This window comes from Ostrinia nubilalis, chromosome 2 (assembly GCF_963855985.1).
Source record: "Ostrinia nubilalis chromosome 2, ilOstNubi1.1, whole genome shotgun sequence".
Lineage (NCBI taxonomy): Eukaryota > Metazoa > Arthropoda > Insecta > Lepidoptera > Crambidae > Ostrinia > Ostrinia nubilalis.
In genome coordinates this window covers 8872711-9016889 of record NC_087089.1, presented here as the reverse complement: position 1 = coordinate 9016889, position 144179 = coordinate 8872711, and the positions used below count along the sequence as shown (strand labels likewise).

The 144179-nt window shown below is 35.7% G+C and overlaps 6 protein-coding genes across 7 annotated transcripts; 4 read left to right on the top strand and 2 right to left on the bottom strand.

The window, feature by feature from the left end:
• Positions 1-1982: 1982 nt before the first annotated feature.
• Positions 1983-11323, top strand: LOC135082246 (very-long-chain (3R)-3-hydroxyacyl-CoA dehydratase hpo-8). Of its 2 annotated transcripts, none has more exons than XM_063977025.1 (5): positions 1983-2045; positions 2196-2311; positions 3701-3818; positions 5798-6027; positions 9691-11323. In XM_063977025.1, exons 2-5 carry the CDS (start codon positions 2214-2216, stop codon positions 9944-9946), a joined length of 702 nt encoding a protein of 233 aa, XP_063833095.1. In that variant the 5' UTR covers positions 1983-2045; positions 2196-2213; the 3' UTR covers positions 9947-11323. The 2 variants fall into 2 exon arrangements, with proteins under 2 accessions (XP_063833095.1, XP_063833087.1); XM_063977017.1 differs by having other exon boundaries at positions 2003-2108.
• An 870-nt stretch (positions 11324-12193) lies between these two features.
• LOC135082235 (uncharacterized) lies at positions 12194-16293 on the top strand. Its single transcript, XM_063977008.1, has 5 exons — positions 12194-12341; positions 13357-13495; positions 13577-13729; positions 14128-14279; positions 15972-16293. Exons 1-5 carry the CDS (start codon positions 12238-12240, stop codon positions 16171-16173), a joined length of 750 nt encoding a protein of 249 aa, XP_063833078.1. The 5' UTR covers positions 12194-12237; the 3' UTR covers positions 16174-16293.
• A 381-nt stretch (positions 16294-16674) lies between these two features.
• On the bottom strand, positions 16675-55657 carry LOC135082217 (ATP-binding cassette subfamily C member 4). Its single transcript, XM_063976985.1, has 25 exons — positions 55236-55657; positions 36794-36928; positions 36115-36319; positions 35407-35632; positions 34948-35045; positions 32923-33120; positions 31410-31536; positions 30083-30232; positions 29073-29266; positions 27690-27854; positions 27377-27514; positions 26427-26594; positions 25668-25814; positions 25280-25500; positions 24743-24873; positions 24105-24314; positions 23375-23605; positions 23194-23300; positions 22793-22916; positions 22364-22534; positions 21901-22028; positions 21438-21560; positions 20153-20275; positions 18807-18967; positions 16675-17816 (listed from the first exon to the last, which is right to left on the bottom strand). Exons 1-25 carry the CDS (start codon positions 55454-55456, stop codon positions 17543-17545), a joined length of 4176 nt encoding a protein of 1391 aa, XP_063833055.1. The 5' UTR covers positions 55457-55657; the 3' UTR covers positions 16675-17542.
• Positions 55658-60974: 5317 nt separating this feature from the next.
• LOC135082205 (uncharacterized) lies at positions 60975-107203 on the top strand. Its single transcript, XM_063976974.1, has 38 exons — positions 60975-61133; positions 65619-65741; positions 69204-69346; positions 70544-70826; positions 71570-71788; positions 72913-73147; positions 74662-74837; positions 76034-76276; positions 76626-76880; positions 77182-77401; positions 77975-78117; positions 78367-78435; positions 79961-82195; positions 84108-84310; positions 85050-85181; positions 85466-85670; positions 86022-86247; positions 92667-92764; positions 96224-96421; positions 96737-96863; positions 97299-97451; positions 97691-97851; positions 98654-98818; positions 99171-99308; positions 99704-99871; positions 100083-100190; positions 100291-100532; positions 100632-100684; positions 100826-101035; positions 101134-101364; positions 101475-101581; positions 101659-101782; positions 102458-102631; positions 102986-103113; positions 103199-103321; positions 103428-103550; positions 104600-104760; positions 106182-107203. The coding sequence occupies exons 1-38, from the start codon at positions 61125-61127 to the stop codon at positions 106450-106452; spliced, it is 8382 nt and encodes a 2793-aa protein (XP_063833044.1). The 5' UTR covers positions 60975-61124; the 3' UTR covers positions 106453-107203.
• LOC135082195 (uncharacterized) lies at positions 86767-89240 on the top strand. The gene has a single exon (XM_063976966.1). It carries the CDS (start codon positions 87236-87238, stop codon positions 89057-89059), a length of 1824 nt encoding a protein of 607 aa, XP_063833036.1. The 5' UTR covers positions 86767-87235; the 3' UTR covers positions 89060-89240.
• Positions 107204-119859: 12656 nt separating the features above from the next.
• Positions 119860-139928, bottom strand: LOC135082226 (ATP-binding cassette subfamily C member 4-like). Its single transcript, XM_063976997.1, has 25 exons — positions 139568-139928; positions 136533-136664; positions 135551-135755; positions 134723-134948; positions 134348-134445; positions 133957-134154; positions 131987-132113; positions 130903-131052; positions 130332-130516; positions 129650-129814; positions 129019-129156; positions 127884-128051; positions 127379-127501; positions 125381-125634; positions 125043-125092; positions 124723-124932; positions 124294-124524; positions 124103-124209; positions 123838-123961; positions 122527-122700; positions 121788-121915; positions 121455-121577; positions 121240-121362; positions 121003-121163; positions 119860-120585 (listed from the first exon to the last, which is right to left on the bottom strand). Exons 1-25 carry the CDS (start codon positions 139792-139794, stop codon positions 120306-120308), a joined length of 4107 nt encoding a protein of 1368 aa, XP_063833067.1. The 5' UTR covers positions 139795-139928; the 3' UTR covers positions 119860-120305.
• Between the last annotated feature and the right edge of the window lie 4251 nt (positions 139929-144179).

Below are 144179 nucleotides of genomic sequence, written 5' to 3'. Positions count from 1 at the left end.
TTTGTTCACGATGAATTCGATAAAATCCAAAAATCTTTTAATATTTATTTTGGGAAACCAATTGAACAATCGATATATAATCGTTACACTAAAGATTACGTGCAACACTAACCACTGTCAGCCTGACAGTGACAGTAGGGGTGTCCACTTTGAAAAAACATCGATGTTTTTTTCGATTCGATATTTTGAAACTGTACATCGATTTCTTTCGATGTATTGGAAGAAAACATCGATGTTTTGTATAAATCGAGTACTTTTTTAAGATTTTTTATAATCCACTAATTTAAGCATTGTATTATTAAAAAACAGTAAAAGCCATACATGAGAAAAATCTTCATTATACAGTGTGAGTCACGTTAAAGTGCACATATGAAAATAGGTGAAACTAGACCTATTTTTATCGACAAAAAAGAGGTAAAATTTTTTTGAGATTTTTTTTTATTTTTTATAGAATTTTTTTTCTTCCAATTACTTCTCGTAAAGAAAACGTAATAACTTTTAAACTAAGAGGTATATCCTGATAAAATAAAAACAGTAATAATGCTTAATAATAAGCGATACTAAAAAAATACATAAAATACCTAGAAAATGCCAACAAATAATAAAAAAATATACTTTTTGAAAAAAATCTGCTTTAAAATTCGTGTTTTTTTGGTTATTTGATAAATTTCTCCAAATAATGCCCCCATAACAGGTGGTTTTTATTACTTTGTATTATTTTTTATCGTATTACCTTTGTAAAACCAAAAATCGCATGTCTCTATCCCTATCACAACGTTTGCAATGATCGTTTGAACTAAGCCTCTCCGGGCGGGCCATTCAACGCTTCGTTAACAACGAAACTGAAACTAGCTCTACATTTGTAATTTTGATAAAGACGAGTTACATTTCAAATAAAAACAAAAGATTTCGAAGTAAAATAAGCATTTTAGTTAAAATTAATATTGTCTCCACCTGTAGTGGAGAAAAATGTATTGTGGTGGCAGGCCTTTGTTTAAACGATCATAGCAAATGTTGTGATAGGGATAGAGACATGCAATTTTTGGTTTTACAAAAGTAATACGATAGAGAATAATACAAAGTAATAAAAACTACCTGTTATAGGGGCATTTTTTGGAGAAATTTATCAAATAACCAAAAAAACACGAATTTAAAAGCAGATTTTTTTCAAAAAGTATAATTTTTTATTATTTGTTGGCATTTTCTGGGTATTTATGTATTTTTTTAGTATCGCCTGTTATTTAGCATTATTATTGTTTTTATTTTATCAGGATATATACCTCTTACTTTAAAAGTTATTATGTTTTCTTTACGAGAAGTAATTGGAAGAAAAAAAATTCTTTAAAAAATTTAAAAAAAATATCAAAAAAAAAATTATCTTTTTTTTGTCGAAAAAATAGGTCTAGTTTCACATATTTTCATATGTACACTTTGACGTGACTCACACTGTATATTAAAGTAAGAACAAAAAAAAAACATCCGCATTAATTTTTATAAGTTTGTTATATCCTAAGTATTTCCAGTGTTCTTTTGGAAGACTTTGCAAAAACAACAGTTTATTTAAACGTTTGCCGTTCAGCCTATTTCTTTGTTGATTGACACAAACAAACTCGCCAACTGACACGCGTGAGTCCGCGTGACGCGACATTGACATAACAGTTTTTTTTATTGTCTCTAGAGATACTACTCACTGCACTCGTACGCAGTGTTGCCAACATTTTTAAAATACAAGTTGGGTTGTCCGTATAAGTAAAATTTTAGTGGTCAGACTTGAGTTTTATGAAATTTTAATTGGTTATCATCGATTCGATGTTTTAACACTGAAAACTTAAAAACATCGATACATCGAGTATTTCAATAGCTTTTCAAAACATCGGATCCATTCGATGTATCGCATTGTAAACATCGATGTTTTCAATACATCGATGTATATCGAATATCCCTAAGTGACAGACAAATTCCGGTTGGCACTTGGCCGAAGCAAGCAGCGCCAAGCGCTGTTTAGGTGTTTATTGGTGTTTATCGCACAGGCTGACGTACGCAAGGTCGAGTTGTAACTTTGATAACTTATTTTTATAATTTATGTTGTTTTCAAATACGTTGTAAAAGTAAGTGTTCTCATATCAAGTTTATTTTATATTTTATCAAGTTATATCTTTTTTTTTTTAATTTTATAAAATTTGCTCCATTTTTAGAAATCACCAAGTGCCACTATGTCGGAAAAAACTGCAAAGAAAACAGTTAGGCGTTCAGGACCTTCGGCAATTGGAAAATCATATCTACTGGCGTACAATTTTTTACAAACTTTAGGGTAAGTTTGAATAAAAAAAACAGAAAAATAATATTTTTTTGAATAGGGTGAAAGTACCACTAGTTGACCACACACCAACACCTGACCAACATTTTAAAATAATAACCTACCACAAAATAATGAAGTTTTTCTATGCATTTAACCCGCTTAAATGGTCAACTAGTGGAACTTTCACCCTAATTCTTGTATTTTTTATTGGAATGGCCTGGGTTTTTGTGCTATGTGTAGTGTAGGTAAAAAATAATTTAATAGGTAGCTTGTTTACTAAACAACTCTAAATACAGTGTGTCTTGATAAAGTGAACATAATGAAAATAGGTGAAACTAGACCTATTTTTATCGACGGAAAAAATGCAAAATATGTGCAGACTGTCCAATAGTGTGACTTAAGCATGACTGTAATACAGATAACTGACTTTACCTATTCCACAACAATTTTGTCCAATAAAATTTTACATTAACATGAAAATGTTGTATGTATTGTACACTTTTGGTTAGTTATAAAAATTTGAGTATTATACAGGGTGTCTGGTAGAACGTTAGTCAAACTTCTATAGGTAAGGTCAATTTAAAAACACAAATTCTCCCATTTGACCCTAAGTAAGCTACTTTTTACCCGACTGCGCCAGATGGAGGGTTATTCGAGTGTATATTTTTTTTTTATTTAATTTATTTTTCTAAAATTTGACCTAAAAACTTCTTCAATTTTTATCCTCGCGTGTTTTGAATAGATTTTTTATTTGGTATTAATATCGAATTGTCTTTAAGCAGTCAAATAAAATAAATTTTCGGATCCAGCCGAGCAAAGTTTAACAAAAGTACAAACCACGATAAAAAAAATCAACTTAGAATTCGATTTAAAAAAAAAAAGAATGGTGATAATGGACTGCCAATGATCTTAAAAATTTCTCTAGCTTCTCTTCTTTCCAATGATATATCGCATGTGAGTACCTAGTAATTATAATTGAAATTCGTCAAAAAATCAAAGTTTATGGAAGTAATTAGAATAATAATACAAAAATTATCCTTACATATACACCCACGAAGTTTGTCTAACGTTCTACCAAACACCTTGTATATTTCAGTATCCTCAGTGGCGTAGTATGCCTATGATGGACCCTGTATTAAAGTTTCTTGGGGGCCCTAAATAAGGTTTTATTTGATAATTTTTGGTATACCTACGAAAATGTTATTTTGAAATGGACGGTAGACTCTCGATATGTTGTCAAAAGTCATAGAGAGTACAAGTCGTCGTCATGATTCTTTTGAAATAATGTCGCCTATACCAAGCCGCCGGGCTGTCGGCGGGGTTGGTAGGTATGTAGAGTCCTTCTAAAGCATAAGGCGAGAGACTAAAATAATCTTTGAAATGATGTCTTTCGTTTTTCAGATGGTCCTATTTATTATGGCAGTCCCTCGTATACTTCCTGAACCGTGGGACCTTAGACGCTTATTGGGACGAGATCAAATGGACGTTATATATATTCCAGGGAGGTGCCATTTTGGAGGTAAGTTGCAGCTTACCCTAGCTAAATTAATAATACAGTACAATTTAAATAGAGATGAATCATTTGAATTGATTAATTAATTAATTAGTTAAGAACTTACCCATTACTATAGGATTTATGAGTCAGATTAAAATCATTTCAAAGTTCGAGTATACGTTAAGTCCTACTATACAAATAGATTTTAAAAATATTTTTTGTTGTAAACAGATATTATTGTTTTTGCAGACGCTTGATCACAAACTTGTTACTAAAACCGGAATCCAAAATTCCAAATTGAGCCAATTTGATTCTCTTTTTTATCGGATTGGTATTAGCGGAATGTTGTGAGTTATGTCACAATCAAGTTTGATTGAAAATCGCCATCCTCGCAAACGTTCCAATCAGTAATATTATTAATAGTAGGATTAAACTATCGACACAAAAAAGTGAGATAAAAAGCAACATTACATTACAATCATGATAACAGTTGTTTTCTTACCCTTTTATTTTTACCTATTAGCTCACGTTCGATGATTTTTTAGGGTTCGATTATAATAATAAATAATATTAAAATAATTAAACAATCATAAAGAGCATCCATAAATTATGACAATCGAGTTTTAAATTTCGTGATGTCACATAAGGTGCAAAATCTGAGTTCATTTGTGCGATGTTTTACTTTATACATTTAGCAAGGTAAATTTTTTGAAGTTTTGAGACAAACAAAATAAATAAAATTAATTATTTATATTAGACCACGAGAGGCACACGTGAGCGCTCGCTTGTTTACGTGACGTGATTTGTACCTAAATTAGTTTCTAAAATCCATATAAATACACAAAAGTAATATTTCGTTAATATTTTGAGTAAATAATAGTAGAAATTTTAAAATATTACATAGTGATCACAAGACATGATAATGAATTCTACAAGAAGCTCATGAAATTTAAATGATAATGTTAATATATGATAATAATGACAACAACAACTTTAACCAGAAAACTGTTAAGTAGGTAGGTATATCACCTTAATGAATGGGTATAGCCATCTTGCAATGTTAAAAAATTGTAAGTAAAAAATGACAAGTAAATAATTGAAAAGTAAAGGCCTTACAAAAAAGTTAAACAAACGTTGAATGAACATTGGTTAAAATGTCATTTCCATACTAAATGACAAATAAACAAGTACATACTACAAGGGATGTTTAACTTTATGTAACAAGCCTCTATGACTAACAGTCGGATACTACTAAGACTCGTTTGTGTAGTTATTTAGTATGTAGGTACCTACCTACTTCGTTATGTGATTCTGTGAAGTTATTTCGTAATAAACTCCATGAATGTTACGTTGTCTAAGTCCTTAGTTGTTTTTGTTTGTTAACTCGCTCATATCATTTTACTAATCGTGTAAGTAAATAGGTTAGGTAACAAGTAAAAAGATAAAAGAGCTAAGTTTTATAAAATAATAAGTAGGTCTCTGGCACGCAATAGAAAGAAAGAAAAATAATTTATTGGTCCAAAATACGCAACCTTCAGAATCCTTAGATTTAAAAAAAAATGTGGTTCCCAAATCGGCTTATAGTTTCCATTAATAATTAGCAGTAACGAAAACTTGAACAGTTACCTAGTTACTAAATAGTTATGATCAAATGGCATACTTTTTATTTGTTGTCAAAAATATGTATAGCTCCCATGGATTTTGTAAGGCAAAAAAGAAATTATGACGACATTACTAGTTCTGTTAGACTAAAAATATTAATTTGCAACAAATTAAAAACTCCGTTTTCAGAACTGTTTAAAAAAAATATGATAATTATGGTATCAACTCAATTTAATGGTGCGCGTAGCGTGCGCAACTCAAGACGGGCTCTGTATCAAAATTTGTTTGGGGGTCTTCCTCTCATCTAAAAAAGGGTTAATAAGGATAAAGGGGCCCCCTTTTTTAGCCTGAGAGCCCCGTATCTACGTCCCTGGATAAACATTTATCTTTGTTTTTTCCAGATACTTCACTCGCTACTCGGCCTAGTTTCGTCTGGCATCCTGGTGGTGACGATGCAGGTGCACTCGAGGGTGTTCCTGGTGTTCGCTATCCTGATGGCGTTACACAGTGCCACTGTCAGTCCCGGCCTGCCGCTCTGTATTCTGGCCTGGTCCATCACTGAAATAGTGCGTTATGCGTTCTACGGACTGAATCTCATCAACGCCGTCCCACAAACGCTCTCGTATTTAAGGTGAGATTTTTTTTTCTATCTATTTGTACAAAATACTGGCCAATTTCCCGCATAGTGTACTTGCGCCAATAGACGAACTGACTTTGTCAGCGAAAGGTCGTGGGTTCGGGTCTCATTAAAACAAAATTTAACGTTAAAATAGCAAATCACAAACCGGCTCGAAGGACCATTAATAAACCACGGAAACCTCGGTGCACTTATGGGACTCCTATTTAGTTTTAAATAAGACACCGCGGTACAGCTTTTCGCTTCTCAGAGCAGTGCCATCTATTGGCAAATAACACAAACAAGTTACATTGAAGGTTTATACAATAATAGTAAAAATTTATTAAAAAAAAGCCAAGTGCGTGTGGTGCCACGCGCAGTGTAGGGTTCCGTAGTTGTCCGCCGTTAACACAATATATTTCAGAACCAAGCAATTACTTCATCTAAAGTCACTTTTAAGATTTTCTTCTAAGAAATTTTCACTAGTTAAGAAATTTTATAATACATGAGTTAAATGACTATTACTCTTAACTGACGTATCTTAACCACTATAGTTTTCCTTGAAAGTTCATGAAAAGCAGTATCATTACGAATTTTTCAGATTTTTAATGTCAACAGTTTAGATTTTAGAGGGGGGGGGGGGGGCGCTCTATTCGAACAAAAATTGGCACTTTAAACTTTAATAATTTGCAAACAGATCCCTAAATGGAAAAAAAAAAATAGTCTTAGAAACCCCTATGCCATTTTAAAAGACCTATCCAACGATACCCCACACGATGGGGTAGAAGATGAAAAAAAATTTCATCCCCACTTTACATGTAGGAGAGCTATCCTAAAAAAAATTTTTTTTCAAAATTTTATTTTACCGTTTTGTCGGCGAGATTAATATACATACCACCACAAAATTACGGCTCTCTAGTACCAATAGTTTCCAAGCAAAACCTCGGACAGACCGACATATCGAAACTATAAGGGTTCCTTGTCAGGACTACGTAAGCAAAATGAAAGTTAACATATTAAGAATAAATAAATAATGTTTGTTTTAAATGAGTGTTACACCAAAGTTAAATTATAAAGTCCGGTCGCCGAACACATAGAATTTCGTCCAACGACCCCAAGCTACCCATCCAAATCGCTCGTGCGTAATTATATTGCTGTCGCGACTGTGTGACGGGCGGCTGCAGTAAGTGTGTGTGGCGACAGGACTTTAGCTCAAAAAAATTACCATTATCAGATGCCGTCTGCCTAGTTTCCTCTATTTTGACTGTGCTTGTAGTATAGGTATAGTACCTATGTAGGTACTATCGTGCCATTACAAGGCATTAATATTCACAAAGCAAACAATGTTTATTTTATTAACAAGAAAAATGATAATGTGGGCAACAAAGTCTACCTGTAGCTAGATAGTACTGAGGGCTTAGTGTGAGATACATCAAACTTCCTCACTAGTGAGCGCGTTAAAAAATATACAGGGTGACTGGAACTGAACCCGCCATAGCTAATACGCGTATAGAGGAGGTCATTTGCTAATATTGAACCTTACTTTCTATGACTAAAGTTTCATAGTTTAGGAGATATGTAAACTTTTATACTTTTTCCTAAATTTGACCTAAAAATGGCTTAAATTTTTTTTCTCGCATGATTTTAACCGATTTTTTTATTTGATACTAATATCGAATAAACCTTTAGTCAAATAAAATAAATTTCAGATCCACATAATGATTGAATAACTAGTTACGAGCCGCCAAAGTTTAACAAAAGTACAAACCACGATAAAAAATTCAAGTTCGAATTCGATTTAAAAAAAAACTAATGGTGATAATGGATTGCCAATGATCTTAAAAATATCTTTACCTTCTCTTCTTTCCAATGATATATCACACGTAGTAATTAGATATTGAAATTTATTAAAAATTCAAAGTTTATGGAAGAAAATGGAGTAATAATACGAAAATTATCCATACAAAGTTTCTTCAAACATCTCATATTTTGTGCTATACTGAGTTTCATAACTATTTTTGTGTGTTTTTTGAAAAATTAATTTAAAATAATAATCACATTATGAAGAAAACAGTTTACAAAAATTCAAAATCAACTTTGTATGGATAATTTTTGTATTATTACTCCATTTTCTTCCATAAACTTTGAATTTTTGACAAATTTTAATATCTAATTACAATGTGTGATATATCATTGGAAAGAAGAGAAGCTAGAGATATTTTTAAGATTATTGGCAATCCATTATCACCATTAGTTTTTTTTAAATCGAATTCGAAGTAGAATTTTTTATCGTGGTTTGTACTTTTGTTAGACTTCGCCGGCTCGTAACTAGTTATTCAATCATTATCTGGATCAGAAATTTATTTTATTTAAATAAAAAAATATTCGATATTAATATCTAATAAAAAAAACTGTTGAAATCACGCGAGAAAAAAAAATTAAGCACTTTTTAGGTAAAATTTCGGAAAAATCTGAAAAAGTTTAAAAATTGATATATCTCCTAAACTATAAAACTTTAGACATAGAAAGTAAGGTTCAATAATTAGCAAATGACCTCCTCTATACGCGTATTAGCTATGGCGGGTTCAGTTCCAGTCACCCTGTATGAAAATTTGGTTCTTGAAAGTTTCCGTTAGGGGCGCTGTACAATCCGTCATAGATTTAATGTCATTTTTTACACGCTCACTAGTGACGATGTTTGATGTTAACTCACACTTAAGGTTCGGCCAAACCAACGCGATCACACGCGATCAACCGGCGTGCAGCGATGGCGATTAATGCATTTAAACTTGACATACTTCAAAGAGTTTCTTGTATTACAACATGCGCGGGCCTTCATTCAAACAGCGCTGCTACTGCCCCGCGTTTGGTCTGCCGAAGCCTTTAATTAAACTTATCTACATTGCTAATGGAGGCTTTACAGTTATTATTATAATGTTCCATGGTAATTTTTTGGTCACTGACTGTGGTGTCCCACAGAAGTTTTAATGGCTAACTAAAGCTTTGCTTATTTAGCGTTTAATTAAAACTACTTAGTTTGCGTTCTACTAAGCATTTAGATTGCTAGATTAGCAAGTCCTAATACTCTTTGCATAGCAACTTAAGCATTTACGGATAAGTAATTTAACCAATATGTTTATTTAGATTGTAAAGTATAATCGAGCAATGACCATGACTTTTGTGTAGGTAAACATGAATACTTAATGAAATCTACTGTGGTTCTGTGGTGATGACGCAGTTTGCTTGACATACCGCGCGTCGTTTTTACATGATAATAAATAACTGAATTTACAATTTACAAGCGACTAGTAACTACACCAAACCAAACCAAAAAACCGCGTCAATTTGAGAGTAGCATAATCATTTATTCATTAAACTCCGCTAAAGTATCGCAAAATCAAGGTAATGTTGAATTTTGTTTGGTAGTTAAGAATTAAATCAGTACAGTATTTTTTTTAGATTTGATGAGATATTATGAATGTATAGGGGCAATTTATTAATTTGAAACTTTATTGCTCATAGACACAAAAAATAATCAATTAACACATTTTTTCCTTGTACAACTTTTTGGGTCAGAAATTAGAGTGGGCGTTGCCGAAAATTAATTAAATATTAACTAACGTTAATTAGCAAATTTTAATCCTACATTTTGTATACCTTCTTTTGTTTTTGTTTCAGATACTCAACGTTTTTGATACTGTATCCACTCGGCGTGACCGGAGAAATTCTCTGTATGTATCATTCGCTGGATGAAATCGTTGAAAAGAAATTGTACACTGTTTCATTCCCCAACGACTGGAATGTTGCATTCAATTTCTACTATTTCATGTACTTCTACATGTTTATGTATTTCCCACTGTTCCCGTACCTCTTCGGGCATATGTTGAAACAGAGGAGAAAAGTGTTGGGTGATGACACAAAGAAAACAAAGTAGTTGAGAGATTTGTTATCTTTTTTCTTTAAATGGGACATATTTTGCACATCTCACTACTCAATAGGGATGTTTCCTGGGTCAAAAAGCAACAGTTTTAATTAGTCCGTCAGTTAACTTATCAAAAAATACTCTACACGTATTTTTCACTTTTTCAAACTAATGAAAATTTAAAGAGATAAAGCGCGCCAAAGTTCATAAGAAGCGGGCCTCTTCTTGACGTCAATGCTTGCATAAAAGTGCCGCACGTTGTGACGTCGTGCGGTACTTCAACGCACCATAACTATGTAATTATTTGTTAGATTGACAAATAAAAATATATGTGTCCAATATTTTTTGATATTAAACATGACGGACTAAAAAAATTTTTTTAGGAAACTAGCCTATTACCTTAACTTGACAATAGGATCATGTAAACATGCTCATTTAGTACTTTTAAGAACCTATTACTTCTTGAAATCTATAATTTCTTCTTTATTTCTAAATCTTTAATCCTGAAAAAGTCAGTTTTCCTTCGGTCCAAAAATAAAATCAAAATGAATGACACTTCTTCACCGAAATATTCCGGACAATCTTAAGATATTAACCACTTTTGGATGTCTCGAGTCTCCGTAAATTAATTACGAATAAAACAGTCGACCCTTGCCAGACTTTGTACATTTAATGTGAATCTTACGGCTTTTAATTAAAGTACAATGAAATAGTTCAATGTATCTCTTAACCCTCTGGTATAAGGATTTTTTGTTTTGAACCTTATGTTACTAAGGTTCAAAATAAGGTGGCATCAATTCTGCCACTACCAGGTAGTGTTTGTAAGGTGTAAAAAGTTATGTACCTAATACCTAACGGTGAATATACATTGTTTTAATTTTAAATGACAATGCAAGACCAAATGTGATGTCATCAGTTTTATATAGACTAGAATGTTTTTTCCGTTCGAATAAATTATCATACTTAATTAAGTGTATTAAATTAACTTGTAAAAACGGGGTACTTAGGTCGATTTTAACAGATAAGTTCGAATCTATTTAAGTTTATGTTCACTTTTTACTATGCTTTTTAGAACATTAACTTACCTACATCTTTTTTTCTCATGGGTCTTTTATTTAACAATGTACAAATAATTTTATTTAAAGAGGTATGATTTATTTATTTTTCGAACTGGTAACATAGCATTTAATACTCATACTGGAATTGAATAAAAGTGCACTTTGTCGTAATTATTTATTTGGTGCTCAAAGCACAACTAAGTAATGTAAGTCGGTAGCTAATGTTTACAACTGAATCGTTTAGTGTAATGAACTGTAATGTATGCTTATTTATTTGGAGGTCGGTTGGGTTATGGGCAATGGCAATTCTGAATAAATTGTATGGAAATAACACGCTTTTTTAATTCTTAATTTCCTATAAATCTCCCAAATTGTCTTCGCAATGGAACGACAGAGCATGTACATCAAAACTTTGTGGGTTTGTGGAATCTTATATTTTTGTAATAGGGTTTATTTTGCTCTAATATACCTAATCTTAATTTATAAATATAACTGTCCTTGTAGAATATTAAAGGTGCAATCTCATCGTAGACAGAGCAAATAAAATATTGCTTGAAGCACAGTTACTCGACATTGTCCATTGTTAATTACGTATAGGTACCTAAATACCTACATAATGTGTTTCCGTTGTGATTCCGATTTCCGTTACACATACATAAATAAATACAAAACAGACGTTCAAAAATATATTTTACCTTGAATTGTATGGAAATGTAGCTGACCTGTGAAGATACGTATTTCATTTTAAAACAATGTACCTACCTATCGTAACGTGTGTATTCAGGTTGCAATCATAGATTATAATCTAAGGTTGCAATATCGAATTCAGCAGGTGCAGAATTGATAAGGGCGCTATGACAACAATGCTAAAACTGAAAAGGTGTAGGTGTAAATAGAAGCTTACAGAATGAATAAATCTTAATAAAATAAAAAAAACATTTTTCTTTCCTTACACCCACACATACAGGGTTTTACAGATACAATGAAGTACTATATCTAAAAATTAAAGTCACGTATGACTTTGAATGTTATTAATTTCATAAAAACAGGAGTAAATAACACATTGTGAAATTATGGTAGACAATAATAATATGTTAATTAAGATTCTAATCAAGATATAATCTGTTGATTGTGGGCAGCTGGTGTGATAATGTTATTAGTTTTAACATTATCAATTTAATAGTGTATCGTATATATTATTAATTTGATGGTCTGCTAGAGGAGAAGTGCTCGCTACGTGGAAAGATGAACAATAAATATACCGCGGTGATTCTGGTCGCGCTGGCCGCATTGGCCAACGCTAACTCTAGCTCCTTTTCGAAGGTGCTGCCTTCGTTTCTCGCTGATAGGTAAGTATTTAAAAAAATACGCAGGAAATTGTTAGATTTATGTAATACACGCTTACTTTACCTGTAAGCAAGCTTGTTAAGTAATGGTCCCACATTGCCGTTAGAAAATGTTTGTAAACATTTTCTAACATAAAAACATTTACCAACAATTTTGTTAGGAACTGTTACATGTTATAAGTGCTCCTACACTAATAGAAAATGTTTACTAACATTTTATAACATTTAAATCTGGCGTTGGCTCGCAGTTTGGTTAGCGTTCTGAGGGCGTCTACACGAAAATGGAAGAGGATTTGCTCATTGGAATAGCTTTCATTTTTTGTTAAAAAAAGAAGAAAAAGCGCTCTTATTGGATGCGCCAAACGCTTAAAGCTAGAGGAAAATATACCTTTATAAAAGGTTTACAAACAAAAGGTAACACATGTTTAATTTTGTTATAATTTGTTAACTACCTATACTAAACATTTTCTAACAAAAAAACATTTTTTAACATTTGTGATTAGGTAAATGTTTGCTAACAAATGTTTACTAATGTTACTAAACATTTTCTAACGGCAATGTGGGAGCATTAGTGAGGAAAACTAAAAGCATTGTTTTCCTTTGTAACTTTAAGAAAGAGAGGAGCATCCTAACACAAGTATTATACTTAAAAGGAAACCCCAGCCACTTGAAACAAAATGTGAACTTAAAGATACCTACTTACTGAATAAATATTTTTTCATTTAAGTAGGTATTTAGGTAGGTACTCAATACCTAAGAGATTTTACTTTCATTAATTTAATGCATGAAACGGAAATCACCTTTAATAATTCTCGTTTGTAGAGATCATTTATCTTATACATTATAAAAACGGTTTATACCTACTTATATTAAGAATAACTTTTAAGCACGGAATAACCTTGTGTGCCCTATTAAGGAGTTAATTAACACACATTGATGTGTGAAGGTTGGTGACATAAAACAGTTGAATAACTTTTTTACCACTTGGTTGGTAGTTTAAATTATAAATGCGTTTCAGCAAAAACTGGGATGGGCTCGGCTTGCAGGCCGAGGTTAACGAATATGTTGACAATACTATCTCGATGATCGTGCCATTCATGAAAACCCATGGACTGGAGCCCATGGAGCTACCTGACGTCATTGAGGGATTCGAAGTTGTATGTATCTCTTCACACGAAGACTCTACATATGAAAATGGAAAGACTTAAGTTGTTAAATACTTGCATTTGTATTTTCAGAGGCCAGTCCTGATCACATACAGTGCTTGGCTCAAAATCCACGACGGTTACATGACTGGCCTTGTGAACGTAGCCCGATCTGGAGACCAGAGGGTCAACTACTTTGCCAACATGCTGCGCGTACGAGTCCAGCTCCGGTTTACTGACTTGGAGGTTAGTACCTACTATATCGAATTAAAATACATAATTTAACTATGTAGGTATACAAAGCGCCAAACTATTAAAAGTGTCTCACTTGTGAATCATACCCACTATCTAGGGTCGAAAAAGTCACGATTCTCTCGGTCTAAAGCTAGGCGCAGACCACCGACTTTTAGTTGGCCGATAGTTGGGCCCGATTCTAATATGTGTGGAGAATCGGCCGATACCAAATCGGTGTAATATGCGCAGTGCCATACATGCCTATACTGATTACCTAGGTAACTGCACGATTAAACTATCGGCCGACGATAAATCGGTGGTCTGCGCCTAGACTAAGACCACGGTTTTAAACTACTAGAGATACCTGTCTTGTTTTTTTTAGGATAAACAATTTTTCTTTTGTTTTTCAGTTCATATACAGGTATTTGGTGAAGGTGATGAACCTTGGCCCCACTGGAGGGATTGTGGGCTCGCTCAACCGCTTCAACATTGTATTCGATCTGTTGATCGATTTCAACAACGATGAGCTTCATCTTCAGGAGTTCTCTATTTCTGATATTGGGTGAGTTGTATTAGAACTTTCTAAGTTATCGTTTTCATCATCAATCCCTTATTTTATAAAATTATAACAGGAATTTTGTTTTCATAGGGGTCACTTAAAAATTAGGGATTGATGGTAAAAACGGTAAGAAAGACTAGTTACTCCAGGACAATGACGCTGGTTAGTAGTTTTTCCTGTTTGTTATTTGATGTCTAGGAGTATGTTGTGAATTAATGAAGTAAATAAACTTTACCGTACGTGATTCGTAAACACTTTAAAGGTACAGTCAACGTCAAATAGTTCGTGACACCCAAAAGTGCCCAAAAAGTTGACAACACATCCTTTTTCCAAATGTAACAGACGTCGCAAACTTTTTGGATTTTTTGGGTGACTGACGACTATGCCTACTGTTTATTGCCGCTAGCCCGCATACAGAACTATCACGACAGGTCGCGGGTTAGATCCCTGCACAAAATAACTATGTGATACTTATCTGTTTATATGGGCTGGGTGTTTCTATGTAATATACTCGTACATAGATTTGTGTTGTAGGTCTTTACAAAAAGTATATGTAATCTAGTGTGTCCACAGTACAAGCATTGTTTATTTTGGGACTGGATGGCGTAGTGTTTAATGTCCAAGGATAGGTATTTATTTATTTTATCTATAACACCTTTAGATCAGCAATTCAAAGGCATATTTAATTCTACCTAACCGATTACATTATCTAAGTTTTAAACAATCAAAAATATTCAAACGAATGTTGTGATTTCGTTGATAATAACTTTACGTAGAGCACCCAGATAAATTATTTTGTCACCTGCCTAGATTAAGTTTGTACGGAACCCTCAATGCGCGAGTCCAACTGAAACTTGACCGGTTATTTTAAAGGCAATGACACACAATTTTATTTTACATCTGTTTACATAGTATTTTCATACAACTTATGATTCAGAAGTGTTATTCATATAAAATGCGCAGTATAAAAAATTTCATCGACCTTCTGAATATTTACAGTTGCCTCTTTATTATTCGATTTTGTTCAGTCATAAAAATCACATAATTAATATGACCTGAAAGTATTACATTAATATTCGTTTGTTCTTTTGTCGGTCACTAGAGAGACAAAAGGAATATTTTTACTTACTTTTACTTTAACATAAAAGAATGAAGAGAGTAAGTACAGAGAAAAAAAAGACATCTACAATCTACATAAATAGGCTGTGCATACTCGTATGCACATGTTGGCGGGATGGTGTGTTGTGTCATGTTGGGCTTTGTTTATAATTTACTTTCAATTGCATTTATTTGTTTTATGGTTGTAAGTAAAAAATACTTTACGCGAAAAAAATGCTGAAAAAAGGAAAGGCAATGTTAGACTTCGAGTCCTTTAACGTAAAAGTTAGGAGTAGGTATCTATAGGACTAGTATTATATTATCAGTAGTATAAATAAACTAATAATGATATTAAGTTGATAATTTCAGCCATAGAATGTCACAGCAGAACATAGGCCTCCCCCAATGATTTCCACAATGGCCGGTTGGTGGCGGCCTGCATCCAGCGCCTTCCTGCTACCTTTATGAGGTCGTCGGTTAGTGGTTCAGTTCATTGGTCTATGTTCAGCAGTGGACTTCCTATGGCTGAAATGATGATGACGATATGATGAATTTATCAACAAATAAACTTATCTGTGATCGTCTGTGGTGTTGCAGACGCCTGCGGGTGCGTCTTACCGGCAACATCCTGACCGACTGGCTGGTGAACCCTGTCATCCGGGTTTTCACGAGCATCTTCGACAACACCATCATCCGGGTGGTCCAGAACAACATCAGGTCGGCCATCCAGGACGGCCTCGACTTCATCAACACCAACGTCAAAATTGTCATTGACCAGATAGAGAACTACGGCAACTAAAGCGATAGAACTTAATATTTTAATTTTCTTTTACAAAACTGGTGCGTGATGTGACCCCGGAGGAGAAGTGCGGAACTAAGTAAGGTTTATTTATCAATAAAGCAATTGTTACGATACAAATTGTTGTTTTTAAGTTAGCATTTTGTTTTCTGCAAATAAATAAATAAAATCACGCCTGTAGCCATAAGTATGCGCATGGTATGTCCTAATTGAAGAAAAGTTTTATAGTAGAGTACCGGAATAGGGTGCCTGCCTAGTGCGCCTCATATGATCGACTGGCTGGCGCAGCTTTGCTGTGGCAGCCAATCCGGTATATGAACACTCCATGCAGCCCGTGCACTAGGCAGCCAAGAGTGTTCATATACCGGATTGGCGTGCACGGTAGGTCGAGTTCAAATGCAATAAGGCACCCTTTTGTGACATCATCAACGACTGTACTGGACTCTATGAAACACACGTTTGCTATGACAAAAATCATAACAAAATTCGAATAAAACAACATTTTAAAATGATTTTTATATATTTTGTTCGAGGATAACCTCTATGGCATTTACAATGGTATATCATTTGAAATGAATTGTTTGTCGTATAACACATTATATTATAATAAATAACACAGTTTTGCCTGTTGTTTGATTAAAACTAAAATTCTTACATTGATACTAAAATTATTATTCCATATTATGTTGCTACAAAATAACAGTTCAACATTTTAAGGAAACACCAGCATTATGAGTTTAAAATGCGGTTATGCAATAATGACCTCGATTTTATATTATTGCTAATGAATGTGGTTTATTTATGTGGCACTTACTTGGCACAAAATATCAGGTCAAATATCTAGCTTGTTTATCGACTTTTCTACTGCTTTGATTATGACTACTAATCAATTGATAACTACCTATGCGATACAGTGTGGGTACATTCAAAATATAAGCACACAAATACAGCGCTTAACGAAGCGAATCATTTATATTTAAGGAATAACATAATAATAAAAGTGTATTTTAAAACCGTCCGAGTGTAACACTAGAGAGCAAAGTTCCACCCTCTGACAAGTGCCAACTCGTCGCTACTAATACCTACATTACCTACGTAAAAGCGAAAGTAATACATACTGAAAACAATTATTTTGGCATAGGCATGTGTAGACATTCTTTTATTAAGAACCAAATAATACTCACGTAGGGATGATAAAAAATTAATAACGCAGAACTAATTTCAGACAATATAGGTACTTACTTAAATTACTCATACACTTGCAACAGGGTGTCCCTAACATACGCCATTCATTGACTCTTATACATAGGCATTCTTACGCAACACATTTAACTATACAATCGGGGCTTACAAACTATTGGCTAAAGGCTTACTCTATGACGCCGCCGTTTTTGATGAAGGTGTCTTTCGCGATTTGGTGGAGTTGCGCAGACATTTTGTCACTGGTTTCTTGCACCATTTTGGTGAAGTGTGAGTTGGGGTTATTGAGCAGGTTGTGGGGGTGGTCGAATTCGACGAGGCGTCCGGCATCCATCACCATGACGCGGTCGGAGTCCATGATGGTGTTGAGCCGGTGCGCCACCGTCAGCACCGTGCAGTCCGCGAAACGAGTTCGTATCGTTCTCTGGATGAACTCGTCCGTTCTGCAAAAGTGTCAGGATTAATCTATCGAAAGTAGACATTTGTGTCTTTCATAGATGAACCTTCTCTTATGTAGCCCCTCAAATCTACTACTACAGTCAGCGTCAAATAGTTCGTGACACCTAAAGTAGCCAAAAAGATCCCAACACGTTTTTGTTCCGTTTGTGTTGTCAATTTTTTGGCCACTTTGGGGTCACTAACAGTTATTTGACGCTGACTGTACTACTACTACTACTAGCACAGAATAATAATAAGTACTACGTACAGAAGTTTTACTTCGCGAAGGTATTTAAAAAAATGTATGCTCAATGTCATTAACAATATGGTGTAATTTAGCCTGTCTCAAGAGTCAAGCACCATTTTGTTGACAAACGTCAGTGATCGGCACTGCGCCGAAGCTATAGGGCTGACTTCGGTAAATTGATGTGACGTGAGGTGCCAAACTGCGGAAAATGGCGGAGGAAATACATGATTTAGCATGAATTATCATGAATAATATTAACTACTTATTTACCTCTCAGTGTCTTGAGGCAACTTAAAAAAGTACATTCTGTGTTTTTATTATTATTTAGGCAGTTAAACACTGCACAGTATTTAGTACACCATTTTCTTTATTTTCTTCCATCATACACAAGAATACGCGTGTTTGAGTCAATGTTCGCTCGTATGTGAGGCCTTGTCGAATAGTATCCTGTAGGTGGGCCATCGTGCGTGTTTTGTTTTCGATGTAAACTCGCGGAGATAAACAGGCCTGCTACTAGTAAATACCTAATATGTGCACGGGAGCTTAATTAGATTTGATGCGCTACATTTTGGGCGCTACTGAGTACCTATAGCAGATTGTAGCTGGTATTTAGGTAGTATCACCGAAGTAAATCGGTTAATCAGTGACGTAAATCGAAGCAAAATGTAGAGTCGATCTATTGTTTCGATAGTAATAGTCTTCTAATCACTCAGATTGCTTATCCTTTGTTAGGTAGCTAGGTACTCACTTAGGGTCGACGTTCGCGGTGGCCTCATCAAGCACGAGGATTCGGTTCCCGCGCAGGATGGCTCGCGCCAGGCACACCAGCTGTCTCTGCCCGAGCGAGAAGTTCGATCCACCTTCAGACACCTTGAAGTCTAGCGCTGGCACTGCCGTTTTGAGGTCCACCTGGGGTTTAAGTAGGTAAAACAATGTAATTTTTGCAGTTATTACTCATGAAAACGTTTTGAATTGCTAATCAGGCATTGTTATCTGAGAGACGCGTGATAGAGAGTAAAAGTATTCATGAATAAATATTAGTTGACACATGCGAGCGACTATTTTTGAGGATATTGAGCTATGTAATACCTAAGTAGGTTAGAACTTTTCCACAACTTTACTTCACCCTGTGAGAAATAGGAACCCTTGTTTCAGCAGGTGCACACGCTACAATTAATCGCAGCGAGTGTGTATAGTCGTATTAAATTAATTTATTAGTCGGCACGTGTGTTGTCCCCGTTCATAAACTTCATTTCGCAAGTTTGCGCCGGAGAAGCGGCGTCGTCTGCAAACTTTGAAGGTTTATGAATGCAGTCGTGCCGCGCTTTACGTAATCAAGATTCTCCCCAATGCAGATTAATTAGGAATTCTAATTACCTTATTATATTTATACCTATCTACAATTACGTCAATATCTATTTACCTTATACGAGTACATACTTAGTAAGGCTATCTACCTACCTCTAATAACTCCTCTATAATTGTAGCATAGCATTTCAGTATTAGCGATTAGAAGTAGTGTATCATTGTGATATGTTATCTTATTTTGGTCTAATCGCATTAATGTTATTCGGTTGTTTTCAATCCATATCTTCTTTGTTAATAACTCAAGGCCCGTTGCCCGCTTTGTAGGTAGCGTGACGCAAATTGAGTACTTACTCGATATAATCGATAGCAGATAGGTAGCCTACCTAAGAGTTTGATTACATGAGGCAGCAATAACTACTCGTATCTATAATCTGACTGCTAAAGGTGTAATGTACAGTCGACAGCACATCAAGCTATACATTTTCGTTGCAAACTCGCCCCTATCGCAACTACGTAAGATTCCGCAGTGTTTACGTTGACGTGCTGTCGACCGTACCTATATAGCACTACTACAGTAAATAATGTTTTCATAATCGATGGAGTGTCTATCTATGGTCATTGGTCACAGAATAAGTTGGTGTGGAGATATAATTTTATGCACTGCATGGAATGGCACCAGCGCGGCAGCGGGTGTGTGAAGATCTGATAAACATTTGATTGTTTTGTTTTCAATACATTATTTGAACCTGTAGGTACATTATGTAACAGCTGGTATTAGGTACTTACGGCTTCAAGTGCCTTCCAGAGCTGGTCGTCATCGTAGTTGTTGAAGGGGTCCAGGTTGTAGCGAACTGTCGCCGAGAACAGCACTGGCTCTTGGGGTATGATGGAGATGTTCGAACGCAGCTCCTGCGTGGCGAACAGTTGGGTAAGTCATTTGTATATTTCATAGTTATTAACATTTTCTGGCATTAAGAATCGCCTCTCGATCTAATTTTTATAAAACAACTCAAATATATCGAACTGTCTAAAGTGGGAATCGAACCCACGACCTTTCGCTTGCTTGTAGTACTACATGTGGTACCTACTTACTACCCAGCATTGATGGAACAAACGCTGGCCGTAATAGCGTATTACACTTTTTGAAAATTTTGTCGGTTCATTCAGTGTCTAAATAACTCAGATGGAAGAGCAGTCGCCCGGCAAGAAAAAGGTTCGATTTCCACGTTGGGCAGTTCGATTTTTTTAGGTATTTAAAAAAAAATATTTCATTTAGTGGTATGTAATATAGGCAGTTTAGGCAGGTATACTTAGGCCCGGTTTTTTGATTCGTAGTTAAAATAACCAATGGTCAAATTTGACAGATGTCAAATGACAAGTGGTTAAATATCAGAAAAAAATGTTTTTCGAACAATGGTTAGCTTGACTTTTAGTACATTTTTTAACTATTTGTTTACATTTTGTTAATATTTAACCATTAGTAGCAAAATTTAACAATTAGTTATTTTAACTATGAATCAAAAAACTGGGCCTTAGCACGTAGGATCATTATAACTTTTTGCTACCATTAGATTTTTAATGGGATATTTAACTCTATAATGTGTTTGTTTATGTGTACGCTCGTTTTTTCAACTAGTTAAGTATAATTAGAATTTTTGTTGAAAAACAGCACCTATTGCAACAAGATGCATTTTAGCTTGATGTAGGTACTTCCGTCTGTCCTACTATGTATTTTGTTTTGATGTAGCTTCAAAATAGGTACTAGGTACGTGTGTACTTTACAGGTGACTGAATAGTGCAAATGATGCACTTCTGAGCTTCTGACCTACAAATCACCTATATTTTTGGTAAACAACAGCAGCTCCTGTAATGACCTACACAGTACGTATAAATATTTTGATATAGTGTCGTACCATAGAATAATACCTGTCGTACCTACCTAGACCCAGTTATGACGTAACCAGAAACGTTATGACGTAACCATAGGCGTCTTACTGAAGCTCTCAAGACCCTGCGACGATAGACAAGTGTAAACTGTGAATTAAGCAAGCAAGTAGATAAGTGATCTTACTTGTAAGGCAAGGTATTTGGTGTCGATGTCGTCAATTAGCACCTCGCCTTCGACGATGGCCAGTCGGAACAGCGACGAGATCAGTGAGGATTTGCCGGCACCCGTGCGGCCTACTATGCCCACCTGGTAAATAAAACGAAAATATAAATAAATAGTTTATACGCTAACTCTTCTTTTTCGTCGCTACACTAACGCAGAGTGGTCGTGGTCTTCACACCCAGTCCGGTATATACCTACGCTAACAGTTACACCTAAATAAATTAATATTAAGTACATATAAAAGTTGTTCCGGTGTCTATAAGTGCGATAACAGGAGCACAATCGGAAAAGACGACGAAGGTCTGGCTAGCGTGGGGAGTGTATGCCAAATCCTTTATTTCGTTTGGCAGATTAGAGAGGTCCTCCTGCAGTGGAGACCAAAGGATCTGATGATGTTGACGATTAGTTAGTGTGTTTTATGTACCTTCCATCCGCTTTCTAGCACCAGGTTGAGGTTTTTGAGCACGGGCAAGTCTTCAGGGGTGTACTTCATGTAACAGTTGCGGAATTCGATGCGTCCGCGCCACGGCCAGCCTTTGGGCGTTTCACGTTCTAAAATAGGAAGCATGATATACATTTTCGGTACCTAGCTTTTTAATTCATTGTTTTGGGCATACACACATGAGAAAAATGTACACGTTAGATGTCAATCTTAAAATCAAATTTCAAGAACTTAATCAAATTAATATAAATCCTACGAAAAACCATTATCATTTAAAATGTAACCAAGACGATAATGTAATGGCTCGCATTGTGAAAAGGTTTAAATCAGATCTCACTTGGAGACGAGCTTCTATCTCGGAAGGCCTTTTATATCCCGAGGAAAATGTTCTGAAAATCATATTACTTACTTATCTAAGCAAAACTGATCGTTGCAAAATACTAACCGCCTTTGTCCCACTGCTTCTCGCGTTCAATGTGGGTGTACTGCAGAATCCGCTCCACACTGGTCATCTGCGAGATGACTTCGGCTGTCTGTCGCACCCCAAACTGCAGCATGCCCGTCAGGATGAGAGTCTGGGATATCGCCAGGCCCACATTGCCGGAGAATATTGTCTCTGTGAACATTTACATTGGAACTTTGTAAAAATCTGAAACTGAGAATGCAAGTAAAGGATATCTTAAGTTATCAGTAAGTTGTATGACGTGAACAAAAGAAACTCAACCCGTTGTTAAAATGCTATACTATGAATTTAGCTCACCACGACGGGTTAGTTAATATTAACGGACTATTAGTTAATTTGTATTTTTTACTTTTATAAAATTGAAATATTGTTCCGTTATATGAATGTAGGTAGGCGTAAGTTTATACTTACTGCTATCTATGACTAGGAAGGCGACTATGACTATGGCAAGGTAGAGCACACAGATGAAGTCGAGCCAGAAGCCGAGCGTCACGCCGCTCGCCAAGTAACTGCTCCACGTGGATGTGTGAATGTCCTAAAGAAAAAAATCTTGCTTAATGTTTTTAATTTGCGTAATGACGAGTGCTAAAAGAGTGTTAACCTCTGACACTGTTGCATATTGGCGAGGCCTGTGGTGACGTATGCGTGGTGATTTCACAATGCTTTTTGGTGAATTTCATGTAGCGCTTACGTCAGTTTACTGACTCAGGCTGTGTCAGAAACTTGGTCTATGCAGTAGATTAAGCGTTAAATTAAAATTCAGAATCAAAATTCAAGCCTTTTGTTTGCTTCTGTGTCTTTGGAATACGAACCTGAAACCTATCGAACTCCTTTATCAGTCTTTGTTGGGCGCCGGCGGAGCGTATGGTGCTGATGCCGTTCAGCGTTGCAGACATGTGCGAGAATACTGGACTGCGGGCTAAAAATGACAGTACTTTTAGCAAAAATCTAGTAAAAAATCAATTACAAAATTACTGCAAACATTATACTTACTTGTGCCTTCCAGCCGTTTGATAGACTGCGCTGATTTGAGGTAGATTTGTAGTATAGTGTAAAATAGCAGCAGGATAATCGTGGTCGGCAGTAAGGTCCATACAAGAGCAGCAGCGTTCAGAGCCAATATGCTGAACATCACCAAGTAAATCTGAATGCACTCCAACAAGAATCGAGGAAGAAGTTCATCCAATGCTCCGATATCCTTAGAGAATCTGTTCAAAATACGCCCTGAAAAAATATGAATTACTTAGTACAAGTTTTTATGTCTCTACTTTGGAAGTTAGGTACTTATTCTGTGGTCGTAATACTGTTACGTGCTACGTAAGGCTTAATTAAGTGTTGAATATTTGATTCAGGAGAATGTACTGGCGCGTGGTGCGAAGTTTTGATAAGTATAATTATTGAAGAAGTTGTTAAAAATTAAAGTTTTTTGTGGGGCCTCGGAGTTACCTACTCAATTATTGTTATGTGTAAATAACTAAGTAGGTACTCAAAGAAGCCATTTTTTTCTAAGTAGTTAAGAATTTGGAATAACGTGTTTACATCTTCAGTAGGTTTATGTACGTTTGTACCTGCGCATTTTTAAAATCCTGTAATTTTTTAATGTGATTTATGTACTAATCTAAATAAATCATATGGGCACTGATTATTCACTTTTAGAATTCATAGCTACCTATCTAAAACAATTTAAACTGAAGATCAAAAACAGACTGAAAAGCATCCTCACCTGAAGAGTTAGAGTCGAAGAACCTCATGACGCCTCTCAACATGGAATGGAACATATCATTGTGGAGGTTCCTGGAGGCGGTCATGCACACCTTGAAGAACATGAACGCGCGCGCCGTGATGAAGAAGATGCAGCAAACGATGAGCGCCGAATACACGTAGAGGTACTGAGACGTGTCTAGGGGTCCTATGTAGGCGTGGATGTCCATATCTGGATAGCAAAAACAATTTACGTTTTAAATCAGTGTTAGGTCATGCTCTTATGCTTCAATCACACCAAGGCGTGCAGATCGCCATCGCCGGCGCGATCACGGCGCGATCATAGGCCAAATGACAGGCAGCGCGAACTGTCATGGGTACCGCGAGACCTGTCCTATGATCGCGCGATGGCGATCTGCACGCGTTAGTGTGGTTGAAGCTTTACAGAATAGAGTTCTATTACAATTTGTAATGACCACTTAATTGTTTTTAAAAGTCCTCGTACCATTGATAGAAATCTGGGATGAGCAGTGGGGCTTGGTGCAGTGGTTGTTATTGGGTCCAAAGGAATATAATTTTCACATATACTTTTGGATCCTACTGCTTTTGTACAACAAAAATTATTATAGGTAAATGTATTTCTGTTATGTTTATAATTACCTGGTTTCATTTTTATTCCGGAGAAGTAACTGGATAAGTTGAAGGTGCTATTTCTTGGCACAATGACTGTATCATAGTCAATTTTCGTGCCATTGCTTTCTCTTTCTTTCATTCTCGTTACCTCATTTGTCCTAAAAAATATATAAAATGTATTTTATTGGGGTCATGTAACTATTTTCGTATTTCATGGCAGTACATTCAGTGGGGTATCTTGATCGGTATTTTAGTATTCAAGGCAAATTCACCTTCTATAGAAAGTACAGCTGCATTCGCAAATTGCAATAGCTACATTTACAAACGCTTCACGTAAAGGAATGGAAGGTAATTATGAGTATTACGTATACGAAAGGTAGTCACGTAAAATTAAAGCATAACATGTTGTAGCGTAGCATACATAGGAATCAAAAATTAACAATTGATAAGCCTAATTTTAGAGCAGTTATGTCCTCATATGAGTGTCAAAAAGGTTTTCCCAAAATCAGGCAGTGTATCAAAAACCTACATCTTGTGATTTTTCTATTTAAGAAAATCATTTACCAGAAAGTGACCCAATAGTCACAAAGAGTTGCGGATAGTTGTCCCACGAATAGCAATAGCACCATGAACACGAGGCGGCCGGTCTTCCCTCCCGCTCTCAGGTAGGCACCATAGACGTGCCATCCCATAGAGCCTGATTCCCTCTCTTCTTCTTCCATCTCTTGCGCGACCTCACAACCTCCGGTTGATTCTGTGAGGGACGGCCGACGGGTGGTAGATAGCTAAAATAGAACAGTTCAAAAATTTTAACTCACTTTAAATTTTTAGGTACTTAATTCAGTCTTAAAAGTTAATTTTCCCACAAGGTTCAAAAGGCCACGACAATACTCATAAAGCATTCGGTACAACTGTAGTATTAAGTAAAATGGTTGGTATTATAATGACTTACCCTTGAAGATGTTCTTCTTGGCATTGGAGGTGGTTTTTCAGCGTCTTTCTTGTCATCATCGTCATCCTGAGTAGACGATAATAATTTTGCGAAGTCTTTGCCAGAATCGACTAGTTCATCGTACGTCCCTTTAGCATCTACAGCTCCCTGTTAGAAAAACGTAAAATCACCTGTTCATTATCATTTAAAACGACCTTTATTCAATTGTTCGATTTACTACGAGAATGTAAACAATCACTCTCTTACTAAGGCGTTGCATACAGAATAAATAAAATGGTAGAGCCACGGAATACATTTTTAACTATTCCGTATATAGAGAAGTTACATAATTTGTGTCCCTAACCCTAATCGCTAGAACCTACGCTGAAAGTGAAAGTGCATTTCACGTAACCAACCAGACCTTATTGGTGTTAACAGGTGTAGAGTTTTGTAAATACATCTAGTATCGACGATGGTACATCAATATAAACATGATGATACCTTATTTTTTTCTTATTAGCCTACCAGCAATTGTTTGGTACATTGACAACAACCAGAGTTAAATATCTAAGCTAAATAAATAAAGGTATAAAAGTTACGTACAGAACAAAATGCAGTAAAAATACTAAGGTTCAAAGAAGAGATGAGCAAAATGGAGTAGAGAGGTTCAATAAAGACAAAAGGGAGGGACTCTTTTCTTCTTTATCGATTTGTACGTTTCGAGTATTACCGGAGATTTTTCAACAAAAATGTGTACAGTCTGCTGTCAAGTATACTCACGTTGTTCAATATAACGATGTAGTCGGCAGCCTTGAGGTAGTGCAGCTGGTGCGTGACCAGCACTCTAGTGGTGTGACGAAGGTACCCTCCGATGCACTCGTCGAACAGCTGTCTACCCACGTGCGCGTCCACTGCTGATAGTGGGTCGTCCAAAAGGTAAACCTCCGCCTGGTAAAAAAATAAGACCATTATTTATTTATTTAACATTTTGCACATAAAAGTAATGTACAGTGGCGGGCATTCTCTACCAGTCAACCACGAGTCAAGCAGAAAAACTAAGGCGGCGCAAAAATTAACAGATTGTACCTATCTACTTACATAAGATTAGACTCATGTCTGGGATAAGGACAAAAAAAATTGTATAGAAAAAGTCTTATTCCTCAAAATTGATAAAATTTAAATTCCTTAATTATTAAAGTTACTTAGCATAATTACCTACTTAAGGTTATAAGGTCACGTCTAATGACAAAGGGCAGGTGTTAAGAGATACTTTTGTGCTATGTTTATAGCGGTGTAAAGTTTTGGTAGCATTTTTATGAATTTGACCTCTAAGTTGCCTAAAAGAGATCGCTTTATAGCGATAAGACCGCCTAAACTGTGTCGTATATTTTGTTTCTCTGTCTTTTTCTTTTCTTGTCTTGTCTTTTGTGGTGTATAATAAAGTGTGTTCTATCTATCTATCTAATTTAAATGATATGATCGGGTCGATGATGTCCTTCTAATTTTTTGTATTTATAAATAATGGTCGGCCATGAACTGATCGTGTCACGTCTTCCCGTCGCTAGCCTAGGTCTAATTAAGCAGTGTAATTTCGACTCTACCATTGTTACTGTTGTAACATTATGAAAGTGTTCATTTTGGAATTTGACGACAAGACGTTACATTACGAGTACATTAAGATTGTAAGAATAATTAAAAAATGTTAAATTACTCATGCGAGTAATTGTTACCTGTCTGTACACAGCACGGGCGAGATTGATTCGCGCCCTTTGACCTCCAGACAAAGATGCGCCTCTTTCGCCCACCAACGTTTGGTCCCCATGAGGGAATTGCTGGAAGTCTTTTTGTAGGGCGCAAACTCTGACCACCTGTTTGACAAAAATGTGCTTAATAAGTGATTATAATAAAAAAATAATTAATAATTAAAAATACTAAAAGGTAACACCAACACGCGGTTGGTAGAGGAATGTTAATTGAATTTTGCGGTTTTAATACTGTTGGAAAAAAGTAGCTTTGTGGTTTGAAATGGTAAAAACTAAATACCTCTTTGTATTTCTTGGAGTTGTAAGGAAGGCCAAAAAGGATATTTTGGCGGACGGTAGCGACGAAAAGCCAGGGCTCCTGGCTAGCGTAGGAGAGCGGCCCTGACAGGTATATCTTGCCGCAGGTCGACCGTAGCTCATTCAATAGCAGGTGCAGAATGGAACTCTGAAAATATGAAAGTTGATTAATGTGACGTGATTCAAAACATTTAGGTCGCATCTTGACGACTTTTAACCCTAACTTGAGCTATTGAAACAGTGAGTGATACAGTGACAGTGCTACAGTGACAGTGAGGGATCCCGATCACATCCCTAAGCAGGCTCTGGTTTGGAATCACCAAGGAAAACGCAAACGTGGTTGCCCCAAGCAAATTTCGTGGTGCATTGTAGCAGACGAGGCGAAGAAAATCGGCAAGATTGGAGCGAGATCAAACGCGAAGCTCAAGACCGAAAGCGATGGAGAACTGGTTGTGGACGCCCTGTGCCCCATCTAGGGGACATAGGACCTTAAGTGAAGATACAAAGTTAAAAATCATGCACTATTTGTAAGATGTAAGAGTATGGATAAGATATCATGTGTGTGGGCAGAAGCTGGGATTGACTGCTAATTGATCAATAAAAGTAGTAGTTATGTTACATAGGTTATAAAAGCTCTGTTAAATGTCAGTAATAATACCTAATATAGAGTTCTTTATTTATTTATGGTAATGTGCCTCTTAAGTCATCTATCTCCCATCCTACTCGCACGTGGAAGATTTATTAAACTAAACATCATTTACCTAGTATGTAGGTATGTATAACTCTCAGGTATAACTATAGCACATTTACGTGTCTAGTAATGCGCTTTGCATGCTTAACGCTACTATACACAAAAGTGCAACCCTATACCTAATTAATTCTTTTGTCTATGTACGATGAATTTAATTTTTACATGAAACTAATCTGCGTTTGACCTGAATCAAAGAATACCTGACCGCAACAAAGACTGTTGCGTATTACGAACCGACTCGCAGACTCGATTCAATCTCAAGCATAGTATGAGACATTTTGTTTGTAAAATTTAGAACAATCACAGAAAATCTATTGAGATTGAATCGTGACAATTATTTTTTAATACTCGCCTAAAAGACATCTAACTAAAAACTTAGCTCAGTCAGTGCCTGAGGTATGGGAGCGGCAGAAAGGGATGACATTGACATAATTTATAACGTGACACCAGTGACACAGCATACAAATCTGAAGGAGATTTGAAGTCACGCTGACGTTTGACGTTACAAAAACACCTGTGCCGTTCCAATCCCGTGCCGTTCCAATACCTATACCCCAAGCATGGACTGAGTCAAGCACTAGACCTATAGGTTAAAAGTAGGAAGATAGTTCTCACCTTTCCAGACCCAACTGAGCCAATGATTGCGCAAAGTTTTCCCTTCGGCACAGTAATGTTGACGTTGCGCAGCGTCACCGGCCCGTCTTCAGTCCAGCTCGCGTTCACGTCTTGAAGGAGAATACCCACGTCTGCTCCCACCGTCATGGAGCTTAGAGTCTTCTTCAGTAGACCCTTCTCGTTGCAGTCGAAACCTGAAAGTAGGTATAAAACAAACAATTAATCTTTACTGGTCCGATTTGGAAAAAATATTGTGTTGGGTCGTCCATTTTTCGAGGTAATACTCTACGAACAATAAGAGTGGAACTTCAATGAAAATTTTTGGGAAAACGGGAAAATTACAAAAGATATTTTCATGGGTACGAAGTTTATAAAATGTAAACCAAATGACGATCGTTGATAAATTGAAGTTCTAAGATCGTATTTATTCTGAATTGGTAAAGAAATGCCTGAATATAACAAAATACACCAAAGAAAATATTAGAGAAATGTAGCTCTTTCCGATGTGTTATCGTTTTCATCCAAACAAAGTCAGAATGTTTCAAAGTTAAATGTCTCAATTTCTTAAACAAAAAGAAAATTTTCATTGTCTCGTTCATTGTTGTATGGCTTAAAGTAAATATTGTTATGGTTCATTAATGAAGCTGTTTACTTTGTGCGTGTGTCGTAACACCTGCATAAACGATTATTTGTAAAACAATACTTTTCCACATATAATTTTTAAATGAAAATGTACCATGCCTACTCATTTGAATAAATCAGAATGTATACATAGTGATTTTTAAGAAATAAGATGTAGTTATAGAAAATGAATTCATCAGTCGAAGTAAAATCACCTCTTAGTTCAGTATGTGTGTGGTGAAAGTGAAAGTGTGTTCAAACTGAGAAGATTTATGGGAATACCTTCATAGTACATGCGTGTACATGAAGGTTAACACTGGGACCTTATGTAGTTGTATTAACGTGCTTTTTTGCAACAAAACATGTTTAGTCTGATATATTTAACGTACCTGGGTTGAATATGCCATCTTCGTCGATTTTCTTGAAAGTGTTCTGGCAGAGGTCTTCTTCGCTGAGGTTCTTTTGTTTCTTCCTCTCCACGCTCTGGACCAGTTTGGCTATGTCCACGTCGGCCACACTCCTGAGGTCCTCGCGCTCGTCTGTTTATGCATTATTAATAAGCACTTTATAATAACTAGTGAGCGCAATGTGCGCGTTGCACATGTTAATCCACACCGCAACTCTACATCTGGTATAAATTAATTAGGATTCCGATATCTATGAAGTTATTACTTGATGAGTGGACTGACACAATGCGTGCTTATGTTTATTTATAAGGTTCTTAGTTACGGTCAATACCAAGTATTAATTTTTAAATACAGATGCAGTAGGTATTGCCACGATGTCTCACAGATATTTATTCATATTCATTTAACTTTTTCTGAAGAACTCATTTGCTTTTTAAATTATTTACTATTATCTAGATCTATTAATAAAAAAAGAATAATGATAGAAAAAGACTAAACATTGTTTCAAAATTTTAAGTTGGTAGTAAAATTGCGTTAAGGCATGTCCGAGCCACCTTCCCTCGAAGTTCCTTTAAAGTTATGGGTTAGTGTAAAATCAATCAGCACATGCAAGTTAATAACAAGCTTTAAGAAAGTTATTTCCCCTGAAAGTTTTCCTAGCATTATAACGCCTAGAAACGCCATTCAAAATCACACCGATTTACTTGGGATTTGTCGTACCATGTAGTAAGAGAGTCTCAATTCGCCGAATGCTCGTTACACATTCCATTGCTGCACTAAAAGAATGAATGGTACAGATGGATAGTGTCGCTTGCAGAGTGTTGAATAATTGTGCCGTTGGATAAGCCTGTGGAAACCACACTAACTATTACAAAATATCCAGCAGATGGAGATATTAATTGATTAGCCCACATGCCGCCTAATAACCTGCATCAATATTGAAGAATGGTCCTCTTAATTACTACACTCAGTTCATGCGTGATATATCTTTAACACACCTAATTAAGTAAAATCATGCATCACTCAAGTTCTTAGAAAAATGGTGATATAAGGTTAATAGTCGCATAAAGGTGAATTATTGAATAATTGCCGTCTAGTCACTGCATCCGTTACGATTAATATATTCGCAACGATCAAGTTGTACATTGACACATAAAAAGAGTTCCTACAGAAGTGAGTTAGGCATACCCTAAGCCAGTAAACATCAATTGGTGTTAAACGATGTCCTGTAATAATTTGGACTCGTGGAAGATTTGAGAAGGATAAAAATAGACGCATGCATTCGAGGTTTGACCAGTCGGTCACATACCGAGCAGCATGAACGCCTCTAGGCGCTGCACTGAAATCAGCGCCTCGGCCAAAAACGAGACGGCGTTCGACATGATAATCGAAAGGGTTCCTTGCAGGGTGTTGTAGAACTGTGCCAGTGGAAAAACCTGAAAATTTTTGCTGTGTAATTCTGGATCTGGATCACAATGAGACAAGTTTATTTGAGCAATTTAATATTTTCGTAAATGCCGCTTATGCTTGTATCATAAGCAGGCTGCCTTTCAGTTTCTTATAATCTTCAAAGAAATAAAATAGGTTCATAATAACGACGTGGAATGTAGGAAAGATTTTTTTTTATTTACAACGAAGAAGCTCTTGGCCTGATGGTAAATGATGATCAGGCTGAAGGTGGAAACGAGCTTCATTCGGAATTATTGCTTTTCATTTTAGGTAAAAAGGGGTGTTTAGTTTGCCACCTTAGTACATAAAGTGTGCTAGAAAACAATGCACTTGCATTTTTGAGCTCAATAAGCTTTTTATGGCCTTTGCATTGATAGGGCCGTTTACAACTTTTGAACCCCATCTCGATGGCTCCTACGTATACTGGCGTAAGTGAAAAAAGTAAATTTTACAGGAGAGCCATTTTAGTGGCCAGAACCATATTTTTGGGTCATATCTTTTGACCTACTAAAGCGAATTTAATGAAATTTCACATTTAGCCTTAACATGTAATGCTTTTGCTGCTGCTGTTATCAATTTTTATATTTTTCTTATATATTTTGAGATTTTACGCATTGCCCTTTTACGTCGGCATATTTCTATAGTTTCATGTATATTGTTCAACGTAAAGAGACTTAAATGACAACGTAAATATAATATTTTAAGCGATTACTCTCTTTATTTATGCATGTAATTATTTTAATTGTTATCATGTGCTATATCAATAATAAATCAGTTAGAAAAAGTCGTTTAATGTACCGTTTTACGTTTTAACGCAAATACGCCCATATACTGTGCTCGAGATTTAGTTAGGTCTTTTAACTTAATGTGTCATATTTTTAAAAAATATAAATAATTTGAAAAAATCGAATTGCCTAAGGCGGGAATTGAACCCACGATGCCTTAGGCAGTTCGATTTTTTCAAGTTATTTATAATTTTCAAATTAGTTTGAGATGCGACTCTTAACGCTAAAAATTAAATAACTATATAATGTGTCATAATTTATAAATAAAACAATTTGCTAAATATTTTCATGGCTTTATTTAAGATTTGGATTATAAAAAATATATGTTTATGTAAGCAACTACTCGTATAGATTGACGAATCGTATGATTGGGCTTTATACGTGGCGTAGTTTTGCACATACGCCTATTTGCCTAAAATTTTATTTTGTATCTAATGGAAAAAAAAAATTTTTTTCTTACTGATGTTATAGATTAGAGCAAAGTGAAATCATTGCTTAAATAATTGGAAAAAGGCGTAAGCGGCAGTTTCGCCCTTATACGTAGGAGCCATCGATCTTATTTGGCCTATGTTATAAAGACAAACTTACGATGTCAGCGGTGACTTGGTAGCCGAAGAGCGAGTAGGTGAGCAGGGTGATATACAGGGACAGTCGTTCGGTGAACACCATGAAGCTAAGGTACACCCCTCGGAGGTAGGACGCGGAGGTGATGCACTTGATCTCATTCTTCCGTGCCAGAGCTACCACTTGCTCGAACGGCTTTTCCCAGGCGTACATTTTTATCACCTGAAATAAATAATGTGTTAGATTTTTATGCGGTTTAGAGTTCATTTGTCTATAGAACTCGGCTGTCACATTCTTCAACGAACAACACGCTTGCATCCTCTTCCGGCCTAACGAGAACATGTATGCAATTTTTTATTTCTTTTAGGATACTATATTTTTATTTACATATCAAGTTTCATGTGATATTATGTAATATAGCTTGCTTGTAAAAAACATTACTGAGCTAAGCTAAGCTCTTGTTTTTTCATCATTCGTAATTTAGTGACTCAAGGGTCTCAAACACTAGGATTTGATTACTAAAAGACCGCAAAAGTTTGACCATTCACTTGATGATGAATAGAAGTAGGAATGAGATTGAATTGGATATCTATAATGGTTTAGAGTAGTTTAAACTGACAAATACGAGACAGATTTTAGTGCAAAGTGGTAAAAACCGAATCGGCTATGGGAAGTGAATTATTTGTTTCACAATAGGCATGCGAAATGGGCAAATACGGTATTGTGAATTGTATACCTGTGACGATTTCAACACAAGTCAGGTTTATACGATTTATACGATCATATTACAGTAGGTAAGGCGTTTTTAGTAAGTATGCTACTATGCATCACAAATTCACAATATTTTAATAGAGGTTTATATGTCAAAGAATCAAATTGAAAATCAGTTAGGTGTGGTCAGATTCGTACACAACGAGGTCAAATATCATTCACTGGATGTACACAATACGCCGTACTCGTACTTGACATACAAAAACATTTGCTTATAGGTACATACTCGTAAAAACAACTCGCGGAAAGTGACATTCATTACCGCTATGTATTGTACCTACATGTGTATTCACTGTAATTAAAAGATGGATAAGTTATTGAATATTTAACCATTTACGGAATACGCAAACTTTTTAAGTGAATATGAAATCCTCATTTTTATACCCTTTTATCATTGCTCTAGGTCATCGTCATAGGTGAGTATGTTTACGCGAGTAAACAAATATCTTTTAAAATGTCTAAGGCTGGGTTGCACTATCTTACTCGTTTAACAAACGTTAAAAGTCTATCAAACTCCGTACAAAAAAACACCGGTTATGGTTATAGTCACGGTTAAAATAAGGTGGTACAACTCAGCCTTCATTAATTAAAAAACATAATTTTTGAAAATAAATAATGATTGGAGTAGATAGCAGCTATCTGTTTTTAATGTAGTATGTAGGTAGGTATTTACGCATATGGCTATGAGTACTTACCTGTGCCCTATTAATATGCGATAAGTAAGGTAAATCATGAAGGTTTGTCACTGTGTTTTATGTAGATATGTATTAATGTGGTCGGTAAAACCACAGTTTATGGTAGGTAATGAAACGCAACCAAACCGTAACCATAAATGTACCTAAGCCAAGTACTTATGCGCTATTTTTATTTAATCAGCAACCTGATGCTATTCTAAGGGAGCAGCTTAGTGACTCTACAAGACTATAAGAACAAAAGATTAAGAGCAAAAGTAAATATACGAGTTTTTGTACGGTTGCTTGGATTTAAACATATTATGAGAAAGAAACTGTTATTTAATTATAGTATTTTGATGTAGTAAAATGTGTAAACAATTAATTCAAATCTTGATTACGCCCAAATGTGAACCAAATTACAATTTAGTGTGATCTGATTCACCTAATAGCATCTCTATCTAGTATTTTTATCGAGAAACGATTAAGTAATAGTTTTGTGTAACAATCGAACAAAAGATTAACACTCCGGCGTCTGTGCCTACAACAGGACACGTGAATCTCCATTAGTAGAATTTGAGATTCAATTAAATTCCAGTTAACATACCTGCATGCCACTAATGATTTCGTCCATAATGCGCACGCGCTCGTCGGTTTTACAAGCGGTCCTCATCCGTAGCCGTGCGGCCAATTTGCTCATGTAAGCTGTAACAATCGTCACACACAATCAACTTAATGGTGCCGGTCTTTGTTATCATATTTTTTGATAATTACATCCTAATTTTAAGGTGAGTATAGACTAGCTAGAGCAACTAGAACGGTTTGGTTAAGGTACAGGTAAAATGTATGACGTTTGGTTCGTGACAGGGTGATACTCGTACACTATACATTTCATAGAGCAGCTTGTTGTTCTGTTACAAGTAAATGCTCTAGTCTATACTCACCTTTAGTAAAACGACGTGATAAAAATATCATTATCGATTTCTTTGATAGCGACCGGCATTGTCGACAAATCACGTGACTTTTCGACAGTATGAGATATAATTTGAAGTAAAAACCGACTAACATTGCACTGGGATAGTTTGTAGGACGATGCCGACGACTCCAACAATCGCAGCATAGCCGATCTTCAGGTATATGAGGTAGCACACGATGACGACTTGCAGAGGGAGCAGCCAGATGAAGTGAGTGTAGATGAATGCATAATCGAACCGGTTCACGTCGTTAGACAACAGGTTGACGACTTGCCCCGCCGTCGTCTGCGCGAGGGCGCCAGAACTCATGCGCATGACCTGGTAATTTAAACAGTATTGAATTAAACAAAAGACCAATAATGTTATACATGCATGCCTTGTGAAGTGCACGTTAATTGCTATAAGCAAACGAGATCGTGCTGACAGCTTAAGGTAATACTACTCATTAATGCGTTGTATTGTTACGTCAGTATGCGCGATATCCCGATGTGGGACGATGCGTATGGGTGCAAATCAGTTTAATAATGCCTTTGTGCTTCTCAGTAAAATTATAACGGGTTTGAAATTCCGATACCATCAACATCGTTATTTGCAAAGGGTTTCTGACGTCTTTGGTGAACCAAAAACAATTAAGTTTATGTACGTACAATCACAAAGAAAATACTGACTGAATTAATATTACGTTTTTCCTGACGACATTTTATTAACGTTTCAATGGCATCTATCACCAGGACATTTTACTGTAAATTAACTGAAGGTTCAAGGTTTTGAATGATGCTTGGTTTTATTGTTTTACCAACCTTTCTATAAATAAGCGAGCAGGCCGCGATCCTGACTTTCATGCCAAACTGCTGGGTGGAGTAGGAACCGTGGTGGTTGAGGAAGCCGATGAGCAGGGACATGAAGATGACAGCCGAGGCGCAGTACACGGCCTGTTCGTATGTCATGTCCGATCCTGGCTCCCAGTAGGCCAGCATCATACTTAGCGCCACTGGTTGAAATGGTCTGCAAGTTACGAAAAATAATTGGAGTAGGTACATAGTTAATCGCTGAAAAATATATTACGACGTTCAAAAGTTAGCTAGCTTCATAAAATGTCTCATATGAGGATCAATATTTATTCGCCCTTCTCAGTAGGTCCCTTCTACTTTACAATAGGTACATGTGTTACAAAGATGCACATAACATTTCAGAACTACGATCAAGAATCAAGTGAATACTTACAAGCTTACGGTAAAAAAAATTAAATAAATTGCCCAACTAACGCTGCATCGGTCATTGTATCATGAGAAAAATAAAATAAATTGAAGCTCTAATTAACTTGAATCATGTACCTGTGTCATGACTTTTTATGACACATAAGGCATGTACTGCTAGTACTTGCGTCTTTTGTATTACGTAACATGCTAAAAACGTGGCATAATCGTAAACAAGCTTAATGTATTCTTGTCATGGCGATGCCAAAAGGATGGTACTCACTTGAGGAACAGGGCTTGGATGAGGAACATAATGCCAGAGGGCGCGTAGCTTCTCCAGAAGGTTTTGGCCATGGCGCGCAGAAGTGAAGGCTTGCGGCCTTTTTTGCTTGCCAATGCTATTTCTTCCAACCATTTTCTGTGGACAAAACATATTTTTTTAGAACAGCTCAATTTGGATGTACGTATTTGTATAATATTGTTTTCCCTATTTATTTTAAAAGTCAATATCGAACACATTAACACATTCCGCGTATGGAGTTTATGCTCTCAGTTTATTGTTTTGTATGATACCTTTATTCATTGTAAATATCAGGTTAAGAACTGTAAATAAATACCAACCTAAATATTAACCTGTTTTCCTAAATGCAGCTTCACCCATAAGACTGTTGTGTTTACGCGTATAAAGTGAGGTTCTGGAATTTTTATGCGGCTGCTGTAAGTATATTGAGTTCTTGACCTTACTGGTAGTACTATCTTATGTAAATAGCTATGTTGATTCAATGATATCACCGATTTTGACTTTTAGATTGTTGATTGAAACTTATAGCTTCCTACTTTAACTGAATACCAATTAGTATGATGCAGAGACAAAAGAGAAAAAAGATTGCATTTAGAAATTGGATGAACAAAATTAAATTGTTTAATGTTTTTCCGGTTTCGAAAATACAGAGGCACCTTGCCAAGACTGTCTAGTGTAGACACCGCTACGCTACGGCGTTACAGATTAGAGATTTCGTAGCACTTGATGTGAACTTAGAACGAGATTGTTAGCGGAAATGAAAATACAAGGAAGCTCTGCCAAAAAGTTGTGATTCTTGAAAAGCGCTGTGCCAGTTTCGTTGTTGTTTTAGTATGAAAAGTTTTAAGGATAAAGTAATTATAGCCTGACCAGGAACATAAAAACCCTGGCATAGAGGCGCGTCAATTGCATTTGATAGTGCAACACTGAGTACAGTCGTACCTGTGTTAAATTAATAGGCTAACTTTATGTATCAGGATTCAGGATTACGGGCTAATTTGATATTTTCATAAATTAACGAAAAAATATTATTATAGGTAACCTGGTTTAAATAAATTAAATGAAATCATGAATCGAGCTAGTAGGATTTATTTTATTATTCATCAATAATCAAATTCAGTACATGAATAATCAAATGCAATGTCTGCTCATGAACGCTTCAAACTCGGTACTTCTTTCCCAATTCCATAAAATTCAACACTTAGAAAGTGACAAAAAACTTTAAAATAGGTAGTTGAACACAGCTAATTTTCATAGTGGACTGTACTATACGATAAACATGTCAGTCAATTTGACAACCTTTGGTGGAAACATTAATCAATGAAAATATTGGCGGAACCCTTAGTATTTCTCTTCGACAAATACTTTAACACATTGTGAACCACTTTTCTTTCACGACAATAAAAAGATTTTAGCAATTTAATTCACAAAATAAATTGCGCACATTTAAAATAAAGTTTGTTTACACTTTGACAGCAATAGACTGACGTGCAAGGTGACATGTCATTGAAGTTTTCAGTTACTGTTGCCATTAAAAGAAATTAGTACCTACCATTAGTTTTCCGCAACATGGCGAGGGTTTTTATGTTCCCGGTCGGGCTATACTTAGCACAAAATGCGACGTGAAATTGTATGGAACTCTGCACCCGAGCATAATTCGATTTTGGCATGTTTTTCAAAAGAACTTGGGTGTTAAATGCAAGACAACAGCAACCAGTTTGGCCACGGCTTTACGGATGGATGGCTATCGTGACGTTGTTTATAAAACAGGCTGGCGTGGTTGTGAGAAGTAGCTGCAACCTAACGTGTATTTAGCTGCTAGCTGCTAACCGGCTCTGGTTACAGACGCTCACCGCATTGCATTGTCGCGGCGCCCAAATAAAACGTCAAGATTGTCGAGGCCGCGAGAGCGTCTGTCTCTTCTTGGGAATAAAATACGTAGATTTTTATGTTCGCATTGTGCTTATGTTATGCTATAAATAAATAGTCATTTGCTAGGTACAAACGATTTTCAGTAACAATACTAATATTTGTATTTGTAAGCACTGAAAATATAATCAATAGTGTTTCATTAAATAGTGATACAATCTTCTTTCTATAGACCAACTGATTAAATAAAGCATTTTTTGTGAATAACTTGAAAAGAACTTTTAGAAGTGTTCTAAACTCTTACTACGAGTATTTTCAATATTGTAGCGTGAATAATAATTAGAATTATGTTAAAATGAAGAAAATTATATTTGAAATAATAAATTATAAAAGAAAATCTTAATTAGATAATACTTTTTTTTTAATAATCTGACGCGTCAAAAATTTCTGTCCAACAATTTTCTAGAATTTTAGGTCGTCACCATTCATCAAACTGTAAATCACGCAATCAATTAAGCTATAATTGCTATTAAATCGATATTTAGTACCTACACCAGGTAAAATATTGTGCCCTATGAGAATAAGTTTCATCATCTGATCACGTTATCAATATTATTAATGAAATTATTATTTAATACTACGTTGGAACTACATTTACAAATATTTACTATAGAACTCTAAGTAACGTTGATAAATTATTTATTAAAGTGATTCTTTATAATACCTTTGATTGGTTGGTAAATAATTGAAGTGAGAATTCCACGAAATGATGAATGATTTGGCAAGGATTACAAAATCAAAGTTATAGATTTTTGTGATATCTCTTTCAATTTCAATTTTGTTTCCACTAATTTTTCATTGTGGGCTCTACTACTTTTTTTTACCTTTATTTCGTACGCAGTCTTTATTCTTTCTTGTAGTTGGAACATTATAACAGTTTTATAACAATAACGCACTAAAAGATACTGCATCAACCTTGATAATAAACCTGCTCCTTCATTACAGGTTAGTGAATCACCAACCAGATCAACATTGTAAATTAATTTAATCTTTAATAAATTAAATATCATTGACTGTAGCTGTAGGTACCATGGAGTGTCACGTACTACGGTAGAGCATCCGTCTTCCGGTTTTGGAAGATACATCAATTCGTTATCAAATTATAACCTGTTTGTCTTTGGATTAAAGCCCTTTTCTGACGCGAGTTTCGTAGAGAAAATAAATTAAATTAAATAATTTACATACAAAACTTTCAAATTTTGATTGAAATTATTGATTTTAATTAATCGTTTGGGGATTAAAGAGTTCGTTGATTTTAAAAGTAGAGTCTTTGCAAGCTCTCTTCTGGGTCTAATTTTAAAGTGTGTATGTAAATACACATTTCAAAATAATACATATTAGATTAAATTAGACCCAGAAGAGTTCTTTTTAGTTTACACTAAAAAGAACAGCATTAAAAGGTAATAAGTATAACAACTTTGTTAACTATGCTACGAGTATAGCACCAAAAGGTAAAAGCTCCCGAATTCGATGTGAAATTATTCATAAGCACGAAATAATTAAGGACATCGTATGTTAATATTGAATGAGTGAAAGTGTAGTGTTATGTTCGTTAATGATCATAATAAATACATATTTCTCGTAGATACCGCGCAGCCGCAGCCGATTCTGTGTCTTCACCGTCTCCAATCGATAATGCAAATTAACAACCAATTTTTCTTGTCTATTTGTATAATAACCATAATTTCTGAATCCATTATTAACTTATGTGCGACTGTGCGTGTCAGCCAACGCAATTATGCGGTTGATCAAGTCCTAAAAATTAATATAGGGGTGAATGGCTCAAATAAATGGGAAAAAAGAATGTGTTTTTATTAAGTTACTTATTGGATTTTATGGCAAAAATGTTTTATATTCTACTCTTTTAAATCTTAATAAAAATAAACTGCTTTTCACCATTTCCAAAGTAATCAATTTGCTATGTTTAACTGCCTATTTAAAATCTAAAATTAGAGCACAATTAATATGGATGTGTTAAATCGATGATCAAACATTTCAATACCTGACCAATTTCTATGTGGGATCATATTCATAACTGTATCGGTACTATACATATTAATAACACGATGAATAGAGTTTTAGTTTGTAAAAGCCATACACATGTTTTTTTTTATTTTACTGTACATTTTAGGACTTAGCTACAGTGCGAGTATTTGAGTATAATTCCACCAACATTGACCACGTACGAAATGTCAAAAACATATAAGGCGTTCCTTAAGTAGGGCTATAACATACTTATCACGACAATGCATGCAATAAAGTGAGTGCCAAGTTTAAACAACTCGGCTGATTGCTACGAGCGATTGCATCCGATGGTTTCATCGCCTTGTCCTTATTTTGGTGTGACGAATAAGCTGTTTTACACAATTTCAAATTATACTGCAATTGAAGCTGAAGTGTATCCTTTATATGCCTATTTATTGGCTGTAGGCGGTTAAAGCATCTATCTACTAGAATAGACCAGCTTATTAGCTAGTTAATTTTTTTCGAGTAAAGAACTTAAATATTTTCCAAATTTTTTACATAATTTTGCACAAAGGGTCGTTCGTGTAACCTAAAAGTTAAATCTACTCAAATAATTTGTACAGTTAAATGATTACTTCCATAATATAAAAAAAAACTACGAGTTTTTACATAGTATAGAGGTACACGTATTTTAAGGTAGAGCCCTGCCTCAATGATATGACTCCAAATTAAAAAGCAACATCATTATAATACAAGGTTGTACCTAATTTCCTTTTTCTTTCCAAATAGGCACATAAACATTCAACTTATCTTTATACGCACGTAAAGCGCTTGAAAGGCGTCCTTTTTGTGAAATGAAGTGACTATATTAGTAAGGAGGATGTAAGTATAAAAGAACTTGTTTTGTTTGAAGGCCAAAGTGCGACACTGGCTCGGCCAGTCCGACTGCATATCCGTGGTTATGGTGAATCCCTTTATCAGTGACCTTAGCTCATATACCGCGACTTAAAATATATTAACTGGTCTTGAGAACGGTATTTCTCTGATCTCTCCAAATTAACGGTGTTATCTGGTTTGAATCGCGGTATGGATGGGTTGAAATGCAATTGGCATGTAAACAGAATGCAACGGGAATCTTAAATCGATCGTAAAAGTGGTAAAAGTATGAAATTGTGAGTTTTTGATGAACACGAGGGAGGGACAGTGAAAGTTTTTGACTCCTCTAAAAACAGGGGTCAGATTCTGTAACAGTAGGGACATCACAGTATTTAGTGGGATCTACTTGGCGAAATAAACTAATTATAGCTTTATGTATCTCTCCTGTAAACACAGAGATGCTGCTTCGTATTTAAAGGACTGATAGAGTGTTACTGTTTTTACCTAAAAACTCATAATAAGTAAAAATCCTAAAATCTGGTGCTCATACGAATCAACATCGAAATGTAACACAGAAACTGTAACAGCTATTCGGTTTATTGTTAGGATCAAGTGATCCTGCCTCTTAGACGACAATTATTAGACATGTAATGCGTTAATGTTTGTAATGTTTCCTTTGGTATAAACAATAAAATTAACTTCCTCCACAACACTCGGAAGTTGAGATAACCAGAAGAGCAATTTACATTATTTAATTAGATAATGGATTAATTTATTTCTGAACGTTGTCAACATTAAAAGGGTCGGTACTACTTACCGTAAAGAAACCTATAACTATTTTAGAGTAAAAAGTAGGATTGCCATTACGGGATTATCAACAATTTTTTTTAAGAAATAATACGAGTATAATTATTAGTTACACTTCAGAATAATAAGTACTACGTTACACTAATTTTTAATCTTGTTCTACAAAGAGTTAGTAATTGGTAAAACCTTAAATGGGAATTAACTAATAGAATAAGAGCTTATAAATAAATATTGTAAATTAATAAACAATCAATGTTATTTAAAATAAACAACTGAAATAAATGTTAAATCATAGGGCTCCGAGTCGCGGCTGCCGTAGGGTCAACGACTACCGTGCGACAGCATGCAATATAAATAATTGCATGAAGATGATGCACCGACGCTGTGCAACGCACACACAACCTTGCATTGAGCTGCAGTCGTGACACCTCATTATTGTTCGCCTTGCGTAAACCCTTGCATGATCAGAAACAATTTAGGCCAATTAAATATTATGTTTTACTAAACTACAATACTACATAATACTCGTATATATTTCGAACAAAACATTTATATCTTTTTTTCCTCGTGACCTAGTTTTTGTATAATGACTTTCACAGCACATCAACAACATGTCAAAAAATTGCACCGCATCTCGTCATAGCATTATCAAATTGGCTTTAATAGAAAAATTGGCATCATGAGTGTCACTGCTATGCGTAAATGGTGAGTAAGATTTAAGAAAATACGGTCGAATGTATATGCACACAATGAGTAACATTAACAAGGCTTGCGATCGCCTTTATTAGTACTTCCCATTCGCACTGATTCTAGAAGTGTGGAGACCTTTGTGACAGTACCCGCAGCAACAGGCGATGCGTGCGGCTAATATTTTCTTCGCGTGCATTTAGTCAAATTAATCAAGATTTTTTTTTATAAAAGCACTAAGTATCAAAAATTAACTTAACAAGGATATTGTGAGTGTTGAATTTCAAGCATATTTAGTTGTTTTATTATGAGCCTTTTAGTAGTGATATAATATTACTAATCCCGTAAATGTTCTTTGTATGCGAGTGTCACGTAGAACTGGTTGTACCGTTTAAAACGTCTATAATTAATAGATTAAAGTCGATTAATGTCCTATCAAAAATTAGATACGCCTCAATATACTGATTTCAAAGTGTAAAGTCTCCATTTAAAAATAGCCAAAAACGTAAACAAACTATAAATCGTTTTCACGCCATTGATGCCGTAATCATTCACATTTTAATATCATTAGCATATTTTGTGACTCTTTTAACACTATATTAGAACACATTTGAAATACTCATAGGACATATTGACATAAATATTAGTCATTAATAAACTTGATTTTACCGTAAGAAAACAGAAATGTAAGCAATGTTGGAGATTTAGGCACGAGTAAGTTCATTGTAATTGTATGTCATTGTCTATAACTTTTTTGTAAGCCAAGGTGTAGTGACTCTTATTAAGTAATTTAAGTATCGCTGGTATTTTCCTTTGTATTTTCAGTGCTAATTTAGCAAAAAGTTTTAACTTAATGATTCCATAAATGAAACAACATAAAGCGCATGCGCAAGTGTTTTTTGTTTGCTGTAAGCGATATTTTCGTGAACTGGCGATGAATAAAAAAAGCGAAAAACCCCAACGACAAAAGTCATAGGGCCCTTTCTCATATTGTTTTCTTTTTCAAGAACCCAAAACCAGTCACTAATAGTGAATATTGTTTATATTGCGTAACTATATTGACGACGGCAAGTACTTCGGATAAGGTCTCGCTTTGACGAAATGTTTGTCATGGAAAAGCCGCAGCGGAACGTTTCCACATTAGTGATGTGCCTTGTCATACGAGTCCAAAGTCTCAAGTTGGATGTTAAATTGGCTAATGAAAGGTTCCTGTGTTGCTGGACTATCGAAGTGCCGTCACCGAGCACATTACCCAATGAGCGTGTACGTACCCAATCACAATTACGCGGAACGAACGTCTGAATTAAACAGGATACTACTTTAACTTGTACAGTTTTTATGCAGTCAGATGTTTCCTTGGAACTAAAGGGAGTTTGAGGCTCGCATTTTCAGTACTTGTTGACTTGTATAGTCTACATTAAATGAAAGCAAAAGCTAACGTTTGATATATTTTCTTATTAATTGCCTCTAAAGGTAACTAAAGGTTACATGACATAATTCCAGTCATCATCAAACAAAGAATGAATGCTAAGTGGCAGGTATTAAAGTTCTGTCAATTTTATCAAATTCATAAGCACTCGCGAATTTTGTAGGAAGTAGGATATAATTGCATTTTGGGAAATCGATTTGTTTGTTTTAACAATGTTGTCATAAAATATTCTTATTTGGTGGTGTTTGTCTCCAGTTCTAAGTATCGCGACGAGCGGAATAAACAGTGGTATGGTATCATCTGTTTTACCAGTTTATTATCACCAATTTATCGGCAAGCAATGAAGTGCGAAGTAGCGCCGTTTGTCAAGCTGTTCGCAGCAAACTCGTAGGTATTCTTAGGGCGTTCTTGGATTTGAAGGCACGTTATTTAAGCATGACCAGTATTAAAGTAAATAAATAAATTTGAGCGCTCTTTACCTTTATGGAATGCTGTTAATAGGAATGTGTGGGTAAATTGTTATTAATAACGTTTTGAACCTTTTTTTTCGAAAATAAATGGAATGTTCTGTTGAAAAATATTTGATAGCTAGATAAGGAGGATAAGCTATTGTAGGAGATGAGTATTTGAAGCAGTTGGATTTATTATTCACGTATTGTTTTGGATTATGCATCGTAACACGATTTGTGTGATTTCGCATGTGGATTAGAATTCTAATGAAATACACGCTTCTAAAGCATGCAAATGATCCTAATTTGCTTGACTTCAAAAACTTGTAAGCGGCGGATAAATACACAATGAATAGTTAAATATATTTCTTAAAAGCCATTATTTGTTTTACACACAGTTACCTTTGTAGGTACATTCTAAGTATAGAATTATTGCAGACATATTTTAAGAGTATTTTAATGTGATGTAAAATATGAAATGCCGTAATGGATGATGATGCGAAACCGGCCTATGCCTACATACGAACGCAGACGTGCGTTCGAGGATAAGCAAGGATAGCAATGTTCAGCCTTATTTTCAACGTTATATAAAATAACATCTTTTACGGTTAGAAAAATCAATTCTCACCTAAAACTTAATAAATAAAGCCAAATTGTCACAAGCTGAACATCACTTGAGAACTCTACCAATTTATCTGAGTATTTTTGTGATTTTGTAATTATTGTCAGGAGGTTTCTATTCTGAGAAAATTTGGGATCAATCCGTGGGATAAGTGGGGAATGTTATTTTATACAAAATCTACAGATATAAAATCTAAAAAGTCTAGAAGCTAATTTGAATTATATTATTTGTCGCAGTATTCTGAAAAAACTGTTTAGGAGTCCATGTAAGTACCTAAGTAATTTGTTCAAAGTCAACTTAATATTATGATGTTGTGAGTGAGTCATCATGCTGTGCATAGGAAATTAATTTGAATAAAAATAATACATACTCTTAACAACGTTCCATGCAGGCATTTGTATTTTAGAGCAAACAATACTCGTAGTAAAATATTTATTACGAATATTATGCTTATATTACTTCCTAATTGCTATAAAGCTGAACAAAAGGTGCAATAAGCAAACTAATTAGCATCTGTCTGTACCTGCACTTTGTTAAAATAGATTCAGGCAGTTTCAAAGAAAAATAACAGAAGCTCTACTAACTGTAAGTAAACATTTCGAAATGCTGTACAATGACGTCACTACAGCGTTTCCTATTGTTGTTGATCGCAAGTGGCATAAATGCAATTGCCATTCATGCCATTTACTAAGGTTATGATGAATCGGCCATTCTCAGATGAGCTAGTTTTTGCGTGTCCGGGCTGTTAAATCGTTAAAAATGACAAATTAGAGACATGCAAGTATTTTTATATGTTACTTAACAACCCCATCCAGTTGTGCATTAAATCATAGGCCTCTATTTTAAGTATTTGTGACTTAATTAATTTCATGAACCTCTGTTCTCTAATTACCGTTACGCGTCCGCACACCGACTTAATGTTAAAACTTGGCTGTAATTTTTATGTCGTATAGATTTGGTTCACTCCATTCAACATTTTAAAGAGTACAAAAGATTGTCTTACGCATAGCAAAATATCTATTCAATAGAACCATTCTGTAAATAATTAGAATTAAAAAACTGCTTGTCCGAGCGAAAGTCCTAATTCCCGTGACGTTTTCTGTTTTTGGGCACACAAGCCTAAATAATAATATTTGACACATCATTTACGCGCGCGGCGCGAGCCCTTAGTTAGTTCTAAAACCTGTTAGCAAGTAGACGTCTATTGCGTTGGCGTACCGTCGATGAATTGCGTAAGAGTATAATTACCATATCTTTGGTTTTTAATTTTTCTATTTACCATGTCCTTATTTTTATACTCGATTTTTGAAGGTAGATCCACGTTGTTAATTTAAATAGATTCAGTACTTTAGCCTTCATACGTTGTAGTAAGACAGTATTTGCATACGCTGAAGATTTTGGAAATTTTGAAGATAAACTATCGTTTTATAATTTCCATGTACTAATTACCGTATATTTATAATCACCGTTGTATGAAATTATTACCTACAAATTGCACTCACGATTGAATAAGTATGATGATAAAATATGAAATATACCTACACTTTCGCATAACAACTGTACGGACTTTTCTTCCAATCTGACAATCAAAATTTTAAAAAACTTTCGTTAGAGTAACCTCGAAATAGATTCGATTTCATGACGAATGTTCAGCTTCAGTTGCTGCATGGTTGTTGGATTTAAGAGTATATTTTAACCCCTAAGGTGACCCCATAAAAATAAGTTACCTGGAGTGAAATCGGGGCTTTCTGATGGCCAGGAGATGTCACCCCTGCATGAAACATGTCTCGTACCAGATATTTATTTTTACTATTAGTATAATTGATATTAACATCTTAAATCATTAATTAATTCTAATATAATACCATTAACATCTATCCATAATACCTTTGCCCTAAGAAGATGAGATTTTCCAACAGTAACACTTACCTGGCGTGATCACATTAAGAACAAAAGAGAACAAATCAACAGACAATGGGACTTTTCAAGGCAAGAGTGTATAGGCACTTTGTACCATCCTAAACTGCATCCTACCTGCTTTGTTATGCATAGAAAAAACTTCGTGATATGCAATGGGTACTGGACAGAAGAAGCTTGGAGAACAAACTATATACAAATGGATCCCAAATGTAGAAATACTTTAACGTTTTCAAAATAAAGTTTTAAAAATCTTGAGCTGTGCACCTTGGTTTATAAAGTCCAGTGAAGTGATACCAAACGTCAAAGAGGGTGTGGAAAATCCTGTAAAGCTTACAACCAAAGACTAGAGCTTCATGCAATCTATTTGCTGCATCCCTTCTAAATTCTAAGAATTCTGCATTTAGGCTCAGGAGAAAGGGAATAGCATCAATCTAAAAATTATTGTAAAAGAATCGAGGTGACAAATCATGGGATATGCTGAGCTGGAACTGTCATTATTACAAATTCAATTTAATCTGATAATGGGTGATGGCTGATCGCAGATAGATTAAAAAGAGGAAAAATCACTTAAATCATTAATTAATTTTTCGGTATTATGCATATCCGAAAAATCAAATTTGTGAGATCTCTGTACTGTAACTCGTTTGTACCACATTGAAATCAAATAAATGATGTTTAAGATTCTGATGAAATGTGACACGTAGCCCCTTCTGGCCGAAACTAAGTGTTCCTGTTATAGCCTCAATTATTGCAGTATACTGAAAATATCTTGATACAATAAATAATAGAAATGAGTGTTTTCCTTTTTTCAAAGGGTTATTAAGTGTACCTACAGCGTTTTTTATGACGCTATATACAAATTTATCAATGCAAGATATTGTTTTCTTGCTATTTTACATATTTTTTCTAATTACCGTTAGATTAAGTATTAGCCTTATCTAATTACCGTGACCATAAAATTTTTGGGTCTCATTTACGCGAAAACCGCTTGGAATAATTTGACGCCTTAACGATTGTTAAATTCGTACTTTTCATGTGTTTCATATTTAAATGCGTTTAAGTCAATTAAGCCAAATTTCAAAAATGATATGGTAATTAGGCTGAGAACGCCTAATCGTGAGAATGACCGGAATCATTCACGAGAGATGAATTCAGATTTGATAGGGTAGAGTAAGGGTTCGTTCCCACGGCGATCCAGTTTTGCGGGGTCTATTCGAATTTCAAACATACTTAAGTTTTTTTAAAATTATTAGTCCCGTTAGCCCCTCGCAATAAGCTAAATATGCTTGTCACGAGTGAGCTCACCACAATAGTCTAGTAGCTCTAGTAGATTGAGCTTTGCCTATATTAGAATTAACTGTCTCAAGTACCTTAAGATATAATTACATAGGTTCTTGTATGATTTCCTTTCTTATTTGCAAGGAAAAAGATTTCCAAAAAATTAACTTTAAAGATTGGAAACTGTCCACAGTTATTTCCAAACGCGCATTAAGCAACACGCTTCAAATCTTTTGTCATTAACATAATTGATTTTTAAAATATAATCATCAATTCGTATAAAATAACGTTTGTATAATCATCAAATAAATAACCCAAGACATCAATGAATCATTACAGGCCATTTGATAGAGATGACGATTTTCATCTGTCACAATTTGTTTTCATCGTAATTATTGCGTAATGCGTGATATCGCTTCTAAATGGGCTAATATTTAAATATTTTTCTTTCCTCCATCTAATGACATATTTTTTGTTAACAGTGACTCCTATAGTTATAGATATCGCATTAAGATAATAAATTACTTTTTGGAATAAAAAGAAAAGGAAATGCATCATAGAAACAGCGAAATGAATCGTGCAAACAGATAATGTTACGTCCGTATTCACAAAAGATGCTTGCTTAAGTGAAGCAGCAAATCGAACACACAGCGTTAAATAGAGCTCTGTGATTGGTTCGTGTGTCACGCTGTGTGTCCACGTGCACTGTGAGACCTTATAGTAATGTTTGTGAATACGGGCGTTAGATTACATAAATCATTGAAAAAAGAAGCTATTTACAACTTAAGCACGTACCTAGTGTCCTGTCAACTACAGCTAGAGCTTATCTAACTAATTGAGTAGCTGCAAAAAAGGCACATGGCTCTTTATTGCATTGGTTGATTCAACTTTAAACGAATATTAATAAATTATAGATTAAAACAAGGTTTCCATTAGGATTAGTCATTTAAATTAGCTTAAAACACGACCTGTATTCAATATCAGATCTGATTAGAACTCAACATCACACTACGAGTGGATATCTCTTAGGTCTGTTGCTAGCGTTTTTGATAAAGAAACTCTACATACTTGTATAGGTACTCGTAGATGCAACGTTTTTGAACAATTTTTCCAATTATCTTAGAAATTACTTTTGTTAACCACCTTCACATTGAATTTTGCCAACCAAAATTATTTTTTTAATTAATAATTATTTACATCGGAAAAAATGGTTTACTCTAAGAAATTTCACTGAAAAACAGGGAGAGCTTTTGTATTGTGTTTTATACATAATATTATGTCTCTTGCTTAAAAATATTATCTTTCCGTGAGACTTGGAACTATGTATATATTTGCAAGATTATTTCAAAATTATGATTATGTACCTACTAATTTAATACATGATTTTATTGATCTAACCAAACACATTAAATGGCGTTTAACATTGTATTTATAACTGTGCACTTGAACACATTCACACATTCTAATGCACTTTGTCCAGTATACTTGGAAAACTAGTATTTTGTGATTAAAAAACTAATTAAAACCGCAAATGGGTATATTTTATATGATAATGAACGTTGCAAATATAATTTGAATAATGTAAGACGCAAGTAAGAACCGGCATGCAAAAAAGCACACAAGGAAGTTTGAGTATAACTGATACTTAAAGTTTTTGTTAGTTGAAGGTAAAAAAAACATTAGACACCAGAAATGACAGGACTATTTTTCTTTCAAGACAATAGAACAACATTTTAAACCTAGAATATTTCTAGAAAGTAGCTAAGTAGTGCATTGTTTTGATTGCGAACCGGAAAATGGGTCACAAACTGCTGATATGCAAAAAAAGTGATGGATCACCACTTTGTAGTTCCTTATTAATAGTTCGTGAGTGCCACCAGCATTTGTTTATGACGCGAATATTTTTGAGGTCGTTCTGACATCAGCTTTTACGTTCACAAGTTAAAGAATTTTCAATTGGATGCGTTCTGAGGTCACCGGTCAGGTCAAAGTGAACGCAGACCGCATCAAGTATGACGTATGAACAACATTGTCGGTCAGGGCAACGGTTAGTGGTCCGGGCAAAATAATCTGTCCGCGGTCGTGTCGTGATATTACAATCTGTCAGCGGTGCGGTTTGCGTTCTTTGCTCGCATCAATACAAAAGAGACCGACAATGTTGTTCATACATGGTGCGGGCTGCGTTCACCTCACCGCAGAACACATCCAGTGTGGCAAATCCTAAACCAATTTGTAAACATCCTGGCGATTCAGACTAGCCGCATACTCCGGCGTCATTATCGTTACTCGCTCATTACCGGTGGAGCCTCGCAAATAACTTGCCTGTGACGGCACAAGATAAATCTAGGGAGGCTGCACAGCCGACGGATTACCTGACTCCGAAAATAGATTTCAGCATTCCGAGCTAATGACTGTGCTATTCCTAGCGCTTCGCGATAACCGCGTTAAAAATCGAAGCTGTGTTGCCTTATATCGATTATAGTTTTGTGTGATCTGTTCGGCTAAGCACGTGTGAAAATTCTAACTGAGAACTACCAGAGAAGAAAGTCAGATACAGTGAAGTGTACATTAACAGGGACCCGTTGAAACCCTTGGCCATGGAACTCTAGATAAATAAACATTAATTTTATTTTGTAGAAATCGGTTTACATACAAGCTTTAGTGGAACCCTAGCATGGCGCCAGCTTTCTACGCCTAGCTGTAGGGTGAATGTATCTAGTAGCTAGTAGTAATAAGTACACATGTAATTATCTTAACTTTCATAACTAAATATGGACTCTAACGACCAGAAGGATTAACTTATTGCAATTTGTAATGTAAGTACTGAGTTAGGGCATATCATTAAGCAACTTGCACTTACATTTTAGTTAGATTACTGGTTATTAAGTACTTACTCATATTTGGGAGAATACATTTAGTACATTGCTGTTTCAGAGTCTGTAATAGTCTCTTCAGACCCTATTTTTGCGTCCAATTTTGTAAAAGATATTAGACTCTACCTGTTTACAAATAGTTACCTATAACGAACATATGATTAAAGTTGAAACAAATCTAGATACGATTATCAATTGAGCATTGGATAATAATACATAAGGATATACAACCATGCAATCATAAGATTTTTATGATTATTTACCAGGACAATCATGAGTGTTCAATGAGAACTGGTGGTTGGTAGTTACGACCTTAAAATACCTTTGTCTATAAAGTTGGTCTATGATTAGGCGGGTAATAATCAATCAGTCAAACACGCGGGTACTAATCAGAATCAAATTATATTAAAGTCTTGTTTTCTATAATAGTATCTGAGTACAGACAGCGTCAAATAGTTCGTGACATCCAAAGTAGCCAATAAGTTCAAAACACGTCTTTGTTACAATTGGAATAAGGTTGAGTTATCAACTTTTTGACCACTTTGGGTGTTACGAAATATTTAACGCTAACTGTACATAGGCACAGTAATATCAAACATAATTATAGGCTAGACGAGAGCTAATAATCTCTTTCAAGAATATTTCGTAAAGTTATCACTCAATTTTGTTAATTAACCACAGATCGGATGTGACTTAGAATGACTCATAATAAATGTTTATGTAGTATTTATAAGATTAATTCCTACTTCTAATAGATAGAAGAAGTTATTTAATGGAAAAATGATCATTTTTAAATAAGAATAATAGGCTTCTAAAAATTATCCTCATTTTAACCCGTCGTTGTTCTCGTGATGTTAAAAGATAATTGAAATTAAAGCCCGATTAACACTAGCGAACAATAACATGCGTTAAATTACTACAAAAAGTTTAATACGAGTAGGCTCTCAGGCTCTTTTTACTCGTACGTATTAAAGTTTAACATTTCAAGCATAGATTCTGTCTTGTAATTACATAAAAGGCATTAAACATATTTTCTTGAGTTTTAATCGTTTTGATTGTATCATAATACAGGCTTCACTGTGATTTTATAATAAATGTTCGCATATGATTTAAATTGATTAAGTTTCCCTATAGCGTACTTACAATTATATGGTTAACTAGCGGCCGCCCGCGACTTCGTACGCGTGGATCTCGTTTTACCCCCCCTTCATCTATTTACGCGGTTCAGATTTTTTCATACAATTTTTTTTCCCGCTAACTCCCGTTCCCGTGGGAATTTTGCAATATCCTGTTGTAACTAAGCTTTAAGTTTACTAAGGTACCTGCATGCCAAATTTCAAGCCTCTATCTTACGCGGTTTAGATTTTTTCATACAAATGTTTTTTCCCGCTAACTCCCGTTCCCGTGGGAATTTTGCAATATCCTGTTGTAACTAAGCTTTAAGTTTACTAAGGTACTTGCATGCCAAATTTCAAGAGTCTATCTTACGCGGTTTAGATTTTTTCATACAAATGTTTTTCCCGCTAACTCCCGTTCCCGTAGGAATTTTGCAATATCCTGTTGTAACTAAGCTTTAAGTTTACTAAGATACCTGCACGCCAAATTTCAAGAGTCTATCTTATGCGGTTTAGATTTTTTCATACAAATGTTTTTTCCCACTAACTCCCGTTCCCGTGGGAATTTTGCAATATCCTGTTGTAACTAAGCTTTAAATTTACTAAGGTACCTGCATGCCAAATTTCAAGCGTCTAACTTAAGCGGTTTAGATTTTTCATACAAAAGGATTTTCCCGCTAATTCCCGTTCCCGTGGGAATTCTTAAGTATCCTATAACCTGCCCAGGAGTATGAAGAATAATTGTATTAAGTTTCGTTAAAATCCGTCGAGTAGTTTTTGTTTCTATAAGGAACATACAGACAGACAGACAGACAAAAATTTTACTGATTGCATTTTTGGCATCAGTATCGATCATTAATCACCCCCTGATAGTTATTTTGAAAATATATTTAATGTACAGAATTGACCTCTCTACAGATTTATTATAAGTATAGATGTCTTATTTCCTCGTAGTGCTTAGGAACGTTTTCTTGAGAAGCTAAATTAATTATTTATACCTGCTTACTCAGAAGTTTACTGGCCAGCCTCAATACCGGTGGAATGGCACCCATAAGAATACGATTGTGACATATTTATTGGCGAATAAAGCATAATATAGTTATAGTAACCAATAGGTTTATAAAAGCTTTGTCGTTTAATATGACTTCGTGGGTCATAAAAGCACTAAGCGTTTTATGGATTTTATGTTTAATAAAATGTTAAACAATGATTATTTATCTACAAGATATTTAACACAAATTACCTAGTTTTAAACGGTACTTTTTGTATTTTATTCATGATAATTATTTTATAGTATAAAATTTCCATTGTTTGAAAAAGAACTTGTTAATTACACAAAGGCTTGAACTTTATTGTAATTCTCACGATCACGCCTGAACAAAATAATAAGTCAGCTTATTAATTGGGGTCATATTTCTATCATCGATGTTTACTTGTCAAAATTAAGACGGGTAAAATCTGGTTTTGAATTCTGGTCACATGACGCACTCTACTGGCTCTCCAATGTTAAAAAGTGGGACATACCCAAGTATGCAAGTGGGTACATTACAAGTACACTCGATATGATGATAGGAGCTGTGCTTGTGACTCTATGTATATCGTGATTTATAAGTTTATTTGCAAAATATATTACAAGCATCATGCGTTTGCTATGCCCATAATAAAAGCTCGAGTGTATTTAGTAGAGTCTAAAAATATAGTTTTTAGAATGTTTGTCTTTACGTTTACGCGTTTTCAAGAGAGTACGGAATCCTAACAATATAAAAAAGATTACTGTTGCTTGTTTGGAAACGATTTCTACGCATACGAAGTCGAAAGCATTATTACTAGTACTATAATTAATTACATACTCACAAGTACTTAGCAGGTTATGCAGGAGTTAGTATTTTTCAATCACTTACACTTACATAGCTACGTAAATGAGAGTTTGATAAATTACAGATATCTTTGAAAATATATTGAACCAGTTTTGGTATATATTGGCGGATATTATACCTAATTGTATGCTGGAAATTAACTGCTGGTTGCATTTAACCGGTTCTGCAAGTTTTAAAATTATACGACTGATTACCTACCCTCGAAAATATTTATCTTTATTATAGAAGGATTCTTTCAGTGAAGGGATATGCGAAATTGTTTGGAAAATTCTAAGATAGTTGTGTGAGAATATTATGCCTTCAGGCAGTGTCTCAGGTATTCTACATCCATAATAAGCAAACTTACTGTTCAAGTTGTCATTTTATTTGCGCGCACTGCCTTGAAAAGTTAAAGGTCAGTCAAAATGATGTAGTATCTTCCCAATTAAATTCTTGTATTTAGTAAAATTAATTTTAAAATATGCGAAAACGTATTACAGTAATTTTAAAATTATTTAATTTTACATTAAAATTATTACTTCAATTTCAGAGCAGATTCTTTCAAAAATGTCTCTATCATGAACATTTATTGCGTTATTTATAAAAAGCTTCACTTACTTTTCCAGGCGATCTCCCAGTTTGTCAGAGAGGTGGTTGTCTTTAGGCTTGGTGAGGTCAGCATCGTACAGGTCTCGCTTGAACCCTCGCCAGAACGTCGGCATCATCCAAACGAACCATGACCGCGACAGAAAATTCGCCCGCATGTAGTTGTTAGTTTTCTTTTCCCGCTCCTTCGGCGGAATCTTTTTCAGGTCGCTGGGATCCTTTCCACTAACCATTTTGTCAGTTTTTTTAAATTACAAAAAATAAACTAATAACAAAACTGTAACTGTCTATTTTAAACACTCAAATTAATTTAACAGATCAACATTTTTATTGTAATACTGTAACCACTGTCGAGGCGCAGTCGCCGTGCGGTGTTCGCGCGTGCGCTCACGAGCTATGTGCGAAGCAAGCGCAAACTGTCGTCCTACTGAGTGCCGCGTGCTGCTGTTAGTTTATATGAAGCGACTAACAACACTGTGATGGTACTGTGGTCTTCTTCTCCGCTGCGTCTCATACCCCTTACAGCCTTGTTAATTAGACCCTCTCTGCTAGTTCGGGTATTCACTAGTAGTAAATACCTATTACTAATCAAACCTTCATATGCTATTGGCGTTAGTCATTTTGATAATGTTTTCGGCAGAGTACCTACTAATTGACAAGTGACATGGAAGATTATCTAATTAAAAATCGATTACCACAATCGATTTTAGGTAGGTGGATTTAGATGGAGCGAAAGTTGAGTAAGTAGTTAAAGAAAAAATCAGAGAAAGAAATGGGTTAGTAATAAAAGGTAAACAATGAAATATTGATTCCTATAAGATCCAATGAAATGCATTTAATCCTCATTAATAACTTTATCTCATTAAATAAATTAAAATGTATTTCTATTGTGTATCTACACTGGTGAACAATTGAAGGAAGCTCTCAGCTGTTACAATACCTTTACCTTTTTTGCTGAACAGGTTTGTTTGTTTTATTTTGGTTGATTTGTATCTAGGTATTTCTGTGTTATCTGACAAATAGAAAAACCTCTTCGCCATAATCGCATGTTTTTTTTACTGTAGGTAAGTAGGTATATTAAATTGTTGTTAATTTCATGATTTCATGCAACATTGGCCGCAACTTTAATTTTTTACATGAACGGATCTACATTATGGAGGGTTAACCATCGCTTATTAACATCTAAAACACCAGAAGAATCGCCCATCCGTTTCTTTCCTTTCTTAGAAAGTTTAGAAAGAAATCACTTTGTGATTAACAGTTGTGTATCAACCGAATTGTCCAAAAATAATTATGATTTTCGTCTTTAGAAAGCACGTTGGTCCATTTATACTAAGTCGTCAGATGCCAATGGCGCCGAAGTTGACATCAGGACTTATCAGGCGCCTAAAGAAGCAGTCAGAACATCAGAACTTATAAGTTACAACAACCCATACGATTGATGAAAAGGCAGATCCTAAAGCTCAGTCCGAGATAAGAAAGATACTGTCAAAGACCACTAATTTTTAGTCGTTATACAATTTAATTGGGCAGTACAAAGTTTAATATTATGTTCAACGCCGTATTTTTGAAGAATTTGGTTGTACAGTTGTTTTCCTTGAACTCTTTTGCAGTGAACGCGATCACGTGACCGCAAATATAACGAATAAAGTAAATAAAATCTTGAAGTGTCAATGTAGCTCAGCTAAAAACTTGTGTCAAGACTGGCCAGGACTGACAAAAACTTAAAATGGTCATTTACTTGAGAATACTCAACTATAAACTTACTTTTTTATGAAACATCATAAGAATATTTTAAAATTATTGCAGGGACAACAATTGACCATTATTTGTAGTTAACATTTAGTTACCTACTTTACAACGAGTGTAATAAGTAGGATGAAGTCCTGAAAATGTATTTTCAAGACGTTTCCAGATCCATATGAAGATGTAGCCCGCTACATTGTATGTCGGAGGATGATTGACGATGTAATAGGACGGTAGTACTTGCATTTTCCGGTGGCGTGTGATCTTGTGTGGTCATTGTAGTGTGCGGCGGGCGGAGGGGCCATCAGTCTGGTGCCACAATGCCGCACAATACCAACCAATACCAATTCTATATGTCTATTGACAGCCGCATGATGTCCGATCGTTTTGTAACGCGTCCCTCACTTCCTTCGACAGCTACCAACTTGTACTACAGTCTACAGCGTATCGGGGCACATATTTTTGCTGCAAAATGGATTCTATAACAACCGTATGAGATGTCACAGTGCTTAGCTAGAAGTACGTCGTCAGTATTTACTAAAATGTTTAATTTTTGCCTTTACACAATTTGGTTGGTGATTCAGATATTCACGATTGTAAATTGTTCTAAATTATGGCGATATCTCGTAACGGCTAAGATTGATAGAGTCATAATGATACAAATGGATTTAAAGGATAACTGATAAATAATTATTGATGCAATTAGTTAACTCCTTCATAAGCATCCAGACTAATTTAAAAGGTAAAATAAGTACGAGTAAAATATTATACGACCACAGCAGGGCAGGCACCTCACCCTCAATGAGTAATGACGCTTCTAAAAATAAATAAACCGGTTAAAAAGAAAAAAGTTGCAACAAAAGAGCCGATAACTGCAAAACATGTTAACCACCTAAACGATGTAATAAAAATGTTAATGATTCATAAATCATGTTAGTTCAGCCAAATGTGTGGTTGGTCATAACTCGCACTTAGAGGTAAACAAGATCGTCCGCGGGCCTTCGCGAATTGTTTGTTTGAGCAAGTGGGCGCTTTCTGTGCCCCCACGAGTGCTCTCGCGCGCTCCTCGGCCGCATTGACACAATCAATCCAACTGGAAAAAACCAGAGGCATCGTATACCTACTATCCTCAAATAACGGATCTTTGATTAACATCGCCCTCGATATACTATCTGAATTATATTTGCAATTCAGTTGTTTTTGTTTTGTTTGTTACAGATTGATTGACACAAACTTCGCCCTCTGCGGGACATCAGCGCGAAACAAGTCTGGAAAGTTCGAGAAGGTCTGTGTTTATGATTTTCATCAATATCCACGAACTCGGTCTTTGATAGGTAGGTATTTGTAGAATTAAATTGAGCAATGTACTACTTATTACGTTTTATAAATAACTTCGTTGACGTCAGCGTTAGCTTAAGTGGATTCCTAGAAATAAGAATCGTAAAGCTTTAGTTAGGGCTCAATAATAACTATTTAAAGTTTCCATTTTATATTCATAATGTATTGCCATCTATGGAAATATTTGATACAATATCCTAACAATATCACCATATTATCTGTCGAATTTTTATCAAAATCTTCCTTTTTTGCTCTTCTAATCTGTTCTTAATGTGTTTGTGTCATTTCAATAATAACGTAAAAATGAGAGGTTGGCGCCATTATAATTATCATTGCTATGGTAAGTAGCTATGGAGTAATTGGTTCAAGTGTTACTGCATCCTTCATGAGCTTTAATGTGATGTTTGCCAAGGTTGGCGTCGCAGATAAGGCACATTTTAATTTTAGCACGTTGGCATGGTGATTAGGAGAACTCAAATACTCGTACTACCTAAAGGGGCATAGGTTATAATTATGATTAATATTTCTTTATTTTTCTCAAAATAACCAATCCTCCAGTAGAAATAGAAATTGGTCAAAATAATAATTATGGTTTTCCATCACAAAAAGGTATCACATACCCCAAGCACATACCTTATAAAAATTGGAATAAGTAACTTCTTTCTTCGAGTTCAAATCGTTCTCTACCTATCATAAGAAACGCAGTAAGTTTATTTTCTAGGAAAATATTTTTCATATTTTGGACTATCAGAGTTAAAGGTCACCTTTTCCTGAGAAAATTGGTAACAGATTTAAATATATATTTCATGATTAACGACTAATTATTGCACACAGCTAGTGTACAGAACAGTTTAAAACGATATATCAAAGGCTTATTTCTGTTAAAGGTTCAAGCCACGATCTACAATAGCAGCAAAAAAGAAACGGACGCATGAATAAGTAGCTAGCTATTCCTCATTTCTATAAAAATAACCACAAGTAAGTAGTAGAGTCTACTCGTATGCCCATATAGTGCTAATCTGCGGGGAGAGCTGTTCAAAATAGACCGTAGAGGTAAAATTATACTTATAAGCTCCAGGAAAGCTTGATATTAAAAGCTCTCGGTATCCTTAGGTATTTTAATAAGTACCTATTAACTGAATTCAAAACACGAGAAGATGAGGCTACTTTTTAGGACATGATTATTTTTAAATTATCTGACCTTTGTAAAGACTTCCACCTTTTTTCGAAGTTGGTGATAAAGCCACAAATGAAATGCAGAAGATCAGTGGTCGAAAAACTATAAAATATTTAGGAAGAGATAGTAATTACTTTTATTTATAATATATACTATGTATCATAATATAGTGTGATAGATAAAATTTAAAATCCTTCAACTCTTAACGGGGATCGTTTTGCGCGCGGTTCCCCTAGCTAGTGTAGAGTAGATATTAATAGGTTGCTTTTTATCCCATGCCAGCGCGTTTTATGCGTGGATGCCATAAAAGTTCTTAGACTGGCTCCTCGGAGCCTGATTTAATAATAGCATCGTCTCCTACAATGGCTAAACTTGTAAGGTCCGGACCGTTAGCGGCGGCGGGCACCGGCGCCGGCGCAGCGCCCGCGGCTGTTATCTCTTTCACTTTTTATCTTCAGTTCATTGCATCTAGGTGCGTTTGCATTGCGACGGACCTCACTCGATGTACGCAGGTACTCGTGTGTACGCAGTTGATGTGTGCGTGAAGCGCGTGACCGGTGACATACATGTTTTTAGACCAATCAATTTGTTTGTGTGGGATTTGTTTTTGTACTAGCTGCTAAAACCTACTATCGCATTCGTTAAAAAATAGTTTAATATTAAGGTTAAATAATAATCTACAAACCTTTTTAAGAGCATGTTTTAAACAAAGAGTGGAGGTTCAAAGTGGAACTTGCACCACACCGTTTTTAACCGATCTGAGGAATGAGAAAACTTCGTTTGTGTGATGAAAATACAAGCGGAGCCGCGGCTCAAAATTAACTTTTCTCCAGATATTTTTGGATCTAGGTAGAGAATGTTAGCTGTATATAGCGTATCAAGTTTCCAATCTGGTGTGATGATGATTATTGAACACAGGTTTTACATGCGGATTGCAAAAATAAATGTCTAGCCAAACGATGTTGAAATTTGGCACGATTGCTGCGATTAAAATTGCAATCATTACTCAGCAAGTTACTCGTATCTCAGGAAACACTGGGCATGTACACTATTATATAAATTACCCAAACATAAAGATATACCCGTAGAAGTGGTGGTATAACTTTATAAATAGCTTTACCTCTAGCTAACCGGTGGAACGAGCTTGGCTCATGATGTGATATTCTTAGGTCTAGTTGTGCAACTTTCTTTAAATTCTGGAATGAACCCTAATTACAGCTCTACCGCGTTTTTCGAAATACTCGAGTCTAGAACTTATCCTTATTATTTTACATTTAATCCCTACTTTGTCATTTCCAATTTTGTAGCTCTATATAAATTAAAAATTAGGAGACTGAAGTTTGGTATGTCGAAGAATTTAATACCTACTCCTTTTCACCTACAGTCTCCACTCTTCGTATTGTTTATGAAATAATGAATGGCAGTTCTACAAATTCTTGCAAGCCTGCAAGATCATTTTAAAAAGTCTTTTACGTCATTGTCAAAAAAATTGGAAAAAAATGCTTGTAAAATTTCAATGATTTGTATGTTCAATATTTTACACGATATTAAATTATTGTAATTTACAAGATTATGTTCTACTTTACTCTTTCGGGGAAAATTATATAAAAAGTGTTTCCGTGGGCACTTGAGCACTTATTATGGATCAGGTAAGATGTTATGTATTATTAAAATAAAGTTGATCTAACCCATAATCTCTTTATCCTACTGCACAATGACTAAGGGTTCGGTTATGTAACGGTTTTATCGTTCTAGGGTCGATGCCTAGATAGATGTATAGTAAAATAATATTCTGCATAAATAATGGGTTGTGTAGTAATAAACATTTAAGGCTTGAATTGTTTGAAAACAATACGATTCTTTGCTTCAGAAGGCTGAAGTCCTATAGAGTTTCGGCTTTAGGCCGTAACCGTTAATAAAGTAGCTCAGCTCAATTTGTCTTTTATCTATTGGTATTGGGTGCCTGGTAGTAACTCACACGAGGAAGAAGGCAACAATGCTTATACGAATAGACCACTGAGAAAGCAGAGGAAAATAAACCTTCAGGGCTTAGCCTGCTTTCAGCTGAGGTGGATAGGCTAAACTTTACCATATTGTATAATATTCATTCTGGATTAATGGAATGGTGGCAGTTAACTAAACGCCAAGTTGACCGTATTTGAACCCTACCGTAAATGCCGCTTTAAACTGTAAGGTACTTGATACAAATAAGGCCTACCTAACTTTAAATGCTTATATTTCAATAAATATTAACGCAAGTCAACAAAAACAAGGTTAATTAACTTCTTCCATCATTTAATTTTAGCAATATTACAAAAAATAACAAAATTTTTAACTAACGGCCGAATACTGAAACGCCATTTAAATATTTGACGGCTTCTCAAATAGTTAAGCAGCTCCTAAACTTACATTTCGCATACTCAAAACAATATCTGAGCAGTTCTCAATTTTTAAGCACCTCTCAAATTAAGTTGCACTCAAACGCCACTTAAATGAATTTTCGCATACTGAAACGCCATTCAACGCTAAGCATTACTCAAACAACTGTCAAATCGTCTTAAGCAGCTGTTAAATTTGAGAGTGCTTGCGCGGTATCTTAAATCCTATTGTTATACCTAAAACGACCTAAATAGTGGTAAATAATGTGTGTCATCGTTATCATTTCTTTCGAGCCTCGAGGAAATACCTAGATCTAATCGCAGGAACGCAATAAGGCTGAACGCTATTGAAAAATCCCAACTAATATTATAAATGCGAAAGTAACTCTGTCTGTCTGTCTGTCTGTCTGTTACGCTTTCCCGCTTAAACCTCGCAACCGATTTTGATGAAATTTGGCATAGAGATAGTTTGAGTCCCGGGAAAGAACATAGGATAGTTTTTATCCCGGTTTTTGAAACAGGGACGCGCGCGATAAAGTTTTTCTGTGACAGACAAAATTCCACGCGGGCGAAGCCACGGGCGGAAAGCTAGTATTATTATAATGACATGCAATTCCGAGCGAGGTTCCGCGTCTCTAAAGAAACGGTGTTGTTTCTGGATTCATAATTTGGAAGCTCTTTGAAACCCCTCACCAAATGCCATACAACCAGTGGACCAAATACTTATTATAACCCTACTGTTCTACGCAACGGGAAGTTATGAACGTGTACTAGGTGATATCTTCCACATCTAACAGCCAACTGTGCATCGTATAGTGCACGAAGTAACAACCAAAATAGCTGCTATGAAATCGCTTTACATAAACATGCCTATTTCTGAGGATTAAGGGGTCATCGCATAGCAGCATTTCCAAGAGTTGTTGATTTGTCAATTTGATGCTCTGTCAGTCAACAATGATAAATGTCAATTGTGGTTACGTTTCGGTCCACGATCGCCACTTAATAGATTTCAACAATAAAAAGTATCATATTTAAAATTATTTTTTTTATTAAATAAAAATGCAAGCATTATTATTTTTATATGATAAAACGAGATTTATATATAATAGAAACTAAAAATAAACTGTTCTATGTTAAGTTGATTGAGTATATTTCCATAAAAGACAATATAGCCTGACCAGGAACATAAAAACCCTGGCATAGAGGCGCGTCAATTGCATTTGATAGTGCAACACTGAGTACAGTCGTACCTGTGTTAAATTAATAGGCTAACTTTATGTATTAGGATTCAGGATTACGGGCTAATTTGATATTTTCATAAATTAACGAAAAAATATTATTATAGGTAACCTGGTTTAAATAAATTAAATGAAACCATCAATCGAGCTAGTAGGATTTATTTTGTTATTCATCAATAATCAAATTCAGAACTTGAATATTCAACTGCAATGTCTGCTCATGAACGCTTCAAACTCGGTACTTCTTTCCCAATTCCATAAAATTTAACACTTAGAAAGTGAAAAATTTTTTTAAAATTGGTAGTTGAAACAAACCACAGCAAATTTTCATAGTGGACTGTACTAAACGATAAACATGTCAGTCAATTTGACAACCTTTGTTGGAAACATTATTCAATGAAAATATTGTCCGAACCCTTAGTATTTTTCTTCGACAAATACTTTAACACATTGTGAACCACTTTTCTTTCACGACTATAAAAAGATTTTAGCAATTTAATTCACAAAAGCAATTGCGCACATTTAAAATAAAGTTTGTTTACACTCTGACAGCAATAGACTGACATGCAAGGTGACATGTCAATGAAGTTTTCAGTTACTGTTGCCATTAAAAGAAATTAGTACCATTAGTTTTCCGCAACATGGCGAGGGTTTTTATGTTCCTGGTCAGGCTATACATAACCAAACGATGCTGCGTGTAATGGATAAAAGACGTAAAGTTATCATTTGTGTAAATGAAAACATACTTTTTTTGGTAAATGTTGCCATTATGTAAACATTTGAGAGCTGCTTAGCTGATCACGGCTTCAAATCCGTTGAGTAGCGTTTGAGAATACCATTTAAAATTGAAGGATACTTAAATTTAGGAGCCCGTCAGCTGAGTGACAGATTTGAGTAGTGTTTCAGTATTCGGCCGTAAATCTATCCAAAATAAGCAAATTACGAAACCACTGATTTTGGCTTTATTAAATCACCTACACGGAATAAGGCCTATATGATTCAAATGCCTGTAGACCTTAAAATTGAGGTTGTGTTAAACAAAATGCGGTCTTATAACATTAAACACGTCGATTTGTTTGCGTTATAAAAATTTTACATACCAAGTAAACAGAAATATACTGTATATCTCTAGATAAACTTAAATTCCACTTATTAAAAATAATACATAAATTATAGATAAAATTTAATATTCATAGTAACGAAGTAATGATTCCTTACTTAAATTATCAAAAAAAATATCAAAAACAAACAATATTATTTTTTTGTATAGGGCTTATTAAAACACCGTGTTCGAATAAGGCCTACACATAAAACCTTTTAAATAAATCAGTTTAGGGACTTAATTTAGTTTTGAATTTTTGTAAACAAAATGAGATCTCAATTTTTGTTAGAACCAGGGCATAAAAAGGCTTCTGAATTATCTCTACGAACTACCTACACAATCTTTGTGATACCACCAAAAGCAGTCCTTTATGTTCGCATATCTGCTACATTGTCTTCGAGAGAGGCATGATAATACCAGCTTTTATTCTCCTTTCCTTTAGAATTATACATACGACTTTTTTTTCTTATTTTTTATTGGTTTTGTATTTTGTTTCTTTTTTTTTTACAGGTTTTGTAATGTTTTTCGACTCTGTTTTATTTTTTTTTCTGTGTTGTTAGTAACATTCTTATTAAATAAATATTTAGTTACTCTTTGACTCATTTACTTTAATGAATTTGTCCGTAATCAGGTGTTGACATAAATATCTAATATGGCCTACCATGCTGAAATAAGGCCTAGGCCTTATTAGATATCTCGCTCTTGTTGTCTTAAAAAATTTACAAATAATGCATCTATAGCCAGTAGTACAAATTAAGGTAATTATTAGCTAGTAAGAAATATTTAGAAACGATTACTAAGAAAAGCTTAATCCAAAACAGCGTCATTTTACCGAAAATTTAAGATGAAATCGCCAGATTTTTATAAGAGAGCACGAAATCACCCACCACCTTAGAAGAACGCGTGCCAATTGGTGCTGGGATCGTGGATCGGGACGCTCTTGCGCTCTACCGGGTTGTAGGGCATATGAGTACGTGTCCTTGAAGTATTATCCCGGTTGGATGTATTTATCTGTGTTTTCTGATGTATAGGCCTTATTAGAACGTAGGCCTTATTTGTATCAAGTACCTTACATAAACTTCCCGTTGACCTAGAAGCTTAAAATTTGGCAAGAAAGACAAAGGATTTTTTTGGGTGTGGTAGAGATAGAGAGTGAGGACAGAACCATCAGTTAGCGAATCCGACTAGCTTACTTTTTTTTGATTGAAATATTTAATGTATGCCCGTATTATTATTCTCGTGTTTAATACTCTTTTTTTTGCTTTAAATATTGTCAACTTATTGATAGTGTAGTAAAACACTATCAATAGTGGCTAGATTTGCTTAACTTCACCGCTTGCATAACAGGTCTATAATCCCGCCTGGAGGCTAGATTTTATTGTATGACTGTGATTAATTTATGCCATTGTTTTATAGATTCATAAACAAACTCTGAACGATGCTAATTCGTTTGGGGTCAGACAGCAGACGTCTATGGGCACTCTTATAATGTGGAATATAACGAAAGCTGTCGAAGCGAATCCTAACATTGATTTAAAGGTTGGTGTATGATATCATTTTTATCCGTACAGAAGATTTTATAGAGTCATGATGATGATAGATAAATAAATTAGGTCTCATGACCATGACCATAACATTAATAGTCTAAGGAAAGTTTATAAGATAATGTGCGTTCCCTTCGAGAGGCCACTGTGGAAAACGAAGGTTTCGTATACATAAAGATTTAGCAGAACCTCTAAAACAAATGTAGCCAGAACGATAAATTTGTAGGTGTTGTAAGTTGGACGCTACAACCCGCCGAATGTGGTCCCTCAGATGAACTATGTCAAATACCAAATTACTGAATCTGACCAAATAAGATGATTTTGATGAATGGTAATATTTAGGAGGTAAATCGTAGGGCTACATGCGAAAATAAGAGCTCTGGATAGTTACTGCAAATAAAGAAAATCCAATCAGACGATGGGCCCTCAGTTCACCAGTGCACAAAATTTACTTTAATGCTACAAATTGGAACTTGAGACTAAGTTTATTTGGTAAGGTTTTAATTTTAGCAGAAGTAGCCACAATGCTACCCTGAGAGTACAGGGTTTATATATTCTACTAGTACAGAATAAAAGCTCTAGTAAAGTGAGCCCTCGGGCCACACGTTTCAGAAAATAGTTATCATATTTAGAGACAAGGTGGAAGGTGTATTAATTTACACATAATATTATAAAAACGTAGTCATTTCGTAGTACAAACTTAAGTATCTGTGTGGTGTGTAAATATTTCCTTTCTTGAAATAAAACGGACTCATTTATGTGTGAACAAAATATTCGTATTAGGGTAACCACACATCAGAAAATTAATAGATAACTAGAAAAAGTGTCCCTACACAACCTATACCACGATTAAAAAAATTCAAGATAAAGTAGTACTGTTAAACATTTCTATAGATAGAGCATAATAAAAAAAGTATACTGATAACAAAATCACCATGTATACAGGGCGATTTTTACTCAATCGTCGAATTCAACTCGGCTGGGCAGCGTCCGCCGGGAAGCTTCGCGATATTCTCACGTCCGAAATACCGCAGTGTCTTAAGAACTGTGCCACAGCGTACTGAAGGAGATAGCCGAAAGTGGGGATTGTCCACTGATCGGCCACATGCTCAGCAGGACGAGGTCCGTTTTAGAAATAAGATACTAACATTAGCCTAAGTTTTTACTAACATTTATGGATCACTGTTATCTATATATTTATTATTATGAATTAAATACTTTTTATTTTATTTTATTTATTTAAGACTGACCAGTGTGTGTTGCCAGTGATGGTATACGGATCTGAGACGTGCTCGCTTACTATGGGCCTCATGAAGGCTCAAGGTCACCCAAAGGGCCATGGAGCGAGCTATGCTCGGAGTTTCCCTACGTGATCGAATCAGAAATGAGGAGTTTCGTAGGAGAACCAAAGTGACTGACATAGCCCGCAGCATCGCTAAAATCAAGTGGCAGCTTGGGCTAGGCACATAGCTCGTTCTTGAGTGGCGACGACGAGCCGGAAGACGTGGCGTGGACCGACGATTTGGTGAAGGTCGCGGGAGGTATCTGAATGCGAGCGGCACAGGACCGGCCATTGTGGAAATCTTTGGGGGAGGCCTTTGACCAGCAGACCTCTTTTGGCTGAAACAAACGAACGATTCACTGCTATTGATTAATGAATCGCGGCATTAATCGATTTTGTTGTATCACAGCTCTAAATCTATTCAGTATCACACAATGCGTAGGTACTTTAAATAAAATTATTTTTACGTCGTACCTATTTCATTAAAATAAAATCAATAGACTCGGATTTATCTCAAAATACCTCTTAGGCAATAGTACAGAATTATACTTTAGTTTTTGAGTTTCCTAAAAAAATCGACAATGTGGTTAACATACACAAAATCATTACGGAGAATTTAAGAAGCAAGATATTTATTTAAATACTTTATACAGCAAAAATATTTGAATACAATTTTAAACTGCAAATTTTGTACATAAAATGGTGTAAACTATTTTTATCAAACAATGAGTTGGGCGAGATATTTATCATGGAATTGGTTTTTATAGTGTGTTCCGAGGGCTCACTTTACTAAAGCTTTTATTCTGTACTAGTAGAATATATAAACCCTGTACTCTCAGGGTAGCATTGTGGCTACTTCTGCTAAAATTAAAACCTTACCAAAGAAACTTAGTCTCAAGTTCCAATTTGTAGCATTAAAGTAAATTTTGTGCACTGGTGAACTGAGGGCTCATCGTCTGATTGGATTTTCTTTATTTGCAGTAACTATCCAGAGCTCTTATTTTCGTATGTAGCCCTACGATTTACCTCCTAAATATTACCATTCATCAAAATCATCTTATTTGGTCAGATTCAGTAATTTGGTATTTGACATAGTTCATCTGAGGGACCACATTCGGCGGGTTGTAGCGTCCAACTTACAACACCTACAAATTTATCATTCTGGCTACATTTGTTTTAGAGGTTCTGCTAAATCTTTATGTATACGAAACCTTCGTTTTCCACAGTGGCCTCTCGAAGGGAACGCACATTATAAGATAGGCCATACGTACATACTCGTAGTAATTCTGATAAACGCTGCAAAATTGATTTAAAAACAAGCAAATATGACGTCAATGAACGTCATTTTTGAATTATATTAATAAACCTACATATTTTTCCAATAATGCACGACAGTTAACCGCAATTGCTGCATTTATAGAGTTCCTATATCAAACGATGGATCTTAAATAATGAAATGACGGGGTTATTTATTATCGCTGTAACGATTAATTTGTGCGGCATAGTTTTACAATACCTAGGTATTATCGATGTCCATCTGCACGCGAGTAGCGTTGCAATCAGGGCTTATTGTTTTATATTGATTTTAATAGTTGTACAACGATGGTTTTTCATTTTATTTGCTACAATCGAGTTTAATGGTCGAACAAAAATACCTATGTGTGTCATTGTCGTTTTAGCAGGAGAACCGTTTACATTTAACAGCTGTATTTCAGAGGTATTCTTCAAAACGTTTTTAATATTGGTTTTTGCCGTTTCTTTCTCAAAACGATAACCAGATGGCTTTCTTTATCAGGTATGGTGTAAAATAGACGATTTGGACAGTGGGCTTCCTATACTGATCCCCCAGAAACCAAATAGAGTCATGACATAGTCTTACACAAATATTAATCAAGTTTTGAGAATATTATTGGAGGAAAGTACTTTTAAACTAAGAAGCCTGAAAATAGCTTTTATATTTTTCACGTCACAAAATTACGACAGTGATTTTCTGTAGGAAAATTCCACCACTTTCTTACTAATAAAACTTGAAATTAACTGTGGGAATATTCACTACCATTCCTTTTATCCTATAAATACTGTATGACTTTTAAGAGAATATTCACTACTATTTCCTTGATCTTGTAAATCCTGTAACTATGTCTCATTCCTGTGTATCATCCCTAATAAACGCAGACGGCGATAAAAGCAACGCAGGAGCGTCTGGCCCACGACGCGGGCAACGCACTTTCGGCCCAGAGCTCGGAGCAGCAGTACCTGGCGTGCGCGCTGCTGGCATGGCAACAGCTCGGACACAGCGACGTCGACAGCTTGTATCAGTACGTCCATCTTTGGAACACTTTTTATGAGCAATCCTGTCTGTACTCAGCATAATCTATGTATCATTAGCTCTAGGGTCAATTAAGTAGGTACATGTATAGTTTAAATATATTCAATGGTATGGTATTATACTAATAATAATAATAGATTAGCAACATAGATGAAATCTTTTGAGGATCTTCGTTATAATTAGTATTGTGATTTGAAAAACTCGTAGAAGTAAAGTCCGAAAAATCCATAGAAGTAAAGTCCGTAAAATTTTTAAAGGTTCCATGCTAAATATTTTTTTTTAATTATAAAGCTACCTTGTTTCCGATTACCTACCTGTATCTAGTTTATTGCCAATTTTCGACGACCCTTATTTATGGTTTTTTTCAACCTTTTAAGGCATTCTCCAAAAATTTCCACTTTGATACTAGATCGAGGCTTTTGGCCAAAGGAATTTCTTTACTATGATTATTTCTATTTGAATACGTAACAATAATGAAAGTTTGAAACGGTACATCTATATATATAAAAGAAAGTCGTGTTAGTTACTCCACTTATAACTCAAGAACGGCTGAACCGATTTAGCTGAAAATTGTCAGGGAGGTAGTTTAGAGCCAGGAAAAGGACATAGGATACTTTTTATCCCGTTCGAAATTAAAAAAAAAGTCTGCTTATTTATTGCCATTAAGGCGGAACAAAGTTCGCCGGGTCAGCTAGTCTTTTAATATTTTTATACTTATTTACTTATATATAGATGACAATAACTTTGTGAAATCACGTGTTTGTACGATGCGGTAAATTACAGCTCATCTCTGGTATGAATTAAATATTGTTTTAACAAGTAATTGTTTTTTTTTCTCTCTCGTGGTTTATATTAAGCGCCTGTGACAAGTTTGTAGCGAGGCTATAAAACGGCAATAATTGCCTATTAAACGGACTTGATAAACTGAATCACTTGTGTACGACCTGCACACTGAATGGCGATGTAATCGGAAGTATGTTGAATACTCGAGTCTAATAATTTTATTTGCGGTAATGCAGGTCTAATGCTATAATTACATGCAAATATCCTCAACATTCGTATATGCGGGTCCAGTGTTCAAAGTTTCTAATTAACTTGAATAGTGAGGACAGGAATTATTAGACTTTTCTAATTATACATAGCATTCATATTAATGATGATTGATGTGTGTCAATGTCATTTTCAGGTTCGTAGAATCGAAGCGCAAGGAATCTCCTGAAAAGATGTGCGTGGAGAAAATGAACCAGACACGAAAGCCAGAGCTCTGTCCGGGGAGTTTTATTAGTTATGAGGATTCTAAGTTCTCGAAGGGAGTTGGTTCGAGTAGTTTCGAGTCGGCATCGCTCATGGGACCCGTGGTGAAGCTGCCGGTGGAAACGAAGATCGTGATGCGCCTGGACAACAATGCTTGCTCGCGTCCCGCGCGTAGGAAACCACCTGACAAGGATTTAAAGAACAAAATCGATGCTGTGAGTACCTAGAGTTATGTTCATATTAAGGGTTTTAGAGAAAATATTTTCCATTGTTGTGAGCCTTAATTACATATGAAGTATAAAGTTCTAAACGTATTTAGGGGCGCGAGCACTCTAGTGTTAAGAGCAACAATTCTGGTATCGCTACCGAAAGGGTACTAACGTATTATTATCATTTATCTTACCTAAGGGCTTATGGAAAACTAATTATCTCCATCATAGTAGGTAATGGAAAATTTCTCAGATCGATATTCATTGTTTTACAATAGAAATGTGTGTATTACCTAATTATGCCCACTGTGTGCGGGAAACTGTCTGTATAAATTAATCTCAAAGGTCATTCATTCACTCCCTGTCTAAACTCGAAATCTCGAAAACTACTTGACCTATGAAGTTTAACAGTTTTGTTTACTTAGTTTAAAGTTAAGAATCAAGAGACGTAGGTAATCAAAATAAGAACGGATTTTGTGACAGGGCATAAACTGAAGGCCGGAGGATATAAAGGCTATCATCAGTTTGTATGAAAGTTGAGCTCTAGATATACGAGTATGTAACGATATTATGATTAATAGGTACCTACTTGTTTGTCTACTATAGCTATAGTTTAGAAATAATCTTTGTTGTTCAGAGCAGAATGACTGAAACGAAGTCTACAAAATCGAAATGGCCATTTTCATAACTTCTCGGTAAAATGTAAAATCCACATTTAATATAACTTTATCAATGCCTATTCTTTCTAGGCTTGTTGTATGGAATCCGCGTGCATGGAGAAGCTAACTCAGCTCGACAAAGCGACGACGGAGCTGCGTCTACGTGCCGAACGCCTGGCCAGGCGGGAAGCCGAGAGGGTCGAGCTGCTGGAGCGAGCAGAGGCTGCCTGGAAGGACCTGGAGCTTGGCTACCAGCGGCGGCTGGCCCTCGCTGAGGAGAAGGAGGAGGACATGACTAAACATGTTAGCGTTTGATTTCCTATTAATAACTAACCTGGCCAGGCGGGAAGTCGAGAGGGTCGAGCTGCTGGAGCGAGCAGAGGCTGCCTGGAAGGACCTGGAGCTTGGCTACCAGCGGCGGCTGGCCCTCGCTGAGGAGAAGGAGGAGGACATGACTAAACATGTTAGCGTTTGATTTCCTATTAATAACTAACCTGGCCAGGCGGGAAGTCGAGAGGGTCGAGCTGCTGGAGCGAGCAGAGGCTGCCTGGAAGGACCTGGAGTTTGGCTACCAGCGGCGGCTGGCCCTCGCTGAGGAGAAGGAGGAGGACATGACTAAACATGTTAGCGTTTGATTTCCTATTAATAACTAACCTGGCCCAGCGGGAAGTCGAGAGGGTTGAGTTGCTGGAGCGTGCAGAAGCTGCTTAGAAGGACCTGGAGGTTAGCTACCAGCGTCGGCTGGGCCTCACTGAAGAGAAGGAAGAGGACATAACCAAACATGTAAGCGTTTGATTTCCTATTAATAACTAACCTGGTCTGGAGGGGAAGCCGAGAGGGTCGAGTTACTGGAGCGAGCGGAGGCGGCTTGGAAGGCTTTCATCAATTTACTATGGACTAATCCGATCCAAAACAACCGAAAATAAAATAAAAAGTGCACGAAGTGTTCACGAAGGCATAGAGACCCGACTATGACATTTTCCTCTTGGTGTCGCATGCTTGGACAGTGTAGCCCAAAAACTTACATAATTTTTCATTTCATAATGAAGCGAAACTCATCGATGCACAAAATGTATTTAGATTAGATACCTACATTGTTGGGAGATTAATTCATGAACATAAATGAACGACAAGTTATTTTTACTGACGCATAATTTAGTAGTTAATTTCGAGAATGTGGTTATGTTTGTGTGTAGTTTTTTTATTTAACCGTGACATTGCAACTCAACAGTTTGACCCTATTCAATTCATTGTTTAAGCGATTGTTTAAAGAGTAATAATCACGTTAAAACTGGTAATACCTAAAATTCAATAATGGTTATGCATATTGTCAGGAATGTATGAACTATTATTTTCACGCATTAAAAAAATATAATTATAGATTTCAGCCAATAAACTAGCAATCGAATAGTTTTAAAATTTTACAGATGAAGAAGCTAATTGAAGAGCGAAACGGATACAAGAACGCTTGCACATCACTAGCGCAACAGTTGCGTGAGCGCGGCGAGATCGCAGAGAAAGAGCGCGCGCGGCTCACAGAAGTTGAGAAGGAGCTGTGCGAGAACGCCTGCATGCGGCTGCGCGTCAGCGAGGAGGCTGCCAGGCTGGACGCGGCGCTAGCTGAGCAACAGTGCAAGGCGGCGCAGGTGGATAGGGATTATCAGGTGGGTAGATGCATATCACTAGCACAACAGTTGCTCAAGCAGTACGAGATCACTGAAAAGGAGCGCGCGCGGCTCACAGAAGTTGAGAAGGAGCTGTGCGAGAACGCCTGCATGCGTCTGCGCGTCAGCGAGGAGGCTGCCAGGCTGGACGCGGCGCTAGCTGAGCAACAGTGCAAGGCGGCGCAGGTGGATAGGGATTTTCAGGTGGGTAGATGTACATCACTAGCACAACAGTTGCTCAAGCAGTACGAGATCACTGATATGGAGCGCGCGCGGCTCACAGAAGTTGAGAAGGAGTTGTGCGAGAACGCCTGCATGCGGCTGCGCGTCAGCGAGGAGGCTGCCAGGCTGGACGCGGCGCTAGCTGAGCAACAGTGCAAGGCGGCGCAGGTGGATAGGGATTATCAGGTGGGTAGATGTACATCACTAGCACAACAGTTGCTCAAGCAGTACGAGATCACTGATATGGAGCGCGCGCGGCTCACAGAAGTTGAGAAGGAGTTGTGCGAGAACGCCTGCATGCGGCTGCGCGTCAGCGAGGAGGCTGCCAGGCTGGACGCGGCGCTAGCTGAGCAACAGTGCAAGGCGGCGCAGGTGGATAGGGATTATCAGGTGGGTAGATGCATATCACTAGCACAACAGTTGCTCAAGCAGTACGAGATCACTGAAAAGGAGCGCGCGCGGCTCACAGAAGTAGAGAAGGAGCTGTGCGAGAACGCCTGCATGCATCAGCGAGGAGTCTGCCTGACTGGATGCGGCGCTAGCTGAGCAACAGTGCAAGGCGGCGCAGGTGGATAGGGATTATCAGGTGGGTAGATGCATATCACTAGCACAACAGTTGCTCAAGCAGTACGAGATCACTGAAAAGGAGCGCGCGCGGCTCACAGAAGTTGAGAAGGAGTTGTGCGAGAACGCCTGCATGCGGCTGCGCGTCAGCGAGGAGTCTGCCAGGCTGGACGCGGCGCTAGCTGAGCAACAGTGCAAGGCGGCGCAGGTGGATAGGGATTATCAGGTGGGTAGATGTACAGCACTAGCGCAACAGTTGCGCGAGCGAGGCGAGATCGCTGAGAACGAGAAGTCTACAAGGCTAGATGCGGATCTAGGGATTATCAGGTGAGGATAATGATATTTGGATAGTGAGAACCTTTTTTTACTGCTATTTGCATTCCAATGCGGAATAATATCGTGATCAGATTTACGGCCACTGAATTTGTTAAAGAAAGATCTAGACTAGGAGCAATAAAGAAGGCTTCATAGATGTATAGGGACTATCAGATTAGGCAAATATTATTTGGGTCGGCGAACCTTTATTGACTGGAAGACGTGCCCAAACATTTATGAACAAGACAGTTACGTGAGATTATCTGAATCGTTTGTTTGCTTTAACCAACAGTACGATATTTTGACTCAAAGCTTATCTTTAAAAGATCGACGCTATAAAAACAAAATTAACTGGTTGAAGTAATAGCTAGAGTAATGAAATTTTTAAATTAATAACTTCACTTTAGTTCAAAGAAGAGCAAACTCGCCGCAAAGTGCAGGCGATGGAAAGCGAGCTGGAGTCAGTTCGCGCGCTCACGTGCGAAGCCGAACGCGCGATGCACGCGGAGCTCAGTGCCCTACGGCAGCAGGTCACGAAGGTCTCCCACCAGCTTCTGGAAGAAGACGCTGAAATCGGGCAGATCAAGGAAGAAGTGAGTAAAATTCCATTGTTATTTTTATACATATCCGTTATAGTTGTTGTTGTTACATGTTTTAAAATGACGATGAATGTTATCTTTAGATAAAATAATTCGTGCTACTAAGTAAGTAAATGCTATAATTAAATTAATATAAGTATTGGGTAGGTACAATTACAATAGTAGTCTGGGCGTAATTTTGAATTTCCTTGTCAGGAACAAAGATAACTAGTGTTACCTAGCAAATGGATCTCCGTATGACCATAGAATAATAATGTACTACTTAATTGAAGGCCGAAACACACGCAGCCGGTTTTGCTACTAAAAATCACACAGGGTTTTTGTGTTACTTTTTTTTTCGAGAGTTATAAATAAATAAATAAATAAGCTAGCCCCAAAATAAATTATTTTATAATATTTGCGCAGTAATTTCAACGGAGTCAGTATTTATTCTGTGATATTGTGTCGGTTTTTTGTCTCTTAATCAATAATTGGATTACAAAATGATTGTTTTATTTATCATACACTTTACTACAACGTTCATACTAAACATAACTTGTAAATTAAATAAAGTAGTGAATAGTTTTACATCATCCTAGCGTACCTATAATATGCATTAGCCTTATTTTGTTTTCGATTTATTGTGTAAAATTTTCCTGAAAAATAAAAAAAATTGCGCCTTAAATTGTTTACCTCAAGCTAGAAAATTTGTCTGAAGCAGGTTTTACAGGCTTATGTGTATAATTATGTGTACACAATTGGAATCGCACCGACGACCAATCGTTTCGAAAAATATATTCGTTAGGATAAATAAAGAACTATTTAAATAATAATCACATTAACCAGGCTCAGCTTTAATTGTGTAAATAACAGCAGTATTGTAAGCAATAATCAAGTCGATCAAGATGTTAATCATTGATTACTATTTCAGTAATATTACATTTTAATTAGTCATTAATTTCAACCATTATCAGTTTGACGACTTTATGGCGTAGTAGCACGTAGTATGAGCATTAACACAAAATAATATTTTCAAAATTATTTTCTGTCCGAATGTTCTGGTGGTCAAAATGGGGTGACCACCAGAACATTCGGACAGAAAATAATTCTGTCTGATTGATGTCACTCTATATTATCCCTTAGTCTTTTAAAACCATTGCAATTGTGTGTTGTCTGACGTATAATATGTATAATTAATACCTAATCTATAGATGGATCTACTACGGCAAGAAAAGCTTGAAATGGTGGAAGACCTAGACGGCTGCAAAGTCCTGTGCGATGGCAAAATCCAGGGGAAAATGGACGATCTGAAGAAGAAGAGAGACCAACTGAATGAACTTAAGGACCAAGTGATGGAGTGCCAGTGCAAGATGCCAGTAGACGCCTCAGTGGAGGCAAAGAGAACCCCCTCCCTGGCGGCATTGTGCAAATGCAGTCCTGAAGATAAGTTCTTGGTATGTTGTTGGATTTGGAAAATGAATTTAGTAAATTGGTTTAAAAATTCGTCGGTAAACGTTGAATAGTTGTTGAACTGCATAACCCCAGTTTAAAACGGGCCGCTTAAATGTTACTTGTATCATTAAACTAAAATATAGTCAGTGGTCTTCGTGACTACAATACGAACTGTCTGAAAGTCTATGCAGGTCCTTAATCCATACGGGACATTCCATCTCTCTTTCTTACCACTGCAACTTCTACTTGTATAGTCAGGAAATCTATAGTTTGGCTGCCAATGAAATTCCCCTTCAATTTTAGGAAGACTTCGAAGTATGTATTATCAAATTCTCTACCCTTCATTTTCAGGATTCATGTTCATGCACGTCCCTGCGCACCACTCTCCTGTCAAACTTTTTGGCGGACTTGTTCGGCGGCCTGCAGTCCGAATTGGGAGGCTGCACGTCGGAGATGCCATGCCAGCTGCTAAAGTGTCTGGAAGACAGGCACAACTGGGACAAGTCCTCAATCATCAAGACCAACCTCCGGAATTATTTCTCTCAGCTGCTGATCGGAGAGCTGGATATCGCTATTGCTACGTCTATCGAGAAATACCACGCAAGGGTAAGGGAAAAGAATGTGATCCCACCAAAAACATTTTCATATAAAATGTTGCCAAGACTGTAATGTTTTGTTCACATTTTTTGTCTATCTGTAAGTAGATTCTTGCATTGCACTTTTAGTATTTATCTATACTAATATAAACATTACCCTCCTTTTTGGGTAGTCCGTTAAAAAGTAGCCTATTATGTTCATTCAGGATGTCATGTACCTCCATACCAAATTCAATATAGACATGGTAGTTTTTTGCAAAATTTCTTCATTTTTCTACAAGTGTTAGCTCACTGGTTTCTTTTGTCGGCAGTGGGTAGGAGCATCTTGTGCGGACGCAGCACGAATCATACCAGACCGAGGTGGTCCAGAAACTGAAGGCTGGCAAGAGCGAGCTCTCGAACGGCGAGCTCAAAAGCTCGCGTGCAAGCTCGCCGAGCAACTGTTCCAGGAGCGAGCAGAGCAACTCACGGCTAAAGCGAAGGAGATTGTCCGGACCGGTCCACCGCCCTGCGAATGTAGACCACGACCAGGTAAAATTTATTTTAGGCTGGAATATTTATCTGCAAAATATGATGATAACTTTCTTGGTGTGTTTTACTTTGTACCAACTTTAAGAAAAAACGCTTGGGGTGGTCTCCCACGAGATCTTAAAATTACGTTTATTTAGCGTGTTGAATAATTTACTCCTTTATTTTAATATTCCTTAGTTGCTATTTTTTAAGACAACGAGTGCTTGAAAGAATTAAACCTAAGATTGAATAAAGAAGTAGAATAAGACAGATACCAAACATTCAATTATTCTGTAAATATACCGGAAGTCGGAACTGTCACTGAAAAGACAATGATTTTCTGGTATGCACACGCAAATATTGTTGAGCTAATTATACTGGAAAATAAAGTTGGTTTATAAATAAAATAGAGTAGGAAAGGTTACAGGAATTACGTAAACCTTGTGTATTGTCTTATGACGTGCTGAAGTGTGTAGTGGTAGAGCTAGTCCACGAGCAAAATTCCTTGGTTTTCTACAGTATCTTCCGACTATGAAGTTCAAATCGGGGTCTATCTAACCACAAAGTTTAAAGTAACGCATCTTTTCTCCGTAGCTGCGGTGTACCCTTGTCTGGTGAAGTCTCCAACTATCAATCCTGCGCCGACTGCGAACAGTGGGGCTGCGTCACCCGGGTACTGGCGCCGCACGCATCAGGACGTCACACAGCTCAAGATCCAGCTCGAAGATCTTAAAAAGGTTACAAAATAATTCCTAGAGTAAGGCGCGCTGCACACTGGTAATGGAATAGAACGCATTGCATAAATCCTCACATGTATGTGGATTGTGGACACATTTCTTTTTTCGTATTATGAATCAGACCATTTTGGATCTCGATGGGAGAGACAACAGTATTTTTTTGTTATTTGCAACTTGCTGATTTGAATTATATATTCTTGACAAAAAGGGTAAGTATTTGTATTTTAATAAAATTGTGGCATTTTACAGGATTCGATAAAAAAAGAAGACCTAAAGATAATGGAAGAGAACATTGTGAAACTAGTCCAACGTGCTACGGTGAGTTAATATTTGGATTATCTGCGCTTTATCGGATGCGTCGATTAGGGTACATACGTAATCGTGATGATGCGCCATTAAATATAATGACTAAAGTAATAGGAGATTAAATTATTTTCTGATAATAAAGCCTATTTAAGTCCTTCTAATTTTATTTTTCAAAATTATATGTGACTTTGTTTTTGAAGTTGCTAGATTCCCACAAAGTTAGAATATAATAAAACAGCAGACATTTTAACTTATTTAAATGACTTGCTCTAACCAGAAGAGCAATATCTTCAAAGATTCGTGTAAAAAATGTTTACATAATCTTAAATTGAAATGTCCTGCGTTTAAACCAAACGTATGGTCACCCGCCGAGATACTATGTTTAAAACGTCAATACTTTCATTCTCTCATAAAATATTTTAGGTCCATCACTGCAACCGGATTTGATACTCATATTCAGCTTTGCCGTAGCCTATTAATACACTTGACATCAAATAAATCGACCCTCCCGCGACGCGAACTTTAAAGATTTTCTTCTGACACAATCATGGTACCCCAACAATATTGGTGTTATTTGAAAGCCCAATAAATATCCTTAAAGAAAAACACATTTCATTTCTTAATAACGATTAACATATACCATAAATGTGACTTGAAAAAAGACCTCACTTTGGGCTCACCTCTGGGATCAATTACACCAATTTTTATGGTTATAAAACCAAATAATGATCTCACGTGTCCTCTTTAACAGATGGATAGCGATTAATACCTACTTAACAGTTTTATAGCCGTAAAAGTTGGCTCAAGCGTAACTACCTATTTTTTGAAGAAGTGACTCTGGATCCTTCTACAGACACATTTTTGGGGTAAAAACCTTTCCTTTAATTAAATCAAATTTAGAACTAAGCTTCTAAATGGTGCCAATATTGGTTGGAAGCGGGGATGCATACGTTTGAAAGTGCTTGTCGCGCGAGGTGCGATTTATTTGCTGTCGAGTGTAGTTTTGGCTTTCTTTAATCCATAGTAAAGCTATATTTGACCATGCAAAATGGTCAGCCAAAACAACTCGCAACTTAAATTATTGATTGACTCTATAATTTACTTCCCCACTTTTTTAGCTTTTTGTATGTTTATTTTGCATGTCTTGTTTTCTAAACATTAATAAGTTTTTTTGCTTTTACTTTGTATATCTGTAGTATTTTGCACATTTTTGCCCCTCATCACCTATTTACTTATGTATTTACAATTGTCATGCAGTTTTGCAAGTTACGAGTGCGTATGACTTCTGAAGTTCATAACCAATTTAAAGAAATGTGACGACAGTAGCTTCATCAAGATGGCAGGTATTATTGCCTCATATGTAGTTATATACGGGATAATGTAGTTTAGAATTCAATTTTTTTGTACGTGTCAATCGATAGCCAAGTAAATGTCTCGCGCTCTCGTCGCTTGCAATTTAAGATTAAATATAACACTGCAGCTTAACAATATTGTGGCTTTGTTACATTATGGTTTAATTTTGTTTTGTTTTATGCAGGTCACTGAAGAGATACCAATTGAGCATACAAAAGAAAAGCAGAAAAAAGAAGAAAACAGGAAAAGCAATTCTATACATAGATCAGTAAATACAGACCACTCTAATAAACATTGCATTGCAAAAAAACTAAGTATCATTAGGAAAAAACCGTCTGATTTGAGCCCAAAAAAACCAAATAAAAATATTATTATGGGTCTACAAATAGAAAAACCTGTAAAGCCTTATAAGAAAATAGGACGGTCATATGCGGTCAATTTGTGTTTGTGTGGTTCACAGAAAGACAAAAAAAGTTTGAAACAGAATACACTAGACATTGAAAATAGAAAAAACTTAAAAATAGTTCTACCTAAAGATACGCTCAGTACAAAACGGACTAAACCAATAGCTTCCCATGAGCCACCAGTTGATATAAATATAGGAAAAAAGATTAAGGCCCATCCTCTTTGTCAAAGTAACGCCGTATGTTTTCATAAACCACCGTCCAACACTTCTATAGACAAACTACTTGAAACTTTGGCTAGATGGAAATGTGACTTATCTAATATTGATAGTAAATGTAACCGTGGAACAAAAAGGATGGTTGATGTAAATCCTAATATTGACACTATAGAAGATGAAAATAAAGACTTAAAGCCTGACGTGAAAAAAGAAAAAGAAACAGAAAAGAAATTAACTAAAAATGTTTCTACCAAATGTTCCAAAAAGGAAACAGATGTTCAATTCCAGTCAAAATATATATCTGCTAATGTTTCAAGAGACATTGAATTTCAAAGCAACATGCCCGTAAACACAGAATCTGAATACATGGGTGCTGTAAATCTAGATAAAAGTAATGAACTCGTATGTAGGTGTTTTGATGGCGTCGGAAGTAACCAAGAACAAAGTAAGGATCAACAGTCTACAATTTTAAAGTGCATCGATTCTAGGAAATGTTGTTGTCGAAAATCTGACCTGAAAAATACACAAAATTTTGATATTACACCTACTGTATTAGAACAAAACAAAAGTGAAATAACACCTGAAGTGAAAAAAAAATCAGAAGTTGAAATTCCAAAGGAAAGCAAATTAGAGTCGGACATCAATCATATTGTAAAAACGTCCTCATTATTTCCAAGTGACTGTGAATACTGTATTAAATTTTTAGGTGTAACGTTGACAAATGCAACTCCTAATAAAGTTGTAGCCGAGAAAGATATTTGTCCAAACAAAGATCATTCATTACCTCAAAAAAAATGTCCCAAACGACGGAACAACCAACCCGAAGTATGGTTCAATAATTTAGATATGAACACTAATAAGAGTACACCCCCTGCTGTACAACCTACATGTTCCAGTAGTGTCAAAGATGATGAATTTAAGAACTTATCAGGAGATGTTGGTACAAAACAGCATGGTGATTATTGCAAGAACAAAGACAAATCTCTCGATACGCAAAGTTTAAAAGACACCACTGAGAAAGATAGTTGTGTATGTTGCAATGTAGCTAAAATAGACGAATCAAAAGAATTAGAACTTAATGCTTTCCATTTGTTAGAAACACATTTACGAGAAAAGTTAGAAGAATTTAAATTATCTAATTGTAAATCTTGTTGCATTCCACCTAAGGAGGAAGAAAAACTATTTTCGGCAATATTACAAAGAGTCAAGCAAATAATTACTGATAGTACTAGTGTCATAGCTTGCAAATGTGCTCCTAAAATTCCAGCTGAGGGAAGCTGGCATAGAGCTTACATGTTATTGCAAGAATACTTAAAAATTAAGATCAAAAGAGTTCAATGCTTATGCCTGTCAACAGAAGATGACAAACAGGCTGTGTTACCTAATGTGATGGAAAAAGTATGTACGTTAATAGATAACGACTTTCAAAGATTGAAAGCGATATGCAAGTGTAGAATTAAAACAGATGGTTTAGATCAAAGTCCTAATACTGAGTGTCCAGAAAAGGATAACTGTCGGACTCTTGAAGATCAAATCGATACAGCAGCTGACTTACAAAACACTGAAAAAATTAATAAAGAAGTATCTAATAGATCACTAATTTTAACTCAAAATATATCTTCGCAATCACCTAATATAGAAATGGAAACTAAATCATGTGATATTATAGAAATGTTCAATGAAAACAATGGACCCCATAAAACAAACACATGTTGTGGAGTGACAAAGTTCAATAACTGCTTTTGCGTAGAATCTTCAAGAGTAGGTAAATCGTACGTTGAATTTGGAACCCAAGAAGTTTTGGTGAATCAGTGTATTAATGTTCTACAAGAAGTCAAAGAAGTTTCTCTCCCAACTGATTTGAAAACAGTCCAATATTCAGATCAAGAAAAACGACATGTTATTAGTAATAATGAGCTACATTCGGTACTTTCTCCTGAACTCGATAAGAAACCAGACGTTCGGAAATCTACTCCTTATATCGGTTATACTGTAGATTGTTCTTGTAACGGTGTATTAGGAACCTGTACTTGTACGAAGTCTATTATTTCTGGAAAAAATGATAACATTAACAGTATTTGGAACACCTTAACAAGCAATAAACTGCGTTATAGTGATATTTCTTACATAATGGACGCTGTGCCATATAAAGGTTTAAACGAAGTTAATGACCTCAAAAATACGCATCATCCAATTATACCACAGCCGATAACTAAGTTAACGTGTGATACAAAAGTAAGTGCCCAAGATTGCGAAGGAGTGATTTTAAAAGATTCAAAAATGAAATTGAATAAAACTTTTCTCTCAACTACTACTTCAGGTACAGATGTCAGTTTTGGCCAAGATTTAAACTCTGAGGAACCCATAGATTGGTGCGACTGTAGTAGCAGTATGAAACAAAAAACGCAAAAAATAAATAATATTAGTGATAATACAGGGGTCGATTCTTTATATTATCCCCTTCGTAATGTAATGAATCAAGATAAAAATGAGAGTCTCGTGAAATCTGATCCAGTTGGATCTTTGTCATCGAATTGTGATTGCAATATGGTGCCTATGTGTCATGTAAAAATGCTGGTAGAAAATATTGAGAATAAGTTGATGCATTCCAAGTGCACGTGCGATTCGTTGTGTTCAAAAATTTGTCCCGTGCACTCTAAGAAACTTTAGAACTATATTAATTTGTAGTAAATTGTGTAAAGTAGAACGCTTCAATATTTTGTATTTTAGAACTAAAATCAGTGGTGATAGAAGAAACCTAATTTACATAATGTTTCAAATTATTTAATATTAAGCAACTGTTTACCTGTTCTGTTCCGTTTATTTATTTTAATATAATTTTTAAAAAGTATTCATGTAGTTTTATTACATTTATGTAACCATCGTAAACTTAAATATACCCGTACCAAAACGCCTTGAAAGTAGAAAAAAAACAGAACGTATTGGCCATTTAAGAAGTAGGTAGTTAAAACTTTTATGCATGCCGCGACGTCACGTCGCGAGTCGAGGGTTGAGAGCGTTTAAATATCACTTCTATCTAACTCAGAAATTATTTCAATAAACAAAATGCCGCGACACTTACTAATGAATTGGGTTATCCTTTGAGAAATTCCACGCTCAACATCTAAATTATTAAAAAAACACAAAGAGAGTCCTTTTTTTGATTAACGCGTAAAATATCTTTATTACAACATGCTACTCGCATGAAGATACTAAAGAATTTTATGTTTTACTACAAAATTTGACTATTGTCTACAGATTTTAGTAAAAGAAACTTTAACTTAACATGTTATCCCATATGCATGAAATATGGCATGAAAATGTAAAATATGCGTCATTTATTTTGGAGGTTATGTGGATTACTAGATATTTTACGGTGGCATGATGTTTTTAGGGGTAATATATTTTTTGGGTTTCTTGTAAGATATAGTGTCTTGTTATAAAAAAAATATAAACATAGTGCCTAGTACATGTTTTGGATATTTGATGAAAGATTTCCAATTATCACCATAATTGAGTCAGAAAATAAAATGATTAGACACATTTTAGTTTATCAAAAATATAATTAAGCTTATCGATCGAATTTTGTGGATATCTAGAAATAAGTGTTCATCGTCCAACCAGTGATATTTGTGTCGTTCAAGAGACCAGTCCAATTAACAGTTGTTTTAATACTATTCATGTATAAAAGTGCTACATTGTTAAATAGATATTAAATATTTATAATATGGGTAAGACTACAGAGCAAATGTTTCATAAAGAAAGAGACAAACCGAATATTTTCTCAAAGATATTTTTTTGGTGGGTGTGCCCTGTGATTTGGAATGGCAACAAAAGAGACGTTGAAGAAAGTGACCTGGTGGTGCCGAGCAAAGTGTACAATTCCAAGAAACAAGGAGAGAAGTTTGAAAGGTATGTTAACATTGCTTCCTTATAAAAAACATTCTTGGTACGATCGGGCACGTAGATATCAAATGTTTGCTTTGAATTGGCAGTGTTTGATTGAAATAATATTTGTTATTTGTCCCTTATCTACAAAAATAACAAGTATTAAGAAACTTTCCTAAGAACAGGTAAAAAACAAGCGGAAAGTAATGAGTAAAAATTTGACCGACTTAATAATAAATACGAATTATTGTGCTACACGGAAATAAACAACTATAGTGGTAGAAATACTAAATGGCCAAGTTTTTTTTTACTGTAGGTAGGTACTCATTAAATTATTACTAAAAAACATAGCAACCGAATTGAGAACCTCCTCCTTTTGTTGAAGTTGGTTAATAAAATGGTGATAGTGTAAACTGGAGTGATAGTAGATTTTGTTTCAGTTATAAGAAAGTTACATTACTGCATTTCAGGTACTCCTGTAGTTATAAAGAAGAATCCGTCATGATATGATGGAAATGTAACGAATGAAATCCGAGAAATAATTGAATTATACTTAGTAAAACAAATGAACATCGGAAAAACAAAAAAAAAAAAGTAAAAATTAACTCGGGCTCAAATGCTAGAGCTTACAAACATGGCTCTTGCGGGGCGACACACGACCTCTCATCTCCTCTCTCTCACTTGCATTTCAGTTTAATTTATGACCTTTGTGTTATTTTTAGGAATGTAGGTAACCTAATTGTTCTCGTTCTATTGCCTACAGAGCATGGCTGGATGAATTGGATCGAGCTGCCAGTAAAAACGTGAAGCCGTCGTTAGGATGGGCGCTTGTCAGAGCGTATTGGCTCGAATATATGCCGGGCGCCTTTTATGTTTTGACGATAGTTACATGCAGGTTTGATAATTTTTAATCTGTCCAATGTTTAAATAATTAATATGTAACTTTGTCATTGATATAATTGATCTTTTTATGTGTATCTATGTGCAAGCTACGAGTACATTGACTGGTTTAAGAATACAGTACTTTTTTCCATCTTTAGGATCGATTCTTCGTCGAAACAAGTTATCTTTTTATAGACGTTTTTATCAAAACTAGCCTCCAAAAATTTCAGATTTTAACAAGCTTGAGCTTTCACTGTATTATATTCTATTATAATTTAAAAATACCTTCTTCCCCAGAATAATTCAGCCAATGCTCTTTGCTCAATTACTGCGGTACTGGACGGTGGATTCCGACATAGAGCGGTTTGACGCCGGCATGTATGCGCTCGGCATGCTGGGCCTCAACTTCGTGATTATGATGTGCCAGCACCACAACACACTATTCGTTATGACCTTCAGTTTAAAGGTCAAAATTGCATGCTCTGCTTTACTCTACAGAAAGGTATTGCAGACTTGTTTAATACGATTTAACTGTAAAAATGTTTTACATTTGAATCTTATATAAGTTGGAACTTACTTTTAAACCTGGCAGGAGTAAGGATTATGAAACATTTTATGCCAGACGCGTGAATAATCAAGCAAAAAACGTGACCAATTACCAAAGAATAGTTAAAAAAAAGACGAAGTTTTAATTAGTTACTTAAATAATAAATTCTCTTTGATATTCGGTCGTGTGCCGTAAACACCGGCAAAACAAAGCAAAACAAAGTTACGTCAAAATGAGAAAATGATGGCAAGGAAAAACACCTTTGATCATCCAAAATACCATAATAAAAAAAGTTACATTTTTCAGTTGCTGCGGCTAAACCAAGTGTCGATAGGAGACGTGGCTGGCGGCAAGCTCGTGAATCTTTTGTCGAACGACATAACGCGGTTCGACTACGCCTTTATGTTCATGCACTACCTATGGGTGATACCGATCCAGACTGCAGTGGTGTCATACTTTTTATACACAGTAGGTGGATATGCACCTTTCGTTGGACTTTTTGGAGTGATCATATTGATAACGCCAATACAGGGTGAGTTTGACTTTTGTTTTTAAGTATTTATTTTACCATTGTCTTTGTGGATGTCATAGTCAGCTAGTAAATAAGAAGCGATAAATGTCCTATGTGTTCTAATATTAACCATTAAGACGTGTAGAGGTTAGAGTTATCTCCAGTGTGAATACGTGCTTACCTACTCGTGTAAGATATAAGTAAAGTAGGTATGCATTTAATACCTATTTGGTATAACGTTTTATTATTTTTTTACCTCAAAAATATTTAGTTATCCCTGCCTGAAAATTGGTATTATATGATCTTATTTACCGTTTGATGCTGAAATAATCCCAGATTTAGTTTTTTCATTGTAGTGACTGGCTGCAATTTTTTTCTAAATTTTGGTTAAAGTAATATTTCGGTCATAATAAAAAAAAGTTGATAACACAAAATATATTTCGCAGCCGGCTTGACAAAGTTAACGGCAGTCATAAGGCGCACGGTGGCGACACGAACAGACAAACGAATTAAACTAATGAACGAAATCATTGGTGCTGTAAATCTAGATAAAAGTAATGAACTCGTATGTAGGTGTTTTGATGGCGTCGGAAGTAACCAAGAACAAAGTAAGGATCAACAGTCTACAATTTTAAAGTGCATCGATTCTAGGAAATGTTGTTGTCGAAAATCTGACCTGAAAAATACACAAAATTTTGATATTACACCTACTGTATTAGAACAAAACAAAAGTGAAATAACACCTGAAGTGAAAAAAAAATCAGAAGTTGAAATTCCAAAGGAAAGCAAATTAGAGTCGGACATCAATCATATTGTAAAAACGTCCTCATTATTTCCAAGTGACTGTGAATACTGTATTAAATTTTTAGGTGTAACGTTGACAAATGCAACTCCTAATAAAGTTGTAGCCGAGAAAGATATTTGTCCAAACAAAGATCATTCATTACCTCAAAAAAAATGTCCCAAACGACGGAACAACCAACCCGAAGTATGGTTCAATAATTTAGATATGAACACTAATAAGAGTACACCCCCTGCTGTACAACCTACATGTTCCAGTAGTGTCAAAGATGATGAATTTAAGAACTTATCAGGAGATGTTGGTACAAAACAGCATGGTGATTATTGCAAGAACAAAGACAAATCTCTCGATACGCAAAGTTTAAAAGACACCACTGAGAAAGATAGTTGTGTATGTTGCAATGTAGCTAAAATAGACGAATCAAAAGAATTAGAACTTAATGCTTTCCATTTGTTAGAAACACATTTACGAGAAAAGTTAGAAGAATTTAAATTATCTAATTGTAAATCTTGTTGCATTCCACCTAAGGAGGAAGAAAAACTATTTTCGGCAATATTACAAAGAGTCAAGCAAATAATTACTGATAGTACTAGTGTCATAGCTTGCAAATGTGCTCCTAAAATTCCAGCTGAGGGAAGCTGGCATAGAGCTTACATGTTATTGCAAGAATACTTAAAAATTAAGATCAAAAGAGTTCAATGCTTATGCCTGTCAACAGAAGATGACAAACAGGCTGTGTTACCTAATGTGATGGAAAAAGTATGTACGTTAATAGATAACGACTTTCAAAGATTGAAAGCGATATGCAAGTGTAGAATTAAAACAGATGGTTTAGATCAAAGTCCTAATACTGAGTGTCCAGAAAAGGATAACTGTCGGACTCTTGAAGATCAAATCGATACAGCAGCTGACTTACAAAACACTGAAAAAATTAATAAAGAAGTATCTAATAGATCACTAATTTTAACTCAAAATATATCTTCGCAATCACCTAATATAGAAATGGAAACTAAATCATGTGATATTATAGAAATGTTCAATGAAAACAATGGACCCCATAAAACAAACACATGTTGTGGAGTGACAAAGTTCAATAACTGCTTTTGCGTAGAATCTTCAAGAGTAGGTAAATCGTACGTTGAATTTGGAACCCAAGAAGTTTTGGTGAATCAGTGTATTAATGTTCTACAAGAAGTCAAAGAAGTTTCTCTCCCAACTGATTTGAAAACAGTCCAATATTCAGATCAAGAAAAACGACATGTTATTAGTAATAATGAGCTACATTCGGTACTTTCTCCTGAACTCGATAAGAAACCAGACGTTCGGAAATCTACTCCTTATATCGGTTATACTGTAGATTGTTCTTGTAACGGTGTATTAGGAACCTGTACTTGTACGAAGTCTATTATTTCTGGAAAAAATGATAACATTAACAGTATTTGGAACACCTTAACAAGCAATAAACTGCGTTATAGTGATATTTCTTACATAATGGACGCTGTGCCATATAAAGGTTTAAACGAAGTTAATGACCTCAAAAATACGCATCATCCAATTATACCACAGCCGATAACTAAGTTAACGTGTGATACAAAAGTAAGTGCCCAAGATTGCGAAGGAGTGATTTTAAAAGATTCAAAAATGAAATTGAATAAAACTTTTCTCTCAACTACTACTTCAGGTACAGATGTCAGTTTTGGCCAAGATTTAAACTCTGAGGAACCCATAGATTGGTGCGACTGTAGTAGCAGTATGAAACAAAAAACGCAAAAAATAAATAATATTAGTGATAATACAGGGGTCGATTCTTTATATTATCCCCTTCGTAATGTAATGAATCAAGATAAAAATGAGAGTCTCGTGAAATCTGATCCAGTTGGATCTTTGTCATCGAATTGTGATTGCAATATGGTGCCTATGTGTCATGTAAAAATGCTGGTAGAAAATATTGAGAATAAGTTGATGCATTCCAAGTGCACGTGCGATTCGTTGTGTTCAAAAATTTGTCCCGTGCACTCTAAGAAACTTTAGAACTATATTAATTTGTAGTAAATTGTGTAAAGTAGAACGCTTCAATATTTTGTATTTTAGAACTAAAATCAGTGGTGATAGAAGAAACCTAATTTACATAATGTTTCAAATTATTTAATATTAAGCAACTGTTTACCTGTTCTGTTCCGTTTATTTATTTTAATATAATTTTTAAAAAGTATTCATGTAGTTTTATTACATTTATGTAACCATCGTAAACTTAAATATACCCGTACCAAAACGCCTTGAAAGTAGAAAAAAAACAGAACGTATTGGCCATTTAAGAAGTAGGTAGTTAAAACTTTTATGCATGCCGCGACGTCACGTCGCGAGTCGAGGGTTGAGAGCGTTTAAATATCACTTCTATCTAACTCAGAAATTATTTCAATAAACAAAATGCCGCGACACTTACTAATGAATTGGGTTATCCTTTGAGAAATTCCACGCTCAACATCTAAATTATTAAAAAAACACAAAGAGAGTCCTTTTTTTGATTAACGCGTAAAATATCTTTATTACAACATGCTCTCTCTCGCATGAAGATACTAAAGAATTTTATGTTTTACTACAAAATTTGACTATTGTCTACAGATTTTAGTAAAAGAAACTTTAACTTAACATGTTATCCCATATGCATGAAATATGGCATGAAAATGTAAAATATGCGTCATTTATTTTGGAGGTTATGTGGATTACTAGATATTTTACGGTGGCATGATGTTTTTAGGGGTAATATATTTTTTGGGTTTCTTGTAAGATATAGTGTCTTGTTATAAAAAAAATATAAACATAGTGCCTAGTACATGTTTTGGATATTTGATGAAAGATTTCCAATTATCACCATAATTGAGTCAGAAAATAAAATGATTAGACACATTTTAGTTTATCAAAAATATAATTAAGCTTATCGATCGAATTTTGTGGATATCTAGAAATAAGTGTTCATCGTCCAACCAGTGATATTTGTGTCGTTCAAGAGACCAGTCCAATTAACAGTTGTTTTAATACTATTCATGTATAAAAGTGCTACATTGTTAAATAGATATTAAATATTTATAATATGGGTAAGACTACAGAGCAAATGTTTCATAAAGAAAGAGACAAACCGAATATTTTCTCAAAGATATTTTTTTGGTGGGTGTGCCCTGTGATTTGGAATGGCAACAAAAGAGACGTTGAAGAAAGTGACCTGGTGGTGCCGAGCAAAGTGTACAATTCCAAGAAACAAGGAGAGAAGTTTGAAAGGTATGTTAACATTGCTTCCTTATAAAAAACATTCTTGGTACGATCGGGCACGTAGATATCAAATGTTTGCTTTGAATTGGCAGTGTTTGATTGAAATAATATTTGTTATTTGTCCCTTATCTACAAAAATAACAAGTATTAAGAAACTTTCCTAAGAACAGGTAAAAAACAAGCGGAAAGTAATGAGTAAAAATTTGACCGACTTAATAATAAATACGAATTATTGTGCTACACGGAAATAAACAACTATAGTGGTAGAAATACTAAATGGCCAAGTTTTTTTTTACTGTAGGTAGGTACTCATTAAATTATTACTAAAAAACATAGCAACCGAATTGAGAACCTCCTCCTTTTGTTGAAGTTGGTTAATAAAATGGTGATAGTGTAAACTGGAGTGATAGTAGATTTTGTTTCAGTTATAAGAAAGTTACATTACTGCATTTCAGGTACTCCTGTAGTTATAAAGAAGAATCCGTCATGATATGATGGAAATGTAACGAATGAAATCCGAGAAATAATTGAATTATACTTAGTAAAACAAATGAACATCGGAAAAACAAAAAAAAAAAAGTAAAAATTAACTCGGGCTCAAATGCTAGAGCTTACAAACATGGCTCTTGCGGGGCGACACACGACCTCTCATCTCCTCTCTCTCACTTGCATTTCAGTTTAATTTATGACCTTTGTGTTATTTTTAGGAATGTAGGTAACCTAATTGTTCTCGTTCTATTGCCTACAGAGCATGGCTGGATGAATTGGATCGAGCTGCCAGTAAAAACGTGAAGCCGTCGTTAGGATGGGCGCTTGTCAGAGCGTATTGGCTCGAATATATGCCGGGCGCCTTTTATGTTTTGACGATAGTTACATGCAGGTTTGATAATTTTTAATCTGTCCAATGTTTAAATAATTAATATGTAACTTTGTCATTGATATAATTGATCTTTTTATGTGTATCTATGTGCAAGCTACGAGTACATTGACTGGTTTAAGAATACAGTACTTTTTTCCATCTTTAGGATCGATTCTTCGTCGAAACAAGTTATCTTTTTATAGACGTTTTTATCAAAACTAGCCTCCAAAAATTTCAGATTTTAACAAGCTTGAGCTTTCACTGTATTATATTCTATTATAATTTAAAAATACCTTCTTCCCCAGAATAATTCAGCCAATGCTCTTTGCTCAATTACTGCGGTACTGGACGGTGGATTCCGACATAGAGCGGTTTGACGCCGGCATGTATGCGCTCGGCATGCTGGGCCTCAACTTCGTGATTATGATGTGCCAGCACCACAACACACTATTCGTTATGACCTTCAGTTTAAAGGTCAAAATTGCATGCTCTGCTTTACTCTACAGAAAGGTATTGCAGACTTGTTTAATACGATTTAACTGTAAAAATGTTTTACATTTGAATCTTATATAAGTTGGAACTTACTTTTAAACCTGGCAGGAGTAAGGATTATGAAACATTTTATGCCAGACGCGTGAATAATCAAGCAAAAAACGTGACCAATTACCAAAGAATAGTTAAAAAAAAGACGAAGTTTTAATTAGTTACTTAAATAATAAATTCTCTTTGATATTCGGTCGTGTGCCGTAAACACCGGCAAAACAAAGCAAAACAAAGTTACGTCAAAATGAGAAAATGATGGCAAGGAAAAACACCTTTGATCATCCAAAATACCATAATAAAAAAAGTTACATTTTTCAGTTGCTGCGGCTAAACCAAGTGTCGATAGGAGACGTGGCTGGCGGCAAGCTCGTGAATCTTTTGTCGAACGACATAACGCGGTTCGACTACGCCTTTATGTTCATGCACTACCTATGGGTGATACCGATCCAGACTGCAGTGGTGTCATACTTTTTATACACAGTAGGTGGATATGCACCTTTCGTTGGACTTTTTGGAGTGATCATATTGATAACGCCAATACAGGGTGAGTTTGACTTTTGTTTTTAAGTATTTATTTTACCATTGTCTTTGTGGATGTCATAGTCAGCTAGTAAATAAGAAGCGATAAATGTCCTATGTGTTCTAATATTAACCATTAAGACGTGTAGAGGTTAGAGTTATCTCCAGTGTGAATACGTGCTTACCTACTCGTGTAAGATATAAGTAAAGTAGGTATGCATTTAATACCTATTTGGTATAACGTTTTATTATTTTTTTACCTCAAAAATATTTAGTTATCCCTGCCTGAAAATTGGTATTATATGATCTTATTTACCGTTTGATGCTGAAATAATCCCAGATTTAGTTTTTTCATTGTAGTGACTGGCTGCAATTTTTTTCTAAATTTTGGTTAAAGTAATATTTCGGTCATAATAAAAAAAAGTTGATAACACAAAATATATTTCGCAGCCGGCTTGACAAAGTTAACGGCAGTCATAAGGCGCACGGTGGCGACACGAACAGACAAACGAATTAAACTAATGAACGAAATCATTAATGGAATTCAGGTTAGTATTAAATAGTTTTGTTTATTTGTGATTGTGTGGTTGTAATGTTTCTCATAAAAATAACTAGTCTGCACGATCTACTAAATTTTTTGAAGAGAATGGGCCATCGATAACAGTGAAAAATATTTATAATTTTAATTAAGGGCAAGTTTATCTTAGATTCGTAATTGTCGCCCGTTTCTTATATTCAATCCTTGTCCTCATCCGGATTTAAACTGTCAAATTTAATTCAGTTTTAGATGAAACTAGCTGACCCGGCGAACTTTGTTCCGCCTTAATGGCAATAAATAAGCAGACTTTTTTTTATTTCGAACGGGATAAAAAGTATCCTATGTCCTTCTCCTGGCTCTAAACTACCTCCCTGACAATTTTCAGCTAAATCGGTTCAGCCGTTCTTGAGTTATAAGTGGAGTAACTAACACGACTTTCTTTTATATATGTTACGGTTAATGTGAAAAATTGAAAATTATTAATAATAACCGGTTATTGTGAATAATTACCGACAGTCGCGGTAAAAGTGATAAATTAATCACATTTACCAGTGATTATTTAATAATTCAACCTTAGTTGGTAACAAATTTAATAAAAGAGAGCAACATCTTGTGTACGTGCTCGTGTACAACCAAACTTTTGAACGTTTTGATATCATATATAAATATAATTTGGCATAATGAGTTTGGAATGTTTCTTGCATAATATTACTTTTCTATGATGCCCATAACATAATGTTTTGATTTAAAGTGAAAAATAGGTTAGGGTGCGGCGGGGGTGGCCCAAGGCCTAAGCCGCCTATTTAGTTTTATACACACTTAAATGACCTCATATTAATCACATTTACCAAATCATGCGGTAATTATTCATAATAACCGGCGATTATTCATAATTTTCACATTTATCACTTTGATCGTAACATATATATAGATATCCACAATTTTCGATGCCTTCACCACAACCTATCACAAAACGTTCATAAATAGTTTAGCTTTGAAATCTTAGCTTCAACATAGGTATGTTATGACGTATGTAGATAAATACGTTTCAGTTCAATGAATTTCGCTCAATCTCTGGACTCTAGACTTTTTTTTACATTTTCCAACGTCATGTTTTAATTATGCCGAAATGATTGTATAACTTTTGCTTGTTAACTGAAAACGATTTATCATCGCATGATTATCATCAATTATCATAAAAAAATACTGTGTTGATTAACGCCTGAAATGCCGCGCGAAACAAAATCTTTACTTCCGCACTTATTAAGATTTTTTGAAATATTTGCGATGATCACTAAATTAATTTACATAATGTAAAATAGATTTCAAATAATGCAAAACGGTGTGTGAAAAGTGTAGCCTGAAAACGTGAAATTGTGTTAGTTTATCAATTTTAAATTATTAAAAAATAATCACGGTAATAATATCATACAGTTTGTCAGTCGGCCGTTTGGTGTAGTGGTTCAGAACGGACTACTATGCCGAGAGGTCCCGGGTTCGATTCCCGGCCGGGCAGAAATTGAAATGATGAATTTTAATTTCTGTGACGGGTCTGGGTGTGACTATGTATAATATGTATGTATTTAAAAAAAAAAAGTATATAAGTAGTATATCCGTTAAGCTAGCACCCATAACACAAGCATTAAGTTGCTTACTTTGGGGCTAGCTGGCGCTCTGTGTGAAATTGTCCAAAGATTATTTATTATTGTCCAAAGATTATTTATTGTAACTTCATATAAACGGACGAAACGCGAGCTTTCCTTCGAAATTCAAATCTCGGTATGCGCTCGACATGCAAAAGTCGGGGGTGTCGCGATTGTGCCACAGTAATAAACGGACGATGTGTTGTTTTTTTAAACAGTAAGTGTTTTTTTAGTAAAAATAATTACAAGTACCTATTTATACAGGGTGTTAGGTAAATGGGTTTATAAGCCAACACTAGCCCATATTAACATGTGCATATAAATGGTATAATAATCAAGCATATTGTACCTACGCCTAAGTCGAGGCGCATACATTTTATGGTCGCAAATTTATAAGATTTTTTACTAAATCTTAACACAATTTTTTTTTAATTAAATGTACCTACTAATGACAAGACAACATGCATTTTTAGAAAGAAAGAAAGAAAGAATGTCTTTATTTGCTTCAAACATGGTATAAGGATGTTGGTTTTTACAATGTGCTCATGTTTAGCCTTTTAAAAATAGCATGCAAATCATTTTCATAAAATGTCATTTCAATAAAATATTTATATCAAATTACATTAAAGAGAGATTATTCTATTACATTCATTGTCAAACAATTAAGTATTTATGTCAAATTCTATCTATGTCAAATTATGATTAAAATATTCCTTAATACTGTAAAAAAATTTGTTACGGAGCCAATCATACAATTTCTGTTTAAACGGTCTAGACTTCAAATCTTTAAATTCATTCGGTAACTTGTTGAACACTCTTACACACATAGTTAGGCAACTTTTACCGTATTTGTCAGATTTTGGAATAACTTTTAACACCAATTTATGCGGGTTTCTGCGCTGTCTAGAGTTTTGTATGTCATTCGCTTTTTTGAACAATCCTTTGTTTTTTTGTACAAAGTTACAGATTTCCAAAATGTATAGTGAAGGTAATGGTAATAAACCAAGATCTTTAAACAATGGTCTACATGATTCTCCAGGCGGAATTCCACAGATTGCTCGGATGCATCTCTTTTGGGCTTTAAAGGCTCTATTTTTGTCTGTGCTATTGCCCCATAGCATAAGGCATTATCCTATTTCATTCACATAGTATTTTGTTTGTCAAAATAAAAAAAAAAATTACAATCACAAAATACATACACAAAACTAGATATAAATTCTAAGTAGGCAGATGTAATGAAAATAGGGTCTGCAGGTGGGCAGCCCTATCGCATGTTGTCATACGGTGACGTACCGCGCGGCTGTTGACATTTATTTCAAAAATATGGCCGAGTTGGAATACTGTATAGATAGTATTACCGTGCCTGTGTATTTTTTACACAATTTAAAAAATGCCTATTTTGGATATAATTAAAACCGTATTTTAATAGCTAACACTAGCTGAAAAGAATGAGTAACATAATGCGATGGGGCACACTGAAAACCAGCGTTGTGGCTTCCCTCACCGGGGGCCACGGCATATGCTGAGTGGGGTCCCATTGCGATGGTCATCGCTGTGCGACAGGGTGGCACTGCTTAGTTTACTTGCTCATTCATTGTATGTTTTATGTCACCTCTGTCTTATTTGCTTTTTTTTTTTTCATTTTACCTCATTTGTCTTTTGTGATGTCCAGGCAATAAATGTTTCTTTCTTTCTTTCTTTCTTTCGATGTGTCCATTGCAACTTCATCTGAACTTATGAATTACGTCGGCGTTTTCTAAAATCGTCACGCAGATTGAGGTTATTTGGTGTTTAACAAGATTTTTGAGGCGTAGTTTATTTTGCAGGTCATTAAAATGTACGCCTGGGAGAAACCCTTTCAATTAGTAGTGAGCGCAACGCGAGCCTACGAAATGCAGGCCCTCCGGAAGTCTATCTTTATACGGAGCGTGATTCTTGGCTTCATGCTATTTACGGAGCGCGCCATTTTATTCTTCACGATGCTAACCCTAGTGCTTTCTGGGACAATGGTTGCCGCCACCACGGTAAAGATTAAAATGTTATTAAAGCTTTGATTTAGAGAAAAAGGGGGGGAACACTTTATTAATGACTTTTGAATTCAAAAGTAGTAAAATCTATCCTGAAAAAAATGTGTTTACCCGTATTTTCCATTTTCTTTAATATTATTTTCCAATTTCCATCATACTGTATGTATAGTATACAAAGTCAACAACGCATCAATCTAAGGAACACAAAATGACCAATTTCCTTAATGGATTTAGAACCAATTCATTAGTTTATGGTTAAAAATAAACTGAGGATTATTATGTAAAGTTTTTCATATGCCACGTATTTTTCAGATTTACCCAATCCAGCAATTCTTGGGCTCAGTCCAGATGAATTTAACCATGATATTGCCGATAGCCATCGCTTCACTGTCAGAAGTTAAGGTTACCCTCGAGCGTATGCAGAGCTTCTTAACGATGGGTAAGTAACATAATCATAAAAAACGTAATAGATAAAGTATCTAACTAAAATAAGGATAAACGCAAACTCAGGTTATATTAAGTAAATAAAGTTAGTAAGCCGTTGATATACTACATTATGATTATGATTGAATTGATAATAATCTGCACGCAGAAATGTAAGTACCTAGATAATATTAATATCAATTGGACGCTATGTCCTGGGCATTAAGACCCTACTTGCTTAGTGTTGCTTTCCTGTTATGCTCTACATTGATTTCACTCAGCCTAAATTGAATGATTCTAAAAATGAATACAGTATTGAGTACATTAGGCTGAGTTGCACCACCTTATGTTTACCGGTGTTTTTTTGTATGATGTTTGACATACTTTCGACTTTTGTTAAAGTTAAAGTAAGATGGTGCAGCCCAGCCTTATTCTATGTTTTTATTGACAGATGAACGGGAAGATGTAGCTGTAATAAAAAATGGTGCAAACGGTGCAAATGGTGTTCATAGAAACATATTTGCTTCAAAGACAAAATCAGGAAACCAGACGCCGCAAATTACTAAATATTCTGAAATTGGTAATCAAACACCAAACAAAACGCGTAAGTAATTGCTTTTGAAGGCTTACATATATTATTTTGTTACCTTTTCATTGTGACTAATGAATATTTATAAACATAAACACACGGAGTACGGAAAATTTTGTCAAAATCTTAATCAATAAACTCTGATCACTACTTAGAACTCGATATAATTCGAAATCATTTGATTTAAAAATATTTAGTCACTGTCCTTATATTTTATTACGTACTTATTAAACACATATTTTTGTATAAAACAGCTATCCAATCGAATAAGTCGACCGATTTCGCAATCGAGTTGTCTGGGGTGAGTGCGTCGTGGACGAACGGCGCTCCGAGCGACGCAACTCTAAAGAACCTGTCTCTGCGCATACGGCGCGGCAAGCTGTGCGCGGTCATCGGACCCGTAGGCTCTGGAAAGGTATGGACGATCTATACCCATTTAGTTATACAAAGTTACTACCAATTAACTAAGTAGAATAGTTAATTGGTAGTAACTTTGTATAACTAAATGTAACGAATTTTGATGTAGAGATAGATAGGACATAGGTCGAGATTGTAGGCTACTTTTGGTCACAAAGATGAATGTTTAAAAAGCTGAACTTGTATGGGGGACCGATAATTTCGGTGTATAAATGGAGTGTTTTGATCGAAACCGCGAGCGCGATAACTTTCTGCGACAGACTGGAATCCAAAGTCGCGGGCAAAAGCTAGAATAAAATCATTATCTTTACTTTCTACAACATTGTTATCTAGTGGGTAAACGTGAGCAGGAGCACCCATCAATTATATTCATAATTCAATAAAATAAATACAGATCAAATTAATGCTTATTTACACAGATAGTAATTATTACAATCAAAATAATCAATTTATTACAATCGATTTATTTTCCTGATATACCGAAGGACGCTGCGAGTTATTTTGCCGTATCAAATACCGTATAATTAAGCCGTGTGGCGATGGCAGAGTAGAATACATTTGTCACCAACCCCTACTCTTCCCGCGGGTGTCGTAAGAGGCGACTTAGGGACTACAGATCAAACAGATAACGGGCAGCAACGCTCTCTGAAAAACATCAATCTTTTAAACTGCGGTCTCCAACCCGCCTGTCAAGCGTGGGGATTATGGCAAAACCCTCCACTATAGTGGAGGAGGCTCATAGTCCAGTAGTGGACTGTAAAGGGCTGTTGATGATGATTATGAAATGTAATTTATTTCAGACGTCTCTACTGCAGCTGCTCCTAAAAGAGTTGCCAGCGCAGACTGGTTCTCTCAACGTACACGGATCCATGTCCTACTCCTGCCAGGAATCTTGGCTTTTCCCGGCCACTGTGCGGGAGAACATACTCTTTGGGATGCCGTATGACTCTGAAAAGTATAAAAAGGTATATATAAATTCCTATTCACAATGTATTTAATAGATTTGTGTATTTGTGAATGTCACATTTATTAACTCTCATGACATCTTTGTCACAAAAAAGTATGCCCTTGATTCAATCAACACAGTAGATAGGAAAATGACAAATGATTATCAGATACATACATTTAGTACGAGTATACAATGATCATAATTGCAGAGTCCAACTTTAAAATTCTTTAATTATAATATTTTATTATTGTATGTTTCGCTGATTAAGTAGCTATATTGATAATATGTATGATCGTTATTATCAGCCACGTATCTATGCGTTACCATCAGTCACGATGTTATTCAAAATACTCATGATGATTTAACAGGTGTGCGAAGCGTGTTGTCTAGCACCAGACTTCAAGCAATTCCCGTACGGGGATCTGTCTTTGGTTGGAGAGCGAGGAGTCTCCTTATCCGGCGGTCAACGTGCCAGGATCAACTTAGCCAGGGCTGTATACAGAGATGTGAGTTAAGCCAACTTATTATCATTAATCTTACTAATGTTACAACCATCTTATATGTACGAGTATGTAGCTAGGGACTGGAATTCGCGGCCTGCTGCTGTCTTTCCTGAACACTATAACCCGGGCCTTTTCAAGGCGAGAGTGAATAGGCACTTACAGGGTAGATATCTACCATCCTAGACTGCATCTCACCAGGTGCGATAGCGATCAAATACCTGCCTTTCATGCATAAAAACCCCTACAGTGACCCATATGCCATACACAGCGGAGCAATGTCCTTGCTGCTTACTATCTACGCAAAAAAGCAGCAAATTATACACACATCGCGATAGGGCAAATCTTCGGACTATCGGATGTGTGTGCCCTAAGATTGTAAAATAAGTTACATTCAACAGGCTGATATCTATCTTTTGGACGACCCACTGTCGGCGGTGGACGCTAATGTCGGCCGCTTGTTGTTCGACAACTGCATCCGAGGGCTGCTGCGCGAGCGCACGTGCCTGCTCGTCACGCACCAGGTGCACTACCTCAGGGACGCCGACCAGATCATCGTGTTGAACGAGGTAGACTCTCTTTAGCTTGGTACGAGTAGTTCCCAAATTATTTCGACCTTTAGCTTGGTTGCATAAGGTTCAAGATCAATTATTTTTATCCAAAACACAAATTTCTCCCTAATGGCTCCCTATGAAAGTGTAGAGCTATCATAATATGTATAATACGTACGCATTACCTTCTAGCGGAATCTTCATTGTATTTATACGTTTGATTTTTCAGGGTTCTGTAGAAAATATGGGCACTTACGATGAACTAGTTAAATCGGCCACAGATTTCTCATTGCTATTGACAGAGATGAAAGACGATGATGACGATGCCGCTGATCCAGTAAGTACAAATATTTATCAGTGCATTTAAGTTCTGAAAACAGCTTGATGAAAACACCCTGGACCTTAAAAATTACTTAATTTTATCTTTGAACTTTTAGCAAGGAAAGAAACGTCCATCAATGAAACGAGGAATATCCGTCAAAAGTATGACCGATGATTCTGAATATGAAAAGGAACAAGTCTTAGGAGCGGAAGAACGAGCGAAGGGTAACCTGGAGTGGTCAGTCGTATGGGCGTACCTGCGCTCCGTGCAATCCTGGACGATACTACTGCTTGCGCTCCTGACTCTGAGCGTCACGCAGGCTGCGGCTACATTTACGGACTATTGGCTCAGCATGTGGCAAGTTTTTAATCTTCTTCAAGTTTTACACTTTTAAAAATAACCAAAGCTACGACCATAAAAGTTCTTCTATTTGTACTTTATTGATGTTCTGTACAGGACTAATGCTGTAGAGGACTACGTTCAAGATCTTCCTGAAGATCAAGAGCCTGGTAAGATTTAAAACAGAACTCCTTTACATGGTTTCATTGATTGATATCATTAGAATCGACAAGTCATCATTAACTGAGTAAAAACGTTTGAATCTGGTTCATGCTGACTTTGCAGTTTAAGATTATCTATTTCACTTTCAGATCCTGGTTTGAACACCGACTTAACTTTGTTGACCAACGGCCAGTACCTATGGGTGTACGGTGGTGGCGTGCTGACCGTGATTCTGTTCTCTCAGTTGAGGATCATAACTTTTGTCGTGTCGTGCATGCGTGCCTCGCAGAATATCCACGACATGGTCTTTAAAAACCTCATCATGGCTGTTAAAAGATTCTTTGACACTAATCCCTCGGGTATGATTCAAACTCAACCATCTGTGAAAGAAAATCTTATTTTTATTATCTTTCCTTATTTTTTATGTTAATTTAAAAATACGATGGAATTTTTGCAGGTCGAGTTCTCAATAGGTTCTCGAAGGATCTGGGTGCAGTGGATGAACTATTACCTAGAAGTATGCTGGAAACACTTCAAATGTACTTTTCTATGGCAAGCGTGCTGGTGATAAACGCGATGGCTCTGCCCTGGACGCTCATCCCTACTTTTGTGCTGGTGCTGATATTCGTATTCTTGCTGAAGTTCTACCTGAACGCAGCACAGGCTGTGAGGCGATTGGAGGGTACCAGTAAGTACTAAGTCTTACAAACTTAACGTTTTAACTGTGCTACTATTTTATAAATGCCAATTAATAATTAATACAAGTTGTCTATACGTTTTATTTGTTGTATTCAACAGCAAAGAGTCCTGTGTTTAGCATGATCAACTCTACCATATCAGGATTGTCAACCATAAGATGCTCTAACTCTCAGGATAGACTTCAGAAGCAATTTGATTTAGCACAGGTAAATATTTCTGTATTTAAGGTTTTAAACTCTACAATGTTATGGCATTCTGATGTCTGGAATGGTTCTTTTTTCAGAATCTCCACTCAAGCGCATTTTACACGTTCCTGGGAGGATCATCAGCGTTTGGCCTGTACATAGACGCTCTATGCCTTGTCTATCTTGGAATAGTGATGGCTATCTTCATTCTCATTGATTTTGGTAAATACTCCTAATACGAGTATTCTTTGTTCATATTATAGTTCATACAGTTTTGTATCAGTCAGTGAACTTTTTTCATAATTTCTATATTAGGTATAACAATATAGTATGCTAAACTAAAGATAATCTGATTTAATAACGAATGATAACATAGATAAAATAATGTCTATTGAGGTCAACCGTACATTTGAAAATAATGTGGTACTTACTTAGCAACCGGGGGTTAATCTTTGTATCAGTATAGCACTCACAAATAGTTTCCTAATGATAACGATGATGAGTTGAATGAAATTTCAATCCCAGTCATCATCAACGGCTGTTGTTGATGACTGCGATTGAAATTTCTCATTATAAATCATAAGGGGCTCCTTACAGTCCACTGCTGGACTATGAGCCTCCACTTTAGCGAAGGGTTTCGCCATAATCTCCACGCTTGGCAGGCGGGTTGGAGATCACAGTTTCATATTAAAATTTATCAGAGAGCGCTCTGCTGCCCGTTCTCTGTTTAATGTGTAGTCCTTAAGTCGACTCTTAAGTCTTACGACACATGACATCTTGACATCTCATCATGACATGACAAATTTATTCTAACTACTCTGCCGTCACCACACGGAGTTAAACCCAGTATTGGCCTTAGATTGATTATTATTTATCATAGTATTTGTTGTGGTGCAGGGGACATAATCCCTGTGGGTACTGTGGGTCTGGCCGTGAGCCAGACGATGGTGCTGACGATGCTGCTGCAGATGGCGGCCCGGTTTACCGCCGACTTCCTCGCGCAAATGACGTCTTTAGAGAGGACCCTCGAATACACCAACCTGCCTAAGGAAAAGTACATGGATGACGGACGTAAGTAACGTTACTCCTTGACGATAGTGTTAATGTGTTTGTTTTTGTTATTTACCATTGTTGGATGCCTTTGTGACCCAGATATTTTGACCCTTTAGTTATAGTTTATAAGTTTTTAAATATAAAAAGATAGAAACATACAAAAATAGGACACAATTTAGGCGGTCTTATCATTAAATATTACCTATTATAATTTTCTCCAGTTTGGTTTGACGTTTCACGAATCAATCTTAAAATGTTTCTGAGAAGACCTTTGCTTGTGTATACTAGAACTGTGATACTGCAGTAGCTTCAACCCATATAAATAACTATCTATCTTACATTAAAGTTGTAATATTTTGAATATAATTTCAGCGACAGCCCCACCACAAACCTGGCCTACCAGTGGTAGCGTGGTATTTGAGAACGTAAACATGAAGTACGGACCTGACGATCCTTATGTTCTCAAGAATTTGAATGTTCAGATCAAGGATGGGTGGAAAGTAAGTCCTTGAAATTCTTAAATGCATATACCTATGTATGTTATGATTATTATTATTTATTTATGCTTGTCTTAATCTTATGCAGGTTGGAGTAGTCGGAAGAACCGGAGCAGGAAAATCTTCATTAATATCAGCTCTATTCAGGTTATGCGATATCGAAGGAAGTATTAAAATTGATGGCGTCGATACGCAAGGCATTGCCAAGAAGGTAATTAAACAATAAAGTAACTAGAACATTCCAAAAAGTACCGTAACTTGTGACACTCTTTATGCGACTCTTTGTAAGTTAATTTAAAATCATCTTTATTCCGTAGGATTTAAGGTCGAAGATATCAATAATACCTCAAGAGCCGGTATTGTTTTCGGCAACAGTACGGTACAACTTGGATCCATTCGACAACTACAGTGACGATGATCTTTGGCGAGCTTTGGAGCAGGTAAAACTTAAGTTAAACCTTCGTGTAGCCCAAAACTAAATTAACTTAAAAATACTAAGGCTGAGTTTTTTTTTTGACGTTTGACATAGTTAAAGTATTTTACTTTAACTTTGACAAACGTCAAAAATCTGTCAAACTCCATACAAGAAACATCGGTTATCGTTATAGTTACTGTTAAGTTAGGCGGTGTAACTCAGCTTTAGCGAATTAGGTTATTTCTTGTCGAAATATAAGTATATCCAGTAAACTCGTGTGCTACATATAAAACGTAATTAAAATGATATTAGTAGTAATGCATTAAAGCGTTATAAAATACTTAATGTCATGGTTAATCCATTATCACCAGCTAGTTGTAAAACAAACAATACTAAGGCTGATTGACAAGTTTCCGAAACGACACCCTTAGAGCCGTTTTTCCAATCGCTAGACAAAAATAAAATAAATAGTTAATCCCATACAACGATTGCAACAAAATAAAGCTAATCAAAACATGAAAAAAATATTAAATAATTAAGTATTTCAAAAGTAGTTACCTACTTTTTGCGATATCCATGCCCCGTCGGCAGTATATCTCAGTTCACGCCATTTATATTCGGTTGGTATTCCTAAATTTACTGCAGTTCTCTTACTTTACTTTATATCTGCACTCTAAAACTCATTTATCCCAACGGTTTCGCGCTCTACGACCGACGTGACCAACACAGCTATTTCAGGGTGGTTATTCTAAAAATTATATCGGTTACTTTAGTTTTCACTCTCGCAAATTCACACTGTAAAAGAAAATCACTGAGAAAACCAAGAGATTTTCATTTTAAAATAGAACAACAGACCAAGGCCAATGACCTCCCTATGATAATATCGATTGGTAATATCGTACCATACTATAATAGAGCGAGTTTGTCCAGAAGTTTCTTATTCACTCTTGGAGCTTTTGTACTTCAAGTTTTAAAGATCTAGACTCTAGCTAGAGTATTGGAGCCCTAACATAGGTATGTATCATTCGGTTTGCTACAAACTACAATTGACACGAAATACTTAATGTTCATTAGGTAGAGCTGAAAGACGCTATCCCAGCATTGGACTACAAAGTGTCCGAGGGCGGGACAAACTTCTCGATGGGACAACGACAGCTGGTGTGTCTCGCGCGCGCCGTGCTGCGCTCCAACAAAGTGCTGGTCATGGACGAAGCTACAGCCAATGTGGACCCACAGTAAGTTGCCATCTTTATTCATTTCTAGTTATGGGTATTTATATTGTACGAATTTGTACAGTTTTTTGGGTTAATATCTTAAATAATCATCTTTAGTAGAGTCACAGCTATTTTATCAGACTGCCGAAATTACCGGTAGTTATAATAAGTGGAAAGCAACGTGAATTTATGTTCCACTGTACCTCTGACTCATGGTAAAAAAGAGGTGGTTTCTCCCGTAATCTGTAAATGGCTTTTCTCTTTAAAAACACGGGTACAAGGATGTTACAGTTAGACAAAAGATAGCATAATATTCCATGTCGAGGCTATTTCGGACGTCGGTGTTCATTTGATATCGGAAAACTTTAATCGCACCGACACATTCACTAGAGTCGAGCAAAGTGACTCCCCGTATAGTCGGCCCATCTAGTTTGAATGGTGCAATACAAAGCTGTATGCCAATATAATATCAAACCAGCCCAAGCGGTATCGTGGGCATCGTGGCTGTTCGTTCAGCGTCCGGTAAATATGTCGTTGCCGACAACTTTATCGGGTCTCTCTAGTCTAAATAAACAGTGTTGAAATACACGTGCAAATATGCATCCGACTCATTTATCGGCCCGGTGAAACAGGACAGTCGGTCTGAACTCTTAATTTCAATTTAACCACATTATTTTCAATGCACTGCTCTCTCCCCTCTCCATAAATTGCGGTAAAGCAGGCAGACGTAACCAGAATATAGAGCAAATCCAATAATAACGATTGACCTCGTCCGAATTATTTATTTGCAGTGTAATTGCGGTTTTTAATAACCGCAAAAATGCCATACTCCAGTTTATTTTCGTACGCGTTGTTGTAAAAACAAAAATCGCTTTAATTTTGGTCGCGGCGGCGGCATGTCGAATATTCCCCGGCCGGCGATAAAAATTAACGGCGCAGTAGGCCCGCGAGAACATTGCGCGCGATAAAACTGGATGCAACATGTCCACAGACGTGTTTTCTAATTTATTCTGAAGAACATATTGAATCCATACTGCCTAATTACTTTTTAGTACATAGTGAAAAGTTGATTTGAGAATTAAACTGTAACGAACAAAGTCCTGGGCCGGTCCTGGTTCATTCCCAAGTAGGTCGCATAAAGTTGTTATTGCACTTTGTGCAGTAAGTAGTTCCCTGTTTGGTTACGACATTGACTAAGGTTGGATTGCACCATCTTACTTTAACTTTCACAAACGTCAAAATTCTGTCAAACTCCATACAAAAAGCACCGGTTATCGTTATAGTTGCCGTTAAAGTTAGGTGGTGCAACTCAGTCTAAGAGTAGTAAGAAATAAGAAAAATAGACTTTGGAAGACATATCAGACTTTGTTCTCTCTGATATAGGGGTTTTGCAGAAATAGATGATTAATGCTTATCTCACATCACTTAACTTTTTTCCACAGAACGGACGCCTTGATTCAAAAGACCATCAGGCAGCAGTTCACGGATTGCACGGTGATCACTATCGCTCATCGGCTCGTCACCATCATGGATTCAGACCGAGTGCTAGTCATGGACAAGGGTCAAGCCGTCGAGTTTGACTACCCCTACGTCCTACTCTCCAACCCTGACAGCCATCTCAATTTCCTCGTCAGGGAAACCTCCGACAACATGAGCAAAGTGCTGTTTGAAATGGCCAAAACTAAATATTTCAGTTCCAACTCGGAGAAATAAACAGACTAAAACTTTTAGTCACAATTTTCCTATTGCGTTTTGCTGATGTTTCCACCAAAGATTATTTCAGAGAATTCTGTGGAAAACTGCAGTACCTTTATCAAAAGATATTAAAAAAGGAATATGAATTGAGATAATTATTCTTTAAACTCTGTAAATAATTATATTATTATGTAGGACGTAGGTAGTTGTTACGTACAAACAAATTAATTTTATGTACAGTTATTTTGAACCGGACTGTTAAAAAAAAACAGGCAGCTGCTGCAGTGTGCACGACAAATTACAAAAATAATGTTGCCAATATTCGCGGGGTGAACCAAATGTTTGTTCATTTTGTTCAGTACCGAAAATATTGTTCAAGACGCGCCCTGCAGTAGGTAAACAAAATAGTTTTGTTTTAATATTTGGAATTGACGTTATAATTACGAAATGAATGAATTTTCTTTGAATTGCTGACTCTTGTCGGCGAAGAATGCAAGAAACAAAAATATTAATAATTTAGTTAATAGGACATTACGAGGAAAAGCAGGCCCTCTTACTCATTGCATTATACGCCTGAGTATTGCTTTTAACCGACTTCAAAAAAGGAGGAGGTTCTCAATACCGTCGCGTCGGTATTTTTTTAATGGACTAATTACATTTGTCTTGAAAACCAATGATAAGAATGACTTTATAATAATGTTTAGCATAATTAAGCAACATTGCAAAACCAGTTTTGAAATGTAATCAAAACTAAAGAGCATCAATTTAAGGGCTGATTTTTCATTCGTCGGATATTTTTTAACTGAAGAATAAGTTTGGCACATTGACAGTTTTAGGATGGGAAATGTGTCAAAATGACAAGGATATTCTTCAGTTAGAAGATATCGGGTCTAGTCAAAATGCCATCGCAAACCAATATGAAGTTTTCACTAATGTCAGTCGCCGCGTCACCAGTAATTCGATTCGATCGGAAAATGGCAGCCAAAATGCACATTGAACCACCAACGACGCGGCGATATAAAAGTTCATTCAAAATCGAATAAAAGTTAAAAAATGTCTATGACTTTGCGATTGTTTTTACTTTTTTTAGCTTTTTTTTTTAATTTGTTTCTTCCTTCTTTCTGCTCTCTGTTTATGTCTATGCTTCGCCGTCAAACTAACTGTCAAAACGACATCGCGATACGGATTTGTCAAAACAGCCTTAGGGTGGGTTGCACCATCTTAGTTTAACTTTGACAAACGTCTTAAATCTGTCAAACTCCATACAAAAAACACCGGTTAACGTCATAGTTACGGTCAAAGTTAGGTGGTGCAACTCACCCTATTGGTTTTTGATCGAATCGAAGCTTATCACCGGGGTTTTAGTAATCGCAATGAAAATGGCGGGTGTTGCGATTCGATTCGATTTTGATTGAGTCTTAAATGCATGTTGGCTAAGCCTTTGTATGGGAAATTTCAATCCAGTCTTTCGATTATCGATAGGTAGGGCTTTGCGATTCGATTTTTTGCCGTTTGACTAAGCCTTTTTTGTTATCGACCTCTTTTGCGATTTGTTTATTTGTTTGCGACTGGTTTGCGATGGGTTTGCGATTTTAAAGTGCGTTTTGACTAGACCCACTGATCATAGAAGGGAATAGATGTGAAACGGGGGCGTGGCGCGTGTCTCCGCGATATGCCCAGAAACGAACATCGGCCGCGTAGCTAGGTTAGTCGCGATTCAGTCGTACTAAGGAAATGTTCTCCGATATTTTGGATAATGCGTCGTTACGTGCAATAAAACAAGTGAAACGAAGAACTACAGGAACAATGGAGTCATTTACTACATGTAAGTATTGCAAATCCATTGGTATTTTGCTTATAAATAAAAAAAACTTAAGGCCGGGTAACAGAGATAATGGCGAAAATGAGGTTTTCATTTTTCATTTTTGAGGTACTAAACAGTAAAATAAAAGGCTAAAATTTTTTTTGGGCATAGTTGAGGATATTTTCTAGGGCTATTAACGGATGGAAACACGATTTGATAAAGTTGACTCGATAGAATAAATTCCCAAAGTTACCTCTATTCGTTTTCTAATTATGGTTTTATTTTTAAAATAAGCGATTTGAGATTCTGAATCTTTTACTAAACTAAAGTTCAGAAATAACTTGAGGGCTTTTAACGGATGAAATTTTTATATTGCGTCTTATTTAGTTACTATGTTAAAAAATGTGGAAAAAATCGCCCATGACGGCTTGGACAATCTCAATCAGTCGCGCGGTGGCGCTTACGGAGGACGGACGCGTGCCAGTTTTTTGGCCGTGACAGTTCTCGATTTGTCAATATTTTTGACAATGATGACTTTGATGAGTCACAGTTTAATAATACCAGTGTTACTGGAGAAAGCTAAAATTTTTGATAATTAAGAATTCTGAATTTTGTCTACCTATTGAAATTTAAATCGTTGGCATCCTTTTAAACGAAGACTCTACTCATGATACATAGTACATTCCTCAAATATGAGACAAAACCAATGAGTTAAAATTACATTTTAATAGTACCTACATACAATCGTCTTCACTCTTTAGAAGAGCACACTGACACAAATAAATAATAAAAAATTAGGTCAGTGGGTCAAATATAGGGGCAGCTGCACGTCACTGAAAGACGATTCTGTTTACTCGGCATCTGGGCTGGAGAACATGAATCCTTGCTTACAGATGCAGATGTAAATAGAGTTATAATTGGACAAATTTTACATGAAATGTTTAACAGAACTCAGTTAAAAGACACATACATGGAATACCAATAAGGTTGCGGAGGGAAAGCTACCTATTATAAACTAGCGGCCGCCCGCGACTTCGTTCGCGTGGACCTCGTTTTACCCCCGTTAGATATGTTTTACCTCATTTTACCCATGTTGATAAATGGCGTTTCACGGTTTCCCCCGAATGAATATTTACGAACGTCATACCGTAGTTTGTCCAGTGCTGTAGATTTTAACCAATGACGATAGATGGCGCTTTTAGACACGTCTTATTTATTTATTGAAATTTATTTGCCACATATCGTCATAATGTTAATCTGGGTTATAAACAATAATACTGTAAAGTTCAAAATCCGTTCAGTAGTTTTTGCGTGAAAGAGTAACAAACATCCAGACATCATGACATCCAGACATCCAAACTTTCGCCTTTATAATATTAGTAGGATATTTCACAATCCAAACTAATATTTACTATTTAGCATTTACTTACAGTAAATATTAGTTTGGATCGTGAAATATTTAAAATAAAAAAAAGAATAAAACACAATAGGGTTTCAAATTACCTATTTATAATCTAATATTATAAAGAGGTAAAGTTTGTGTGTTTGTATATTAATTTGTTAAATTGTAGGGGTAATCTCGGGATCTACTGAACTGATTTTAAAAAATCTTTCACCAATAGAAAGCCACATTATATCATTCTGAGTGTAATAGGTTATATAAAAACCAAAAAATTCCACGCGGGCGAAGCGGCGGGCGGAAAGCTAGTTTATTTATAATTATGTAAGAGCATAATTATTAAAGTCGAAGTCAAACATTCTTTATTTGTGTGGACCTATATTAACGAGAGATTACAAGAGATTACAAGGCGTCAAATATTTCAAGAAAAAAATTAAAAACTATTATAAAGCTAAATTTTGCTCTCATGGAGCCTTTACCTACTCTGACAAATTAAGACTTAGAGAAGAAACTAATAATAAAACTATTTAACTGTCCTGCAATGAAAAGCTTGATCGGGTACAACACCTCAAGTTATTTCAGAACTTGATTTCATTAAAAGACTCCGAATATCAAATCGCTTAGGTATCTAAAGTCAAACGATTCTGAAATGTCAAGTGGACTAATGAATAACCCATTAAGATAGTAGCGCCCTCCTGTCAATGACATACCTGGAACGATAGAGTTTTGAACAACTAATAAAAATGCTTTGTCCTAAATGACTGACGGATATCGTAGAGACCTGAAAGTTGGAAGGTGTGTTCTTTTTATGACGTAGGCATCTCATAAGAAAAGATTTTCCGAAATGGGGTCATGAAATAGAGGGGGTGAAAAAAGGGGGCAAAGTTTGTATGGGACAAAGTGATTCCTTGGTTCAATCTACTTGAAATTTAGTTTAACAATACCTTAATATAATTCATGAAAGACGTGTGGAACGGGTAGAAAGTAATTTTGGCAGTCATTTTCTTCGAAGTTGATATCAATACTACTTAGTGCCTTTGATTTAATTACTTTTTATTTTTACAAGTGTTTGAAAACTCCATTTCAGATTGTGTTCAATGTCAAGTGAAATCTCAAATTGAAATGTCTCAATCTCAATGAGGAGACTCTGTATTTATTCCTAGAATTCCCCAAACACCGTCAAATTACCCTTTCGAATTCAAGACAGTGCAGTTTCCCATCAGTCTGCTTCGTAATGACTATAAACAAAGCTCAAAGTCAAACTCTAGGGACCTCTGCTTAAACTCCCATGAGTGCACAGAGGTACGCAGGTAACCGCGTGTGATGCTCATAGCAATTTTCGATAGGTACAGAACCCCGTACATACGTCATACATATTATAGAAAGAAAACACCCAGACCAATACAAACAAATATATTTCTGCAATTTTAGTATGATATTTTTATTTATTAATAAACAAAGAGACTGAACAAAATTGATGCGTACCTATACTGATTAATGTTATTAACCACATGCAAAGCTTCATGAATTGCAACAACTATAATTAAATTTATTATCCAAGCTCTAAATAATCGCTACTAAGAGTAACTTATCATAATAAAAAATTCCAATCGCTCAAGCTCCCAAGGGCCTACCGATAGGTCGGGTGACGTAATCTTGAAATTCTTTAAGCCGGCGCAGAACTTCAAGAAGGTCGGGCAACGCCACGGCCACTTTGAACCGTGTTTACTTCTGCAGTTATATTTTATATTTATTCGATTCTAGAATAATTATATTCCCAAAAAGTCTGAAAGGTGTTTTAATTTGTATCACTTGGATATGATTTCTAGTAGAAAGTGTTGTGAGTGTGACGCTTGAAGGGAAGGAAGTAACCTAACCAACTGCGTATTTCTATACTGTGTAGCTGGAAATTGTGGCGGGAGCTCTTTGACGCGCTGTTTTCGGCGAAGAATTGCGCGCGCAGATTTTGACAGCGCGAAATACCTACTTTAGAAGAAATACCAAGCCTTAACATTTTTACGAACGAATTCAGTGCCGTAACAGTTACTGCGATATCGAAATCAGTGGTGATAAAAATTCTAACACACTTGTACATTGACGATTTGTTAGCAACCACTTTATGTCATGCTCAACTACTGCGCAATGTATTTAATTTCTTCCGATATCCACTGTCGTGTGAAAATACACAGTACGGCCGCATGTGCCGGTCGTAACATAGTGCCGTGCGCGTGTTCTAATGCGGTTTCCTATTATCGATAAAATAGAAGTAAATTATAATTTTCTATTTTGTAATCTATACTTATAATAAATCTGTAGAGAGGACAATTCTGTACATGAAATATATTTCCAAAATAACTATCAGGGGGTGATTAGTGATCGATACTGATGCCAAAAATGCAATCAATAAAATTTTTGTCTGTCTGTCTTTCTGTCTGTCTGTCTGTCTGTCTGTATGTGCCTTATAGAAACAAAAACTACTTGACGGATTTTAACGAAACTTGGTACGATTATTCTTCATACTCCTGGGCAGGTTATAGTATACTTAGGAATTCCCATGGTAACGGGAATTAACGGGAAAATCCTTTTGTATGAAAAATCTAAACCGCTTAAGTTAGACGCTTGAAATTTGGCATGCAGGTACCTTAGTAAACTTAAAGCTTAGTTACAACAGGATATTGCAAAATTCCCACGGGATCGGGAGTTAGCGGGAAAAAACATTTGTATGAAAAAATCTAAACCGCGTAAGATAGATGAAGGGGGTAAAACGGGATCCACGCGTACGAAGTCGCGGGCGGCCGCTAGTTTTAAATAAAAAAATGATGTGTTACTTGCGATTATAAGATTTTACAAAAAAAATAATAACAGTAGAAGTAATTAGTAACTGTCAACTATGTAATTACTATAAGAGCTAGTTGAAAGCCTAACTTAGGCATTATTTTTGATAAACAATTGCGGTACGCAGATCGCCATAATTAAAAAGTAAATGCGTGATAGTAGTTAATAATAACGTATAATAATAAAAAGGTTTTCATACATAAGCATTTTGTGAAACCAGTATCGAGCCTTGCCCCTAGCGATTTAAAGTATCGATATCTTGTCGACTCCATTTTATCTTTGTTCTCTCACTAGCGTTTTCAAAGTGTGCGTCACGTCACGCGGCCATTGATTGGCCATAAGGCACGCCTTCTGGCCAATCACAGCACTTTTAAGCCGGTTGCACATGTTGTCGTAGACTCTCAGTCGCTTTGTTTTTACAAGTTGAATGTATGTGTGGGAGCTGTGGTGGGGGAAATGTGGGGACACTGGTTCTCGTTGTAGTTACGCGCGACTTCATATCTATTCTCTTTCTATGATCTGAGGTCTAGCTCTAGACCCACTGACGATTGAAAAATCGGCCCTAAATAAAATAAAATACTTATAGCCCGACCAGGAACATAAAAACCCTCGCCATGTTGCGGAAAACTAATGGTACTAATTTCTTTTAATGGCAACAGTAACTGAAAACTTCATTGACATGTCACCTTGCATGTCAGTCTATTGCTGTCAAAGTGTAAACAAACTTTATTTTAAATGTGCGCAATTGATTTTGTGAATTAAATTGCTAAAATCTTTTTATAGTGGTGAAAGAAAAGTGGTTCACAATGTATTAAAGTATTTGTCGAAGAGAAATACTAAGGTTCGGACAATATTTTCATTGATTAATGTTTCCGACAAAGGTTGTCAAATTGACTGACATGTTTTAGTGTCCGACCGAAACAAGTTTTTAGGACCGAAACCGAAACCGAAAACGAATTTCGGCAACGGTGTCTATTTCGGCCGAAACCGAAACCGAAACCGAAACTTCCTTACAAAAAAAAAAAAGAAAACGTTGTTATAATCAGTCAGTCTTTATTGTTTTCTCTTTAAATTGCATTAAAATTGAACTTATAAAGTTCCTTTTTACTCTAAAAGGTATCAAATTATGTATTAAAAAAGAAGGATTTATAGTCTAAATTTTTTTTAATTACGCAATATTCAGAACATCTACATAACCCGTCCCATGGTCGGGCATGGTCGGGTCTTTTACCTTAATAATTTCTCAAAACAAAATTGGTAGGTAGTACGTAAGTTAGTATCTACTGTACTTGCCACTTGGATACCTTGGTGATAAATACTAAAATGAACTTTGAAACTCTGAATCCATAATATTATCACCATAAAATGCACTATAGTCATTACTATAAAACTTACCAAATTCAAAATAAATCACTCGAAAACTCGCCACCACAACAAAACAAAACTAACAGCAAACAAACAAACGAGCGAATCACGACATTGGCTTGGCTCTGATCGGATTCATTCACTAATTTAACGCGCCGAACATGACCGATAACAGCGCGGAAACTCCCGAATGCACATTCGGTTTCGGTCGTAGTTTCGGCAAGTTTGCCGCCGAAAACGAAACTAAACCGAAACTCGTGTTTTTACCGAAACTCAACCGAAAACGAAACCGAAACCGAACATTCGGTCGGACACTAACATGTTTATCGTATAGTACAGTCCACTATGAAAATTAGCTGTGGTTTGTTTCAACTACCTTTTAAATTTTTTTGTCACTTTCTAAGTGTTGAATTTTATGGAATTGGGAAAGAAGTACCGAGTTTGAAGCGTTCATGAGCAGACATTGCAGTTGAATATTCATGTTCTAAATTTGATTATTGATGAATATTAAAATAAATCGTACTAGCTCGATTGATGGTTTCATTTAAGTTATTTAAACCAGGTTACCTATAATAATATTTTTTCGTTAATTTATGAAAATATCCCGTAATCCTGAATCCTGATACATAAAGTTAGCCTATTAATTTAACACAGGTACGACTGTACTCAGTGTTGCACTATCAAATGCAATTGACGCGCCTCTATGCCAGGGTTTTTATGTTCCTGGTCAGGCTTTAATTATGTTTACCTAAATCAATCTAGTTTATAAGAATACGGATCACTAATCGGAAAAATAGACCGCCTGCCTTGGTACTTAACTGAGTTTAACTATCCATATCAAAACTGTGATTGTGTTTTATAATTAAGATGTAAGTTCAAATAATAAATTGATTTCAATATAAACTTTGTTTTATTAACATATAGCCTGACCAGGAACATAAAAACCCTGGCATAGAGGCGCGTCAATTGCATTTGATAGTGCAACACTGAGTACAGTCGTACCTGTGTTAAATTAATAGGCTAACTTTATGTATCAGGATTCAGGATTACGGGCTAATTTGATATTTTCATAAATTAACGAAAAAATATTATTATAGGTAACCTGGTTTAAATAAATTAAATGAAACCATCAATCGAGCTAGTAGGATTTATTTTATTATTCATCAATAATCAAATTCAGAACTTGAATATTCAACTGCAATGTCTGCTCATGAACGCTTCAAACTCGGTACTTCTTTCCCAATTCCATAAAATTCAACACTTAGAAAGTGACAAAAAATTTTAAAATTGGTAGTTGAAACAAACCACAGCTAATTTTCATAGTGGACTGTACTATACGATAAACATGTCAGTCAATTTGACAACCTTTGTCGGAAACATTATTCAATGAAAATATTGTCCGAATCCTTAGTATTTCTCTTCGACAAATACTTTAACACATTGTGAACCACTTTTCTTTCACTACTATAAAAATATTTTAGCAATTTAATTCACAAAATCAATTGCGCACATTTAAAATAAAGTTTGTTTACACTTTGACAGCAACAGACTGACATGCAAGGTGACACGTCAATGAAGTTTTCAGTTACTGTTGCCATTAAAAGAAATTAGTACCATTAGTTTTCCGCAACATGGCGAGGGTTTTTATGTTCCTGGTCAGGCTATACATACAGAGTGATTTTTGTATCAGTATCCAAATTTTCAGGATCGACTCAGAATCAGTAACTTAATTGATTTACGTAAAGAAAACAAAACTTTTTTCTCCATATTTAATTATTTTCATCCGCTGCGCGCGGTGTCCAAATTGACTCACGTGGAAAATTTGCTTCGTTCATGGAAAAAAATGTACACACAGTTAACTGCAAAGCTTAATAGACATAATGGTGAGCGAAAATAAGCAATAACCTTTAAAACTTAAGATATGGGCACCCGCGAATTAGACTTTCAATATTTTTTTTTGCGAAAAATACCACAATTAAAAATAATTACGATAAAGTTGTATTGTCAAATTGTTCTAACGAGCTTATTAAAAAAATTTGGATACTGATAACAAAGTCACCCTGTACATGAAACTTTTCGCATTTGGGGAACAAACAATAAATAAGACAAGTAGATTCAGGGCTTTCTTTAAGGTTTTCTAAAATTTTAAATAACTTTATCATCTTCCGTGTCAGCTAATACCGAAGCGGAGTATGTGTAACAACATACATCTTTTGATATTACACTATAAATATTCATGCAAGTTGCCTTTAATTGCTGCCATCACAGGGACAAATCAACTTACTATACAGGGTGGAATTTTCTAATGCCACCTGGAGGGAAAGTACTCTTAATACTGCAGATAGAAAATTTTACTGAAAGAAAACATTCCTTTATTTTTGAAAAGAATTCATAGATTTTCGAAAATTTTTCGAAAATTCACTACCATACCATACAATTTTCTGTACATAATTAAAATAATTTAAGATTTTATGAATTTCCTTTCATTTGATTTATCAAGTTTGTTAGAGAGATTTCATCCTTATACTTGACCCTAACGATCGATGCAATAAAAATACAGGGGGTAATTTTTAACATATTTTAGTTGGTTCGATTCCCGGGTGTGGCAAGCAAATTTTTGGAAATCTTTGAATGCAGTTCTATTTCTTTTCAAAAATAAAGGAATGTTTTCTTTGAGATAAATTTTCTACTACAATATTATGAGTACTTTCCCTCCAGGTGGCATTACAAAATTCCATCCTGTATACAGGGTGTCCCAAAAACAATGGATAACCCTGTAACCATCGATAGGCCTCGCCATGATCTCCCTAACGTCCATTTTTGACCCCAATAAAAATATCACCGTTTTCAAGATTTTTAAGTTTTTGTGCATTTTTAGAAAATTGCCACCTGCGATTACTTTTTCTTATGCCATTTCTACAAATGAGGATACTTTTCAATCTAGTTTTTTTCCTTATCACAAGGGATAGTTGGGCTATCAAAAGAAAAGATCAAAGTTCAACAAACTAGTTTGAAAGTATGAAAATTTTAAGAAATTGCAGAAGAGAAGGAAAAATTAATTCATTGTCTTGCACTTTTGATCAGCCATCGTGTAAAAAAAATGTAGGAAGACCATCGTGCCCATTACCTTAAAAACTTCCTTGGTTAATTGAGATTCTAAAAAGGTATCACAAGCCTATGTATTCTGTATTATTTTTATCTTATGGCTACTTGAATAGCAACTAGTATGAAAACTGCAAAAATGAGTTTTTCTCGTAATAGTTAAACTAGGACTGCATAGTGGCATTAAATACAAATGGATAATTTTTAGCGTAGGAATTTAAATAAAGCAACATTTTATCATCATCATCATCATTTCAGCCGTAGGACGTCCACTGCTGAACATAAGCCTGTACCCTAATGATTTTCATAATGACCGCTTGGTAGCGGCCTGCATCCAGCACCTTCCTGCTTACCTTTATGAGGTCGTCGGTCCACTTTGTAGGTGGACGTCCTACGATGCGCTCTCCGGTACGTAGCCTCCACTTGAACCCTGCTCCTCAGTTCTGCGAACTACTGTGCCTTGCCCTTTGCCACTTCAGCTTGCTGATCCGTCGGGCTATGTCAGCGACTTTAGTTTTTTTTTTTTTTTTTAAAGATTATTAGTAACTAATTTGTTATTACACAAATTACTAATACTCCCGTTAGCCCCTCGTACTAAGCTAAATATGCTTGTGTCACGAGTGAGCTCACCACAATAGTCGAGCGGCGGCGGGGACCGAACCCGCGTTCCCCGGATCACGAGTCGGCCAGTCCGACCCCTTCACCGTTCGGCTATCGTGGCTTCATTCGTTCAGTTCGTTACAGGTCTCCTAATTTCTGATACGGTTTCGTAAAGAAACCCGAGCATAGCCCCTTCCATAGCACTCTGTGCAAAAAATCCACGTTTCTGAGCCGTGTATCATCACGGGAATCTGTCTATAGGCACATTTATAAGGTTTAAAACAAAAATTAAGTAATCACAAAAACGCAGAACGGACGGCCAATGGGGCAACAGGGTTCAAGTGGAGGCTACGTACCGGAAAGCGCATCGTAGGAGGTCCACCTACAAAGTGGACCGACGACCTCATAAAGGTAAGCAGGAAGGTGCTGGATGCAGGCCGCTACCAAGCGGTCATTAGGAAAATCATTGGGGTACAGGCCTATGTTCAGCAGTGGACGTCCTATGGCTGAAATGATGATGATGATGATGATAAAATGTTGCTTTATTAAAATTCCTACGCTAAAAATTATCCATTTGTATTTAATGCCACTATGCAGTCCTAGTTTAACTATTACGAGAAAAACTCATTTTTGCAGTTTTCATACTAGTTGCTATTCAAGTAGCCATAAGATAAAAATAATACAGAATACATAAGCTTGTGATACTTTTTCAGAATCTCAATTAACCAAGGAAGTTTTTAAGGTAATGGGCACGATGGTCTTCCTACATTTTTTTTACACGATGGCTGATCAAAAGTGCAAGACAATGAATTAATTTTTCCTTCTTCTCTGTAATTTCTTAAAATTTTCATAATTTTAAACTAGTTTGTTGAACTTTAATATTTTCTTTTGATAGCCCGACTATCCCTTGTGATAAAGAAAAAAACTAGATTGAAATGTATCCTCATTTGTAGAAATGGCATAAGAAAAAGTAATCGCAGGTGGCAATTTTCTAAAAATGCACAAAAACTTAAAAATCTTGAAAACGGTAATATTTTTACTGGGGTCAAAATTGGACGTTAGGGAGACCATGGCGAGGCCTATCGATGGTTACAGGGTTATCCATTGTTTTTGGGACACCCTGTATACACTAGACCTATGACTAGACTCAGTAAAGCGCAGGGCCATAAAATTCATTGGCGATAGAAAGGTAGTGGTTTGGTACTTGTTAGGGTAGTGGATTGTAAAACTTCGTATTCGCATCAGCATCACGTTGCAGCTGTACAACCGTATCTTTTGGTATTTTATGGTCTTTCTCTACGTCAGCGTGTGCTCTCTCTAGGTCTAGAGCATAGGAGCTCCATCAAAAACTGAGGTATAGATAGACTCTTGATCTTGATACACACGAAATCTCGTCATTGTTCCTTATAATACTTCATATTACTCCAAGCTCAATTAAGTTATGTAAGAATGAATATTTATCTTATCTGTTTCTAGGATTAGGTGTGTACTTATATGGTAATGGTAAAAACCTGTATATTTGTCCGCGATTATCTCGCGTTTTGCTGAACAGATTTCGATGCGGTTTTTATTGAATCTTGGGGTAAATATATTCTTTGATCTTGGGTTTCTCCTTTTTATATATCAACCTGTAACTTGTCTATGCTGAGATTGAAAGTCATAGATAAGAATATATTATGACACTATGTCAAAGTCAACAATGAATGAAATCTGAAGTCACCAAAACATCAAATATCACAGAAAAAGAAATCCAAACCAACCAAAATGATTTTGATCGAATAACAAACAAGCTTTGTCACTTCAAAGTTGCAAAATCTTAAAACAGTCAGCCAGTAGAATGTAGGAATTGTAGGTATTTGAAATTTCCAAGTAAACAGATCAGACCCAAAAATGGGTTGTTGTGACGGCCCCGAGCCCTGCTGCAATGCGTCAATCTTCAGCAACCCACACGTGCTTTATATCAGCGCGATGTTGATGATGATTATTCTCTATCTCTCTTGGACTCTGTACAGATGCCAGCAGTGCAATCGATAAGCAACTGTGAGTACTTGCTTAACATCAAGCAAAGCATCTTGGAAAATATGGGTGAATGCTGCCAAAACTGCACCGATGACACCTGGATGGTATACTACTATGAGCATAAAGCCAAAGGATTCGTATTGGGACTGATCTTAATAGCATGTTTTCTCGCCTACCGTGTTTTTCGATGCCGCCATCCTCGGCGGAGACTAATTTGCTGGGGACCAATCGTCATTTAAACTACATTTTTTAAGGATAAATCCTCGACATTTCGGTAAGGCAGTTAAATTATAAAATTAAGTTTGTTTATTTTATATTATATTTTTATTATTGTATATAAGGTGTATTTACAATGCTCTACTATTCAAATCCTTATAGCTAAATGACTCTGAAATACAATAAAAATAAAAGGACACATCTGTGATTTCTGGCATTATATTATACAACTATACGCATAATTAAAGCTTATACCTAATTAATCATAAATGCGATTTGTGCTATAATGTACCTACTTACAAATAATTTAGAAACTACTTATGACTCAGTGATTCGAAACTATATAAAACATAATCATAAACAAGAAAAATACTTTAATATCTAATACATTTTAGTGATAGGCCGTTTCATACGCAATATTTCGAGCACTATTCATAGTGCATGAACTGAGCAAAACAACCCACAAGTTATATTTCCTAACTCTTAGATTCAATGTTGCTAAAATTATGAACCTATTTAGCTATGGACTGTTCATCTGGCGTTTTCTTTCAGATTGCTTTGGAAATAGGCGTCCTTTGCTACTTGGAAAAGTAGGGCCGCGTTCTTCTCTCCAGTCTCCTTGACCATGGAGCTGAAGTGGCTGTTAGGGTCACTGAGGAGGATGTAGGGATGCTCGAACTCGAGGACGCGGCCGAAGCTCATGACCAGAACGCGGTCCGACTCCATGATGGTGTTGAGACGATGAGCAATGGTGAGCACCGTGCACGAGGCGAAATGCTCCTTGATAGTTTGCTGGATATAGTTGTCCGTCCTGGAAGAAAATATTGATATGAATTAGCACACCATAAAATAAATAATACCGTAGCAAATAATGTAGAATCGATGCTTGATAGTTTTCTGTTTTTTTTTTTCAGAATAGAAACATTAATTTGATTGCTTTATGTAATTTATTTCTCGATGCTATCAATCAATTTACCATTACAATTTACATAGGCTTTATTAGCCTTCAAAACGATAACTATGACGTCACTTGTTTGTCAACTCGATTAAGTAATTATTGTTTTGAAAGCAACTGAAAATATCATTTTGTAGATCATTGGAATCTTTCTTCAGGAACAAAATTGTTTTTAGAAAATTGTGCCTTAGTTTTATTGTTTAATGGTGACACCATTACTCAATTAATAAGTTTAATAATGTTTCAGGTGTAACAACGTGACGTAATACTCACTGTGGGTCAACATTAGCGGTGGCTTCGTCCATAATCAATATTTTGTTGGACCTGAGCACAGCCCGAGCCAAGCACATGAGCTGTCGCTGCCCAACGGAGAAGTTCGATCCACCTTCCGTCACTTTGAAGTCCAATGATGGCACAGCAGATTTCATGTCCACCTAAAAGTAAAACGTTAAAAATTGTTAAATCAAAATAAAACAAACATTTACATACGAGCGTTTATTAAGAACTTACCTGCTCAAGTGCCTGCCAAAGCTGAGCGTCACTATAGAGGTTGAACGGATCTAAGTTGTATCTAATCGTTGCTGAGAACAAAACTGGCTCTTGTGGGATAATTGAGATTTTAGAACGCAGCTCCTGTAAAATGTTGTAATGTAATGTTATAATTCTCATTATAAACGATCATCATTGTTTCATTTTCCTTATTTCATTCATTTACGATCTTTTACCTGCTTGGCGACTAGAGAAGTGTCCACACCGTCGATAGTTACTTTTCCATCGAGGTACGCAAATCTGAACAGAGCTGAAATTAAAGACGATTTCCCAGCGCCTGTTCTACCAACGATGCCCACCTGGAAACAAAACAAAAATCTTTTATACCCCGTTGATACAAAACAAAAATCTTATGTCAGTGTTTGTAACAAGACTCCTCCGCAACGGCGTGACCGATCGTTATGAAATTTTGTGTGTATATTCAGAGGTTTTATTATACCCCGAGGTTGAAAACAATGCTTGCTGGGGTCAGCTAGTAGTTTAAAAAAAACGTTTCGCTTCTTTCTTACCTTCCACCCACTTTCGACGGTTATGTTCAAATCCTTGAGGACAGGTTCCTCGGTAGGCGAGTACCGCATATTGACGTTGTCAAAAACGATCCTTCCCTCCGAGGGCCACGTTGGAATCGACTCGATCTCTGCAAAACAGGGTAAATTAGTTTCCCGTTTAATAGCTTCGGCACGTGCTTTATCTATATCGAACTGCCTGTAGGCTGAGCAAAGATGAAGAGCATCATTTTTTAAAAGGGATGGCAGAGCGACTGCTAAATGGTATTCCAACTTGTTTGGCGACTAACACACTTCAAAACTATGGAAATTTTAATATAAAAATATTTTAATAGTGTTATGTGATATTGTTACCGGTAAGTTAAGGGAGTAGTCACACATTTTTTTTAATATTAAATGATTTCTCTCTCTCTCTCTCTCTCTCTCTCTCTCTCTCTCTCTCTCTCTACATAATGTAAGGAAAAAAATCCCAACGAAATTGTCACTCTTTCTTTTTGTTAAGACAGTTTTTATATATTTTATTACCACTTCTCCGAGTATTACAGCAAAATTAATAATAAAAACCACATATCAGAGGGAAAAAGGTGCACTAGATTTAGTGGAAAGTGCCATTGGACCCCCAACAAAATGATTCATATTTTAACCAAACCCGTGGACTGCGCGCTAGCCACGTCCTTCAAAGAGGTTGCTCTCCCGCAACAAAATGGTTAATATTGTACCTAAACCCCTAGGAACTACTCACGTCCTTCAAACAGGTTGCTCTCGGTCTCGATTCGCGTGTAATCAAGCACTCGCTCGACACTAGTGAGCTGAGCTATGAACTCCACCAACATCCTGGCACCGTGCTGCAGCATGGCCGTTAACGCGTTGGTCTGTGTCACCGCTATGCCCACGCTGCCCACGGCGATTAGGTCTCCTGCAAGGTTACGTCATATTCAACCATTGTGACATTATTTTAAACCTTATGCCATGACTAAATGTCTATGAAACTACTAATCTTTCATATTCTTCTTCAAGGTACCTACGTCAAATAGCATAGAGCCATAGTTTGTACAGACGATGGCCCGTTATGGTAAATTATACTTGTGTATTTTCATTATCTATTCGTAAAGATGCGAGATACGAGGGCCGGCTGATAATTCCGCGGCCTAAGGTACTTAATGAAATAAAATAAATGGTTTCTATTTTTTATTTTGTAATATAATCTCCCTCAAAAGAAATACATTTCTTAAATCTCGCATACAATGCCTTTTACCCACCCAAAAAATTTTTTTTCAAAATGACGACCAACCGCAGCTTTAATTTCGTTGTCAACTGCATATCTCCGGCCCCGTAAGTCCTTTTTCAAATCGAAAAACAGGAAAATATCGCTAGGTAATAGGTCTTGGCTATATGGTGGGTGACCAATCTCTGAGAACCCGGTGTCTTTCAGGGCTTGGCCTCGCAACTCGTGCGGCGTGAACGGGCGCGTTGTCTTGCCGAAAGATCAATCCGCGTGTCAGTTTCCCACGTCATTTCTGTACAATAGCCTCGCGAACATAAAGAAATATTCTTCAGCTATCTGCCACGATTTAATTCTTTGGTCAGCCGGAACGATTTTTTCGACTTTTGAACGTTTCCTTCACTCAGTATCGTGACAGGGCGGGGGTCGTTTTCACAGGTCTCTCGTCCGTGTTGAAATAGTCGGGCCCATTTTTTAACCATGGTATATGAAGGTCCAGAATCCTGAAGAACCAATGACATCTCTTCAAAAATGTCTTTCGGTCTATTTTCCTTCTTTACGAGGAATTATGTCCGCGGCGCGCGGTATCGAAATTCCGCAAATCTCCAGATTTGGCGGACATGGTGATGTCATTTGTTCGATAGAAATTGAACTATCAGTGCAAACTTAATTAGTGATTGCTTTTTATAATACTACTGAGTGTCGCAACTAGTGACATGAGTAACATGCTAATTACTCATCGCTAAGTACCTTAGGCCGCGGAATTATCAGCCGCCCCTCGTAGGTAGGTATTTGTATAGGATTTTGGCGAGAAAGTAAAAACAAACTTACCAAAATCAATATAGATAAATATGAAAATGACTGTAGTGAGGTAGATAAGACAAACGGTGTCGAGGTAAAGGCCGAAAGAACTGCCTCCGCAAAGATATCCGTTCCACGAGGCTGTATGCAAATCCTGTAACAAACATTAATCGTTAATAGTTTCTTATGTTATCTACATATGCTCGTAACTCGTATCCACAAGCTGGCGGACCAATTCTAATAATTGTCATCGTCATGTTAACAAACAATTAAAAGCATTGGTATATTAATGTACCTGGTGATTATCAAAGTCATCGATAAGCCTTTTCTCAGCACCAGCCGATCTGATAGTAGCTATTCCATTGAGTGAAGAAGTCACCATTCCGAATACAGGACTTTTTGCTGTAAAAAATAAAACATTAATAAAAAATATGGATCTAATTGGGTTTATATTCATATACTTACTTAATATGAAATATAACTTACTTATTCCCTCCAATCTCTTAATACTTTGAGCAGTCTTCATGTAAATTCTAACCATGAACATAAAGCAAATGAGCAGAACAAACGACGGTATCAGCGTCCAGTACAGAGCAATGGCGTTCAGTATCAGGATGACTAACAGGGTACTGTAGATTTGGACCACGTCCAGTAACGTTCGAGGTAGAATTTCATCCAGCGCTCCCATGTCTTTTGTAAATCTGTTGAGAATCCGACCTGAAAATAAGGATAAAGTTTTCATAGAAAAATCTTCTAACATCAATCAGGCAATTTGGAAAAAGTGCTATTCGATTATTAAAGCAGCCCACCAAGTACCTACCTAAATGCCGAATTAAGGTACAGAACCGAACTAAACAAGATTTCAAAATCATCTCTGAAATTGTAAACATAGCTGTTATATTCAATTTAAATTACCTGATGAGCTGGTATCGAAGAATCTCATGATTCCCTTTATCATTGTAGAGAACATAAAGTCGTGGAGATTCTTAGAGGCGTTGACAATGAGAGCGACGAACGGGAAAATTCTCAGATGCGTCATCAGAACAAGGGTGATGACCAGGCAGCCGTGGATGATCAGGTACTGGCCGGTGGTGAACAGACCCACTTGCACGTCAAGTCCAGACTCTGTTGGGACAATTTATTCCATCGTGTTCAAAAATTATCTTATCATGAAACGTAAGGTTGTTAAAAATTAAGATCAAATAATCAAGTAGAGGTGAGAAAGATTTTGATACCTGGTACTCCACCTTCCAATGATTCCTCATATCGAGCCATGTTGTTGGACCTGAAAATAAATCTATTATCATTTTTCGTTTATTAGTTTCAGTTAAGTTTCCTATCTTGTAGTATTAGGTATTGGCAAGATATTCTTCACCCAGCTACACATTAGAATGAAGAAAGGAAAACTTCATTTGGTTCATAAAAAATGGTTGAAAGTGCAGAAGAGACATGGATCTAGACGCAGTCTTAGATCTTTAATTTTTTCAGTACAGAACTCACCGAAAACAGCATTCTACACTGACTTTTATGTTAAGTATTCATAAGCAAAAGTTTATTGTCGTCTTTTGCTTACCAGAAACTGATCCAATAGTCGGTAGCTCCAGCTGCAACTGCCGCCAGAAGGATCATGGTCACCGTGAAAGCAATGAAACAAATGTTGCCTCCGGAGCTGAAGTACGCTGACACTACGGACCACTTCAAATTGCCAGACTGCCTTTCTTCGGCCTCCTGAGTTTGAGCCTTAAACTCTTCAATATCATCGTTTTCGTTTGTCGACGCAGTCGATATCATCCTCTTGAAATCGCGCTTCTCTTTGTCTTCAATGCTCTGTATTGAAATTCGGAAGAAATTAATAAGTACATACAAAAAAGGAAATAAGAGGCGAACGTCATAATTTTTACCACCTGTAAATTATTTATTTATTTATTAGGTACACCAACAAAGTCACATACATATAGTTTATACATTTTAACATGATGCGTATATGACCTCAATTACAGGTATACACAGCATTTCTTTTTGCAATGTTAGGGTACTTAATAAAGGTTAATATATAAGATAGCAATTTGACTCGTATCAAGGAATACTAGCTAATAAAAATGTTGACTTATTGACGTCACTAATTAAGTGTTAACCAAATTCATACAACGAGAAAAAAACAGTACCATTCCTATAGAATACTTTACAAAACACTGATAATGTGTTTTATAGCTTCACTTACCCAAAAATTGCCTAAGTAATTAAACAGTGCTCGTTTATTGAGCATTTAATTTATATTGTTATTTTAACGACGAGTGCATTAAACACATGCTATCACACTAAAAGTCACGTATTTTCATCAATAGACATCATCGAATCGTTTTACACTAAAATACCTTACTTATTCGGTCCGTAGCCATGTTTGGCTCGAGGCCAAGCTTGGCAGTTGTTCAGAGCACTTAACAGATTATCAGGTCATTTCTATTTCATTCCGAGGTTTTTAGTGTTTGATCATTGTAATTAAGTAATTATCTGAGAGCTGAGTACTTTGCCCTCTTCAGGGAAAAGAATTAAATTAATTATTTACAGTTATAAACTCACGTAAAGTTGCTACTTCGTACAAAATGAAATCAATAACATTTTAGTTTAATAACCGTAATAGGACCTCGACTGCGGTTGCTGGAAGTTATTACATTAGGTTTATTGAACGCAAGACGGTGCCAATAATGCCGACGCAGTAAGTTTTGGCTCCAGCAAGGGTTAAAACATCCAGATTAGTTTCAATAAATGCTCAGCGCCTGAAAGCCGACCTCGTTTCAAACCTATTGAGGTCGAGTTGAGAGCGCGGATCCGCGTCTCTAGAGTTAGATCTTTCATCCTGCTTTTTGCAAAATGTTTAAGTTAATTTCGACTTGCATATTACTGTCACAAAAATTATAATAAGTTAATTGCAAGGCCAGCAGATAACAGTCTATGAGCATGTTAATTCTTTTTAACGATGCACGTTTTGCACATTATACAAAATACTTCTAAGTAAAATCTATTCAGAATAAACATACTAGTATTTATGGTAGCATACTCGTTCGTTGGTTATATTATCGCAATAGGGATGTTTCCTGGGTCAAAAAGCAAGAGTTTTAATTAGTCCGTCAGTTAACTTATCAAAAAATACTCTACACGTATTTTTCACTTTTTCAAACTAATGAAAATTTAAAGAGATAAAGCGCGCCAAAGTTCATAAGAAGAGGCACGTGACGTCAATGAGTGCATAAAAGTGCCGCACTTTGTGACGTCGCGCGGAACTTCAACGCACCATAACTATGTAATTATTTGTTAGATTGACAAATAAAAATATAAGTGTCCAATATTTTTTGATATTAAACCTGACGGACTAAAAAATTTTTTAGGAAACTAGCCTATTGACTATTTAATTTTAGTTGTTGACACATATCAAAATCAATTCTTAGAAAACAGCAGTAACTATCCACTTGAAAAAAAGGCAAGCTGTTAGCGTTATAGTTATGCATTTTTTAAATCGTTCGTCTTAGGAGTAGGACATCACAGCACATAATGACGGTTAATCTGTACTTACGACACCTGATCCAACACTGTCCGCGTCCTTATCTTTCCCTTCTTGTAAAGAGGCGAGCAGCGTCGCGAACTCCTTGCCACTCTCAACCAGCTCGTCGAAAGTGCCCATGTTTTCCACTTGGCCCTGTGTTGAACAAATATTTTAGAATCCCAAAGGCCATTTCCGTACGTTGTTGGTCTGAAAGAGTATTATAGCGTGGACGGAAGGATGATATCAGCTTATTTCCATAATACTTTGCGGCATAAGTTCCTTAAAATTCCATTTAAAAATGTATTCCAAATAGGACACAACATTGTAACTTCGCATTTACTTATCTTTGACATTTTCATTTACTTGCTCTAAAAAGTACCTACCTATGAGATGTCTCTACCTAAACATAATTTAAAAGATAGTGAACTTGTTTACGCCTCGGCACCTAAAATACCTACGGTTAATAACACAAAACTATATAAACGATTAAGGATAAAATTATCAAAAACGCCAATGGTATTGTTTCGCTATTTACCTCATTCAACACCACGATATAGTCGGCAGCCTTGAGGAAGTGTATCTGGTGGGTGACGAGGATGCGCGTGCGTCCGCGGAGGTAGCCATTGATGCAGCCCTCGAACAGCAGGCGACCGACGTTCGCGTCCACCGCCGACAGCGGGTCGTCCAATAGGTAGATGTCAGACTGCAGGATAAAATAAATTTAACTCTCCCAATGACAAATAACTTTAAAAATCCAGGATATGTGGTCATTTATTTAACGTACTGACTATTGTGTCTGAAATTCATATTTCGGCTGTAACCTGTTTTGTACGTTTTAGGAAAATGTGAATTGTGACGTCACGCCATATAAGTACCTAGTGAAAATAATTCAGCAATAATGCGAAAATAAATTGACGCAATTTATTAGATTTATCTTACAAAAATACTTGATACCGATCAATTTATTTGCTTAGCTTACATTAATCTTATCAGATCTTGCTGAGTATTTATTAATCAAAATATGTGTAACAATGCCTGTGTAAGGGTTTAATCTAACCCTGACTCTATGAGATAATAATTTATTTATTTTGCATAGGTATACATACAAGTAAATCATAGAAGTAGGTAGGAAAGCATTAAAACATTTAAACTTTATAATAAAATATCCTCCTGAATTTTCAGTTCGTTCCATTTATCACTTTCTTATCTTTGATATGATAATGAAATGGAAAGACTTTTTCCTAAATTTTTAAAAACTTAAATCACAACAGAAATTAAAGACATTTATACAAAAGCACCATGAATTTTAGTTATTGACATTGGTCAATTTAGAACGATAAATATTCCTATAATTTCCAATAAAAAATCAACTGCCTTGGGTCTTAAACCCGCGGCCTTTTATTACTTATACTCGTATGAGGCTATAATATGTTCCTGTCTTCGTGCCGTGTAAAAACCAATGTGTAAAAACTAGATAAGATATACATAAAATTTATTATACTTACGGCGAAACCAAATGAAAATTTTGTAATTTTACATTCTTAGAATAAATTGCAAAAATTGATTTCTGACATTCGGACGAAGGAAAACAACGTGGACTTCGACTATGTTATTGAGTTATGAACCGACTGTTTGTGCAACAAATAACAAATAAGAAACCAATTACCTACCTCTCTATAGACGGAGCGGGCCAAATTGATTCTGGCGCGCTGCCCCCCCGAGAGGGACACCCCCCTCTCCCCTACCAGGGTCTGGTCGCCGTAGGGAAACTGTTTGAAATCCTTCTCTAGGCAGCACGCCCGGCACACCTGAACCAAAAACAATACCGTATAATAATGTTTTCCTATCGTCGTCCTTGGGTCAGTTTTCTCATTGCAACTTCTGCATTATTCAGGTGCCTCGAACTATTTTTATCTTGCGGACGTGCTCTGTGGAAATTCTCCGTATTTTGTTTTCTTATCAAAATTGTTAATGAAGAATCGTGATTATTTGGACTTCCTTAATACCTGTTCATACTATAGATACGGCAAGGTTTTTCATTTAGTACCTTACTCGTATTAAACTGAAATACGTTGCCAAAATCACTTTTTTTGGCACGATTGTATAGGGAAATACTGCTACGTAATGCTTTAATTGCAATTACATGTTTATTGATAAGCATGATATAATCGCGATAATTTGGTGGCATTAGGTATATTATAGTCAATAAAAAAGACGAAGACAACATTTTATCAAAACAGCAACAACGCACAGCACGACAGCCCTTTGCTAATCACGTGTTTGTTAAGAAACTGAACGTACTCTTTTGTACTTCTCAGGGTCGAAAGCCAGTCCAAAGAGGATGTTCTCTCGCACAGTGCTAGGGAACAGCCACGCCTCCTGCGACGCATACGACACGGTCCCATTCACCGACACCGTGCCCGAGTATGGAGGCAGCTCCTTCAGCAGCATTTGAAGTATTGATGACTGAAATAATAATCATTCATGTAATGCATGTAGGGCAATGTTATGTAATGTAATTAGGACGATGAATTATACCCAGGGTCATGGACGTTAACGTGTGCGTGTATGATATCGTATTTTAATGTGTGTATCTTTTCAAGTAGCTTGTTTATCCGATATCTAGTAATCATAGTTGGTACAGGCTACGGAAGAATTTGAATACAGCATCTTTTCAGCACCAGCTGATATGTGGTGGTAGGGCAAGAATATTTCAGGTGCTTTTGCCCGCGGCTTCACCCGCATGAAATTTATTTTGTCACAGATCGTCATAAATTATAGCTTATATTATGTTATTCTGGGTTATAAACAATAATACTGTGAAGTTTCATCAAAATCCTTTCAGTAGTTTTTGCGTGAAAGAGTAACAAACATGTTAACATCCAGACATCCATACAAACTTTTACTTTTATAATTAGTAGGATAAGTTCTCTAAAAGTTTCAGTAACGTTATGCATTGCCAATAAATGCTTAATCAACAAACCTTTCCAGAACCAACGGCTCCTATAACGGCGCAGAGCTTGCCCCTGCGCAGCCTTAACGACACGTTGCTAAGCGCCGACATAGTGGGGTCGTTCGTCCAGCTGGCTGACACGTTGCGAAGTTCTACAGCGATGTCACCAGGAAGCGACACGCTTTTGCGGGGCTTCACATTCACAGGAGGCGTTTCTGAAAAAAAAAATGCCTTTGTAAAACCTTGGTATCATTTCCATTACTCTGTTTGGCAAATTACCACAGGCAATACGAGACAGAAACAATAAATTTAGGTATGCTGCTGAACCATTTATATAATTTAGCAATGTTTCAGAGAAAATAAAATTGTTGGAAAAAAACTGTAATACCTACATAATTATATTATCACGTACAACATCCTATTAGATAGAGCGGTCTAATCCTAATACAAGTTGGTAAAACTTAAAAGGATTAGATCCAAAACTTTGATATGTGACTTGTTTGTATGAATAAAATATTTTGTATTTTTTTGTATCTTTATTATTTTCAAGTTTCAAAGGTATATTCAGATAAATGTAAAAGGGATTTAATTTCAATCTTACCAGTGATCTTAGCTTCAGACTTTCTATGATACGAAAGGGGCCTGACATGGTCGTCGCCCTTTTCTAGTGCCCCTTCAGCGGACAATTTGTTGAACAAATTTTGCATTGGCGCAGCAGATTGTGGATTTTTTGCCAAATCCGGCCGGTCCTCTGAAAAATTTCATTCTGTGTAAATTACTTTTTTTAATAAAATATTTACCATTTAAATGATTGCAAATAAGACTTCAGCAGAATTTATTATTTTTTCAAAAATGCTCGATTCTCGTAGTATGGGATGTTGGAGTCTGTAAGCAATCTAGGAAAGGAATTATAATAGCTTCTCTTTTGAGACGTTCCTTCCAACAGTTTGTCATTATCATTTTTTATAGATCTAACATAATAATTTAATCTCTATAGTTATATTACATTCAAACATCACTTAATAGCGGTTTTAATCTCGTTTATCTTCATAGATAACATGATATTTTCAGTAAATTCAGATCAGATTTTAACGTTATATAAATTCATTGGGGATAATAGGGATGATGACTGGGTAATGAAATCGAAATTCTATTCAGTCCGTCACACAGAGAATTAGAAAATTTCCTTTAAATTGCAATAGTTAAAGTTGTACAAAAATGAATAGTTTTCGTTTCCTTGAATTTTCAAAAGTGAATTTTCTTCTGGGCCACCCTGTATTAGACTTTTAGACTCATATTTTTTTATTTTTTTTCCATAATCGAATAATTACAGTACCTATTAGGTACCTATATTGAGTTGAAATGTCGCGTGACGTCACTTTTGAGTAAAAATTCTACTCTAGCGTGACGTATCGCGCCATTTCAACTCGATGTAGCATCTGCATCTGTCTGACGGACAAATAATTGAAATTTTGTCATCTAGCCTATTAGGTTACTTGATAATAACATGTAATGGCTATTTAATTATTTGTGTCATAAATATGATGATTTCATATTTTGATGATAGGTGCTTTAATGCAATCAACAAGGTTATGACGATTTGAATATTAAATAAATACTTGTTAAGTTTGTGATTTTTTTAGAAAAAAACAACATTATTTGATTCAATTATACATTAACTGTACCTGCTTGTAGAAAATCTTGGATTCTTCCTATGGTGACGAAAAGTTCAGCTGTGAATGCGAGCACCAAGGGTAGGATTAGAGTGATATTGATTTGGGCTGCACTCATGAACTGCTGTAGAGGGTATATCTGAGGGCATAAATGTTTAAATTAATAATGTTTAAAAAGAGATTTTATTTAACTTTAATTAATTAACAAAATACATAATATCTTCGAAAGAATTTCAATAAAAAAATATACAAAAAGTGGTTGAAACAAATCGATAAAAGAATCAAAGTGTGATGGCGTCAAAAACCAACACTGTTACGAATTTACTATACCTATACTTAGTAACGCACATGGCAAGGTTAGGGACCAATAAATAAATTGTATTATGTAGTACTAACAATGCAACAGATGTTATTAAACATATTTTGGCTATTTCTCATCGCCACGGTTCTCATCGTCACCTTCGTGGCGAATTTTATTTCTAACTTATTTCAACTTTTTGTAAACAAAAATTGTAGCGCTTGATGTGAAGATTATATTCTCAGTAAATCAGTCAAATAGTGAGTCTCGTTTGGAAGCTTTAACGTTTTGAATTTTTTGATGCCACGAAAGTGATTCTGTACTTCACAGCAATAATTTTTTCAAACTTTACTACTGTAAATGACTCTTAAGTCTTTATAAAACATATATTTTGTCTTATTTTCATAGATAAATAGCAATAACAATATAAATTACCTACTTAAATACAAGATAAAATTTTACCGATTACGTCACCTACTAAGTTACAAGATTCTACGCAATTGGTTTTAAGGGTGACACTGGTGGCATTCTGAAATGCTAAAGAAGCAAAAAACGGATTATCAGTACCTCAATAAAAAAGAACTCTAACTGATTATCAGTCCCTCAACAAAAATATATTTTTTATTTAGGCAAGAGGGCCTCGTATTTTTGTTGTTCAACTTTTAACTCAAACTTCAGATTAAATTTATCTTACAAACAGATACACACACAGTCACATATACAGACATACATACAGTCACACAGACAGACAGACAACAAAAATACGAGGCCCTTATTTATTTATTGATGTACTGATCTCTACTTACCACGTATAATTTATTAGTTATTAAAATATTGTAAAAACATAAACACCAATCACTATATTTTAAAATAAACCAAAGCAAGAAATCACTTTCGTGGCCTTAAATCACCTTCGTGTATAAAACACCACGAAAGTGATGCCACGAAGGTGACGAAAATTTTAGTTTTTTATGAATTATCCTTAAATTTGAATTTAACGGTTCAAGTTGAATACTACACAAATAAGTCTAACATGTTAAGTGTTCAATGGCAAAGTTTCAATTAAATTGTTTAAATTTTAGAGGTAGAAAATATTGTTCAAGCAAGCGACGGTATGTCTATGGATAATCACAAAAAGTTACGTATTTTTTCGCGGAGCGACGATCGACCTATCTCACCTTCCCAATGGTCGAAGCGCGACTGACGTTAACCGAATAGAACGCTGTGATTGGTTGTTGGTGTTCGGTTTAACGGCAATCTTGTATTATTACTCAAAATTTTAGGTACCTAAAATCGTGTGACCAACGTATTTCGCTTTCTCAATTCAAAATAATTATAAGAAGATATTTTTTTGACTATAGTGTGGGAAGTATATTTAATTACGATGATTTTAGTATATGCTACACACAAATTGAATGAAAATTGTGAATGCAGTAACCAAATGTTTCATTGCAACCGAAGGTGTGACACGATGAGAACGCGAAAAATGACCCCGTTTTTTATCGTTTCATGTGATATTTTCGTATTATTTTTGCTTCTATTACGATAAAATTTATTTTGTATGTAGCTAAATAGATATTTTATCATCTGATTTCAAAGTTATTATTCTAACTTATACCGTTTATGAACTTTTATTGTGTGACCATCAAATTTGAGTGTAAATGAGAAGTACCCTTTTACTCACAACATTAGCTGACATTGTGTTGCCGAACAAGATGAAGACGAGGATTGTGATGAAGAGGGCCGATCGCTCCGTGAACAGCATGAAGCCAAGGAAGACGATCCTCAAGTACGAAGCCACTCTGATCTCCTTCAGTTCATTGGCACGTTTCTCGCTCACCACTTTTTGGAATGGTATCTCCCAAGCGTACATTTTGATCACCTAAAACAAGTGCCATTTCAATGGTCATTTAGTAAAACCGCAATGTAATCGCAACAGTATTTGTTCCGAAAACGGGAAAAGTAAAAGACCTACTTATGACACATCCACAAGGATAAAATATTATCCTTGTGGATGTGTCCTATGTTAAGTAAGTAGGTACTTTTACATAAATTAATAAATTTAATGCAATTACCTGTATACCACTGATAACTTCACTCATAACTTTAATCCGCTCATCTGTTTTTTCAGCAGTCCGGAATCTGACTTTACCGGTTTTTTGACCAACATAACCTGTAGAATTAGATTTAATTTAATCATAAATCAATATACCAATCGAAAAATAACTAAGTCAAGTAATATTAGATTCAGATCTATGATTGGTCTTAGCTTAGGATTGAAATTCAATTAATCATAGTTTAAATCTAAGCTCGATTGAAACGTTAAAGTAAAGTAAAGATTTGAGGTTCGTTTCATAATACGGTCCTTAGTTTTTACTTATTGCTTTTGTTTTTGCCAGTTTCTTCTTTAAAATCTAGGCTCAAGTATGCGGAATCCTCACAGTACACACCTTGTATGGGCAACGCTATAATAACGAGCGATGCCAGGCCAACCAGAGCTGCATACCCGGCCTGAAGGTACCCCAGGTAGCACACCACGGCCAGCTGTATCGGGATGATCCAGATGTAGTGCAGGAACAGTAGAGCCAAGTCGAACCGCTGCATGTCGTTCGAAAGAATGTTCACAACTTTACCAGCTGTCGTATCGCCCAGAGAACTGTTGTCCATTCGCATTATCTAAACAAATGAATAATGGAAGTCAAAAACGTGTTTAGAAATTGTGTGAAACCTAATAAATATGACCGGCCTTCATTCATACATTCGTAACAATAACATTAACCGGTGCTTTTTGTATGGACTTTGATAGATTTTTGAAAGTTAAAGTAAGGTGGTGCTCAGCCTCAGTCCACATGACGCGTTTTACATAGGCAAAACGCGCGACTACATGTGGACTAAATGTAAATACGAACTTCTAGAACGTGTATCTTTCAATCGTGCGATTCGAAACGAGCGAGTAAAAACGCGTCATCGACATGCTCTTAGATTTAATTTTACATAAAGTAACAAGAATTATGTAAATTATTAAATCTTATTCACGAAATGATTCTTGACTGTGTTATATTTTTAAGATACGTGTGTTAATATTATTCAGTGCCGTTCAAAACCGTTCATTTACCTATAAAATTCACAAAAAATTGGAACAACACGATTTATGCTGTTTTATCTATTAGAAGCGAGCTTTTCCAGATAACCTGAGGCGAGGGTTGTTTGAAAGGAAAAGTTTATTCTTCTTAATAATTATTATTAATTTGACTTAACAAATGGCTGATGTGATCTACCTTTCTAAACATAAGAGAGCTAGCAGAGATTCGGAGTTTCATTCCGAATTGCTGTGCAGCCAGGTTCCCGTGGTGGTTGAGGAAAGCCGACGCCCAGTTGGCCAGGATCATGCCCCCGGCGTACATCGCGGCTGTCTCCTTCGACATGGTGGAACCCACCGACCAGTACTGCAGCAGTTGGGCGAACAGCAGCGGTGTGAAGGTCCTATATTAAATAATAGATTGGTATTTATCAAAAATTCTACATGAATGAACAAACATCAGTGTGCTTACCATGAGTTTACGTTAGGTGAGCTCGCTAGCGAATACGTCAAAAAATTCTATGAAGATTTTATTTCTTGAAAGTAGCCGCTAGGGGCGCTGCACAATATGTCATACATTTAAATGTCATTTTTAAACGCAGTCGCTAGCGAGCACACCTAACGTAAACTCATGGTAAGCACACAGTATCTCACATTTCGATATAGGTAGTCCAGTTATTTGGTTCGAAATATTGTGGAACGTTTTCGGGAGTTTTGAAAATTGGTATTTATCTGGTATAAAAAGACCACATCGAAATCTATATAAATACCAATTTTCTGAACTCCGGTAAACTTTCCAGGTTAAAACTACTGGACTGGACGAGTAAAACGCGTCATCTGGACAGCTAATACAATAGGTGCTTATCTCTCACAGAATGACAATAATATTCCCCTTTCTTCCTACCTTACTTATATTTCAATCGATTCAGTGGTTAAAGCATGAAAAGGTTACAGAGTTACTTTTTATATTAGTATGGATTACTAGCTATAATATCGTTGAATAATAATTGTAACGGAAAAGATATTGGAAGCGTATGATGAAATTGTTTATTCCGTGAAAAGATAATCTTAGTCATACATTGAAATTATGGGAAACACATTTGAATGACGGTAACTGTGTTTTACATTTAGTTACCTTCTATTATGATAAATAGAAATAAATACATTAGTCTGTAGCTTACCTTATACCAACACTTAAAAACTGCATTATCCCAGCAGATATGAAACTTAGCCCAAAAGCTTTGGCGAAAGTTTTTAGCAACGATGGCTTTTTTCCAGCGGCTTTGGCTGCAGCTTCTTCATTGAGCCAATATCTGAAGACAAATGCTCATTTAGTAATACAATCAAGTGCTATAACATTAAATAATAGAACCTCAAACTAATTTGAACAAAAAATGCACAAAGAGACAATAGGGGTTGAACGGTAAATTTTAGAAAAATATAATGTCTTGTAATTATATGACGAAAATAGCATCTGTTTTATACAGTTAGTTATTTTTACATAATTGGAATCATGAAGGTACTGGTAATCAGACCAGCCAGAGGGAGCATAAACGATTAAGGCTTACAAAATCAAGGTAAACACAATTTACTCGTAATAGAAGAAACTGTACTGTAGAAGAGCCTAGCTCGAATTTTCCAAGTAATGAATCTGCATTACCTTAATAAAGTGAAAAAAAAGTGACGATAGTTGACATAAAAGTTTTCCGGGATAGTTTTCTTTTCTGTAATAGTTTTTATCATACTCGTAGTAGAAAATGGGACACCTAGTCAAAAATATTATGCACGTGTGAATTCACTGCGCATCCTAAAATTTACTCACGCCTCTGTGCACTTCGATTTCAGTTTGTCAAAGGCTATGAATCCCTGGAGGTATTTGTATCTAAAGCTATATTCAGGATTATAATGGCAAAGGAAACTGGAACAAGTAGAAAGTGCCTTTAGAAAATAAAGTAGTTTTAAGGTAAATTGGGTGAAAAGTGTGTAGACTGCATTTTATGCAAGACAAGGATATACTTAAATCCCTTGTCTGCTTATAATCTCAACGTATTAAATAGGTATGTGGGAAAAATCACTCATAAAGACTTGAACAAATAAGTACCTACTCATTGAAACTATCATGCTGATACTCATTCGTAGGTACTTACCTACTATAATAACTTTATCTGTCTTTACATGATACTCTTAAATCTGTTTTACTGAGTCGCAGGTGTAAATTCTAGATAAACAAAGTTATAAATCTATATGGACATAGTAGACCTAAAATTTTCTTGCAAGTAATTGAGATATTTTAGATTAAATATCTTATAAAAAAAAACTCAATAAATTAATCACATTGTTTAAAAAGGAAATTAAAATGTTTTTAAATCTATAGTAAAAGATTAGTACGTGCGATCGTTTTCTAGAATATTCTATACAGATACTTAAACGGATTCAGTATATTAGTCACGTAATATTAAATTACAGTCAATACACTTTTTCCGTGATAGCTATTGGCGTCAGAAATTCGCCAAAACTCTTGGTTACCTACTGAAATTTTGGCTAATTATTAAATAGGTCAAATATCAGGCTTTTGCGCTTTATTATTTAGCTATCAGTTAGTGTTCGTAGCTCCCATGGGTAGCTTGGGTTGATATGATTTATTATCTCACTGTATTACGCTTTGGAACTCCAATGGAAAACTTTATGGACCAGTGAAAAGTTTGAAAATTACCCTGGCGCTCATTTAGACGTGTGGTTCTTACTAGGCAGTAATACAAATTGTAAAATTCCAGTAAAAAAAAACTGATAGGTGTCTGCTGGTTCAGGCCTACTTTAAACAGTGTTTTATTGATGCTCAAATATAATTGAAGTAACCTAGCTATTGTCTACCTAATAGGTACGAGTACCTCTCAATAAAATTTATTCTTTGAACATAGAAAATGGAAGTACGAGTAATTGCATTTTATAACTGAAATAATTTAGCCTATTTTATAAATCATTTGAACGAAATTAAATTGTTGGTTTAAAATTCATGATGTTGCCAGCAATAGTCTTTATTTAATTAAATAACGTTAATTTAGCTATCAAAATACCGACATCGTAATCAAATAATATAATATGCATATTCAATTTAAAATGAATTTACGTCATATGAGTTAAACCGATGAATCAGGTGGTATTTTAATTGACCAACTAAACCGCAACAATTTAATTACCTACCAAAAATTATCCGCTAGTTATTTACACTTTGACCAACCTAAATAGACATTTCATTTTGTTCATTTATGTTACGCAATGATAATTGCAGATATCATCACTAATAATCTCGTAAATGTGTAGCGCGTAAATATCAAATAATCTCAATAAAATACCTATATTACGTTTTATTGCCGATCCAATATACAGGATGTCCCAGAATTAGCACGTTACACTGATACTGGATGTAGCTGGGCCTAAGACACATCGAACAAACCTAATATTTCCATTGAGAAGTTTCATAACTTTTGAATTATTATGACTGATTAGTTATTTATAATAATGGACTTATAAACTTTCGATACGTCTTAAGCTCATCTACCTCTGGTGTCCAGTAATTTTGGGACACCCTGTATAGTACAACAACGGTACTCTTTTCAAGATTTAAGTAAATACTTATTTACTGTTTACTGAAGGTTATCGAACGTTTAAAACTAGATTTCCACTGCAGACCGTATGTTGTGCAATTAGTATTGACTGTAATTATTACTTTGTTTGTTTTATTGAATATTCCGTTTATTTAGTTAGGAGAGTCCTTTTAGTGTGTTGTAAACAACACAAATGTTATTTTAATTTAAACGAACTCTTATTTTTATTTTTATTTTTATTATTTCTTTTCAGTAATCTAATTTGAAATATTTGATGCTTTTAAACTACGCACTAAATAATTACATAGCCTAATCCAACTCCCATCATTAATCCAGAAGATATTATAGTTTACCTTGTAACCGAATTGTTTAAGTTTATGTATGTCTATGTACAAAAAATGTTTATGTGTAAGATGTAAGTACCTAAAATTATTATTTTAAAAATTACCTGAGTGACTAATTATTGTTTAAAGTTTATTGCTAAATGAAACATAGCATGGCGCAACACTATTTAAAAAAATACATACCTCTTTGTACCACTATACACTGGAACCATACACTAGTTTTCGTATGCACTATCTCAATAATCCTGAAAAATTGAAAACACTGACCTTTCTAACACATCCCCAAGACGTTTCGAGTCGTATTGTCGTTTCGCTGGCACTAAATCGTACTCTTCTAAGTCCCTTTTCGTCCCATTGTAGTATATGGGAATCATCCAACAAAACAAAAATCGCGAAAAAAAATTCGGCACAGTCTTTTGCAAGGGAGATTCATATTTAAGAAATTCCTTTTTTTCTTGTTTTGGCGCGCTGCCGTTCATGTTCTTTGCGTCCATGATGAAAGGTTACTTAAATTAAATTGTTTTTTTAAAACAATTAACGATGATAAAATTAATACGCGGAGTGACTGGTTTACAAACCGTCACTTTCAGGGCGCCCCGGCACACGACTGAGCGCTTCACTATAAAATTGACTAATATTTATCATGCTAATATGTAGTAAACACGACGTGGTAGACATTAAAAATTTAATCCCTATTACGACACCCACGCTCCGCCCTCGATAGTAGTAATCTAATGGGTGATAAAGTCCATGATCAGCAGATATTGATAACAATTACAGCCTACTAATTTTGTTAACATATTTGAAAAACAATCGGTCAAACCAATTTTCATGTGAAAACAAATAAATCATCAGACTTGGCGATCTTCGTAAAGCCAATAAAAAGATCGCAATATTCATTTCTTTCAATCCTGCTGCTTATTTAGCTGGCCAATGACTTCGTACCACCCAGTCAATTAATTGCGGAAAATGGCGGAGTAAATACATAATTTATTTAACAACTACATTAGCGAAGTATCATACGGATCTCTTCTTGAAAATATTCTTGCAATGTTCATCAGGGAAATATTTTAACATTCTAATAATTAAAAAAAATCATATAGATCCAGTAGTTTTGGAGCCTATTCAATACAAACAAACAATAAAATCTTTCTCTTTCATCATCATCATTTCAGCCACCGAACGTCCACTGCTGAACATAGGTCTCCTTCAATGACTTCCACGTAACACGGTTGGTAGCCAGTAGGTAGGTAATAATCTTTTCTCTTTATAATATTTTATTATTAGTATAGAAAGGTTAAATTATGTATCGCTTTTTTGAAAATCATCATGAGTTAGAATGAACAAGATTTCATTGCGGGCCATAATGAAATCTTCAGGTCTTAAAACCTATCTTTTCATCATTGTTCAGCAGAAAGTGACATTATTATATTAGATAATCAATCTGGATAGGTTTTTAATGGTTTTTTATTCAAAACAACACTAGGTTTTTATCACCTGTCATCCGTTTTGCACTGGAGGGAAGTCGATTCTTAATTTCGAACTCCTCCTATATTCGAATGACAGCTGAACCAGCTGTACTTCCTCCTGGGACAAACTTGACTTTTACTGGTTGGGTTTTTATTGGCGGTAAAAAGTTTACACAGAAGTTGCAGCGGTGGGAATAGTTCCGAAAAAAAAACAATAGGTTAAATTAAGTCCAGTTTTCAATATTCAGTATAAGTCAGTTGCCTTATACTGAATATTGAAAACTGGAAGCCGGCTCAAGGGCTAAGGGCGGGGACTTTTGCTATGTTCACCTCCTAACTAGTCTAAATAAAGTCCCGAGGACAGAAATTGTGTTCCTCGGATTTCTATCTACACCGTCGTTAAAGCATTCATTGACTGGACTATCGTTCGTTTCTGCCAAATGACATCTATGAAAAAAAGTATGACATTTAAAAAAAAATCAATCAAAAATCTCCATAGCGAAAAATGTAACTTTCAATGAAAAGTCTAGAATTGTTATTTAGGTAGGTAACACCCATTAAAATTCTAGAGCCAATCAATTTTGCCTAATAATGAATCCCGACTGTTAAAAAATCAATTTAATATTCTAGAATTCTAGACTACTGAAACATCTGAATGAAGAACTGAATTTAGCATGAACTAACATGTTTACTAACTTTTGATCTTAAACTCAATTGATGTAGAAATTACAAATGTAATATTAACAGTTTAAGGCCTGTAAAGTATTTTTACAAAACGCCCATAAAAACTGACGAGGATTTTATCACTGCTCTTTTTAACCTTTTGGGGTACGGAAATACTCGGCAATATAAAACGAGCTTCCTCAATTTCAGTGCATTCTCGCATTTTTATACGATAACAGGATACAAAAATACCTAAAACAATTTAAGAGGTATTTGTTATAACAAATAAAATAAAAATAAGATAGCACAGCTTAAACTAAGGCTTAAACCCATCATATACATACACAAATTTTCATTGGGAGAAATACATATTTACTCGTATAAGAGGTTTTCTTTATGTATTAATGATATAACATGGCGTTGGCGCTATTATTATGAAAGGGCAATGATCTTATGAAGAGCTCTTGAATGATGGAGATTGAATATAAGTTCCTCTCTATTTGTTTGGTACTCAAAGGTTGTTGATTATACGATAAGATTTCAATGGGTACCAAGATGCAAAAGCAGATGCCGTGAAAACTATAAAATGTATAGAAAAACTTGACTGTCTCACATGTAGCAAATTGAATAAGCTTTTTTTGGTTCATAGTAGTCATGTCTCTAGGACGCATAGTTTCCGAGGATAAGGCGAAAAACCGAAAAGTGGTACCTTTAAACCCCCCTCACCCCGCCGGCTCAAGGGCTAAGGGCGGGGACTTTTGCTATGTTCACCTCCTAACTAGTCTAAATAAAGTCCCGAAGTCAGAAATTGTGTTCCACGGATTTCCATCTATAATGCTTTATTGACTGGACTACGAACGAACGAATGCACTTTTTTCATAGACTAATGTTATTTAGGTATTCGATACGAAACCCCTGTGTAGGACTCTACATAACGAATTCTACACTGTCTACAGGCGCTGAAGTATAGCTGTTTTTAATTAAAATAAACTAATAAACTGCATCGCCATTCCGGGGGGAGCGTGGGCGTCAAACCCAAGGGCCTCGGATTCCATTCGGATATGAAACATTAAAAACAATGTCTACCCTCGTGTTTGCGTCCGTACGCTTAACATTTCGATTTTGATATGCAAATCCAATGTGTAACCGTGCCAAAAGCGTAAACAGTTTTTAAGAACATGTATTCGTTTTATAATACTACCTACTTTAATTTGCCTCGCGTAGATTTCGGTTCTTTAGAGCTAGGTTTTAAACGACTTCTATCATGTGGCTAGTAACAACATAAGGATATAACCCTGGTTAATTCAAACTTAATGAGTCCCCATAGATGAGAGATCGAGTCGATTCTTTTTTGACGGCCCTTCGTTGCACAGAATCACACTAAAATTATTTTCAGAAAATCTGATTGAGTAACCTGTAATGATCTATCCAAACTGGGAACAAACACATTCACAAAATGATTTCACACTAAGTGTCCCGCCTAGAAATCAAACCCAGAACCGGTGAGTGAAGAGTCTTATGCCCGTTTTCACCATCAATCCCTAATTTTTAAGTGATCCCTATGTAAACAAAATTCCTGTTATGTGTTACCGTAGAAGGTCACTTAAAAATTAGGTATTGATGGTGAAAACGGGCATTACTTTCTTTATCACTGAAGGCGTTCAAAATACTCATTTGGCAAAAGATAAACATGTCCTTTTTAAAAGTCTTTATAGCCTTGAAAATAAGGTATTTTATTACCTAGTGAAAAAGATGTTTTGTAACTAAACTTCTGTGGATTATTTTAACGAACGTTTAACATATTTAGGATATTACACACATCTAATATCAGTGTAGATAAAACATGCTCATACAATCATATAAATATGGTGCCAATGCCAAGTAATAGGCGTATATCACAATACAATATACATACATAGACTACAAACAGTTAATTTATTACTTATCCTTTTTACTATTAGTCCACTTTTAACATATAAAAGTGATATAAATGAAGGTCAGAGCCTTCTGTCACATGTGCGCAGCATTTATCTCACTGGTAAAGTTATATTCTAAGCTGATAATCCTGTATGTATAATTAAGTATCAAACTAATTTATGTACTATCTCTGACGTACACGTGAAAATTAACAATTCAGTATGTTTATGTGTGTATTGAATATAAGACTATTCAAAAGCAATGAAGATTTCTTAATTAATACTATCCCAGGTAGAGGAATCAAACTAACTACATCTCTATTTAAGATTTCATTGGATCAGTTGATTTCCAGTTTATAAATGAAAATTGCGCTGGACGCAGGCCGCTACCAACCGAGTAACATGGAAAGCATTGGGGGAGGCCTATGTTCAGCAGTGGACGTCCTATGGCTGAGATGATGATGATGATGATGAATGAAAATTAGGTACAACTACGGTAATATTATGATTAGGGCTCTATACTAGTGCTAAATGAGACTTGCATAGATAGGTAGGTATATTATTTTTCTATTTTGTAAATAGTGCAAGTACAATTAAATAAATGTAACAAGAATAGTTTAGTTGCTTTAGAGACTTTTCTGGATCCACATCGCGTTTGGCACGAAGATAATTATCATTTTCGATATCTAACTAGGTACTTGTCGACTCAATTCAGTTTATTTATAAACCGATGTAGAGTGTTTCACCGCAACGACTCTTTTTACACGAAAAATTACTAAGGTTGTAATGTAAGAATAATAAATATTTAAAATGTTGATGTATTTTGTCCTA

Excerpts from the sequence above, each read along its gene's own strand:
- LOC135082205 (XM_063976974.1), top strand. Across the intron at positions 76,277-76,625 it reads GTCCTGAAGATAAGTTCTTG|GATTCATGTTCATGCACGTC; the intron begins GTATGTTGTTGG and ends CTTCATTTTCAG. Across the intron at positions 85,182-85,465 it reads TTGACGATAGTTACATGCAG|AATAATTCAGCCAATGCTCT; the intron begins GTTTGATAATTT and ends CTTCTTCCCCAG.
- LOC135082235 (XM_063977008.1), top strand. The coding sequence starts at position 12,238 with ATGAACAATAAATATACCGCGGTGATTCTGGTCGCGCTGGCCGCATTG. Across the intron at positions 12,342-13,356 it reads CCTTCGTTTCTCGCTGATAG|CAAAAACTGGGATGGGCTCG; the intron begins GTAAGTATTTAA and ends AATGCGTTTCAG. Across the intron at positions 14,280-15,971 it reads TTCTCTATTTCTGATATTGG|ACGCCTGCGGGTGCGTCTTA; the intron begins GTGAGTTGTATT and ends GTGGTGTTGCAG.
- LOC135082195 (XM_063976966.1), top strand. The coding sequence starts at position 87,236 with ATGAACACTAATAAGAGTACACCCCCTGCTGTACAACCTACATGTTCC.
- LOC135082217 (XM_063976985.1), bottom strand. The coding sequence starts at position 55,456 with ATGGTTAGTGGAAAGGATCCCAGCGACCTGAAAAAGATTCCGCCGAAG. Across the intron at positions 35,633-36,114 it reads GCTCGCTTATTTATAGAAAG|GTCATGCGCATGAGTTCTGG; the intron begins GTTGGTAAAACA and ends TTAAATTACCAG. Across the intron at positions 25,501-25,667 it reads CAAGAAGAACATCTTCAAGG|CTATCTACCACCCGTCGGCC; the intron begins GTAAGTCATTAT and ends GTTCTATTTTAG.
- LOC135082246 (XM_063977025.1), top strand. The coding sequence starts at position 2,214 with ATGTCGGAAAAAACTGCAAAGAAAACAGTTAGGCGTTCAGGACCTTCG. Across the intron at positions 2,312-3,700 it reads AATTTTTTACAAACTTTAGG|ATGGTCCTATTTATTATGGC; the intron begins GTAAGTTTGAAT and ends TTCGTTTTTCAG. Across the intron at positions 6,028-9,690 it reads CAAACGCTCTCGTATTTAAG|ATACTCAACGTTTTTGATAC; the intron begins GTGAGATTTTTT and ends TTTTTGTTTCAG.
- LOC135082226 (XM_063976997.1), bottom strand. The coding sequence starts at position 139,794 with ATGGACGCAAAGAACATGAACGGCAGCGCGCCAAAACAAGAAAAAAAG. Across the intron at positions 127,502-127,883 it reads ATATCGTGGTGTTGAATGAG|GGCCAAGTGGAAAACATGGG; the intron begins GTAAATAGCGAA and ends TGTTCAACACAG. Across the intron at positions 121,164-121,239 it reads TTTGGCAGGCACTTGAGCAG|GTGGACATGAAATCTGCTGT; the intron begins GTAAGTTCTTAA and ends TTTTACTTTTAG.